At 35.0% G+C, this 130,561-nt stretch overlaps 7 protein-coding genes, 1 long non-coding RNA gene and 1 pseudogene across 12 annotated transcripts; 4 read left to right on the top strand and 5 right to left on the bottom strand.

The window, feature by feature from the left end:
- The first annotated feature begins 4,694 nt into the window (after window positions 1-4,694).
- On the top strand, window positions 4,695-8,414 carry LOC116128399 (ABC transporter C family member 13-like). 2 transcript variants are annotated; one of them, XM_031414108.1, is made up of 8 exons: window positions 4,697-5,189; window positions 5,424-5,516; window positions 5,658-5,768; window positions 5,837-5,998; window positions 6,121-6,308; window positions 6,446-6,635; window positions 7,399-7,566; window positions 8,132-8,414. In XM_031414108.1, the coding sequence occupies exons 1-8, from the start codon at window positions 5,031-5,033 to the stop codon at window positions 8,210-8,212; spliced, it is 1,152 nt and encodes a 383-aa protein (XP_031269968.1). In that variant the 5' UTR covers window positions 4,697-5,030; the 3' UTR covers window positions 8,213-8,414. The 2 variants fall into 2 exon arrangements, with proteins under 2 accessions (XP_031269969.1, XP_031269968.1); XM_031414109.1 differs by lacking the exon at window positions 5,424-5,516 and having other exon boundaries at window positions 4,695-5,189.
- A 17,080-nt stretch (window positions 8,415-25,494) lies between these two features.
- LOC116128357 (TMV resistance protein N-like) lies at window positions 25,495-26,623 on the top strand. Its single transcript, XM_031414068.1, has 3 exons — window positions 25,495-25,773; window positions 25,879-26,000; window positions 26,512-26,623. Exons 1-3 carry the CDS (start codon window positions 25,495-25,497, stop codon window positions 26,621-26,623), a joined length of 513 nt encoding a protein of 170 aa, XP_031269928.1.
- Window positions 26,624-26,916: 293 nt separating this feature from the next.
- Window positions 26,917-30,466, top strand: LOC116128396 (disease resistance-like protein DSC1). Of its 2 annotated transcripts, XR_004127750.1 has the most exons (4): window positions 26,917-27,571; window positions 27,675-27,950; window positions 28,044-30,037; window positions 30,377-30,466. XR_004127750.1 is itself a non-coding variant. In XM_031414106.1 (3 exons), exons 1-3 carry the CDS (start codon window positions 27,542-27,544, stop codon window positions 29,802-29,804), a joined length of 2,067 nt encoding a protein of 688 aa, XP_031269966.1. In that variant the 5' UTR covers window positions 26,917-27,541; the 3' UTR covers window positions 29,805-30,162. The 2 variants fall into 2 exon arrangements, 1 of the variants encoding a protein (XP_031269966.1); XM_031414106.1 differs by lacking the exon at window positions 30,377-30,466 and having other exon boundaries at window positions 28,044-30,162.
- Window positions 30,280-31,467, bottom strand: LOC116128397. Its single transcript, XR_004127751.1, has 2 exons — window positions 30,916-31,467; window positions 30,280-30,667 (listed from the first exon to the last, which is right to left on the bottom strand). It is a non-coding gene; the product is annotated as an uncharacterized LOC116128397 (long non-coding RNA).
- Window positions 31,468-38,231: 6,764 nt separating this feature from the next.
- On the top strand, window positions 38,232-40,655 carry LOC116128400 (factor of DNA methylation 1-like). 3 transcript variants are annotated; one of them, XM_031414111.1, is made up of 5 exons: window positions 38,232-38,378; window positions 39,122-39,270; window positions 39,356-39,488; window positions 39,922-40,140; window positions 40,394-40,655. In XM_031414111.1, the coding sequence occupies exons 3-5, from the start codon at window positions 39,453-39,455 to the stop codon at window positions 40,463-40,465; spliced, it is 327 nt and encodes a 108-aa protein (XP_031269971.1). In that variant the 5' UTR covers window positions 38,232-38,378; window positions 39,122-39,270; window positions 39,356-39,452; the 3' UTR covers window positions 40,466-40,655. The 3 variants fall into 3 exon arrangements, with proteins under 3 accessions (XP_031269971.1, XP_031269970.1, XP_031269973.1); XM_031414110.1 differs by lacking the exon at window positions 38,232-38,378 and adding an exon at window positions 38,916-38,977; XM_031414113.1 differs by lacking the exons at window positions 38,232-38,378; window positions 39,122-39,270 and having other exon boundaries at window positions 39,281-39,488.
- A 4,531-nt stretch (window positions 40,656-45,186) lies between these two features.
- Window positions 45,187-46,717, bottom strand: LOC116128373 (probable CCR4-associated factor 1 homolog 6). Its single transcript, XM_031414081.1, has 2 exons — window positions 46,491-46,717; window positions 45,187-46,263 (listed from the first exon to the last, which is right to left on the bottom strand). Exon 2 carries the CDS (start codon window positions 46,157-46,159, stop codon window positions 45,335-45,337), a length of 825 nt encoding a protein of 274 aa, XP_031269941.1. The 5' UTR covers window positions 46,160-46,263; window positions 46,491-46,717; the 3' UTR covers window positions 45,187-45,334.
- A 1,797-nt stretch (window positions 46,718-48,514) lies between these two features.
- On the bottom strand, window positions 48,515-51,226 carry LOC116128358 (probable disease resistance protein At1g61300). Its single transcript, XM_031414070.1, has one exon. The coding sequence runs from the start codon at window positions 51,224-51,226 to the stop codon at window positions 48,515-48,517; it is 2,712 nt and encodes a 903-aa protein (XP_031269930.1).
- An 8,413-nt stretch (window positions 51,227-59,639) lies between these two features.
- LOC116128359 lies at window positions 59,640-100,747 on the bottom strand (annotated as a pseudogene).
- Window positions 100,748-114,533: 13,786 nt separating this feature from the next.
- LOC116128360 (gibberellin 20 oxidase 2-like) lies at window positions 114,534-117,563 on the bottom strand. The gene is made up of 3 exons (XM_031414071.1): window positions 117,031-117,563; window positions 116,627-116,948; window positions 114,534-114,806 (listed from the first exon to the last, which is right to left on the bottom strand). Exons 1-3 carry the CDS (start codon window positions 117,561-117,563, stop codon window positions 114,534-114,536), a joined length of 1,128 nt encoding a protein of 375 aa, XP_031269931.1.
- Window positions 117,564-130,561: the final 12,998 nt, after the last annotated feature.

Raw genomic sequence — 130,561 nt, forward strand, 5'->3', positions numbered from 1 at the left:
CAGATTGGCCATTTCATGGATTGATTGAGTTTCAGAATGTTACTATGAATATAAGCGTTCGTTACCAGCTGCACTGCATGATGTCACATTCACTATAGTGGGAGGAACACAGGTCAGGACACATAAAACTTGATATGCACAACTGTACGTTTGCATTCAGCAATATAATTCTGTGTTTGGAAGTAAAGTTCTCAATAGTTGCTCTTCTCATTGTCATTTATTTTCATTAGGTTGGAATTATTGGAAGAACGGGTGCTGGAAAATCTAGTGTCTTAATGCCCTTTTTCGCCTCACCCCTATATGTGGTGGGCGGATTCTGGTGGATGGACTTGACATAAACAGTGCCCCTTTGAGAGACTCCGTGCACATTTGCCATTGTTCCTCAGAGTCCCTTCTTATTTCAGGGATCATTAAGGTACAAATTCATTATTTCATTTTCTCCATTTAATGTGGATGTGCTTTCTTTTGGTGTAAGGTAGACATTGATGCTACAGCTTAGAATCATTTGAACAACATATCCCCTACATGTGTGTATACCATGTAATTTTCTAGGGACAACCTAGATCCACTGCGGATGTGCAATGACTTGAAATTTGGATATTTTGGAGAAATGCCATGTCAGGAGAAGTTGAAGCGGCAGGTGGATTGAATATTCATGTGAAGGAATCTGGGATGTCATTTTCTGTTGGGCAAAGGCAGCTTCTTTGTCTTGCACTGCTCTTCTGAAATCATCGAAGGTAAAGAGGGATATTTTTATTGCATCAACTTGAATGATCCTAGACTCTTTCAAAGATGTAAATAAGTTTTCATTAAATGTAGTTTGGCAATGTGCAAAAGAAACTTATCATTGCGACTTTTTACTTAGCAAGCACTTACAACATTTTTGCTGATATGAAAATGATCTTTTGTTTGTTGAAGTAGTTGATTTTTCACCTAAAGTTACATCATCACTTTTTATTCCAACTAAAGGGTTGCAACCATATCAAGACCTGCATTTTGAGCATGTTTGACATCTCTTTCCTCTTCTTGGACCTTCTACTTGCACCAAGCTATCTATTTCGAGTGGCTTGTTGGTTTTCTTGAATTCACCTGAACCATTTTAATGGTGCTTACTGCTCGTCATCCATCACCATTTGGATAGTATTTCATCTCCTTGATAAGCTTAATCTTGTTTTATATTCCTCTAGTCCCTTCTGTTTCGTTATACTATAATTAGCTTATGTTTTCGCAAAAAAATACCAAAACAGGAATTGATAATAGATAAACAAGAAAGGAACAGAAAAAGGGAGATTTTGTTGTATATGTGATTTTTTTGAAAGTTTAGTTGTGGGTATCATGATTCATCACGAGTATCCAAGACTTCAACAATATGTTGGTTTAGTTGGCTTTGTAAACCAGTTTCTGAGGGGAAAATGCTTATTCGTTTGTGTGTCCATGAAAGAGAGTGAGAATAGTACTCACAATATTGAAAATTTCAGGTACTCTGTTTGGATGAATGCACAGCTAATGTGATACTCAAACAGCTTCAATCCTACAAATACAATATCTAGTGAATGTAGAGGCATGACAGTTATCACAATTGCTCATCGATTTCGACAATTTTGAATATGGACAGATCCTAATTCTTGATCATGGTAACCTGTGTATGCTTCTTCATTGCCATTGTTTTTTTCCGCCTTTAGGGAGGAAAATATTTAAAGGTTTTGGACATGTTAATGACTGTAATATATCTAGGTGAAAAGTAAGTTTTTTTAAACAATTTCCTCAAAACATATTATCTTTCTGTTGATCATGTGTTCAATAGAGCAAATTAGGTTATTGTGAGGTTGTGATAGGAGAATCATGATTTGAGTTCCTTTACCATAGAGAAGATTGGTAGGATAATCCCAATTACGGTTGCTGAGTATGGCATGATAGGCCATAGCAGACCTCTTTTGAAATCTGCTGTGAAGTGAAAATAGTCTTTAATCCTCAAAATAAATAGTTTGTATCTCTGCTTTCAGTAATTGACATGGAAATGGGAAGGTTTTTATGGTAAATTGGTGGGAACACTATAATTTTGATGTTGCATAATTTGAAACAGCATTAAGCATCCAAGCAATTTCAGTTTTATGATCTGAAATAATTAGGTCCAGTGCTAATTGCCCCTTGAAATTGCCTAGAGTTGAATGAATATTCTTTCTGCTGTGTAGGTTGAAGAAGGAAACCCTCAAACTCTTATGCAGATGAATCCTCCATATTTTCAAAATTTGCTAGGGCTTCAACGATGTAATGCTGATATCTTATTATTCATCTCAAGTAGTTTTGCGCCGTAACTGACCTTTTGTTGTAACTTTATAGATCATTAATAACTTAAGTATGCCCTTTTAGCAATTGAATCTGATCTTGAATCTGCTCACTGTAAAATGCTAATTCTACTAGTGATAGATATAATCTGTATTCAGTATAACTAGTTCAAACTTTTGTTTTTTTATTTTTAACTTCGGCTGTTGAAATATTATTTCACTAGTGATGATAAAGTATATGATTGTTTCCACAAATTTTATTCAAATGAAATAAACCTATTACTGAGGAACTTAAGATGATGGAGATAAATAAATATTCATCATGATTGTTATCCAAGTTATGGAAGAAGTGAAAGTGAACTAACCTTGCCGATACATAGTAGTGGATTGAGGGGATGTTGGGTGGAAACTTCCATGGGTTTAGGCTAAGACAGGTGGCGATTGGGGGTTAGGATAGGAAAGGAATTCAATTAGGGAGAGAGAGAGAGAACTGGAGGATAAAAAGAGAGGCAGAGAGCTGATTAGGGCAGAGAAGAATATAGGGAAATTTGGGAGGAGCTAACCCTTGAAGTTAGCAATTAGGGAGGAGCTGGCCCTCGAAGTCCAGCATTGTTTTTCCTTTCATATTTTGATTTTGTCATTTTGGGTTGATGTGTTGGGTATATTTTGTTGTTAGCTACCATTGTTATCAATTTGTTGAATATCAATACACATCTATTTTCTTCCTATTTCTTGGCTATTGGTTGTTATTGTTTTTCTGTTTTGTTGAGTTTTGGGAGTGGGTTCTCATCAATTGGTATTAGCACAGTTCGGTTGTGGGATGGTTGGTACAAGAATGAAAGTTAGAATAGCAAATGTTGAGAGGAAAGTGTCAAAACTTGGGAGAGATATTGGTGTTGTTTTGGATGGTATGGAAATACGAGCTTGGATGAGAAGGAAAGATGAAGAAGAAGTAAGGAGAAGTGATCGAGAGAAATCACCGGAAGTTCACAGTCATCGGGAACTATTGACAACCAAAATCTGGGAAATCAAACGGAGGCAGGAGGAACTTATGAATCTATTCAGCATCTAGACGTGTTGGAGGAAGATCAGAGTAAGTTTGAGGTTGTTTCAGCCCTGTTAAGTGAAGAGAAAGAAGAAATTTTAAGGGCTGCTGTTGTAACTGGGCTAAAACCTGAAATTAGGGTTAAAGTAAGACTGGGTCAATCCAACTCAATAGTCCAATTAATTAAGTTGGCCTAAAGAATAAAGGAAAAAAATTGGGCTTGGGAAGATTTAAAATTTGGGTTGAGCAAACATGGGAAAACAAATATAACTGGCTGCAAAGTTATTCTAGTCTCTGCAGGCCTGAAGACCAGCCCAAAACCCAATTCAATTTTGACCCACCCAGATCTAATAGCCAGATTAATACCCATTCCCCAAATCAGACTCATATTCGACGAAGCTTCACCGAAAATCATTCCAGCTCAGGGTCAACGCCCATGATCAACAACGAATCGACCCCTTTCCGGCGAATGATAGAAGATGAGGAAGAGTTGGGTAAAGAAGAAGAGGGTGGTGAAGGAGTGGAGGAGCGGGATGGTTTCGGGTAAACAATCTCCATCTTCCCACCTTGAGGACAAAGTGGTAGTGCTTTGGGAGGGCAATGATGGGACTTGGATAATGAGGGTGTAGGAAAAGTGAAATAAGATGGCAAGTAGTGGATTGAAGGGATGTTGGGTGGAAATTTCCATGGGTTTAGGCTAGGACAGGTGGCGATTGGGGGTTAGGACAGCAAAGGAATTCAGTTAAGGAGAGAGAGAGAGAGTTGGAGGATAAAAAGAGAGGCAGAGAGCTGATTAAGGCAGAGAAGAATATAGGGAAATTTAGGAGGAGCTAACCCTTGAAGTTAGCAATTAGGGAGGAGCTGACCCTCGAAGTCTAGCATTGTTTTTCCTCTCATATTTTGATTTTGTCCTTTTTGGTTGATGTGCTGGGTATATTTTGTTGTTTACTACCATTGTTATCAATTTGTTGAATATCAATACACATATCTATTTTCTTCTTATTTCTTGGTTGTTGGCTGTTATTATTTTGCTGTTTTGTTGAGTTTTGGGAGTGGGTTTTCATCAAATACTATGTTTTATGTTTTAATTTTAATACTCTTAATAAAAATTTTAATTTGATTTTTAAAATTATTAAAGATGTTCATTGATTATTTTAAGTCAATTTTTATTCCTTTTATTTGATTTTTTGTATAATTTGGTCCAACTTAAAAAATTAAATTGTTCTATTTTTATTTTTCACATATTAAATAAAAATAAAAATAATCCTTTTTTATATAACTCATTTTGTATTATAATTAGTGAACGTGTTTTCTCCATTTTAAATTTTCAAATTCTGTTTTTGAAAATGATAATGACCACAAAAGTCCTTTGATTCCAATTTTTTGAAGTAGCGTGCTAGCTGGATTGTTAGTTTTGAATCTTTGAGATGTCAAGCATGATATAAACATGTTTTCGTAAGAGGAAAACATATAAAGCATTGAGAATATTCTAAAAGACATGAGAGACTGATATTGCTTAAAGAATGTGCAGCATAACGCTCAAGTGATTTAAGATATCAATGATATAATTTCTAGCAGTATCCTTTGGCCACACTAGAAGGAAGCGCCCAGGCATAAAACCTTGCATGATTTATCATAATTAAAGTTTTAGTTCAATAATTTTTTGATGAAATTCAATACTAATTTGATTATTACACTAAATGCTTCCAAAAGTAATCGAATTTGTATGTGTTGCTAACAAAAATATAAGTGGTGGACAGGAATACTTCTTGGCCAAATTCAATGAGCATGTGGCCTTGTATCAGCGAACTTCTTATTCAGAGTTGACAGCTAGTTTATGGCTTTCCTTGCGCCTTCAGGTATATTGCAGAACTGAAATATTTGTCTATAATAAGGTGATAAATATCCTAAAAGATACAGTAACTCTTTGTGCTGACATTTGATGTCAATACACTGAAGTTATCATTAGATTTGAAGGATTATTTGCAATTTCACTATGACATTTTGAAGCTTTAACTTCAAATGCATTTGATATTATATGATTATATTTGTAATCTGCTGTGATTTTTTAGTGATTAGTGATCTTCTTTCAGTTATTAGCAGCATTTATCATCTCGTTTGTTGCGACAATGGCTGTTATTGGATCTGGTGGCAATTTGCCCATTAGTTTTGGTACCCCAGGGCTGGTATCTTGTTTATCCCTCATTTCTTAGACTTTTTACATGTTTAGTCCTCATTTTGAGATATGCATACCACTTGAGTTATTGCATCAATAACATAACATGTTGAACTGATCAAATGATTTTATATGTTATTTTACTTTACAGGTAGGATTGGCACTCTCATATGCAGCACCGATTGTTTCTTTGTTGGGGAGTTTTTTGACAAGTTTTACTGAAACAGAGAAGGAAATGGTTTCAATTGAGAGAGTTCTTGAGGTACGGAGAGATCTTATTCTCGTATGTATGCTTCCGATCTGATTACTTACATTTAGTTCTATTGCCAGTATATGGATGTACCACAAGAAGAACTCAGTGGACACCAGCCTCTGAGCACAGATTGGCCATTTCATGGATTGATTGAGTTTCAGAATGTTACCATGAGATATAAGCGTTCGTTACCAGCTGCACTGCATGATGTCACATTCACTATAGTGGGAGGAACACAGGTCAGGACACATAAAACTTGATATGCACAACTGTACAGTTTGCATTCAGTAATATAATTCTGTGTTTGGAAGTAAAGTTCTCAATAGTTGGCTCTTCTCATTGTACATTTATTTTCAATTAGGTTGGAATTATTGGAAGAACGGGTGCTGGAAAATCTAGTGTCCTGAATGCCCTTTTTCGCCTCACCCCTATATGTGGTGGGCGGATTCTGGTGGATGGACTTGACATAAACAGTGCCCCTTTGAGAGATCTTCGTGCACATTTAGCCATTGTTCCTCAGAGTCCCTTCTTATTTCAGGGATCATTAAGGTACAAATTCATTATTTCATTTTCTCCATTTAATGTGGATGTGCTTTCTTTTGGTGTAAGGTAGACATTGATGCTACAGCTTAGAATCATTTGAACAACATATCCCATACATGTGTGTATGCCATGTAATTTTCTAGGGACAACCTAGATCCACTGCGGATGTGCAATGACTTGAAAATTTGGAATATTTTGGAGAAATGCCATGTGAAGGAGGAAGTTGAAGCAGCAGGTGGATTGGATATTCATGTGAAGGAATCTGGGATGTCATTTTCTGTTGGGCAAAGGCAGCTTCTTTGTCTTGCACGTGCTCTTCTGAAATCATCGAAGGTAAAAGAGGGATATTTTTATTGCATCAACTTGAAATGATCCTAGACTCTTTCAAAGATGTAAATAAGTTTTCATTAAATGTAGTTTGGCAAATGTGCAAAAGAAACTTATCATTGCTGACTTTTTACTTAGCAAGCACTTACAACATTTTTGCTGATATGAAAATGATCTTTATGTTTGTTGAAGTAGTATGATTGTTCACCTGAAAGTTACATCATCACTTTTATTCCAACTAAAAGGGTTGCAACCATATCAAGACCTGCATTTTGAGCATGTTTGACATCTCTTTCCCTCTTCTTGGACCTTCTACTTGCACCAAGCTATCTATTTTCAAGTGGTGTTGTTGGTTTTCTTGAATTCACCTGAACCATTTTAATGGTGCTTACTGCTCAGTCATCCATTTCACCATTTGGATAGTATTTCATCTCCTTGATTAAGCTTAATCTTGTTTTATATTCCTCTAGTCCCTTCTGTTTTCGTTATACTATAAATTAGCTTATGGTTTTCGCAAAAAAAATACCAAAACAAGGAATTGATAATAGATAAAAACAAGAAAGGAACAGAAAAAGGGAGATTTTGTTGTATATGTGATTTTTTGAAAGTTTAGTTTTGGGTATCATGATTCATCACGAGTTTCAAAGACATTCTACAAATATGTTGGTTTAGTTGGCTTTGTAAACCAGTTTCTGAGGGGAAAATGCTTATTCGTTTGTGTGTCCATGAAAAAGAGTGAAAATAGTACTCACAATATTGAAAATTTCAGGTACTCTGTTTGGATGAATGCACAGCTAATGTTGATACTCAAACAGCTTCAATCCTACAAAATACAATATCTAGTGAATGTAGAGGCATGACAGTTATCACAATTGCTCATCGAATTTCGACAATTTTGAATATGGACAAGATCCTAATTCTTGATCATGGAAACCTGGTATGCTTCTTCATTGCCATTGTTTTTTTCCGCCTTTAGGGAGGAGAAAATATTTAAAGGTTTTGGACATGTTGATGACTGTAATATACTCTAGGTGAAAAGTAATTTTTTTAAAACAAATTTGCTCAAAGCATAGTATCTTTCTGTTGATCATTGTTCAATAGAGCAAATTAGGTTATTGTGAGGTTGTGAATAGGAGAATCATGGATTGTGAGTTCCTTTACCATAGAGAAGATTGGTAGGATAATACCAATTACGTTGCTGAGTATGGCATGATAGGCCAATAGCAGACCTCTTTTGAAATCTGCTGTGAAGGATGAAAATAGTCTTTAATCCTCAAAAGTAAATAGTTTGTATCTCTGCTTTCAGTAATTGACATGGAAATGGGAAAGTTTTTTATGGTAAATTGGTGGGAACACTATATTTTTGGTGGTTGCATAATTTGAAACAAGCATTAAGCATCCAAGCAATTTTCAGTTTTGTGATCTAAAATAATTAGGTCCAAGTGCTAAATTGCCCCTTGAAATTGCCTAAGAGTTGAATGAATATTCTTTCTGCTGTGTAGGTTGAAGAAGGAAACCCTCAAACTCTTATGCAAGATGAATCCTCCATATTTTCAAAATTTGCTAGGGCTTCAACGATGTAATGCTGATATCTTATTATTCATCTCAAGTAGGTTTGTGCCGTAACTGACCTTTTGTTGTAACTTTATAGATCATTAATAACTTAAGTATGCCCTTTTAGCAATTGAATCTGATCTTGAATCTGCTCACTGTAAAATGCTAATTCTACTAGTGATAGATATAATCTGTATTCAGTATAACTAGTTCAAACTTTTGTTTTTTATTTTTAACTTCGGCTGTTGAAATGTTATTTCACTAGTGATGATAAAGTATATGATTGTTTCCACAAAATTTTATTCAAATGAAATGAAACCTATTACTTGAGGAAACTTAAGATGATGGAGATAAATAAATATTCATCATGATTGTTATCCAAGTTATGGAAGAAGTGAAAGTGAACTAACCTTGCCGATATATTGAATCATGTTTTTCTTCCTTTTTTTTATTTTATTTTATTTTTTGTTGATAAAAAAGAACCGTGTTTGTATTATTTGAGAGTAAAATAAATTATAGTGGCTTCACTCACTTCCAAAAATTACATTTTGAATTATTTTTTTATCTTCTAGCAGGGGTTTGGCTACAATACAAATGAGTAACACTACGCTGACAAACGTCTCTCACTATTTTCTCTCACAAACACCCGACGTGGCATTGAGTTGGTTTTACACGTCAAATCACGAACTTTGACTAAACATGAACGACTATTACTTAAGGAGGAATGCCCGTTCATTCACAAGAAACAATTGTTCATTCATAAGGAACAACCATTTTATTTATAAAGAATGGTCGTTCCCGTAAGGAATGGATGTTTCATGAGATAGAACGGGTGTTCCATCTTATGGAACAAGTGTTTCATGTGGAACCCCCATTCCATAAAAAGGAATGGGGGTTCCATAAGCCCATTTGGAATGGCCGTTCCTCAACCAAGAACGACCATTCCTCCCTTAAGGAACAGTCGTTCCATCCAAAGAACGGTCATTCCTTATCCAAGGAACGATCGTTCCTCATCTAAGGAATGATCGTTCTTATTTCATAACAATCGTTCCTTATGGAGGAACGACAGGTTTTTAGGTGTAGCCGAAATCATTTTGCAACAGTTCTAGTGGGAGCTGCCAACTCAGTGCCAAGTGTGCGGTTTGTGAGAGAAATCAGTGAGAGATGTTTGTCAGGCTAGTATTATTGCAATACAAATATATATGCAACCTTGCTTAGCACTTTACATATAATGCACCTTTACTTATTGGTTATGAAGCAAGTTTCACAGCATAGTAGGAAATCCCTTTCAGTAGTTAGTAGATTGGTTGGCTGTCTGACAAACTTTTGTGTGTTACTAACCAATTAAGCAATAAAAATACGAGTTGTTAAGCTTGATTGAATGTTGTAGTAAAATTTCAAATTTAATTTTGATGATGATAATTGTCGTTGCCTAATACTTCAAAATTTTGAATTCACGGTAGAACACCTTTCTTATTATTTGGTCTCAAGAATCAAGATAGCAACTTAGGAGACAGCTTATTGCCTTGGACAATGGTACTAGGTAGTCTTTGTCAATGTTTTAATAACTTGAGGCTAAACCCGACAAAGTGGTTGAGTCTTAGGTTGATCGGTCTAATCGGTCAAACTGGTGGGTCAAACCTGTGACATGTCACATAAAACAATTTCAAAATTTTTGTATCAGTGCACGTTAGCATGGTGGCTGTTTCTGGCACACGTTGACGTTGGCCTTTTTTCCCTTTTTATTGGGTTGTTTTCTCACCCAAAATCACCCCTGTCACCACCATTGGAACCTCTACCCTCTCCTCTTCAAAACCATACCCTTTATCCCTTCTCATCACTCATCGATCGCAGGCCACGACAATAACATTAATCGACTTTCATTTATCGATNACCGTGTTTGTATTATTTGTGAGTAAAATAAATTATAGTGGCTTCACTCACTTCCAAAAATTACATTTTGAATTATTTTTTTATCTTTAGCAGGGGTTTGGCTACAATAAAAATGAGTAACACTGCGCTGACAAACGTCTCTTACAAACACCCGACGTGGCACTGAGTTGGCTTTACACGTCAAATCACGAACTTTGACTAAACATGAACGATTGTTCATTCATAAGGAACGATCGTTCCATTTATAAAGAACAGTTGTTCTCGTAAGGAATGGATGTTCCATGAGATGGAACGGGTGTTCCATCTTATAGAACAGGTGTTCCATGTGGAACCCTCATTCCATAAGAATGAATGGGGGTTCCATAAGCCCATTTGGAATGGTCGTTCCTCAACCAAGAACGACCATTCCTCATCCAAGGAACAGTCGTTCCATCCAAAGAACGGTTGTTTCTCATCTAAGGAATGGTCGTTCCTATTTCATAACAATCGTTCCCTATGGAAGAACGACCATTTTTTAGGCGTAGTCGAAATCATTTTGCGACCGTTCTAGTGGGAGCTGTCAACTCAGTGTCAGGTGTGTAGTTTGTGAGAGAAATTAGTGAGAGACGTTTGTCACGCTAGTATTATTGCAATACAAATATATATGCAACCTTGCTTAGCACTTTACATATAATGCACCTTTACTTATTGGTTATGAAGCAAGTTTCACAGCATAGTAGGAAATCCCTTTCAGTAGTTAGTAGATTGGTTGGCTGTCTGACAAACTTTTGTGTGTTACTAACCAATTAAGCAATAAAAATACGAGTTGTTAAGCTTGATTGAATGTTGTAGTAAAATTTCAAATTTAATTTTGATGATGATAATTGTCGTTGCCTAATACTTCAAAATTTTGAATTCACGGTAGAACACCTTTCTTATTATTTGGTCTCAAGAATCAAGATAGCAACTTAGGAGACAGCTTATTGCCTTGGACAATGGTACTAGGTAGTCTTTGTCAATGTTTTAATAACTTGAGGCTAAACCCGGCAAAGTGGTTGGGTCCTAGGTTGACCGGTTTAACCGGTCAAACCAGTTACATGTCACATAAAAAAATTTCAAAATATTTGTATCGGTGCATGTTAGCATGGTAGCTGTTTTTGGCACACGTTGACATCGGCTTTTCTTCCCCTTTTTTGGGGTTGTTTTCTCACCCAAAATCACTTATGTCACCACCATTGGAAGCCCCACCCTCTCCTCTTCAAAACCATACCCTTTATCCCCTCTTATCACTCGTTGATCGATGGCCACAACAATAGCATTAATCAATTTTCATTTATCAGTTTTTGATCATTTCGAGAGACGACAACTCGAACCAGCACCACTCTTAGACTCATCGACTACTCCCCCACAAAACCCACAAAATTCCCAAGCCATTCCACCTAGCAATCGTCGACAATCAGAAGCTAGGGTTTCACCGTTTCTTGGCCAAATTTCAGCGATTTCGGCTACTAAAACTTAATCGGACACCACCTTGCGACTCACCATGATCCACCCTCCAAAACCCCTTAACCCCGATTCATGTTTGCCCGTTGAACGCCAGTTGAAATTCGTAGTGATTTGAATTTTGATTCACTTGATTTGCCCCCAAAATCGGTTGGACTGGCGATTTGCTACAGTGAACCCGGCCCAACCGCAGGTCATACCTAGTGAACTCACACCCCTGGTTTTTCCAATCGAACCAGTTGAACCAGTCGGGTTTCAAAACATTGGTCTTTGTTGTAGTTAAGAACCTAGGACTAACACACACTCAACACAGATAAACAAATCAATGAACAACTGTTACTGAATAATTAAGATATATTTTATATTGATCTGATAGTGAAAAAGGAAAAGCAAGCTAATCATGAACAAGTATAAAAGATGACGAAAAGAAAATTAAGGATAGCCTAGCAATTTGAGAAGCTAGAGACCTCCAAACCAAAATTCCTACTAAAAGCATTTCCTACCCTTCATAGGTCACATGCCTAGATTTATACCCAAGCAATAACACTATTTTCATTGTTATTTTTAGGTGGCTAACTAACTTCCTAAAGGTCTAATGACTACTTAACCCCTTCTTCTTCATCTTATAAATGTTTGAGTAATAGATCTTGCTATTCTATCAATACCCGCCCCCAACCCAACCCAAGGAGAACCACTAAAACACTCATGAGTGCATCTACCACCTTTTTTTAGCTTTCAGGGGTAATATTGTATCTCTAACTTGTATCCCAATAGTTTAGAAATTCATTTTGTTGCTCCAATGTAATTGGCTTTTGCTCCATCAAGAACTTTAGGCTCATTTGATAAGCTTTTATGATGAATTTTTTGCCTATCAAGTACTGAGTCCATTTATGCACAGCAAAGACTAATGCCATCAGCTCGCTCTCATATATTGATTTCTATTTAGGGGAAGAAGAAAATGCCTTATTGAGGAAGGCAATTGGGCGCCCATTATGCACTAAAACAACTCCCATACCTTGCTCCGAAGCATCAGTTTGGATTTCAAAAGGCTTAGAAAAATTTGGAATTGTGAGCACTGGAGCTGAAACCATGGCACACTGTAAACACTCAAAAGCTTGATGTGTTTCTTCAGACCATTTGAAGGCATCCTTCTTGAGTAATTAGGTCAAGGGTCGAGCAATTTGACCATAATTTTTAAAAAACTTATGATAATAACCTGTGAGGCCTAGAATCCCTCTTAAACTCTTCAAAGTAGTGGGAACAGGCCAGGACAACATGCACTCAATCTTTGAAGGATCAACTTCCACCCTTTTGGTTGATATGATGTGGCCTAAATACTCAAGTCTCTCTTGAGCAAATAAACATTTTTTTCTAGTTAACCACCAAGTTATGCTCCTAGAGGGTCTGAAAAACATGCCTTAGATTCACCAAATGAGACAAAAAATCAAGACTATATATCAAAATGTCATTATTTAAAAAAAAAAAAAAAAAAAAACTAATGGAAACTTGCAAAGAATAGGCCTAAAAATGTCATTCATGAGTGTTTGGAACGTCGAGGGAGCATTCGTCAACCCAAACAGCATAACTAAGAATTCATAGTGCCCTTCATAAGTTCAAAAAGTCGTATTCAGAACATCTTCTTCACGAATTCTAATTTGGTGATAACTAGATTTTAGGTCCAGTTTAGAAAAAAATTTGGCTTCACCCAATTCATCTACAATTCATCGATGACCGGGATGGGAACTTGTTTGGAATGGTTATATCATTTAGTGCTCTGTAGTCCACACAAAACCACCAATTGTGGTCTTTCTTTCTAACTAACAACACTGGGTTGGAAAAGAGGCTTATACTAGGTTGTATTATCCCGACTGTTATCATCTCACCAACCAGCCTTTCAATTTCATTCTTTTGAGAATACAAATATTTGTAGGGCTTGATATTTGGGGGTTGGGCACCATCTTTTAAGGCAATGGAATGTTCTTGTCTACGAGAGAGGGGGAAGCCCTATGGGTCAATCGAAGAGCAGTGCAAACTTAGCTAGCAAGGAATCTTCTCTCGAATTAAGAAACTAGTTTAGCATCTTTGGGATGAACAATGAAACAAAACTCAACCATATAGCCAAGGCCTTGCTGGGACATTGATTTTAGCGTTACCTTTAAGGAGACCACAATTTTAACTAAAGATGGGTCTCCCTGTAACTGTACTTGTTGTTCATTTACCTCAAACTTCATTGTGAGACAACGCTAATTAGCACAAACATCACCTAAAGAGCTTAGCCACGCCTCTCCTAGAACTACATCGATCCCTCCCAATTCAAATGGAAAGAAATCCTGTAACATATTAAGCCCTTGTATCTCTAGTTTCATACTTCGACAGACTCTTGTACTTCTTATTGTGAAACCATTGCCCACCATAACCCCAAATGATTTGGTTGCATCCATCGGTGGTCTTAATTTGCTAACAAGACTATGAGAAATAAAATTGTGGGAAACCTCTCTATCGACCAGTACTATCACCTCTTCTCCATCATTCCAGCCTCGAAGTTTTAAAGTGTTACCCAAGGTTAATCCAACAATGGAATTTATAGAAAGAGCGATAGGGTTACCTTCGATGTTGGCTTCTTCCTCTGTTCCTGTATTGGTTTCCTCTGCTATTGCTTCTTTATCGCCAGTAACTAGGAGGACCTATAATGCTCTGTTTTTACATCTATGAGCAAGCCCAAATTTTTCATTGCACTTGAACCACAATCCTTTCTCCTATTTGTATTGAATTTCAGTCTCGAAAAGTCATCAGAAGTTGTTTTCACGGCCAATTGAGAGTGTTGACATGATCGATCTCTCACCTTTATTGATCTCATGACCACTAGCATCAACAACCCTCCTCATCATCATGAAAATACTCCTCTCAGCCTCCTAACCAAACCCATCTCACCTCACCCTCGTTTGCCTCACCAATCGTCGGCAAAAACTGGCTGTTGTCGTTGTCAGTGGTTTTCGATTTTCATTCGATTCACTCACCATAAATCAACTCTATCGCCACCATTGGCACTCACTTGACACTTTCTCTTCTAAAGCCCTAACATCCAGACCTTTAATTGTTTGCCAATCATCATTCCTATTTTTAGGGTTTTTAGTGAATAGTAAAATAGGTAATCTGGTTCAGTGAAAGCCTTGAGTCCTGGTCCAACCGGTCGGGTCGGGTCGGGTTTCAAAACACTATATTTAGAGCATCTCTAATAGTGCTCTTTATTTTAAAGAGCATATTTCATATAAATAAAGAGCATCTTCATTGGTTTTTAAATATAAAGAACAAAATTTTTATTCAAATCCAATAGACTCTTTAAATTTTAAGAGAGAGAATATGTTTTTTCAAAAAAAAAACTTAATAGCAGAGATAAATCATAAATAAAATATATAGAAACTTGTAATTTATTATTTAAAATTAGGATAGAGAGTGAAATTTGACTCTCTAAATATGGAAAGTCAAACTCACTATTTAATTTATATTTAAAGAATAAAGAGTCTGTTAGACTCTTGTTTCTATGAATAAACTCTTTATAATAAAGAGTTTAGGTCATATAAAGAGTTATTTAGAAATGGTCTTAAGCATCATATACATGCCTTTATAATATGACTTGAGTATTAAAGGGTTAACGTTTGTGGCACCCCGCTAGCCTCTAATGCATGGCTCATTTTGTAGAATCTGACAAGTCCTAAGCCATCCAAGGAGTCATTGGCCGAGGTCATGAGTCTAAGGTACTAAGACGTTTCTTAAGTTGTTGTTTGACTCTTGAAACTAAACAATAAGAAACGAGCTCTATAGTTTTTGATCATTTCGAGAGACGACAACTCGAAAAGCACCACTCTTAGACTCATCGACTACTCCCCCACAAAACCCAAAATTCCCAAGCCATTCCACCTAGAATCGTCGACAATCAGAAGCTAGGGTTTCAACGTTTCTTGGCCAAATTTCAGCGATTTCGGCTACTAAAACTTAATCGGACACCACCTTGCGACTCACATGATCCACCCTCCAAACCCCTAACCCCGATTCATGTTTGCGTTGAACGCCAGTTGAAATTCGTAGTGATTTGAATTTTGATTCACTTGATTTGCCCCCAAAATCGGTTGGACTGGCGATTGCTACAGTGAACCGGCCCAACCGCAGGTCATACTAGTGAACTCACACCCCTGGTTTTTTCCAATCGAACCAGTTGAACCAGTCGGGTTTCAAAACATTGGTCTTTGTTGTAGTTAGAACCTAGGACTAACACACAATCAACAGATAAACAAATCAATGAACAAACTGTTACTGAATAATTAAGATATATTTTATATGATCTGATATGATGAAAAAGGAAAAGCAAGCTAATCATGAACAAGTATAAAAGATGACGAAAAGAAAATTAAGGATAGCCTAGCAATTTGAGAAGCTAGAGACCTCCAAACCAAATTCCACTAAAAGCATTTCCTACCCTTCATAGGTCACATGCCTAGATTTATACCCAAGCAATAACACTATTTCATTGTTATTAAGAGGTGGCTAACGAACTTCCAAAGGTCTAATGACTACTTAACCCCTTCTTCTTCATCATAAATGTTTGAGTAATAGATCTTGCTATTCTATCAAACCCCCCCAACCCAACCCAAGGAGAACACTAAAACACTCATGAGTGCATCTACCACTTTGTTGAGCTTTCAAGGGTATATTGTATCTCTAACTTGTATCCCAATAGTTTAGAAATTCATTTTGTTGCTCCATGTAATTGGCTTTTGCTCCATCAAGACTTTAGCGCATTTGATAAGCTTTTATGATGAATTTTTTGCCTATCAAGTACTGAGTCCATTTATGCACAGGAAGACTAATGCCGTCAGCTTACTCTCATATACTGATTTCTATTTAGAGGAAGAAGAAATTCTCACTGAGGAAGCAATTGGTGCCCATTCTGCACTAAAAGCTCACTACCTTGCTCCGAAGTATCAGTTGGATTTCAACGGTTGAGAAAAATTTGGAATTGTTAGCACGGGAACTGAAGCCATGGCGACTGTTAACACTCAAAAGCTTGATGTGCTCTTCAGACCATTTGAAGGCATCCTTCTTGATTAATGGTTAAGGTCGAGCAATTTGACCATAATTTTTAACAAACTTATGATAACAAACTGTGAGGCCTAGAATCCCTCTTAAACTCTTCAATAGTGGGAACAGGCCAGGACAACATGCAATCGATCTTCGAGGATCAACTTCCACCCTTTTGGCTGTATGATATGGCCTAGCCATTGTTTTTTTCCGCCTTTAGGGAGGAGAAAATATTTAAAGGTTTTGGACATGTTGATGACTGTAATATACTCTAGGTGAAAAGTAATTTTTTTAAAACAAATTTGCTCAAAGCATAGTATCTTTCTGTTGATCATTGTTCAATAGAGCAAATTAGGTTATTGTGAGGTTGTGAATAGGAGAATCATGGATTGTGAGTTCCTTTACCATAGAGAAGATTGGTAGGATAATACCAATTACGTTGCTGAGTATGGCATGATAGGCCAATAGCAGACCTCTTTTGAAATCTGCTGTGAAGGATGAAAATAGTCTTTAATCCTCAAAAGTAAATAGTTTGTATCTCTGCTTTCAGTAATTGACATGGAAATGGGAAAGTTTTTTATGGTAAATTGGTGGGAACACTATATTTTTGGTGGTTGCATAATTTGAAACAAGCATTAAGCATCCAAGCAATTTTCAGTTTTATGATCTGAAATAATTAGGTCCAAGTGCTATATTGCCCCTTGAAATTGCCTAAGAGTTGAATGAATATTCTTTCTGCTGTGTAGGTTGAAGAAGGAAACCCTCAAACTCTTATGCAAGATGAATCCTCCATATTTTCAAAATTTGCTAGGGCTTCAACGATGTAATGCTGATATCTTATTATTCATCTCAAGTAGGTTTGCGCCGTAACTGACCTTTTGTTGTAACTTTATAGATCATTAATAACTTAAGTATGCCCTTTTAGCAATTGAATCTGATCTTGAATCTGCTCACTGTAAAATGCTAATTCTACTAGTGATAGATATAATCTGTATTCAGTATAACTAGTTCAAACTTTTGTTTTTTATTTTTAACTTCGGCTGTTGAAATATTATTTCACTAGTGATGATAAAGTATATGATTGTTTCCACAAAATTTTATTCAAATGAAATGAAACCTATTACTTGAGGAAACTTAAGATGATGGAGATAAATAAATATTCATCATGATTGTTATCCAAGTTATGGAAGAAGTGAAAGTGAACTAACCTTGCCGATACATTGAATCATGTTTTTCTTCCATTCTTTTATTTTATTTTATTTTTTGTTGATAAAAAAGAACCGTGTTTGTATTATTTGTGAGTAAAATAAATTATAGTGGCTTCACTCACTTCCAAAAATTACATTTTGAATTATTTTTTTATCTTTAGCAGGGGTTTGGCTACAATACAAATGAGTAACACTACGCTGACAAACGTCTCTCACTATTTTCTCTCACAAACACCCGACGTGGCATTGAGTTGGTTTTACACGTCAAATCACGAACTTTGACTAAACATGAACGACTATTACTTAAGGAGGAATGCCCGTTCATTCACAAGAAACAATTGTTCATTCATAAGGAACAACCATTTTATTTATAAAGAATGGTCGTTCCCGTAAGGAATGGATGTTTCATGAGATAGAACGGGTGTTCCATCTTATGGAACAAGTGTTTCATGTGGAACCCCCATTCCATAAAAAGGAATGGGGGTTCCATAAGCCCATTTGGAATGGCCGTTCCTCAACCAAGAACGACCATTCCTCCCTTAAGGAACAGTCGTTCCATCCAAAGAACGGTCATTCCTTATCCAAGGAACGATCGTTCCTCATCTAAGGAATGATCGTTCTTATTTCATAACAATCGTTCCTTATGGAGGAACGACAGGTTTTTAGGTGTAGCCGAAATCATTTTGCAACAGTTCTAGTGGGAGCTGCCAACTCAGTGCCAAGTGTGCGGTTTGTGAGAGAAATCAGTGAGAGATGTTTGTCAGGCTAGTATTATTGCAATACAAATATATATGCAACCTTGCTTAGCACTTTACATATAATGCACCTTTACTTATTGGTTATGAAGCAAGTTTCACAGCATAGTAGGAAATCCCTTTCAGTAGTTAGTAGATTGGTTGGCTGTCTGACAAACTTTTGTGTGTTACTAACCAATTAAGCAATAAAAATACGAGTTGTTAAGCTTGATTGAATGTTGTAGTAAAATTTCAAATTTAATTTTGATGATGATAATTGTCGTTGCCTAATACTTCAAAATTTTGAATTCACGGTAGAACACCTTTCTTATTATTTGGTCTCAAGAATCAAGATAGCAACTTAGGAGACAGCTTATTGCCTTGGACAATGGTACTAGGTAGTCTTTGTCAATGTTTTAATAACTTGAGGCTAAACCCGACAAAGTGGTTGAGTCTTAGGTTGATCGGTCTAATCGGTCAAACTGGTGGGTCAAACCTGTGACATGTCACATAAAACAATTTCAAAATTTTTGTATCAGTGCACGTTAGCATGGTGGCTGTTTCTGGCACACGTTGACGTTGGCCTTTTTTCCCTTTTTATTGGGTTGTTTTCTCACCCAAAATCACCCCTGTCACCACCATTGGAACCTCTACCCTCTCCTCTTCAAAACCATACCCTTTATCCCTTCTCATCACTCATCGATCGCAGGCCACGACAATAACATTAATCGACTTTCATTTATCGATTTTTGATCGTTTCGAGCGATGACAACTCCAACCACCACCACTCTTAGACTCACCGACTACTCCTCTACAAAACCCACAAAATTCCCAAGCCATTCCACCCACCAATTGTCGACAATCAAAAGCTAGGGTTTCACCGTTTCTTGGCCAAATTTCAACGTTTCGGCTACTAAAACTTAATCGGACACCACCTCCTGACTCATCGTGATCCACCCTTCAAAACCCCTTAACCCCGATTCATGTTTGCTCATTGAACGTCGGTCGAAATTCGCAGTGATTTGAATTTTGATTCACCTGGTTTGCCCCCAAAATTGGTTGGACTGGCGGTTTGCTAGTGAACCTGGTCCAACAGCGAGTCATACCTGGTGAACTCACACCACTGGTTTTTTCATTCGAACTGGTTGAACCAACCGGGTTTTAAAACATTGGTCTTTGTTGCAGTTAGGAACCTAGGACTGATACACTTAACACAGATAAACAAATCAATGAACAAGTGTTACTGAATAATTCAGCTATATTTTATATTGATGTAATATTGAAAAAGGAAACGCAAGCTAATCATGAACAAGTATAAAAGATGACGAAAAGAAAACTACGGATAGCCTAGCAATTCGAGGAGCTAGAGACCTCCAAACCAAAATTCCTACTAAAGGTATTTCCTACCCTTTGTAGATCATGCGCCTAGATTTATACCCAAGCAATAACACTATTTTCATTGTTATTTTTAGGTGGCTAACTAACTTCCTAAAGGTCTAATGACTACTTAACCCATTCTTCCTCATCTTATAAATGTTTGAGTAATGGATCTTGCTATTCTATCAATACCCTCCCCCAACCCAACCCAAGGAGAACCACTAAAACACTCATGAGTGCATCTACCACCTTTTTTTAGCTTTCAGGGGTAATATTGTATCTCTAACTTGTATCCCAATAGTTTAGAAATTCATTTTGTTGCTCCAATGTAATTGGCTTTTGCTCCATCAAGAACTTTAGGCTCATTTGATAAGCTTTTATGATGAATTTTCTGCCTATCAAGTACTGAGTCCATTTATGCACAGCAAAGACTAATGCCATCAGCTCGCTCTCATATATTGATTTCTATTTAGGGGAAGAAGAAAATGCCTTATTGAGGAAGGCAATTGGGCGCCCATTATGCACTAAAACAACTCCCATACCTTGCTCCGAAGCATCAGTTTGGATTTCAAAAGGCTTAGAAAAATTTGGAATTGTGAGCACTGGAGCTGAAACCATGGCACACTGTAAACACTCAAAAGCTTGATGTGTTTCTTCAGACCATTTGAAGGCATCCTTCTTGAGTAATTAGGTCAAGGGTCGAGCAATTTGACCATAATTTTTAAAAAACTTATGATAATAACCTGTGAGGCCTAGAATCCCTCTTAAACTCTTCAAAGTAGTGGGAACAGGCCAGGACAACATGCACTCAATCTTTGAAGGATCAACTTCCACCCTTTTGGTTGATATGATGTGGCCTAAATACTCAAGTCTCTCTTGAGCAAATAAACATTTTTTTCTAGTTAACCACCAAGTTATGCTCCTAGAGGGTCTGAAAAACATGCCTTAGATTCACCAAATGAGACAAAAAATCAAGACTATATATCAAAATGTCATTATTTAAAAAAAAAAAAAAAAAAAAACTAATGGAAACTTGCAAAGAATAGGCCTAAAAATGTCATTCATGAGTGTTTGGAACGTCGAGGGAGCATTCGTCAACCCAAACAGCATAACTAAGAATTCATAGTGCCCTTCATGAGTTCAAAAAGTCGTCTTCAGAACATCTTCTTCATGAATTCTAATTTGGTGATAACCAGATTTTTGGTCCAGTTTAGAAAAAAAATTGGCTTCACCCAATTCATCTAGCAATTCATTGATGACTAGGATGGGGAACTTGTTTGGAATGGTTATATCATTTAGTGCTTTGTGGTCCACGCAAAATCGCCAATTGTGGTTTTTCTTTCTAACTAACAACACTGGGTTGGAAAATGGGCTGATACTAGGTTGTATTATCCCGGCTGTCATCATCTCACTAACCAACCTTTCAATTTCATTCTTTTGAGAATACAAATATTTGTAGGGCCTGATATTTAGGGGTTGGGTGCCATCTTTTAAGGTAATGGAATCGTCTTGTCTATAAGGAGGGGGAAGCCCTATGGGTTGACCGAAGAGCGGTGCAAACTCAGCTAGCAAGGAATCTACTCTCGGATTAAGAAACTAGTTTAGCATCTTCCGGATGAACAATGAAACAAAACTCGACCATATAGCCAAGGTCTTGCTGGTACACTGATTTTAGCGTTACCTTTAAGGGTGTGTTTGGTTCAGAGAATGTTGGATTACTGGAAAGTTAGATTACCTTGAAGATTACTGGGAATCTTTAAGAAAATGTGTTTGGTTAGTTGGTGGGTATGTTGTATTAATATGTTTGGTTTGGAGGAATAAATTAGTGGATATGTTATTTAAATTAATGAATTGTCCTCTAATCAATTATTATTATTATATTATTTTTTAATATTGATTATTATTTGGATTATTATAACCCCTTGCATTTAAAAACTTAGCAAAAACAACCCTATAATAAAAGTTTGGAAAATCAACAAAGCACCCCCACCAACCCAACCACTGCTGGCCGCCAGCAACCACTGCAAGTTGTTGGCAGTCGGCAACCTAGCAGCACACAGAAGGTAAGAAATGGCCTCCGTGTGCCGTATGACCATTTCCGGCCAGAGATCTGGCTGAAAATGGCTAGATCATGACAGATCCGGCTATCAACGACCAGATCTAATTTGGCAATCAATGGCCAGATATTTGGTCGAAAATGGCCATATTGGCGCACAGCAGCCATTTTCGGCCTTCCGTGTGCTGCTCCTATGGCAACTGCGGCAGTGGTTGTCGACGGCAAGTGGGTGAGGGTGGTGGCTTGGGTGGGCTGCAATTTGTTTTGAATTCAAGGGTAATTTTGTTCAAAAAGTTAATTAATTGGGGTGAAATAGTAAAAGCCATATTCATGTAAATAAATTTTAAAATAAGGGCATTATTGTCCTAAAATTTTATTAATAAGGGATAGAATTGTAACAAAAAAAAAAAAAGATTACCCTGATAATCTTAGAATACCTAAAAAAATGGAGGTAATCAGATTACCTCCAATATTACCAACAGTTATTACTATTGGTATTTAAAGATTACTAGAATCTTATATTACTTGACAATCAAACGTGGTAATCAAGTAATATAAAATGACATAACTCCAGTAATCCCACATTACCACCAACCAAACACCCCCAAAAGAGACCACAATCTTAACAAAAGATGGGTCTCCTTATAACTGCACTTGCTATTCATTTACCTCAAACTTCATTGTGAGACAGCGCCAATTAGCACAAACATCACCTAAAGAGCTTAGCCACGCCTCTCCTAGAACTACATCGATCCCTTCCAATTCAAATGGAAAGAAATCCTGTAACACATTAAGCCCTTGTATCTCTAGTTTCATAATTCGATAGACTCTTGTACTTCTTATTGTGAAACCATTGCCCACCATAACCCCAAATGACTTAGTTGCATCCATCGTTTGTCTTAATTTGCTAACAAGACTATGAGAAATAAAATTGTGGGAAATCTCTCTATCTACTAGTACTATCACCTCTTCTCCATCATTCCAGCCTCAGAGTTTTAAAGTGTTACCCAAGGTTAATCCAACAATGGAATTTATAGAAAGAGCGATAGGGTTACCTTCGATGCTGGCTTCTTCCTCTATTCTTGTATTGGTTTCCTCTGCTATTGTTTCTTCATCGTCAGTAACTAGGAGGATCTACAATGCTCTATTTTTACATCTATGAGTAGGCCCAAATTTTTCATTGCACTTGAAACACAATCCTTTCTCCTATTTGTATTGAATTTCAGCCTCGAAAAGTCATCAGAAGTTGTTTTCACGGCCAATTGAGGGTGTTGACGTGATCGATCTCTCATCTTTATCGATCTCACCACTGTCAGCATCAACAACCTTCCCTATCATCATGAAAATACTCCTCTCAGCCGCATAACCAAACCCATCTCACCTCACCCTCGTTTGCCTCACCAATCACCGACAAAAATCGGTTGTTGTCGTAGTCAATGGTTTTCAATTTTCGATCGATTCACTCACCAGAAATCAACTCTATCGCCACCATTGTACTCACTTGACACTTTCTCTTCAAAAGCCATAACATCCCGACCTTCAATTGTTTGTCAATCATCATCCCCATTTTTAGGGTTTCAAAACACTGTATTTAAGCATCATATACATGCCTTTATAATCTAACTTGAGTATTAGAGGGTTAACGTTAGTGGCACCCCGCTGGCCTCTAACGCATGGCTCATTTTGTAGAATCTAACAAGTCCTAAGCCATCCGAGGAGGCAGTGGCCGAGGTCATGAGTCCTAGGCCAAGGTCGTGAGTCTAAGGCAATAGAAGTATTGTCTAAGGTACTAAGACGTTTCTTAAGTTGTTGTTTGACTCTTGAAACTAAACAATAAGAAACGAGCTCTATTAGGACCCAAGATACGGAGCTGTAAATGGAAAAAGTTAAAAATTTGGGGTCAATGAATAGTGGTGAGTGGAAAGAATTTGATTGCGCAGAAATTGTAGAAGCCATATTGATCAAAGACTGCCTTTATGTTCATATATAAGATGTTAAGCAGTTTGGGTGTTTCTCTTTGGAAGCATGAAACTTCGGTCGCTGGAATAGTGGCAGCTGGCGTTCTTTCAGGCTGGGGGAGTCATTCTTTGGGTCTTGCAACTTGGTTGAATTCCCTTCCACTTATCTTCTTAGATTTCCCTTTGTTCTCAGTGGCCAACTTGGTTTTTGTTTCATCCTTTAAAGCTTTGGACTGGTTAATAAGTTATTACATAAGTGAATTTCCCTCCTCACCTTATTACCTCAAATCACCTTTTCACATGGCTTGTTCCTAGTAGCTCACTGGATTTCCTTATCCTATCTTTTTGAACTCAGTGCTATAGTAACCGAGCTTGAGTCGAGCTAGCTCGAGCTTGAGTCGAGCTAGCTCGAGCTCGTTTTAGGCCAACAAATTTGAGTCCAGCCACAAAATTGAAGGCTCGATAGACTCGGCTCAAACTCGATCTTGAACCATTTGTAATTGAGCCAAGCTCGATTAACCAAAAACTCGGCTCAGCTCGATTACATCCCTAATTACTATTCATCATAGAAAAGGTACGACATCTCGTCTCAAATGGATGACATGTTGTTGTCCTAAAACCAACACATCTTCCTTACTAAACACGATGTTCATACATTTGTCAAATATCAACAAACCTTTTGTGATTTTCAAAACATCAAAAATCACCATGTATAAGTGTATATGCTAATTTAGTGGCCTTAAGTGATATTTATCCTAAATATTTTTTTTAATCAGTTTCCGGAATGACATGCCATATGACATTTGTTATGAAAGCGACATGTCATCCATGACACAAACAAGAAACGAATATTAATTACCCCCGTGATGTGTAAACAATTAAACGTCTGATATATGTCCTTAATTATAACAAGAGGAATAATACTATTTTATATATAATAAGTTTACTAAATGATGTGTTACATTATTTTTTATACTTAATTTTGTATAAAAACTTTGTAAAAATAAAACTTGATTAATTTGAACTAAAATAATAATGATAGATGGGATTAACTTCCCTTGGCATGTGAAGGCACGATCAAATTGCATAACAGATCAAAACTAGCCCACAAGAGTAGGCCAGACCACACCATATTTCAAAGGTTTAGAGTTGACTTTGACTCAAAAGGAAGAAGATGATACAGCAGACCGTCCCATAACGTAAGACTAAGAGAATATGGACAGAAACTGATGGCTCAGTTGAAATCCAAGGAGCTTCGCTGCAATAACGACACTACTCGCAACTCGGAATGAGTTGATTTTGACTTTCTATTGCATTCACATTCGTCATATTATTCTATATCCATAACTCAAAAAAGTCCAACTCTAACCACCCAATATTGTCTCTCTCACCGTTTACTACAATCCTCCATCCACGAAAGTTCCTTTCATATACATCATTCAAATGCAGTATATGCCAAACCCTGAAACTAAGCACAATACTCGGAACAAGCTAACCCAAGATTAGTAGAGTTTTCAACTTTCAACAATGGCTTTGAACAACAATGAAGGAGCCTCTTCGTCTTCTTCTTCTTCTTCTTCTCGTCCCTGGTGGAAATACGATGTTTTTGTTAGTTTCAGAGGAGAAGACACTCGAAAGAACTTCACTGATCATTTATGCAGAGCTTTGGACGAAAAGGGTATGATCGTTTTTAGAGATGATGACAAGCTTGAGAGAGGCAAACCCATTTCGCCAGAGCTCGTTAAAGCCATTGAAGAATCAAGATTTCCGTGTTGTTTTTTCGAGAAACTATGCGACGTCGTCCTGGTGCTTGGACGAACTTGTGAAGATTGTTGAGTGCATGAAAGAGATGGGGCAAACTGTTGTCCCGGTTTTCTATGATGTGGATCCGGGTGATGTTCGTAAACAGAGGGGCAGCTTTGGGGAGGCCTTCATAAGCATGAAGAAGCTAATTTTGGAGCTGAGAAGTTGCAGAAATGGAGAGATGCTTTGACTGATGTGGCTAATTTATCTGGTTGGCATTTGCAGGACAGGTATTTTTTTTCTTCTTGCTCTACAGATTGTTAATTTCTTTAAGGAATTATATGGGTGATTTGATTAATTTAGCAACAGCAGATTTTGTATGATAGATTTCAATGTTCTTGTTCGTATAGCTTAGCATGTGGTTACAAAACAATGTAATTGTCCCATAACAAGTTCTCACTCATTTCCCCTAAATTAACCTCTAGTTGTAAATCCAGGGCAGTTCATCATGTTTAGCACAAATCTTGATTTAAATTTGTTGATTATGATGAAAAATCTGTATTTATCGGTTACCAATGTCTTTAAGACATTCCTCTAAAATTGCAAGACAGTAAAATCATAGATTCAAGATCTTGGAAATCAGCACACTCTTGTGAATAATAAGTAGACATTTGTATGTGCATGAGGTATGCATTTGTATTATTGGAGAATATGCATATTTATTAAATTTATGAATTCAGAATTACTGAAGAATATGAATACAAATTATAAAAGGGTGGTCATCTTCTATATTCTTTGCAGGCATGAGCAACATTATCCAGAGATTGTTGAAGATATAAGGACTAAGTTGAGGCACTCATTCTCATATGTTGCTAAGGGCTTGGTTGGAATAGATTCACGTTTGCAAGAATGAATTGTTGTTTAGGTATGGGGTTGGATGATGTTCATATGTAGGGATTTGTGGGATGGGTGGCATTGGTAAAACAACTATTGCTAGGGTCATCTATGACTGCTTTCCTATAAATTTGAAGGTAGCAGCTTTGTCGCAAATACAGAGAGATTTCTGAAAAATTTGGTTCATCGCTTTACAAGAGCAACTCTTTCACAAACTCTAGGGAAAGAATATACCTATTGGACATTCATCGAGGAATCTATCACAGGCTGCAGAAAAAGAGTTCTTATGTTCTTGATGATGTAAATGAATAGAACAATTAGAAACATTAGCAGGTGACCGTGAATGGTTTGGTCCTGGAAGTAGAATCATTATAACCACTAGAGATGAACATCTGCTGATTGCACATTGTGTGGATTAATATACAGGGCCAAGAGTCTAGTTTCCAAGGAAGCTCTTCAACTTTTTAGTTTGAAAGCCTTTAAGCAAAACCTCCGCTGAAGAGTATATAGAGCTATCTAGGAGCATTGTAAGCTATGCTAACGGTCTTCCATTAGCTCTTGTAGTTTTGGGTTCTTATCTCTTGGTAGAAGTGTAAATGAGTGGAGAAGCGCACTCAAAAAACTTAAAAAATTCCTGACAGGAAATTTTTGATGTACTCAAAATAAGTTTAATGGCCTGGAGGAAACAGAGAGAACATTTTCCTAGATATTGCATGTTTCTTTCTTTGAGGAAAGTAACCCGAGTGACTGAAATACTAGATGCTTGTGATTTTTACCCAGAAATTGGACTTCGAGTTCTGGCTGATAAATATCTCATATCAATTGACAATGACAATGATAAGTTATATGTCCACAGTTTGCTAAAAGAAATGCTCAGGCCATTGTTTACCAAGAATCTCCCAAAGATCCTGGCAGACGCAGTAGGTTATGCTTTACAATGATATCCGTCGTACTTGAAAGGAAAAAGGTAAGTGACCATAAAATTTTATTGGTTATATGTAATGCTTGTATCATTCAAGAATTCAACTTGTGCTTTACTTCTCTTTTCCTTGTTCCTGGTGAATTTATAGGGAACTGAAGAAGTTGAGGTCATATACCGAGATTCATCGGAATCAAAGGAGATATCTGTGGATGCTGATGCATTTGTAGGGATGAATAATCTGAGACTGCTTAAAATCAGCGATGTTCTTCTTCCTAAAGGGCTTGAATTTCTTCCCAATGATTTACGGATACTTAAATGGCATGGATACCCTCTAAAATCATTGACATCAAGTTTCAAAGCAGAGAAACTTGTTGAACTTGATATGTCACACAGTAGCATTGAACTAATTTGGAAGGATATAGTGGTATGATCATTTCCTTCAGACCTTTATTCCATTGAATATGTTTTAAGTTTCAAAGATGATGTTCTAATCCTCTGTGTTTTATGTCTCTGACAGAATTTAGATAAATTGAAAATCGTCAAACTCAGTCATTCAAAAAAGCTGACCAGAACTCCAGATTTCAGAGGAGTTCCAAATCTTGAGAGGCTTATTCTTGAAGATTGCACAAGTTTATATGAGCTTCATCCTTCTATCGGTGACCTCAAAAGGCTTCGTGTATTAAATCTCAAAGACTGCAGAAACCTGCAGAGTCTTCCAAGAGTAATCGCTGGATGGAGATCTCTTAAAGTTCTTTTGCTCCTTGGTTGCTCAAAAATTGACAAATTGCCTGAGAACTTAGGGGATTTTGAATGTTTGGAGGAGCTTGATGCTGGTAAAACTTCCATAACAGAGGCTCCTTCATCCCTTGTAAATTTAAAGAACCTTAGAAGGCTCTCATTTAAGGGATGCAAGGGACAAATGCGCACACATTGGAACTGGTTCGGGTGCCTATTGCCAGCAGTAGGCCCAAGTTCCATGAGTTTTTCATTACCTTCCCTGGTAGGTTTATTGTCTTTGACCGAACTTGATTTAAGTTACTGTAATCTCTCTGAAGAAACCATCCCAAGTGATCTTGGCCACTTATGTGGATTGAGAAAATTAAATCTAAGCGGGAACGATTTTGTTAGCTTACGTATAGGCATCAATCAACTTTATAAGCTGCAAACTCTGAAATTGACAGATTGCCAGAACCTTCAAGCTCTGACGGAACTTCCGTCAAGCATAGAAAATCTAAGCACATATAACTGCCCATCATTGGAAAACTTGGGTGGGCCCTTGAGATTAAGTATGTCAAATTTTCGGGAATTCTCTCTTCAAAATTGTTTCAGATTGCTTGAGAACCAAGGTGGCGACAATGTGGCAGTTTCATTGCTAAAACATCATCTTTTCTTGATAGCAAATATCAGGATTTTAAGGGTCGCATCAATGTTGCTCAACTTCTTTGAGAACCAAGAAAGCAACAATCCACACACTGCAATTATAGTCAGTTCGATCCGCTCAATGTTGAGTATCCTACATCAGGTATTTTTCATCCCTCTTTCTTTCTATCAATCCCTTTTTCTCATTTTTAACACCATGATTTTAATGATACAGGAACTTTCTGATATCCCTTCTGTCATGCCGAGACTAGTTGTTTTTCTACCTGCAAATGGAATTCCAGATTGGTTCAGATTTCAGACTACAAGCACTTCATTAGCCATTCACTTACCTCCAAATTGGTACAATGATTATACATTCTTAGGATTGGCTATCTGTGCTACTTTAGAAGTCCAAGAGAATCATGGACAGGAACAAAGAAAAGATGTCCAATGGCTTCCACCAGTTTTGCAGTATATTTCAAGTCCTTCAGGATGCGATTACAAGTGTAAGTTTTATTTGTTTTCTGCCGAGAACAAGTGCTTAATTTTGGGCAAAGAGTCTCTCTTGAATGGAGAACGATTGGCTTTGTCAAATCATCTCTGGCTTTTCTTTATACCATTCGACGAATACTTCCAAAAGAGGAAATGGAGTCACGTTGAGGCTTACTTTAGACTTGAGGGTTCAGGTCTTGAGTTTAAAAAGTGTGGGGTTCGCCTCGTATACTTAAAAGATGTAGGGTTCGTTCAATCAGTGTTCCAAGGCCTCAATGGCCCTCAGTTGGAAGACTTTACCATCCTACTTAACCATTTTGTACAAACAGCAGCTGGTGGAAGTGGAAGTAACTCTTATGATGAGGAAGTAGATGGTACTGAAATTAAAGAATATTCAGTTGATTCCATGATTGAACTCAAGAAGTAAGCCAAGAATAAAATGCCAGCGCCAAATCTTTTTCCAGTTTGATTGTTTCGACTTTAGACATGGTTGATTGATCACCCAATGAGGCACCTTTGTAGTCCTGGCACATTAAGTCTCTATCAAAGTTTCCCGTGAGCAAGTCGAGGATCTTTTCTAAATCTATTCACTATCACAACTGCTAAATACTCAATAAGACGACTGTAATATTTCCAGGAGACTTTCATTTCTTACATCAGGTAATTCATTTTTGTTCTAAAAATACTCGCACTTGTTTTAGTCTTCAGGGCTTGATTGCTCATTTTCTAGTGGATTTTATTTGAGTAACAGTTTAAACAATAACATTTTCAGAGTTTCCTTAATGGTTGTAAAAAATTCATGCAATGCCAGGGCTGAACAATGTTCAATGTTCTTTATCTTTAGCCACGCCCATTAGTGATCTCATGGTTCTATTGAGACTGAACTTACTACGTTAAACTGATACTAAGAGAATGAAATTTAACTTTTATTATGAATTCTTCACATTTATATGACTTCAAAGTACAATATGAATATCTGAAATCTCTGATACTGTGTAGGTAAACTGATACTATACCATGTCTTTGTGGCCACGCTGAGCTGCAATGTGAATTGGTAGCATCCCTTTATCATTTCCTCGAATACTATGTAACTCATCATTCTTCTTCAACCTTGCCATGACTGCTTCCACCCTTGGGGATGCAGCAGCAAGAACAAAAGAAGTATCCCCATCAAAATTTTTACTAGCCAATTGTTCTCTCGCCATATATTTTACCAGTTCCTGACAAACATAGAGGAACTTGCCGCAGCTGCGATGTGGTGAGCGGCGTCGTTGTTGTCTGATATCCTAACTGTTAAATACATTCATAAAATTTAAGTGAATCTACCTCCAAAATATCCCAATAAACGATGAACTAACCATTGTTCAGTGCAGCTTCATACAACCTTTTCAAGTCTTCATTCAATCAAAATATTTAACTAGCCATTTATTTTACAGAGTAATCTTAATAAATAGATATCGATCTTAGCCGCTATATTCAATAAAAACTCCACGCCAAAAGGAGAACAAAGAAAGAAAGAAACGGATTGAAGGGGTTACCTCTTTTGGTACAGAGCATTCTCCACCTCCTGGCTTCTTCTCCTCTGCCTTCTCACTGGTTTTTGGAAACTGTGGGAAAGCTTCCTTAACGGAATATTTCAGAGGTACAGATTTAGAGAAAATTTGAAGTTATTAAATGGCTAAGATATCAGACAAGGACGACACCGCTCTCCATATTGCAGCTACGGCAGGTTACTTTCTCTATGTTTATCAGAAAATTTTGATGGGGATATTGCTTTTGTTGTTGGTGCTGCATCTGGAAAGGTGGAAGCTGCCAAGGTGGTGTTGAAGAAGAATGAAGAATTACCAAGTATTCGCGGAAACAATAAGATGTTACCAATTCAGAAAGCAGCTAAGCATGGCCACAAAAGACCTGGTTTTTAACCCTAATTAGGGCTTAAAGAAAGAAAGGGTTATGTTCCATAAACCAATGAATAAAGGGGATAACGCTCTGATAGACTGAATCAACGTAGTCTCTTTTAAAGGATGAGTAAAGAGGTGAAGAAGAAGACGATTTTGTAGTTCCCAATGAGAGTTCGTATTGGTGTTCATATAAAGATTCGTTTTATTATTTCATAAATTTCATCGAGATTTTTGTTATTTAATCTTTTTTTTTTTTTTTTTAACTCCTTATCATATTTGATATTATATGTCTGATGTTTGGTATGTATATATATATATATATATATGTATATATATATATTTTTTTTTTCTCCAATTGGATTGGTAAATGATGATTAAATTATAATTCGTGAAACTTTTATTTTTAAATTATTTTTATTAATATATTGTGAGATGATGGAATCAAGTTTCTATGGTTAAGAGTAGGGGTGCATACAAGCCGAGCCGAGCCGAATAGTGGCTAGCTCGAGCTCGGCTTGGATGTGTTGGAAGGAGGCTCGAGCTTGACTTGTTTAAGAAAATGGATGGCTCGGCTTAGTTCGGATGTTTATTAGATGAGCCGAGCCGAGCCAAATTCGAGTCAATATTAAAAAAAAAAAATTACAACGTGCAATATGCCTTCTGCCTTCTGTCCAGTTTATATTGAATTCACCAAAATTGCATGATTCAAAGCAAAAAAAATTTAACTTCACCTTAATCTCAGAATTCAAACATGGGAAAATGAAACCTTCATCCAAAAATCATTATTCAAAGTAAAAAAAAAGCTCTAAATTCAACAAACATTCATCCAAAGTAAAACACAAACTATAAATTTAACAATCCTTAATCCAAAAACAAAATTCAAAGCAAAACACAAAAAAAAAAAGCAAACATTAAGCATATGGAATTCAGTCCATGGAAAACAAAAAGCATCATATTTTCTTCTGCCGAATCATATCAACAACAAGACTAGCAACTTCTCTTCTCTTGCATCAACAACAAAACCAGCAACCAAAGATATTGCAGTTCCATTTGGCTACCAAATAGCAAAAAAAAAAAAAAAAAAAATTACATCAAAGAATGTGATTTATCAAGATGTTTTTATGTCATAATAAAAGTTCATCCAAAGTGAATACAACTTTTGACTTTCCCCAGTTTGGCAGCAACAAACCAAGTGATGGGAAGATGGAATGGACCTATATTGAAACTTTAATGCTGGTTGAGATTCCTTTAAATTAACATCACTTTAAGCAACAAACTTATTTTCACAAAAAACATTCTCAAACAAATTTGGTGTAAAAAATAAAGTACAACCACTTTTCATCCAATCATCTAAGAAGGTTCCTAAGAGTTGATATTCACAATAAAAAGAATAATAACTAATTGCAGCAAAACTAATCAAAATGATCTCTCCTGCATCAGTTTTCTTTCATTTTTCTTTTCAACCCATCTCTTCACTCACCAAACTCTAACAATTGCATGCAGCCAACATTAACTAGAACTTAAAATATGATAATGAGACAGTAGCCAAATGAAAACAATTTAAACAAGACAGGGGCAGCCAAATATGTAAATAAATGAGACAAAAACCAAATAATTTGAGAAGTATAACATTTACTATCACTAACATGTCAAGATTCCACCAAAACTTCATAGGATTGGAAGCTAAAACTGCTCATTTGTCTTCTCTTTCTAAACAACAAAGAGGAAAACCAATTGTTTTAGTTTGAATAATGTTAATAAATGACCAAATAATACCATAATTTTAATAAATTGGACTATGGAAGTATGAAATTTACTTTGTAACTTTTCTTGACTCCATAGCAATTGCATCACCAATCACCACCATAGAGTAGCACTTGCGCGGTATCGGGAGACAACGATGATCAATAAGTGTCAATAACTTGACTCCCAACACTGAAAGTTGCCTCCGAAGCGACTGTGGTGATTGGAATGACAAGTATTTCACGAGCCATCATAGATAAAATATGATAGTTCATTTGATTAAGCGTCCTCCAATCTAACGCATCAAATGAGGTATCATCCTCGTCCCATAACAAACACCTCTCTTCCAGATAATGATCTAACTCATATTTCTCATGTTGTACCATTTGAGTTGTCCTAACAAACTTACAGAATCGTGAACTAGTACGTTTAGGGCGTTGTACAGGTGGTTCACTAGTGGAAGATTGACTTTTCGCCACATATTCCTCATAAATCTCATACAAGGCAGCTCGCACTTCATCAATTTTGTCTTGTGCTTCTTCATTAGGAAACAATTGTGGGTAGGCAAATTGTAGCAACCTCATTTTCATCCCGGATCCAATATAGCTGTAATTGCCATTAAGAAATTGCATTCCCCCTAATACTTGTCAAACTTTCCTTTCATCTTTCCCACCGTTGATCGAATGAAATTGTCATCATCAAAACACATCTAGCAACTCTTTTATTCACAAATTTCTTGCAAAAATAAGTTAGAAGTGGGGTACTCACTCCCCGAGATGACATTAGTTGCAGAGTTGAAGGCTTCCAAAATCTCACACACTTGCTCAAGTATTTCCCAATCTTCATCTATTAGGGCACAAGTAAAGATATTGTCTAATTGAACTAACATTGGAAACACGTTTCTGTACTGAATTGTAAGTGCCAACATCTCATAAGTAGAATTTCACCTCATTTTGCTATCAAGTATGAGTTTTCGTTATGGCAATTGCAACATCTGAACAATCTCTTTAAACATAATCACTCTTGTCTCTGATTGCTTGACATATAAAATACAGTCATGTATATCTTGAATGATGGCTTAATTTGGGAAAGCCCATCCTGAACCATAAGATTCAATGTGTGTTGTGCACCGCACGTGAAACAACTTCCCACCACACATTAGCTTCTTGTTTCTTCCTAAATTTTCTCTCAAAATCTTGATTGTCGCATCATTACTTGAAGCCCTGTCAACCGAGATACTAAACACCTTGTTCTCAATCCTCCATTCTATTAGACACTTATGAATAGTAGTAGCAATCTCAACACCAGGTCGAGGAAGAAGTATACAAACAAAATTGAGCATACACTTCTACAACTTCTAATCATTATCTATAAAATGTTCGGTGAGAACCATGTACTCAAGCTTCTGATTAGAAGAATTTCATAGATCAGTTGTCAAACTAATCTTGTTGATACTCTTAAGCAAATTAAACAACTTCTTCTTTTGTATCTCATACATAGTCACACAATGTTGTTTCAAAGCAGTCCGCGTGATCTTCTCCCATAGTGGCATACCACATTTTTGCATCATGTTAAAACTCTCCTCCTCCACAATTGTAAATGGATGCTCATGCATGAACACCCATTAGCAGCTAGTTCCCGCATCTTGGCCATATCAAGCTTGGCATCTGAAAATGCAAGTGCATATTGCATTGAGACTTCATCCATTGAACTAGGGGTGTAAACGAGCTGAGCCGAGCCGAGCTTTTGGCTTATCGAGCTCAGCTCGTTTACAACAGTGTCGAGCTCGAGCTCGAGCCTGGTGAGCCTCGAAATTGAGACCCGAGCTCGAGGTCGGTCGAGCTTGATAAGGCTCAAGCCGGCTCTCAAGCTCAAGCTCGATAAGGCTCGATCAAACAACCATTTATCCGGGTTTGATCAAGCCAAGTTCCCCTTTTTTACAACAATTTGCCTGCGTACAACATTTCATATTTACATCCAATGTTGAATTAACCATGATAGTTTCGAACATTACAAAATGTCTATTACCTTACAATCAAAAAACAGTTCTGAATATATACAAATAACATTCCTAGGAGATTACCGATTTCAGAGTGTTTGGTTCGCGATTTGGGATTTGGGGGTCTTTGATTGCGATTTGGGATTTAGGACAACTAGGATGAGGAACTAAAATTAACACTTTGTTTTGGTGTATCGTGTTATTTCAAATTTGCACTTTGGGGGGGAAGGGAAACTGTCATTTTTTAAAACTTTTTTCACTGGAAAATATCAGTTTAATACATAATAGTTTAAAAAATCACCAAAACACCCTGTGAAGTGTATAGTGCTTAATCGAGCCGGACCAGGCTTGCGAGCCAACGAGTCGAGCTTCATTGTGTTCGAACTTGACTCGGTTAACGAATCGAGTTTGAGTCGAGTCAAACCAAGCCTTATCGAGTCGAGCTCTAAACGAGCTTTTATCGAGAACTGGTTGGCCGGAAAAACAACTATGTTTGCCTTTGAGTAGCTATTCGCTTCAAACATGATTTCAGATGTCTTGCAAACTGAGTTATGCTCTTGGTCTCCATTATTGCCAGCTTTGCCTTATAATGAACACACTCTCCCTTTGTAGAATCATCTGGTAGAACTACCTCTTTAAATTCATTCCACACCACTGATGTCTTTGGTCTCTTTTTCCTCTGAAAATGATTAACTTGCTCCTCGCCGGTACAAGGGGTAGAAGCATCAACATCAGTAACATTATGAGAAGTAGGTGTCGTTGTGGGTGTGGCTGTGGGTGTGGCCTCATCATTAGTCCAGGTTTCAAATATACCATATATTGGTTGCATTCGTGAAGTGGAAGGCTATGCTCAATTGGGGGTGGATGACGACCCCATTAGAATTATCAAATCCCTCTACAAAAACAATTTGAGATAAGCATCATGAACAGAGGTTTAAAATATTAGCAAACAAAGTAATTAAGAAATTTATATTAGCAAAAACAATCTGACATGGTCGAGAGCGTCAAGACATCATCAGATTAATAATCACATATCAATCACATAGCAAACAGAGTAATTAGCAAACATCTTGTCACTAAGAAGACAAATTCAGAATAAATATATACTGACTAGGTCTAAGAAGCGCATTCAGATGATAATCACATATCTTGTACCTATCATTTTGGAATTCCTTTGATCATTAAAAAAAAAAACTATTATTTAGCACATTAGGCTTCCTCACACAAATCAATTTACAATGTCTCACACAGATCTAGCTTTTTCAGCAATAAGAGTCAACACAAGGACATGGTCAAGAGTCGAGACACCATCAAATTCTTTGTTGGGTAGAAATATGATTACCACCCTAGACAACATGTGAGTTTACTAATCTCATATTGTAATTGAAAAAACTAGCCTATGGCATATCAATTTACAATACCGCAAATAGAGTAATAAAAAATGGAAGCTCACCTGAGAATCTGAGTTTTCAGCAGCTTCATCGTCAGATTCTACCTTGCAACAACTTCAATTGAAGGGCAAATGAAGGCTGGACAATAGTGGCGTCTCAAACTTTGCGGTGTGAAGAACCCAAGCTCAATGAAGGTCTCAAATTGAAGGGTGGACAGCGGTAGCTGAACAACGGTGGCATGACTGGCGTCTAAGATTTGCGGTCTGAAGAAGTGAAGACGATAATGGCGGAGGTGAAATAAGTTTAAAGGGTAGGGATTTTGGTATTGTTTGTCTTTGTTTTAGGGTAATTGCGATTTACATGAGCTAAAATTCGCAATCGAGCTCACGAGCTACTGCCACTCGAATGACGACGCAAGCACCATCAAGCCCACGAGCAGGTCAAATCGAGCCCAAAAAAGCTTGACAACTTTCACAAGCTTGAAGAAGAGCTCAAACTTGCAAACTGCTCGTCTTTTCGCAAGTCAAGTCCGAGTTCATCACCAGTCACGCCCAAGTAGCTCACAAGCTACTCGATTCGACTACACCCTTAGTTAAGAGTATCTCATAATATTATTAATAAACCTTGTAGTAGTTAGTATGTAATGTGACGTTGAGGAGAAGATTTGAATCCCTTTAAAATTTGCTCTCTTTACAACATGTTAATAGAATACTATAAATTTAGGGTGCGTTTGGTGTAGTATTTTGGATAGGATTTTGAGGATAATATTGAATTGTTGGATAGGAGAGTATTACGAGGTAAATTTGAAAAATTTATGAAAAAGTCATAGGTTTACTAATTTAATTAAAGACCCTACTATATAAAATGACAAAAACATCCCTATCACCTGCAGTGTCAGATTCCGGCCGCCACCGCCGGAATCTGGCCGGAATGATGCGTTACGGCACAGACCGATCGGATATGTGCCGTAACGCATCATTATGGCCTTTTTCGGCCAGATCCACCACGGATCTGGCCGGAAAATGCCAGATCTAAGGGCCTGTTATGGCCGTCGACGGCTGGAAAGGCCAAAACGACGGCCATCATGTGGCCGTCGTTTTCGGTCAACGACGGCCAAGATTTGGACGTCGTTGACCGTCAACGACGGCCAGATCTGGCCTTTTTCGGCCAGATCCGTGGTGGATCTTGCCGAAAAAGGCCAGATCGGTGTAATTTCTACCATTTATGGTCGGAATTTAGGCCGTTGTACAGATTTCGGCTATCATCGGCGGTGGTTGCCGGAATCTGACAAATTGGGTTGATGGGGGGGTTTTTGTTAATTTTTAAAAAAAATTTAGGGGGCATTTAGTGAAATTAATAACCTTATAGGGTCTAAAAGTAATTAAAAAAATAGGGTAATATTTCTGGAATAGTGTGCCAAACATTATTTGGAGAATAAGATTGGAAATATGGATAAAAACAGGGAGCCAAACGCACCCTTAAATGTTCTTCATTCTATTTTTTTTTTTTTTTAGATATATTTTAAAATTGTTAAGATTTCATTTCCTTGGCCATCAGTATTCCTAAATTAAAATTTAGATAATTAAATTAAAAATTCAAAAAAAAAATTAAAGTTAAAAAAAATCCTTACAAATAATCTTAAAAATATAATACAAGTAAACAACATAAAAATATATGTTTATAGATTAAAAAATATATGTAATTAAAAATTTAATACCCTAAATTCAATTAACTAGACACCCAAACCCAATTCCATTTGCGCCATCTTCTCAAAGTCACAGACCGAAGCCATTTCTCTCCATCTCTTCTCTCAATCTCTCAGACTCTCACGCAGCCATCTCTCTCAGGCTCATTTGGCCATTTCTCCTTCACGCAGCCATCTCTCCAGTCGCCATTTCTTCTTCACGCAGCCATCTCTCTCACGCTCCCAGGATCCTCTTCAAAGTGCCGTTCGTCTGGGCTCTCAGGTAGACCTCCATATTCTGTTTCTCTCAAACAACCCAGTGACTGTGTTAGCTGCCTTTATTGTTATTGTTAGGTTTCATCTCTTTTAAGTAATGCGTGATTTGTGTACTTCTGGTTATTGTTAGGTTAGTGCAATTAGTGGTTGAAGAGACTGAAATTGTTATGACCATTGCTGATAATTATATTGCACGATCGTGAAGGACTCTCCCTCTCACTCTTTTCGCACATATTTCATTTCATGTAATTCTCAACTGATTATATTAGAATTTTTGAAAATTCTAGTTTAATTTTATTGTTAATTTGATTAGGGTAGTTTCAGTGTAGCTGAATTTTGTAATGCATTTACAGTTAGTAGCGCAATGGTCTTCATTCGCAAGGAAGGGAAGTTAAGAACATTCACGGACATTGTGCCGGAAAAAAAATCAAGACGTTTTTGCTGACCTTGCCAGTAAGATAGCTATGACGAATGAAAATCTCAATGAACTGGAATACAAGTACAATGAGAAGACCATGTCTTTGGGCAGCATGCTTGATGAGAAGACCATGTCTTTGGGCAGCATGCTTGATGAGAAAGACAAACTACACGATGCTTTTGTTGAAGGTTTGCTCTCGTCTCTTTATGTAGGCCTCTAATGATAATTGAATTACCAAATGGTGTTCCTTCTTAATATGTGGTTCAACATTATTATACTTAATATTTGATTTAAGAAGTTAATAGTGTTAAAATGTTCTTTTTGTCCAATAGAGACAAGAAAGATGCAGCGGCTTTCTCGTGATAGTGTTCTCAGGATCTTGGAAGACCAAGAGAAACTCAGTTGTGATTTGGAGGCTTGGAAGAAGAAAAAGGATGAATGGAGCATAAATTTGAACAACCTTGAAGAAGAGAGAAATAAGGTAACATTTTTGGGCCAGAGAAGTATTCTTAGTAAAAAACTGTAGCATTTTATTTTTGCATAATAATACATCATGTGGAATACAGAAGAAGATGAAAGATGAGTTGGCAGAGAAAGAGGAGAAATTGGGTTCTTTGGAGGAATTAAGTCAAACTCTTATCACCAAAGAGCGTCAGAGCAACGATGAACTACAAGAAGCATGTAACAGAGTTAATTCAGGTATCCCTAATTACATTACTTAGATGATATCTTGTTGATCAAATGGCTTAAGCCTAATCAAGGGGAATCTTCCTATCTAATTCATTAAATATGTGGGTTCATGGCAAGCATGGTGGCCAAAGAAAAGCCGTCAAGATGTCCCAGAGGCAAATCTGAGGTCCAAAATATCAATGATTAGGGCAATCATATTCTTGATGATAGTGGATAAGGGATAAAGTATATTGAAAATAAAAGAAAAAGTAGAGGGTTTTTTGGGTCATCTTTTCAGAAAAGTAACTAATGAGAGGTCACTAGTATCTATTTTTGCTAAATCTGTTGGCGTGGAAAGTTGCATGAAAGGCATTAATTGCATAGATGCACAGTGTTGATTAGATTTGTTAAATTAATTGTTTCCTAGAGAATCATAAGGATGAAGATATTTCTGTTTTGATAGGTTTTTGTAGATATTTTGGGTGGTCGTACGACTATTGGAATAAAGAAAATGGGGGAGATTGATCCAAAGCCATTTCAAAATGCATGCAAGCAGAAGTTTTCACCGGAGGAAGCACAGGTGCAGGCCTCCACTCTTTGCTCCTTGTGGCAGAAGAATTTGAAGAACCCAGAGTGGCACCCTTTCAAGATAATAGAAGTTGGTGGGAATGCCAAGCCCGAGGTAGCATGTTTGATCTCGTTCTTGCCTTATATTGTTGTTATGCTGTAAACTTTGTTTTTATTGGTGGCATTCATATACATGAAACATAGTTAGCCTGCAAATGTATAAAAAATTTCCTGAAATAATTTATATCACAGGCTGAAATTTCTTGTCTCTGATGATGGATGGTGGAAATTAAAAGTTCATTTTCTTAAACTTTTGTGCTGTGGTTGGAAATAGTTCACCTAGTTTTGGTCATCTTATCCTTTTCTAGGTGTTGATTTCCAAATGCAAACAATACTTATATCTGCTGCACATGGACTATAATTTTTTTCAGTGTGAGTAGATGTAACGGTCATGCATGGTGCATGAAATTATAAATGAAGACGACAAGAAGCTACAAAAACTTAAAGACTTGGGGGATGAGATATACGAAGCAGTTGTAACAGCTCTGAAAGAATTGAATGAGTATAATCCAAGTGGGAGATATGCCATTCCGGAGATATGGAACTTTAAAGAAGGAAGAAAAGCCACACTAAANGATAATCAAGTAAAGAAAAGAATCTGTGTTGAAGTACACAAGAAGAAAGCACTTTCATTTTTGTTTGAGATGGAAATAAATCTATTAATCTTCTCCAATTTCTCTTGATGTTATTCATTAATTCCCACTTTAGCTATAGGTTATGGTAGAGCTATGTAGATACCTTAGTACTAAGGAATAATCTAGGAATAATACTAGATGTACAAGCTTTTTCATGGAAATTAATGGGGACAAAATGAATGAATAATGCATATAAAAAACCAATTCAATAGATGACTAATGCGACAATAAAAGAGTTATATCACTTCAATTTATATAATAACATCATCCGATACAAAAATAATACACTTATAAGTATTTACGATTACACTTTTAATTGTTATCGTTTTACTATGGGTTGTGAATTGAACATATATAAGAAAAGTTACTATTCCAATTTATGACAAAATTATAAAAGATAATTATTACTCCCTCTGTTTTTATATAAAAGTTATTTTAAGGATGTTTTATTTTTTCAAATTAAAAGTCGCTCCTTGTCTTGTCCTTTCTCCACTTTTCGTCATGGCCCACATCTCCTCGGTCTCTCTTTATCTTATCTTATCTCTTCCCCTCTTCTCCTCGCTTCCATATTTTCCATCGCCCACTTCTTCTTTCTCTACTCTGCGTCTCTACTTCTATCTTCTCTCTCTTTTTCAGAACAAAGTTTAAAGACAGGATCCCCGACTCATACTTTACCGGAGGTCAATTCTTCGACTTTAAGGAGCCACGTTTCGCCGAGTTGCTGTGTGGAGTCGAGGGGTTCGAAGGCGTAAATAAGACAAATGCAAATTATTTAAATATGCAGCGGGAAAGTTTCCCACCTGCAAAATCAAGGGAAAAAGTTGGGTGGGAGGGACAAATTTTTTTTATTAAAAATCGTGCCCAAACTTAAAACGACTCTTATATAAAAAATGAGGGAGTAATTTTCACTTATCTTTTCCATTGGTTAATTTTGGCACCACCAACCTACAAAAGAGGAAATAAAAAGAGTTTACTTTTAAATTAATACCTCACATGTCTCAAACTTTCAATCAATAACATATTTATTAATTTAATATGATNTGTGGTGAACTTTTACTGAATCTTATGAATATCTAACACTTGAATTCTAGCAATTTCGGGTATGTAATGTGGTTTAAAGGACACAATGTGTTGGGAAGTGTCTTTATTAGAAGTGCTTTAGACTTAAAAAAGTACTTTTTACGGGTAAAAGCATTTCAGGAAGTGTTTCATAAAAAGAGTGCTCATCAAATGTTGTCTTCGGATGTATTACAAGTATATATAAAATTAGCGGCGGTTCTCTTTAGACCATGTAATTTTCATATAAAACCTTTTCGTACACAAATGTTTGTAGTTTTAATTCGAAATCTTACTTCTTTTTGAGAAATATAACATTTTGAAGCCATAAATATTTATATTGATTATGGTAGTGCCTTCAGTTAGAAGTTTTTTATAAATTAAAAGCAAATAATGAAGATCTTACCCGGGTGAATTAAATTGAAAAAGTTTGAATTAAAGGAAAATAAGTCCTCTTAATGACTTGTAACAATGTTTTAAAACCTGGCTTGACTTGGTTGGTCAATTAGGACCTAAGGCCTTTATCGGGTTAGGTTACTAATTTTTTTATTTATCGAAAACCGTAGAAATTGAGATGATGATCGACAAATAATTGAAGGCTGTGATGTTAGGGGTTTTAAAGAGGAAGGGTCGTGATTGCAATGGTGGCGATAGAGGTGATTTTGGGTGAGTGAATTGATCGGAAATAAAAAAAAATTGTGGCAACAACAATCAACTTTTGTCAACGATTAGCGAGGCGAACAAGGTGAGGTGAGATAGGTTTTGGTTAGGAGGATGAGGGGAGTACTTTCGTGGTGTTTGGGAGGATTGTTGACATCGACGGTGGTGAGATATGGCTTGGGTTAAGATTTAGCCGAAATCGGTGATCTTTGTTAGATTTTATGGGGAATGGCTCAAGGGATGATTAATTGCATTTGGTGTGTCGTCATTACCAACGAGTCAACTGTCGATTTACACTTTAAGTGTGTTTGCTAAATTTCAAACCTGTAGAGACTTAACAATTTATAGGAGTGTATTTGCTGAATTTTAAACTTTTAGACACCCGGTTTGACCGACGGGTCAAACCTGTTAAATCGGTTAACCCAAGACCCGACAACTTTGTTGAGGTTCATCTCAGGTTGGTTATTAAAACATTAACTTGTAATGTGAATTAAGCTGTTTTTTTATTTTTTCTTTTTCAGGAACTAAGATGCATAACATGATTACTGGAGGAGACCTTAGATCAAACAAAAGACTTTAAAGAAAAACCCAAAAAGTAACTATCTAAACTATACAATTCAGATGTGAGCTCGCTTCTCCAGCTCAATGAAGAACAAGTGCAGAAGCAAAAACGTGGCTTTAATTACGGAGAGGGAGAGCCAATTCCCAGGTTTCCAATGAGCCCAACAGCAATTATCAAATATAAAAGAGCACACTACACAGATCTTAGTGAAACAATGACAAAATATAAAAGATACTTTTCTCTTCGTCAAACAAAATGAGTAGAAAAGACAATCACAGAACAGTGGGTTGAAAGTGAGGAATAAGAAATTGAAATACCACCAGAAATGAACAGAAGCCAAGAGATCTTAATTATATTGGAAATGAAACATAACAGTAAAATGAATTTATGGGACTCCAAGAACTAATGAGCAACAGAAATATATCATAATGTACTATACAAAAGATAATAAGGTCTCTTGATGCAATGGTCTATCTCAATCACGTTCAAAAACCCAGGAGCATACCAACAATCAACTTCAGATGGAATATAATGAGGAAGAAAACCTAAAACTAAGATGGCAACCAAAACTACCGGTTAGTCGGATAGCAATCAACACAATGAATTCAATACCTTGAGCAATCTCCAAACCCAGTGCATATAGAACTTGGCCTGGTAGCATAGTCTGTCAGAGAGAGAGAACTCAAACAAAATTTAAAATGTGCACAATAGATGCGGCAAAGAGATTTGATATGACTAAGGAAGTGGAGTTGTTCAAATATGATTTGCTGTAAGGACATGCTGGGACAGCAAAGCCAACTATTCATGCATCAATCATGTTTGAAGGTAAGGTTACTAAACCACCATACTTTATCGCACTTTGTATTCGCTAAACAAGTACAAAGAAATGGGAAGTCAGATATTGAAAAAATTATGAGATCATACCAAAACACATATAATGTTGTAAACTAAAATTATGGTCCATTAAACTTGTAGTGTGTTTCGTGGTCCTGAGGATTAAACGGGCTCAGCTAGCAATTGTGCCTGGATATCTCAGTTACTTAAAAAAAAAAAAAAAAAAAAGGGAAAAAAATCTGTCAAGAAACTCTGCATTATCATAAATAGAAACAAAGCAATTTGGTTTAGGCAAATTATACTAAAGACTAAAATAATGAAGTAGATGTTACCTCGGATAACAAATCATCAAATGACACAATTAACAGGCACTGAAGTTTTCCTCCCTTCAAAACCGGTAGGTGACTATTGAATAGACAAAATATCATGCAACCTTACCTAGCAAGACTGATAATAGTCATGCAGAACCAGAGGCATTCAATGTTTAAAGAAAGGCTCTGCTTATTGTCAATCTGAGTTATTCTGCTTCATTACAGTGTGTAGGCACTTTGATCATGGTGAGGATAGAGACAGCAAAAACCACACTTTGCATTTATGAAACAAGTTCATAGACCAGATAATGCGTGAGGAAACGAAAAATACTAAAAACTTACCAGAAAGTTTGAACTCAAAAGTGGGTCAGTAGTTTATAGGATGTACCATGAATCCTTGCAACTTCCATGTACCAACTCAAGTGCACACTGAAAGAAGAGCACGTGATACTAATAGCAGGTGGAATAAGGAAGATTTGTAATTTGAAACAAAAGAAGGTTAACCAATTGAGACACCATAAACAAGAGTTAAAATAGAAGAGACTAACATCACTTTTTCATGACAAAAGAAGAAAAACAGGCACACAGGCACACTAAAAATGAAATACAATAGAAAAACAGAACTTTGATGATTATTCCAACTGAAAGGGGATAGATAGAAAAGAGAATCTAAAATACGATGAATAAGAAATTATTTAACAGAGAGATACAAATAAATACAAAAATCATACAATCAAGTTCAGCACAAAAAAGACAAGAACTTCCTGCTCTCTATGAAGTTCAACTTCAACCATCACACTCCTAGTCCTAAAGCAAAAGTGTTATTTTGGTAAGAAAATGTTTAATTTACTTTGTCAAACTAGCAAATATGTTGTATCATACCATTGTTTGTTCAATCTGCTTTGGCTCTTACACATGTAATTTGCTGCTCCTTCCATATTACTGATATTAGGTATTAAGTAAAACAAAATGCACCAATTAACAAACTAGACTGAACACAAAGCCAGGAGGAGATTCTAAAGTTGTGCACTACAAGAAGGCAATTGACAGAAAAATAATAAACATAAGAAATATTCATTAATTAAGCAAATTGTTACCAAAAGTGTACAAGGAGGTGTATATGTAAGGCATACTCATACAATTGAATAAACAACTTCTAAAACCTTTTTTTTTTTAAATTAATATTCACTTTCAATGAGCATTTTGTCCATTCTCAACACCTAAACCAAACAACACACCAGCATATTTCCCCAATGGGCTGCTAAAGAAATTCTCTTTCAGTTTCCTGAACGTACATGATGTAAGCAAACTATCTGAACCCGCTTGATGACAAATCCCAACTCTTTCAACTTCCAACAACTCTGCAAGCTTGTTCAATCCACCATGAAGACTATTGCAATACTTCATCAGGTGCTTGATATCATATACAGTTGGAAAATAAATTCTGATCAAATTAAAGAACTTTGCTTGTGTATCAGGCAAATTCTGGCATGTTAAGACCTTTAGCAAGTATCCAAAATCATACCCACTATGAAATGTCACCCAATGCACACTATCATTCAAAACAATCCCAGATGACATCAATAACTCTCCAAACCTCATTACATCAACACCCTTCTCATTATTTTTCTCAAAATCGATCCCACTTTGTTTCAAGAGCTCAATAGAGTCAGTGGCAAACACATCCTCATTAACATTGAACTCACGAAAATTAAATTGCCAAATGCAATATTTATCCGTTCCACACGTGGGTAAGTTACCTTGCTCATCCGAAAAAGTGAGGCCCAACTGGATTAACTTCAACATATCAACATTGTCTTTCAAAGTTTGATAATGATAGTCATTACTGTTCTTGAAATTTCCCACAGGTCTCAAAACAATGCCAGGAAATTCAGTGTCCATTGCAACGTAAGGAAAATCATCAACGATTTGGCGAATCAAATCAAATTCTTGTTCAAGAGTATCATTCCAAACCTCTCGAATTTGGATTGAATCGCCCTTTGGCAACAGAGACATTCCTTATAAACTACAAAAAACCAACAACAAAATTCCTCTCTAGAACCAAGAATTAACAATTGCATTCAATACAAGAAAAACCCTAATCTCAACTCCACCAAGATCTGCACAAAATCAAACAAAAACAAACTTAAGCCATAAATTATAATCGACCCACAAACAAAAGACTATAAAATCACAAAAAAAGTAATAATCTTTCCCCAAAAAACAAAACCCTCATCTCAATTTGGCCTAGAACCACCAAAAATGAATCAGACCCACAATATTTCACAGCAAAGGCATCAATTCTAACAACGCTACATCAAATAATTCACTAAAGATGTACTCGGACCTCAAAAAAGGGAAATTTGAAGAATCGAACGGCGGATCCTGAGAGAAAAATTGCAGATTCTAGAGAGAAAAATGAACATTATTAAAGAGAGAAAGAAGAAAATTTGTGACTAGGGTTTCATATCTGAGGGCGTGTGCAGAGATATAAAATTTATTTATTTAGATTAAAAGAACTTGGGGCTACGTTTTGTTTTTGTGTTTTTGTTTTTTGTGTGCTCACCTCCTCAAGAAGATGAAAGGAGAGAAATGAAAATATTGTAAGTTTTGAAATAAAAAGGATGAGTGAGGGCTGAATTTTTTTATTTTTATTTTTTCAAAAGATTTTTCTTTTAAAAATATTCTATATCTCAAAATTTAAATACCCTATAATTTTCTTTATTACAATTACTGTTATAGTACATTATATGAGCCAATAGACTTATTAACGATTAACTTTTTACCACCCAAGGTTTGCCTTAATGACTCTTTCTACCCAAAAAGTTTCAAAATACTACTTTCCCACCCAAATTTTTTATTCCGTTAATAGCCAAAGCCGATTCCGACCGATTCCAACATCATTTGAACCTTTGGTCTCTTATTTACAAAGCATCTCTCATTCTGGCATCTGATTTCTCATCGATTATCTATTATCGCAAAGTTTGGGTTTCCTATTCTTAACTGATTTCGGTAAGGAATATTCAATTAGTCACCACCATTCGATCCATCGACCTCCACTCTACAAAACCCCTCTTACCGTAGCTCTTGATAACTCGCCAAACACCGACTGAAAATGTGAAGTATATTTTGGGTATTAATGGAATATAAACTTTGGATGGGAAAGTGTCACTAAGGCAAACCTTGGGTGGGAAAAGTTGTTTACTCTTAATTAAAATTTTTCTTAACTTAATCATTAATTTTGTAAGTTTGTTAACATGATTTTGTAGTGTATGGTTAGTATCATTTTGTGTTAAAATGGTGTACAATTTTATAATTATTTCTATCTTAATGCCATGATTCTTAACTTACATTTCTTTTTCGTTTTAGCTTAAAATGAAGCACAAATTTCTAACAATTCTTTATATTTTAAGCCGGAATTTCAAGAATAATAGATATGTGGTTGATCTATATTAGAGTTATCTAATAATATGAATAAATTTTGAAGATAATCTTTTTTTTTTTGTAAGCGGTAATTTTATAAAAGAATAAGGAATTACAAACTGAGGAGGGTAAACCCTAGAACTAAGCCATCCTAAGGACATCAAAGGAAAGTTGAGTTAACGACTTTTTCCCACCCCAATAATGGTTTAAAGACATTTTTCTACCTACAGACTTTTAAAATACTACTTTACTACTCAAATTTATATTTCGACGGCAAACAGAGAGCAAAATCGGTACCAACTGTTGGGGCTTTTGAACAGGGGATGCCGATGAGTCTTTTCATGGTGGAAAGTTGGATTTTGGTGGTGGGGAATTAGGATTGATCAAAATTTGACTTGGGAGGGGCGGTTACACAAACCCTAATCACTAAATTGTCGATGATTAACGGGGTCAGCGGGAGTAGGGTTTGAGGGGTTTTGGTGAGTAATGATTAAGAAAGAGAATAGTGGTGTGGGGTCATAAAGATCTCAGAATCAGAAACAGAATATAAATTTGGATAACAAAGTGATATTTTAAAAGTTTGTAAGTTGGAAAGTATTATTAAGCTCTTATTTGGGTGGAAAAAAGTCGTTTATTTGAGGAAAGCCGGCAACAACGGCTCAAAAGAGACTAAGGATGTAAAAATCCTTTACAAAAGAAACCCATCCTAACCAGGAAAAATAAAAAATATATAGCACTAAGAAAAATGAGTTACTTTTAATAATACAAGATTCGGTTTACCTCATCATGATCGAATCAGCTTTGACATGGTTAATTAATTACACATCCTGCAAAATTATGCAAATAACTAATAATTAGTGAAACAAATTTAGAAAATAAAAAAGAATTAATTATAAGGCAAAAATTAATAATTCTTTAAAGAACTACTCACAAGTTTCAATTATGGCTTCAATAATAGGGCATGAACTGACAATGACGATGCAAGTCATATTTAGCATTGACATTTTCCCACTCCAATGATTCCCACAACCCTTTTCCTATCTTGATTTCTGTAGTTGCAGGCGGAGGATCAACAAAAAGAGGCAGCTTTCTGAGTTTTGGGCACTTTCGGATGTCGATTTCTCGGAGAACGCCACAATTTATTTCTTCTTTGCTAATGCTCTCCAATTCTGGCAGAAACCACAACTGCAGCTTTCTCAATTTCGGGAGAAAAATTTGTTTTTCGCTGCTACTTGTTCCTTCTTCGTCTTGTTTCTTGACATCGGGTGCTATTATCTCCTTCATCTCAAAACATGACTTGATATCAATGACTTCCAGGTTTGTCAGGCCGCTTAGCACCTTAAATGATGACAACTGTTGTAAATTTCTGCAACCATGGATGCAGAGAACTGTAAGTCCTCTTCCTCTAGACATAACATCATTTAAGCTTCTTATGACGTCGCAGTGATTCATCTTTAGACGCTTCACGTCACTCGGGATCACAACAGAACCCTCTCCTTCACTGATGTTGAAATCCCACAAGGTTACATCTTTCATATAAACATCTTTTACAGGAAATGACATATCAAATTCCGATGCCGGCGCCAGCAGAAGATTGTAACTTTTCGGTGCTTGACGTTCAGGCTCCAAGGATTTGACATACAGGTTGAAGTCATCTAGTTTATGAAAATGCCCCCCAAAAGTTTCCAAATTATTCAATCTAGCCGCCTCTTCCACCGTTTCTGCTGAAGTTTTCTTCCCCCAATATATTCTCAATTCCTGAAGACCCTTTAATTGAGATAGCTCTTTCCCTGTTGGTAACTCATCTATCTTCAGTGAATAAAGATTAAGATATGTAAGATTTACCAACTTTTCGATGCCGTCAGGGACTTTTTTTATGCTTGTGCATCGGAGGTCCAAAGTGAGAAGAGAGGAAAGCTTTTCAAGAGAAGGGACATGTTGTAATTTTTCACAGAATTGGAGCAACAATGTGCGGAGATTCGTCAAGTCGGATATAGAGCTCGGCAGAGCCTCAACTTTGGTGTAGGAAAGATTAAGAAGCTTCAACTCCTTCATGTTGACAAAGAAAGATTCAGGAATTTTTTCCACGGGATTTCTCTGTAGCAACAAGGTTGAAAGAGTTGGACAATTTGGAGACATATTTGAAGGAATTTCAGATATTTCATTCCACATTAAGGATGCTCTCTCAGGATTAGTTTCTTCCCATTCTTCTTCCTCCGGTGATTTTCTCAATTGTAATCCAGATTTTATCATGAATCGAGGACTGTCACTTGTAATATGCACTGCCATGACTCTTAATAAACTATGCATTTTCACCCATCTTCCATCACCATCACTCTCCAACAAGAAATTATTCACAAATATTTTCAGTATAGAAAGGCCCTCAGCATAACTTTCTTGAACACTCTTCCTTTTATCCACAAGTCCTACCGCAATCCAAGAACCGGTTATCTCATTCTTTGAGATTTTGAAATCTTCAGGATACAAAGCGCAATACAAGAAACAATGTCGAAGTTTTTCTTCCTTTAAACGATCATAACTGATTCGTAATTGCTTACATATATCCACTTTCTTTTGACTCAATTCTTCAAGTGCATTTCTCCGAACTTCAATGTCATGTCTTTCTTTCATACTACCAGCTGCTGTGACAATGGCAAGAGGCAAGCCGGCACATTGCCTAAGGACAGAATTTGCAATTTCTTCTAATTCTGGATCATCCGAGTTAATGTTTCCCACTTTCTCTGAAAATAACCCCCAAGCTTCAGCCGCTGTTAAAAGCTTCAGTTCGAGAACTTTACATTTCATCAAGTCGCAGACATCTATCGAACGAGTTGTTATCACTAATTTGCATCCATTTTCTTTAGTAGGCTCAGGGATCCCCACTTCCTCCAGTTTGATTTCTTCCCACATATCATCCAATATCAACACAAACTTTTTTTTAGCAGACTCTTTCTTTAACGTCTCCGCCCGGATTTTCGTATCATTTTTTTCTTTGAGAGTTACTTCGAGGCCAGCTGCAATTTGCTCTTGTAATTTAACAAGTTCAAACGCTTGAGACACAGTGATCCAAACGACATACTCAAACTTATCATGTGCATCCTTCCGGAGTTTGTTGTTGATATGTTCCATGATATTTGTTTTTCCGATCCCTCCCATACCGCAAACTCCGATCTTCACGACCTCATTTCCCGTCAAATATTCCCAAATTTCACCCATATTTTTCTTCATTGTTTCACCTATTAATGTTGTTGTTGTACGTTCCACTCCGCGAGCAAGAGGTGCCTCATTCACCAACTTCTGACCCTCAAGCTCTAAACCACTCCGACGAAGTTTCTCCATTTCTTCAATCATCTTGGCAACATCTTGAATTTCACGTTGGAAATGTTTGAGTGAGAACATTTTGGCTTCTTTCACTTTCTGCTCAATGTCTTGTGCTTGTTCAATGATCTTCTCGGTATTCTTCAACCATTCAACGACGTCAGGTTTTAGGTGTGGTGATATCACCTGCCTGGATTCTGCAGTCACTTTCTCTTCGATTCGTTGTTTACAGGATTTTAAGTCGGCCAGCTTTCCTTTGAGATTTTCTGTCTGTTCATGAATCTTCATATAATTTTTCACATATTTGCACAATGGAGTTCGGGGATCCTTGTCGGCCGCCATTGGTTCCTGGACAAAGATAACTAGTGTTACATTATTGAAATCTTTCCATCTTAATATATTCAAACTAGATTAATAATGGTGAAAATTAATTAAAAAATATATATATATCGTTATAATTCAAAGTAGAGTTTACAAGAAAAGCTGATTTTTTTATTAACCAAACAAACATTAAATTATTTTTTTCATTTCATCCAATACACTTCACCAAATTTTTTCGTTCAGCACGCAAACAAACTATCCCAATTTTCTCGTTCACCAATCTAAAAAACAAAAAACAATAAATAATAAAATAAAAACAACTGAATCAAACTGAAATTCAAATCTAACACAAACGACATAAATTCAGTGTCACGGTGTCACTGAAGGCAGTAAATGCATGGCCTTGGGGCAACTGCTTGAAACCAGAAATGGCCTTGCGAGTTCTTAAGTATCGCTATTAAACATGATTTTCTCAGCTCTTAATTTTCATCATCTGGTCTCTAACTTTGTCAGTAAATAAGCTTATAGTTCATATATAAATATTTATCAGATTTTTGAAAGAAACTGTTGAGAAATAAGATAAAATATAATAATCTGTGACTGTGCACGATCACAAAATGGTATGAGAGGAAGAAATATCAAATACATATCACGATAAGAAGATTAATTCTATGCAACTATTTGTTACAATATAACACCTTATAGGACAAAATTAATGAATAAATAATACAAATTTACAATTGCCTAAAAGAAAATATGTTGTACCTGAATTAGCAAGCTTCTGTTTCTTCGAATATTTTGTTAAGATAGGCGTAGAAAGTTAAAGAACTTGAAGTCAAGAAGGAATAGAAACAAGATCAGTTTGAATTTGTATTTCTTTGTAAAAAGTGAACAAAGAGCAACCAAAAGCAATTGGTTAGTGTATAACGAAAGAAGTAAAGTATAGGGAAGATTATTAGATGAAGCAAGGTATAAAATGGGCATGTTTGATAATCAAGTAAAGAAAAGAATCTGTGTTGAAGTACACAAGAAGAAAGCACTTTCATTTTTGTTTGAGATGGAAATAAATCTATTAATCTTCTCCAACTTCTCTTGATGTTATTCATTAATTTCCACTTCTAGCTATAGGTTATGGTCGAGCTATATAGATACCTTAGTACTAGTGAATAATCTAGGAATAATACTAGATGTACAAGCTTTTTCATGGAAATTAATGGGGACAAAATGAATGAATAATGCATATAAAAAACCAATTCAATAGATGACTAATGCGACAATAAAAGAGTTATATCACTTCAATTTATATAATAACATCATCCGATACAAAAATAATACACTTATAAGTATTTACGATTACACTTTTAATTGTTATCGTTTTACTATGGGTTGTGAATTGAACATATATAAGAAAAGTTACTATTCCAATTTATGACAAAATTATAAAAGATAATTATTACTCCCTCTGTTTTTATATAAAAGTTATTTTAAGGATGTTTTATTTTTTCAAATTAAAAGTCGCTCCTTGTCTTGTCCTTTCTCCACTTTTCGTCATGGCCCACATCTCCTCGGTCTCTCTTTATCTTATCTTATCTCTTCCCCTCTTCTCCTCGCTTCCATATTTTCCATCGCCCACTTCTTCTTTCTCTACTCTGCGTCTCTACTTCTATCTTCTCTCTCTTTTTCAGAACAAAGTTTAAAGACAGGATCCCCGACTCATACTTTACCGGAGGTCAATTCTTCGACTTTAAGGAGCCACGTTTCGCCGAGTTGCTGTGTGGAGTCGAGGGGTTCGAAGGCGTAAATAAGACAAATGCAAATTATTTAAATATGCAGCGGGAAAGTTTCCCACCTGCAAAATCAAGGGAAAAAGTTGGGTGGGAGGGACAAATTTTTTTTATTAAAAATCGTGCCCAAACTTAAAACGACTCTTATATAAAAAATGAGGGAGTAATTTTCACTTATCTTTTCCATTGGTTAATTTTGGCACCACCAACCTACAAAAGAGGAAATAAAAAGAGTTTACTTTTAAATTAATACCTCACATGTCTCAAACTTTCAATCAATAACATATTTATTAATTTAATATGATTATATTCTTACCATTTTTAGATTTGTAAACGCCATACTTAATTTATTTGTTGTTGTGATTTTTTTTATCATTAATAAGTATTTTTTTTTTTTTTTGGTGTTTTTTTTTATTTTTTTTTTTATATTTTTTTTTATTATGTTTTTTTTTTTAATTAATAATAATAATAATTTTTTTATTTAATTAATAAGAATATTTTATAATATTTTTTTTTATTGTTTTTTTGTTTTTTGTTTTTTTTTCTTTTTTTTTTTTTTTTTTTTTTTTTTTTTTTTATAATATTTTTTTTTTTTTTTTAGTATTGTTTTTTTTTTTTTTTTTATATTATTATTTTTTTTTTTTTTTTTTTGTGTTTTTTTTCTTTTTTTTTTTTTGTTTTTTTTTTTTTTTTTTTTATGTATTTTTCTTTTTACTTTATTTTTTGTTTTTTAAATCGTCCTTATTTAAAACTTAATAGTGAAGTAGTTCTCTCACAAGATGTCACGTGACCTATTTAACAGCTCAATCCTATACCTTACTGTTGAAGCGGCTTTTAACAGCCTTACAAGTGAAGTAACTCTTATATGTGACACACAACCTAGATAGATGCATGGTCACAAAACATGCGGCGAAAGTGCATGCTTCAGTTTACTTGGCCACAGGACACGTGTCAAGAATTTTTGTCTTATAATTTGACCATATAACATCTATAATTATCAATACTTCTTTCACAAATAAAATGTCTCCTCACAACACAAACTAAATGTTACAAGAACAAAATTATTGGATAAATCGACTTACGAATTATTTTCCTTAAGCAAATAATTATACGTATTGATTTTCACGTAATATATAAAGACTTTCCTATAAAAATAAATAAATAAAACAAAGCAAAAAAAAAAGAACATTCTCAGTATGATCTTTCTACAAGTTGTCAATGGCTGTTAAGGTGCAAGTCTACAACCAAATATAAAACTATATCTGAATAGTGAATACATTAAACAAGTATGGGAAATCTGTATTGAAACCAGCAATCAAAGACTGGGAAAAGATATCCGGAATTGAGTCAATTGAGTCGTATGTAGAAGTGAACAACTTAAACATCAATGGCAAAAATCACCAATTGGTCCCAACAGAAGTATGTAAATAATTATTTGGCATTTTATATAATAATGCTTATAATTTGTAAATTTAGTTTTTACTCTTACATTTGGTATCAGAACAATTTTTGAGTATTTACATACCTAATTATCATATGTTTCACGTTTATTAATGTGATAATTAATTATTAAGATGTTTTGTGTGGGAACTAATGAAAATAACTTTTTGTATAAAGCAAATCAATTTTCGATTTTGATATCATTGGAAGCCTTGTTGAAATAGGTTTCTACCTATATATTATTTGCCAAACTTGGAGTTCGGATTGTAAAGTTTTGATGATTTAAAATTTTGGGGTCGAATAAAATATTCTAGAAATGCTTGTGTTCAAAGGTTAGGGATGAACTTTTTTACTGTTCATTCCCAGTCTCACTCCAAGTGAGTGAATTTCACCCCCTGCCATAGAAATGACGGATTTTGACGCCGTTTCTAATATAATACTTAAAATTGCATGTTATGTGTTTCCATATTTTTCTGGAATTTTCTGAACAAGTTAAGTATTTATTATATTGATTTGATGATGTTATTTACATTTATGGAATGTTGGTTGATGGATCTACATGTGAATATTTTATTTGTAATTTTCCAGAATGTGTGGGTTTTTACAATTATTTTTGGGTATTTGAAAATGTCTAAATAATTATAAAAAAATTTAAATTCGGGAATATTATGTAAATTATTGAACATGTTATTTTGGTATTCTGGAATTTATTTTAATGCAATGCATGTCGTTTGGCTGACATTGATAATATGTTATGTTATTTTCTAAATTGAGAAATGCATAATATATATTTGAAATATTTACAGCTATGCCACTGCTACAATAGGAGTTGATGGATTATGTTTTGGGCCCATTTTTTGGCTTCTGCCCAGCCCACGAAAATGGGCTCAAGGAAGCAGAAATGGGGCCTAGTTTTCATTTCTGCATAGCCCACTAAAAATGGGCATCAGGAAGTAGAAATGCGTTTTCAGTTCAAGCCCTATTTTTAATGCTGCTCAGTCCACTGAAAACGGGTTTTAAGAAGCAGATTTCAGATTCCAAGCCCAATTTTCTTCTCCCATGGAAAAATTAAAATGGGTTTCAGTTTTAAGGCCCAACATTATTTTACTAAATTTCAGCCACATTAATTAATTAAAATTTCTTATTTGTAATTATAAATTGATGCAATGGTATATGTATGACATTATTATAATTTGCAACTAGTGCATTTAAATAAATAATGTCCCTAAAGGGATTATTGATTTTTATGTACAATGTTGGAATGAGATAAAATGTGAAACAATAAAATAGCAGGTAAGAAAATTTTTCATTATTTTATTGTGTAATACTTTAGTCTTATTGTTAAATATAATGATATTATGCATTATAGATTTTACATACAGATAATCTATAAAGTATAATTAACCAAGATTGAATAAACTTTGACTATAAAGTATGTCTAGTAAATTTTTTAGTGCTATGTTTAGCAAACTAGAATGATTATGATTTTTGCCCATAGATAAATTGTAATTTATTTTAGTCTATGATTGATTATTAGCATGAGTTGATATCAGTATAAAGTTCATTTTGAGAATTGGGAATGCTTGAACTGTCTAAGTCTAATGCTCATTAAAGCAAATATTTCTAAAAGCATTAGAATGCCCTTAGGCCACTAATTATTTAACAGCAGTGGATGCCCAATTCACAAAATATGGAAAGCAAATGGCAAGCACCCTTATTGAAAAACTTAGTTCAGATTCAGATTATGCTAGATGTCAAGACACAAGAAAGTCTACCTTAGGCTCCATTTTTCTCCTTACTGGAGGAGAAGTTTCTTGGCGTAGTGTAAAACAGTCAAAGACAGCTTCTACAATGGAAGCTGAAGTAGTAGCGTGTTATGAAGTAGTTTCTAAGGCATCGTGGTTGAGACAATTTAACACAAATTTAAAGGTGGTCTCATCAATAGAAAGCGACCAATAAAAATATTTTGTGATGATACAACAATTGTGCGCTTCTCTAACAATACATGCTCAGTAAATCGATCTTGTCACATCGAAATAAAGTATTTTATTATTAAAGAAGATGTTTGAGATCATCATGTATCAATTGAACATATTGACACAAATGATATGATCACTTATCTCTTCACCAAAGGTCTTTTACGTAAGGTGTATGTGGCTCATGTAAGCCATATGGGTTTATGTAAATCATTGGGTTAATAACTCTTTCTAAGACTTTGCAAATGTAAATTTGACGATTTCAATTAAAGTTTTTTTTGTTATTAATTTTGTGCATACATATAGTTTTGATAATGACAAGTGTCTATTGTATTTAAGGCAATAAAGTTGACTCAAGAATAAATTATTGAATTTTATTCTATAAAGTCTGGTTCTCACTCATTATAAAACGAACAATTCATGTAATTCATGAAAGGGAGTGTTCTTGTAATAAGGCATATACTGCCATGATTCATGACTTGTACTTTTATCGTGGATGGGATGAGCCTATTAAGAGTGAACTAAAGTTCTATGTATGGCCATACATCAAAGTCAATTCACTCTTTTATATCACATGGAAAATAATGGGCCAAGTAAGAGAATGTAAGTGGCCCATTAACTACCACTTAGTTATTGGTAGTTACAATCCACTTCCTGAGGAAAGTGGATATAATTTAAGGTAACCACCTCAGTAACTACTTGGTAAGCACTTAGGGTCCTAGGTGGTGATTATAAATTTAGGCGTTGGTTTTCCCAATTTATTGTTTGAGAAAAACACCTAGAAATCCTAAAGTGAATTAAGTCCTCTACGGAAGTGAACAACTTGAACATTAATGGTAGGAATTACACTAGGTCCCAACGGAGGTATGTAAATAACTATTCCACATTTTACAAAATAATGATTATGATCTGTAAATTTAGTTTTTACTCTTACACAAATTTCATCCATAGTTTTCTTCGTCGTCGTTTGACCAACTAATTTTGTTGTTGGTAGCACCAATCCACCAACAAAAGGTTCACCAATTACCAAACTTTCAAAGGCACCAATCTGATAATGTTCTTTCACTTATTGAATCTTTTCAATGACAAGTTGTATGGACAAAAAATCGTATTGGGTCTTGTCAAGCTCAATAACATAGTACATGCTAAATACAACCTAGTGCCTTAGTCCAATTCATATTGGACCTACATTTAAGGGTGCGTTTGGTTCATTATTTTGGATAGGATTTTGGGGATAGGATTGAATAGTTGGATAGGGTTATGATTACGAGAATATGATTTATAGAATGTGTGTTTGATTGAGTATTTTGACCTTGATATTTGTGTTAAATATTTGATTAATATATTTTTTTATAAATGATTTATTAATATAATATTTTGTTGAATTTTGTTGAAATAATGTATTATTATATATATAACTTATCAAGTTATATTTTAATAATACTAAATATTTTATTGGTAATTTTGTCACCCGTAGATATTAAAAAACAAAAACCCATATTAATTTCAAGTACTAATCCAACTGTTTAAAAACATCACATTAATACATATATGACAAAAGTACTAACTATCAACCCTTACAATCATTATTACACGTATACTCCATTAACAACTATGACATGGTCCACTGTGCTGCCCACAGTGCATTCGTTATGTTATCCCGTACAGTCGTCATGTTGTCTATAATACCTTGTTGCGGTTGACTCGGTCCTTCTCCATTTCGCCCATATTCTGCGCCGTTTTGACGACCACAATATACTTGCTCATTACTCGTACTATTATTGGTTTCTTCGAAGATACGGTCGTCCATATTGTACATTCTGATAAAATTATGAAGTACACAACATGCCATAACGATCTTCCCTTGTTTGTCCAACGGGTAATTGTTCATTCCATTTAGAATACGGAACCGTTTTTTCAAAACACATTGCGGAGTGAAGCATGTCTGTAGTTAAACAACTCTTGTGGCCCCCTTCGGTTACGGCGATAATTAGAAATATGGTAAGCCACTCGCCTATGAGGGGTGAGGAACCCATCTCTATTTGGATAACCCGCATCAACCAAATAGTATTTCCCTGTAATAATATCAGACATTTTATTTGAATTACAAGGTCTCAACAGTGGAGGTAATACGCTAGAATACGTCAAGAAAATACTTATACCTGGTGGAGGATGTGGGAATCCAGAATTAGGATCATCAATAATTGAATTTAAAACTCTTGAATCATGCGCAGATCCTTCCCATCCAGTAATGACATAAGTGAATATCATCTTAAAGTCGCATACAGCCATTACATTCTGTGACATCGATCCTTTGCGATTCCGGTACCTATCGGCAAATTCACGTGGAACTGAAGCATATAAATGTGTGCCATCCATGGCTCCAATACAGTCTTGTAATGAAAATTGAATTGTACTCATATTAACCTACTATAAAAATTAATAACACAATGAACTTAACTATCTACTTATAGCAAACATAATGAACCAGTATCTTAAAGAAAGGGTAATATTTTCTGTTGGCCGATATTTCCCATGGAACATCATTGAAGTCAGGTGGTCTGATAAACTCTGTCTTCAAATCACATATAGCGTTGCAAACTGCGGTAACATGTCTAGAGATCGTCTCACCCGAATGTTGGAAATCCTCCATCATTGTTCTGATTGTCTCGTTTTTTCCAACAATTGTTAAAAATATCATAACTTGTTCTTCCACACTTGTTGTCCTGGTTGGTTGCAATTTGCCTTGATCAGACAAAATTTCACATAACAACGTAAAACAGTCTTTCTCCATGCGGCACTTGTCATAGATCTTGTCAGGATGACCGTTGAGTACTTCCAACATGTACTGATGACCAGTTAATACGACTGTATGTCGTCGCTGATGCCCACTTGCTTCTAATGCGGCAGCAGCACAAAGTGCAATGGCTACATCTGTCATTATTCTTCTTCGTCCCTCTCATCTGTAGCACGTCGTCTTCTTCCTGTACGGCTAGACAATGCCATTTATACCTACACATTTGCAAAACATTTATCAACAATTAACAGTTGTTGTACTACTTAGCAAAATATAATAGTCAATTTTTAATTGTAATAACAATCGAAAACGGTGTTTACACATATAATATCACATAAATATGTTCATACAGTAGCGTTATAAATTGTAATTGTAATGACAACTTCCCACTAACGCATACAAAATTGTTGCCAAACACTTATGAAATATAGTGTAATCTACTTCTTGGGAAAGTTGTTATAAATCCAGTTAGCCTTTTCCTCCAGTGGGAGTTTTACGAATATCTCCCGCCACCCTGGATTTTCATATAAGTACGTGACAACCGGCAGGTAAAACTGTGTCAGTACTTGCATGGTTGTCATGATGTCAATACAATTGCTCATGGAAAAAGGATCAGATGAAGCACTAGTGTTCTCTTCTTCCCTCTCATCTGCACTGCGATTGGTAGCCCTTGATCCCATAGTCCGCTTCTCCGCAAGCTCGTCCCTCAAGCTGAAAATGGCATCCGCAATTGATTGTCTCGGGCTGCGTCTGTGCCTACTATTTCTAGCTCTTCCATGGCCAGATGTGTTTGACCGTTTTTCCCCTATCGTTCGATCAGGATCAGGTTCAAACTCACTATCATGCATGGGAACCGCGTCGGGATTGGAATTACTGGAGGTCTCCACCGGTTGGGATGTAGATGTGTATGCATATCTTCCAGTGGCAGTTTGCTTCTGAAATATTATTTCATAAAGCTCTTTATGAGGAAGTCCCTTGTGGTAAAACTGTTGCGCCAGTGGGTTTTGCTGGTAAGTTAAAAGAATAATATATTAATATTTAGCAGTCCAAAAAAAATGTGCACATTTACGGTGTCATTGAATAATATTAGTTAAAAAATATAAAAATATACCTTGACATATTCTTGCCACACCTCAACGGGACACGNTGGGTTAATGCCGAATTGAATCCTGAAGAGACAGAGCGCTTGATCTATGATAACTCAGATGTTTATAAATATGGTGATGGTAGCAACACAACTGCGGGGTACGACAGCCTCAAAGACCACGTATTGGAAGTGCTCGACGACGGGAGATGATTATTGCTGCATGATCTTACGATTATATCTATTCCTATGGACTTCGTTATCCAATGAGACACTGTCACTGTCAGCGCTTGAAAATTTTTAAAAATGATTTAGCTGTAGCTTCATGTATAAGTAATTTTAATTTTGTTATTGTTTTTTGTTTGCCTTTCATTTTCAGATCGTAATGTAATACAAATGAACTTGGTTTTGTGAAAGTTATTTACTGCCATATATGATATATCTGAGTTCTATGAAAACCCTGCACCACCTTTGTCCAGAAAAGCAGGAATCAATGATTATCTTCGGTCAGTGAAACTATATATACAGTATATTATACAATATTATGCCCAGATGCAGATAATTTTTAATTAGTTTATGCTAGATCAGAGGTTGGCCCTGTGCCGCTCTGCAGTTGCTTAAAAGAAATGTAAAACAATTCTACTTGCCATGAGAAATCATTCATGCATGCCTTCTCTTGATTATAATATTATCACAAGGAAAAGTACATATTATCGACAATGTGTGAACTACTATACAGACAAACACTTGCCTCGCAACTAACATAACCTTTTGCAAGCATAAAACACACAAGACAGACTCCACAATGACTAGACAACCTTTTATCTGGTAAGATACATGAACTAAATGTAGATTAAACAGCTTGTTGCCTAGCAAAATATACTTTAAATTGAAATTTTGTTATATCAAAGTACAAAACATATGTTATTTTAGCTAATTTTTCCGGTTATATATTGCAATAACTGACTAAGAATGGTATTAAATGTACCGACTACCTATACAAACTTTTTCTATAAAAATTGATGTGATACTATTTTTTATTGTTATATTATTCGTCTATATTAATCAGTATTTATTGAATTGATTTTGAATACAAATTCATTAATTCATTTTGATTACATCATATAAGGAGTTTGTATATTTAGTATTATTTATTTAATAATATATAAAAAAAAAGTTTTATGCACATTGTTACAAAATTCTTATAAAACAAAATTTAATCATTTATTACAAAATATGTAATATTTTTCTTGTGATAGGAAAGTTCTGAAAAAAAAATGGAGACAAAATTAAAAAGAAATTAATTATGGAGTCCAAAGTATGACATAAAATTGAAGATGTCATGACGTAGAAAATAACCAGATAATTTCAGAAGCACTTAGGTTACGTTTGTTTCGCTTTTGGGAATACTATTATTAATATTCTTAAAAAAGTTAAACAGTAAAATGTCATTATTTTCAAAATATTATTCTATATTTTTCAATTTCTTTTAAACTTCCTAAATTTGTTAATTTCCTAGTTAGTAAATACGCGTTTTATACGCGAATTATATGGCTAACCGTATAATTCGCGTATAAAACACGTATATACGTATTTTGACAATGGCTGCCGAATTATTCGCGAATTATTGGAATATCCGTATAATTCGCGAATAATTCACGAATTATTCACGAATTATTCGCGAATTATTGAAAAAAAACAAAAAAAAAACTGATCCAAACCAGTAACAGATCTATGACTGTTAAAACAAAAATCAATGACCCAAATCGAACTTCCTGTGTCAAAACACAGACCCCCACATTCAATAATAGATCCAAACCAGTAAAAAAAAAAAGAAAAATGAAAAGAGCAAAAAAGAAACTCTCTTTACTGAGAAAGACAAAAAAACAAAACCAACCCATGAGTGTTTGAGTCACAACGGGGCTATAAAAAAACGCAAGAAAGAAAAAAGAAAAGAGTGAATGGATGGGAGAAGGAAGAAGGAAGGTGGAGGATGGATGGGTTGGAATTGGAGAGATTAAAATAAAGAAATGATGATAACGCGTTGGTGATCCGAGAAATGAGAGTATAAAGCCGCGGAAGATTCGAGAAACTGAGTCTTTGTCAAAGAAACAGTATCGTTTGGTGTCTTTTAGAATTTAGAAGAAGAAAGACTATAAAAACAAATCTAAATTGCTGTTGATTCTCTTTCACTTTTTACTGTTCTACTTTTAATCAAATTATTGATTATTAAATTAAAAATAAAACTATTACCGCATGTCCACATGACTTCACTGTTCCATTTAAAAATAAAAATTTACCGTTTTCAATATTATTGACTGATGTCAATTATCAATATTTATTTATTAACAAAATAAATATACGTTTTTTTAAATTAAAATCTTGGTTATTGTTCTTAATAATATAAAATGGAATTTGAGTATATTACTCAAAAGTTCTGAGTTAGAATCTCTACGACTACTAATAAAGGATAATCACTGAAGATTTATCTAACCGTTAACTTTATGGTCTCGAAAAATTAGTTGAGATACGTGTAAACTAATTTAGAGTCCAAATTAGTTTACGCATATCTCAACGAATTTTGGTTTTGTTATGACTTATGTGTTTGATTTGACACTATAATGAATCTTGGCTAAATATTGTGTTTGAGTCTGGAGACTATAATTTGAATATCAGTTATATATTGAGTATTTGTGTTATTAGTTAATTAAATACTTTGCATTTGAAATGCTATATTGATTTTAACCAGATAGTCCATAAAAATGTTAAAACTAAGATTGATATTGCCGTATTTTTTAAAACGTATTATTAATAATGTACCGTATTAAACCCGTATATACCCATACCGTATTTTTTCCGTATCCGAATTTTATGACCGAACTTTTATAAACGTATTTTTCACCATTTACCGTATTATACCCGTAAAATTCTCGTACCGTTTTTTTACCGTACCCGTATTTACTAACTAGGGTTAATTTAACTAAACACTTTCAAATATTTTTTTTTAGAAATTGCAAAAACACTCCGACCACCTTTCGGCGGTGGTGGCCGGCTGTTTAATGGGTGGGTTAGGGGTGTTTTTGTTAAATTTTAATATTTTATTATAGGGGTGTTTAGTGAATAAACAAATATAGGGGATATTTTTGTTAATTTTTAAATCTTACATCGTAATACCTACCAAATTTAACTTTTTTTAAAAAATTATTTTAAAAACTATCAGAATAATGAACCAAAACGAAGTCTAGAATTAAGACCAGAAAAGAAGTGAGAAGAGGATCGGCCCCTACCCATTTCATGGTTTTGTCACAAAAATGAAGGACCTCGAGGTCCTCAACTACAAAACAAAAGACGGCAATATCATGTGCTTTACCTGTAGTAATTGTCTTTGGGGCCATCAATGAAATATCATCGAGAGCCACTTAATTATAACTTAGGCAAGAGTCGATTGCACTGACAATATACGAAGCATTTATGTGTTTGTCATGGGGCATGACTAGTTTCGTTTTATGCACCAAATTCTCTATTCAATTATGGCTGTTAGAGACAAGTCTATTTCACGATGTGAAAGGTAGACTAGGAAGTTTTCATACTATAGATACATTTGACTGACTTAAGATAATTAAAGTCAAGCGGACAACATTTATTTGTTTAAATATGATGTACATGAGTCATTTAATTATTTATAATACAGAATCAATCATAGGTACATAAAGGTAACAGAACAAGATGAACTTAATTAACTTTCATTAATCACTTGCATCAACTGATTATAACACGTTCGCGATCTTCTCTTCTGTTTGAATTTTTAATTATATTTTATCTTCTACATCATACATCAAAAATCAGTATTTACTTAATTAAAACTTTTTTTTATTTTTTTATTTTCTACCCTTATAATTCTTCTATTACTGCAGTCTTTATTTTAACTTGTTCGTAGAAAATCCAGACAATGAATTATTATTTTGAACTTAATTTTGTCGATTTATATATGTTACAAGAGTTGAACAATTTAGAGGAATTATCTATTTAATTAGACCGTGTCTAGTCTGCCAAAATGTCTTGTTTTAGAAGTTGACTCATAAGCAACCACTCGTTTCTTTATTTCTGCAAATCTTCTTACATATCTGTGGCTCTAGTCTATAGAGACTTAATTCACACGGTTGCAAAATTTTTTATTTTTTACCGGTGAAAGAAACCCAAAAAGAATGAGAATAGGTCCCCCTACTTGAGATTTTCTCGTATCTAGTGAATTAAGAAGGGCAGACCTTGACCTAAAACGCAAATATTATAAATTTTTAATATCTGTTTTATAAGTAAGGCATGACCTAACACTGCATATTTAAAAAAAAAAAAAAGGTGAAAATGAAAATAGGGTCGACTTGTTTGATTGGCAGACTATTCAAAAGAGAAAATTATGGAAATTTATCCTTGTGATAAACCTCGTTTCGGTTATTACGATATTATATTAAGATTTATTATTTTATGTTTTTTAAGTTCTTTAGCATAAGATTTTGTTTTATTACATTACACAAACTACAATTTTTGTACATCTGTATTTGGAGAAATTATATTAAATGTTACCATTTTAGGGGTGGAGTTGAAAAGTACTACTTTTTTGAAAAAATTTCTCACAACGTAGCAAAATGACATTATACACTATTTTTACGGATGAAAATGCCCTTATTCACACATTCTTAAATCTTTAACCAAAACTCATCTTCAACCCTTAGAAGCCATCAACCCGTTCTCCATAATTACAATCCCTATCAAATCAAAGGATATTTATATATATGTGGGGTTAATGTTAGTTGTTTGGGTTAATTTTTTAGATGGGGATGTTGAAAATCGAAAATTTTGATTTTTTTTTGATTTTTTTTTACGAAACTTATAGGACTGCTTATTGGAAGACATCCGAGGGTATTGGTGGCACGTCTGATAGCCTCTGTTAATTACAAATACCACCTATCTACATAAAATTAACATGTTTCTTACACACACAATCAAATTAAAAATCGGTTTATAGCTTTGGTTTTCAAATTCTTCAATGGAGGGAAGGATTAGTCTAACTTTGAAGAAGATGGATGAATGGGCTAGGGTTTATTTATATATGAGGGCATTTTTGTCCTTCAAATTTGTGTAAATTGTCATTTTGCTATTTTGTGAGAGAGTTTTAAAAAAATGCTACTTTTCAACTCTACCCCTAAAACAGTGTCATTTAATATAATTTCTCATATATTCTTTTATTACATCAAAATCTTTCTCTAAATACTTCTCAAGTCTCATTGTAGTATCTGGATTATGAAAAAACAAAATAAAGCCAGTAGATCACATCATGATGTCTTTAGAATTCCAAATAGAATTCCATTTTATATATCCCTTCTTTCTCTTCACACTTGTTTTGAATTTTTAATTATCATTTTTTGTGTGTTCTTATTTATAGTTAATTTTTAATGTCAGACTAGAGAAATACAAATTTCAATATGTAATAAATTTAAGAAAATGCAATACTATAATTAGGGATGATCGGGTCCGGATACCCCGGGATTTTTGGAGGAACCAGAACTTGTCGGTTCCTAAAATTAGGAACCAGAACCTGAACCCACCGATTCCGATTCCTTAATCGCTGGAACCGAAACCTGTGTTCCGATTCCGGTTCCAGGTACCCTGGATAATTACACTGGTCCCATAACTTTACAAAATAACCAAAAAAATAAAAAAAAATTGTAAAATTTACAAATACACCCTCATTTGTTTAAATATTCTATAACAATATAACTTTTTACTTATTAATTAATTTCAATATTTCAAATAATTTTAATATATAATCTTACTTTTGATATATAGTGTAAGACTATATATTAAAATTATTCATAGCTTCTTCATATCCAAAATCCAAAATCCAAAATGTTCACTAGTTATGTATATAGTCTAGGGTTAAAATTTATAAAACAACCCCCTTGTATACTAGTTATGTATAAACCCCGGTTCTTTTTCTGGTTCCTTGCAAGGTACCCTGTTACCGGTTCCTTGTAGGATACCTTGTTATCGGTTCCTTATAAGATACCTTATTACAGGTTCCTAGCAGGGTGCCCTATTACATTTCTGGTTCCAGTTCCAGTTCTTGGTTCCTAGAATGAAAGAACCGAAACTGGGGGGTACTGGTTACTATTTTTTATAACCGAAACCTACCCTGTGAGGGCCGATTCCAGTTCCTACCTGGAATTGGGACCCCGATGTTAGTGTATGCCCTAGGAACCAATCGTGCTGTTGATTTCTGACATTATATCTTGTAAATACTCTTTTGAGAATGGAATACTATTTATAATGCATGTGAAATGTCCGGATGATAAGAATCTTTATAAGATCAAGTCATCAAAGCACTCCCTACGTAAGTAATGTTAATTGGGCAATAATATTGCAAAGTAGGTATGCTGAATGCCTCCATTGAATATCATGTGACGGTATTAGTGTGGGTGATTATAAGAGGTATATCATTGCGACATTAGCATGGATAAAAGGTTGATGAATTGTTTATCGAATATGACTGATTACAATGAATCACATGAACATTTAGAATGTGGTCAATGATACATCGTAGGATCGTACTAGTGTACCACTAATCCTTACACCTGAGACATTACAGTTGGACTTGACATATGATGCATATGATTCGTATGATGTATATACACGAGACTAGTCATGTCTTGTGTAAGAAGCTGGTTTGGTCATATATTATTCATGCGAGGACAAGTGATGGTCAAGATGGGATCCATTGACTCGAAATGGTTTGGTCTCGAGTTCCCAAAATGAATGTCAATAAACATTGGAAAAAGGAAATCTTTGGCCAGAGTACAAAATAGTCATAAGAAAAGGAGTTTCATGATGACACGTTCCATTGTTTTGATTGACAATTCGGATAAAGATTAAGTTAAGAATTTTGACATACCATGAACCTATACTTAAGCGGGATTAAATTAAAGAGAGATTTTACTACATATAATGTACGATTGGAAAAAAGGTTTATTGGAGTTTAGCTTCATTGTGGCTTAATGTTTATGGAGCATTGCTAGATATCTACCATGATCGGTGGGAGTTTCGATCATAAAGAGTTATGACGAAACATATTGGATTGTGATATTGGGCCTACGGCTAGGATACTGTAATATCTCAGTAGGCAAGTATTCACTGAGTATCCTATATAAAGAATCTAGAGAATTGCTAGCTTAAAAAAGGTGTTCGTTTAAAATTTTTATCCTTAATTCAGTTACAACATTACTAGTACACAATGACTATTTCTCACATATATAAATCCACATTAAATTTCTTCACTGAAACAGTGTGTGCAATCCTCTCGCCAGCTTGACGTCTCCCGACCTCTACAATCTAATACCTGCAAAAATAAGGAAAGCAATGGGGTGAGCTATAAATGCTCAATAAGTAAACCAAATCTAACTATGCTCTTACTTCGCTATCCTCGTTTTCGCTATACTGCTTCTAAATTTCTGCTTGCTTTTTTTTGTTTTTTCTCAGGCATACTACTTAGCTGCCTTCCATTTTTCTCAAAATCTTTCTAAATCCTTCTAGTATTCTGTTATTCTTTATCATTTTATTTTTCTTCTCTGCTAGATTATAACTTTTTGTTTCTTTCTCTACTCAACAAAATGGTAAGTTTCTTTGCTATTTGTCATGTTTCTAATTTCTGTTCTTTTCTAGTATGTATCTAATTTTTGTTCTTTTCTTGTATGTCTCTAATTTCTTTTCTATTCTCGTAGGCTTTTATTTTCTTTTCTTCTCTATTCTCATGGGTTTCTATTTTTTTTTATTCTCTGTTCTTATGGGCTTTTATCTTTTTTTCTTCTCTATTCTTATGGGCTTCTATTTTCTTATCTTGGCTAGTCAGACATGCAATAATAAAATAAACTGTTTAATCTATGCATAAATGCATGAGATGCAATGCACATAAAATGTCTGATGCATATGCAAATGATCATTTTTGTATTCTATCTGAAAATTCTTTTCTAATTCTTTATGAAATTCTTTCTGTTTTCTATTTCTTATTCTATTTTTCTTTCTTTCTGTATTCTGTTCTGGTTTGCCGATAGAACTAGGTTGAGGCATGGATTTGGAACCCTGGCCGTGTGAGCGTATTCTAAAATTCTTTCTAGGTACAGTCCTTATCCACATGCACCTCTAACGGACTGTACAAATTCTATTTTTCTATTCTGAGGCCACTTACTGATGGCGACGTACATGTGGGAAACTTCTGCATCTCTGTTGCCACTAACTAACGTAGCGAATGCTTACAGGTTTCCCATTGCAACAGTCCTTTAAAAACATGCTTAGTAAATTTGCAAAATAACTTGCTAGACATTTTCCAATACTTTTAAAATTTCTGAAATATATGCTATGCTATGTCACGTATTTATATGTTGTCTATGCATGATTCCAAAATACATGTCTGACTCTAGCATGTATTCTATTAATTTTAAGGCTTTTATTTCTATACTTTTCTGGAAAGCCCAAAGTTCTATTCTAATAACACACTTAACTTAAACATTTTATATTTTATTTTATATTTTTGAATTCTATGCATCATGTGTACGTAAGTGATTCTATAATTTCTACATAATTATGTAATTTTTCAATTCTATCATGCTATGTAAAATGTACACGTACACAAGTATATTAACTCTCACAAATTCTACTCTTTTATAATTCTATTAGTGAGATATTAAAACAGCACAATTCAACTAGGGAATGAATTCTACATTTTGGGCAACCTAATTTCTTCTATAAAAAGCAATGCCACAACTTAGGTATTAAGTCTACTAACTTGCCTAATTATGCTACTAGATTTTCTCAAACTTATATGTCATATAACCATGTCATTAAACAACTCTCTAATACTTTTCTAATGTAACAAACATGCCTTGTACAACTTTCTAAATATAAATCCTAATGCCATAAATTTGTATTCTCTTACATGACCATCAACTTCAATTGTTATACATCCCCTTCTTTCTTCTTTTCTTTTGGCTACATTCTATACATTAATCTATATTGCCATATTAATCATTGTGAATTCAATCTAATATAGGCACAACATATATACTTTGGCTAAATTTTAATTTCTTTTTAACATTCTTAACTAAATTTTTGGCTAATACAAAATATTCTCAAGATCTTCTAGCACAATTCTATAGCTTGTAATATATAATAGGGCATGAAAACTATACTCATATCAATCAATTTCTAAACTGGTCATGTATTTAATACATAAACCAAACTTCTATTTCTTTGATGTTTCTTTTATATTTATACTTGGGAAAGTTTTTCTATTCTTTAAACAATAAAATCACTTATTATATATTGTTTGTAATTAATCTCAAAATAAGAAACAACAATATACTCATTTGGCCAAGCCATTATTTTGATGATCTTTCTAAATTCAAGTACACAAACTTGAGAATTTATTATGGAATATTGATATGTCATGACATAATCTACCATTCTCTACTATCAACAGTGTCATATTAAAGTAACAATATTTTAACATGTGAATCCCTTCTAACACTTTCCCAAAGTCATAAGTTTCACAATTTTTAATTCAATAACTTAATATAATGTGCTATTGAAGAAATATTAAAGGTTCAAGTAACTTGAACTATGCACTANAGGGTAAAACCGGTTTTTAAACCGGTTTGCAATTTTTCAAACCGAACCGATTTTTCGGTTTTTTGAATTTTACTAACCGAAAACCGAACCGGTTTGTAAAAAAACCTAATTTTCGGTTCGGTTTCGGTTCGGTTACCGGTTCGGTTCGGTTTTCGGATTTTTTATCCCACCCCTACTAGGGATAGGCCTGCAATCGAACCGAACATGAACGAACAGGCCCGTTCGAAAATCGTTAGATAAGCATGTTCGACTATTCGTGTTCGTGTTCGAACTTGAACGAAGACAGGATGTGTGTTTGTGTTCGTTCGATTAACAAAAAGCTCATTCGTGTTCGTTCGATTAACAAAAAGCTCGTTCGTGTTTGTTCGTAACTCGTTTGTGTTCGTTCGACTAACTCGTAAATACCTATTCGAATAACTCATTCGATAATTTGTAAATACATGTTCGAATACCTGTTCGAATAAAAAATATACACTAACTTTCCAATTCATGCTCTAAAAAACAAATATACAACAATTTATAATTTATACCCATTTAATTCAACATTTGAAAATAAACAAACTTTCTATCTATATTTATATTTTAAATAAATTAATAAAAACTCAGTAAATTAAAATAACTAACCATCATAAATAATAAAACTTCAAACTAAATTAAACAGAACAATAAATAATTCAAAACAAATTATGGGTTTGGACTTTGGATTTTTAAAATTTGGGCTGGGAAAATGTGGGTTTCGACTTTGGACTTTCAAAACACACACACATATATATAAAATTGTGTATGTACAAAATTATTATCATACATATATTAATCATAAATTAAATATGTTTAATATGTTATGAAATTACCAAAATTATAGATTATCATATATTTATTATCATTACATAAATTATCATAAATATTTTAAATGTTTGGATTAGGGGTGGGATAAACCGGTTAACCGAACCGGTTTATCCAAACCGAAAACCGAACGGTTTCGGTTAAAAACCGAATATAAACCGAACCGAATTTTCGGTTCGGTTTCCGGTTAACCGGTTTTCAAACGGTTTTCAAATTAACTTTAATCCATAAAGTTAATTTGAATTAACTTTCAAATTACTTTTAATCCATAACTTTAATCCATAAGTTTAAACCGGTTTTCAAATTAACTTTAATATATGAAGGGGTCAACGGCAACACTTGCTGGCTCACGGTGGCGTCTTTCAGGGTGGGTCTGCAGCGTCTGCTCAAGCCTGACGATGGAGTCTGCTCAAGCCTCACGGTGGCTTGATGGAGAGTGATCTGTTCACGTGGGCGTCTCTTCAGGGGGGTCTGCAGGTCTGCTCAAGCCTGACGATGGAGTCTGCTCACGCCTCACGGTGGCTGACTGGAGAGTGATCTGTACGGTGGCGTCTCTTCAGGGTGGGTCTGCAGCGTCTGTCAAGCCTCACGAGGGGTCTGTCACGCCTCACGGTGGCTTGACTGGAGAGTGATCTGTTCACGGTGGCTTGAGGCTTGACTTGACTGAAGCTGACAGATCGAAGCTTGGAGACGGTGGGACAATGGCGTGACTCTGTTGGAGTGCTGGGTCTGTGGCGAACGACGAAAGAGCTCACAGTGTGGATGGGTGATGGCGAACGACGACGACGCAGACGAAGTGCAGAGATAAGAGATTGAATCTGGAAAATTTCAGTTGGTGACTAGAGGCTGAGAGAGTGAAAGTTGTAGCGGGACTGACTGATGCGTGAGCGTGAGTGTCTGAGTGAAAAAAAAAAATTTGCTTTATATGTAGGGTTGGATGAGGGGTGGCATGTACTAGGGGTGGGAATGGCCAAGGTTTAGTTTATTGAAACCTTATAACTAATATATATATATATATAATCACACACCTTTGTGCTAGAATCTTACCTTTGGATGCTTTAGGATTGAAAATCTACAAAAATTTAAGCCAAATGCTATGAATTCTCTTTGAAATTTGGTGAAGAAATTTGAGAGAAATTGGAGGAGGGGTGGCATGTACTAGGGGTGGGAATGGCCAGGATTTAGTTTATTGAAACCTTATAACTAATATATATATATATATATATATATCCATTTTGCCCTTGCACTTTCTAAGAAATTTCATCCATGTCCTTTAATCATTTACCTAATTATCCTTATTTGTATCATGTTCTTCACATTATTTTGCTTCCTTACACTCACCACTTTTTCATCTAGTTGTGAGTGAAAAGATCATTTTGTCTGCATTCTTTAATTTCTTCCTATTACTTTACAAACACGTATTTATCTTGATATCACACCACATGTATTTTGCATAATCTTTCTACCACTCTATTCACATGGTCAGCACACTTAATACATTATATTTATCATACTCACTTTTCACTTGAACATGTGATTCTATGTGAAATGACCATTTTGCCCCTATCGAAACTTTTATGGAATTCCACTATAAAACTAGTTAAATATATTCACTATGTGACTACAAAATAATTCATACCATATTTCTGAATGTGGGTATTACAGATGCAGTGAACCTAGATGCAGTGAACCTAAGTGGTCACACCTAAAAACTAAGTATGAGAAGAGAGAGTAATACATATCGTTAAAGGTTAACAATGTTCAAATGTAAACGTGTGCATCCGAATTTATGTATTGGTGAGAAATGATTACTTATGAGAAGCTAACACTTACCAAGGGTAATAAGGTAATTTGGTCATTATGGATTAGATTCAATGATGGACTAAAATATATTATTGAATTGGATTCAATAATGGGTTAAATATTAAACAAGATTATTTTATATGCCTTGATTATAAATTTGTTTAAATCAAGGATTTAATATAAGAGAGTTAATATTAAATTGAAATTGTTTCAAGGAATTATGATCAATAATGATTTAATATTAAGAGTTAATATTAAATCAAAATTATTTCAAGGACTTGAAAATAATATTGAAATTGTATTGGGTGTTTATAAAGGATTCATATTAATTCAAGGACTTGAGAACAATTTCAAATAATTTTAAAATTGTCCTTGTGTATAAATAAGTGATATTCCCCAAATTCAATCTAATTTTTCATTTGGATTGAGAATCTCTCTCTTGAGTTCTCATGGCCAGCTCTTTTCTTCATCTTGGGGTGGACTTTACTTTAAGGATTTTCATCAAATTTGTTGAAGATCTTGAACTCCTTTTCAAGTTACAAGAGTTGTTAAGCATAAAATGTAATAATTTCACCATTTTAGTTTCAATAACATGTCATATGACCTTATATCATGTTTTATACCAATTTTACCCTTTCTAAGCATGAATTCTTTCACCCGGGTACCTGCCGATTCTTGGTAGAACCTATTTTCATACTCACCCCTAGCTAGAATGATTATAACTACAAGCCTTGAGAGTCTCCTTTGTTGTATTGTATTGTATTTGTGTAATTAATTACGGGCATCTCTTGCCAGACACTTTATTATCCCAAAATCATGGTAGCTAGGGATAGGCCTGCAATTAAACCGAACATAAACGAACATGCCCGTTCGAAAATCGTTCGATAAGCATGTTTGACTGTTCGTGTTTGTGTTCGAACTCGAACGAAGATAGGATGTGTGTTCGTGTTCGTTCGATTAACAAAAAGCTCGTTCGTGTTCGTTATATTAACAAAAAGCTCGTTCATGTTCGTTCGATTAACAAAAAGCTCATTCGTATTTGTTCGTAACTCGTTCGTATTCGTTCGACTAACTCGTAAATACCTGTTCGAATAACTCATTTGATAATTTGTAAATACATGTTCGAATAACTCGTTCGAATAAAAAATATACACTAACTTTCCAATTCATGCTCTAAAAAACAAATATACAACAATTTATAATTTATACCCATTTAGTTCAACATTTGAAAATAAACAAACTCTCTATCTATATTTATATTTTAAATAACTCAATAAAAACTCAGTTAATTAAAATAACTAACCATCATAAATAATAAAACTTCAAAATAAATTAAACAGAACAATAAATAATTCAAAACAAATTGTGGGTTTGGACTTTGGATTTTTAAAATTTGGGCTGGGAAGATGTGGGTTTCGACTTTGGACTTTCAAAACACACACACACACACACACACACATAATTGTGTATGTACAAAATTATTATCATACATATATTAATCATAAATTAAATATGTTTAATATGTTATGAAATTACCAAAATTATAGGTTATCATATATTTATTATCATTACATAAATTATCATAAATATTTTAAATGTTTACAGATATATTTTGTATCAACACCTATAAATTCATAGTGAAATGAGGGTCTATTATAATATATGATCAATACATATGTGTGATTAATTTGTTATATATAATGTGTAATTGTGTATATAAAAAATTATTATCATACATATATTAATCATAGGTTAAATATAGATGAAATACCCAAATTATAGGTTATATATATTTATTATCATTACATAAATATCATAAATTTAAATGTTTACATATATAGTTTTGTTCAACATCCATAAATTATAGTGGAATGAAAGTATATTGTATATATGATCATACTATGTGTGATTATTTGTTTTATATAATATATTGTGTAATTGTGTATATACAAAATTATATCATACATATATTACATAGGTTAAATATGTCATTAAATTATCAAATTATAGGTTTATTATATAGATATATATATATATATAATATCTATATATATATATATATATATAATATATATTATATATATATATATATATCTGTTTACTGAATCACATGAAATTTTACCCAACTCCATATATATGGAATGTTGAAATATGAAATAATATGAACGAGGAAAAAAGATAATTTTAGACTTAATTAAAGGAATTTCAAGAGAGAATACAAATGGAAAGGAATTGAGAAATTCCACTTAGACTTACGGAGTTTTGTATAGAAAAGTAATTCAATTTTACCATTATTATGATATTCCATATTCCAATCCGATGGAGACCAGAAAAAAAACGGATTCGGATTTGATCTATTCGCTGAGCTAAAAACATAATAATCAGAAACATATAACATAGAAAGTTTGTTTTTTTAGCACTTAACCTTGTCGGGGATTCCATTGTTCAAAAATGATTTGCAGAAAACTCTTTTTCTTTTTTTTAGTGAATTTTGAGAATATATATATATATATATATATATATATATATATATATATAATATATATATAATATTATATATATTAATATATATATTATTATTATCATTACTGTTTGCATATATATTTGTATCAACACCTATAAATTCATGTGGATGATGATTTATTTAATATATAATCAATACAATGGTGATTAATTTAGTTAATTAAACTATTTATATTAAATTTGTTATGCTATACACCACTTGATTATACAATATGTTATGTTTATCAATTTACCATACTTATTATTATTATTAATTGAAATGTTATTTTATAATATTTAATATTGATTACTTTGGAAAAATATGAAGCTATTATGTTATTGGATTTCATATATATATCACTTATATACAATCTATTATTATTAAATTTGTCATGCTATGTTCTAATAATTATTACTTTTTAATTAAAAGCTATATACTATATATTTAATTATTGATGACATTTAGAAAAAAAAAAATCCAAACAAATTATATTATAAGAAAACAAAAGTATCATAATATTTTATTATTGATTACCATTAAAAAAATTCATCCAAACTAAATCAAACATAATATAAAAATGAAAAAAAATTAAATTATAATAATGCATAACATGTTTTTTGAACATAAAGAAAACAATCGAACGATTGTTCGCGAACGGATGGATCAATCAACGTATAATGTTCGCGAACATAATCGAACGAACAACCCCTTTTCGAACTCGATCGAACAATTATTGAACAATATCAAACTGTTCGCGAAACAATGTTCGCGAACTTATCGAAATAATCGAGAACAATGAGTTGTTCCGAACTGTTCAGTTCATTTGCAGCCCTAGCTAGGGATAAGGTTGAATTTATTGTTTCCAAAATAATTTATAATAGAGGTCAAGCGTAAAATTTTGTAATTAAAAAAAATTAAACATTTATAAGTAACTTAATTTTACAGAAATAAAAAAAATGCAAATATGTATTTATATATAGTGTATATATATATATATATATATATATATATATATATTATGCCTAAAAATAAGGCTGACGCGAGTTTACATCAGTAATGACAATCAAAGTTCAGAAAGGGTTTTGGCTGTCATCAACTGGACAAGTAAAAAGTTTGGCTTGTGAGTGGTTGGGAGTCACCACACGCCCAACCTGGTGATTTAAGGATATCTCTTGTACAATCAACCAATGGAAAGCATATAGAATTGTACGACACCTGCCCGCTTAAGATTTGTAATCATTACCTAAAAACCTCTTACTATAAATAGAGGGCTCCCTTCTCATTTTGGGGATTCTGATAATATTCTGACCACCACAAAAAACATACTCTCCCTCTCTGTATTTCTATTCTGATCGCTATAGTGACCTGATTGTAATTCCCATTTATAAAAAGAATGGACGTAGGATTTGCTGAGAGCATCCGAACCACTTTAAAAATTCTCCCATTTTATTTTATTTCATTCTACGTGTAATTCCTAATTACCTTAGCGTGACATGCAAATAGTTAGTTCAAAATCCAGCATCAATATAATATATTTGTGCAATGCCATGCTGGCTTGGGGTGGCCATCCACCCCACTTTCAGAGTAACTCCTTAATTAATATGGTATTAGACATGACAGAAATTTTAAAATCCTGGAATGTGCACCTATTATGGAAATATTTTATTCATTAAAAATATCACTAAAACATAGATTTTACTTTCATAATTAACAACTCAGTTTTAAAAGCAAGAAGTCGATCGGCCAAGATCATATATCCAAGTGTTGTATCGGTAGTAATGGTCTTTGGGCCATTAAAGAAATTTCAACAAGAGCCAATTAGTTTCTCCGGCAGACACCGCAAAAATACTTATAAAGAAACCAAACTTGGCTTAATTTAATCATTTGCGCCCATACTAACAAGACGGCTGTGATAAGAATCGACTCTTGGACATAGTCTCATGAGCATCACTTCTAATAGAAAGTTTAAACTCTTCCTCAATCTACAGTATGAGACGCCAAGACACAGTATATACTTGGAGAAGGGAAAAGGCGAAACGGTGTGGTCAGAAATTTTAAATACCATGCTTCACCACGATGATATGTTCACAATTCCTTCTTATTTTATCCTTAAATTTACACTAAACAGCCACACAAGATGAGGTTTTGTACAAGTCTTTAGCTGCAAATCTCATATCAATCTGGGTAAAATAAAAGGAATTGCTCGTCAGACAACTGGGGAATCTCTCCAACACGTACAGTTACGTTCCTGGTTCTTCATGCTATCATATCCAGCGGTCCTTCACACCTGACTAGCATTATCTGGTGATTCTCCAAGCAACTCCTGTTTCTTCCAAATTTGGCTCATCTTTCAGCCATGGATGCTTTAAAATTATCAGCCCCTCCAGTTCCATGGCTACTTCTTCATGGTTGGCCTTTCCTCCCCTTTCACTGTCACACACTGCCTTGCAAGGTTAGCAACTTATTAAGTTGCTCCGGGTTGCCCCATTCATTACACAATCATCAAGAATCTCTGCCAATGGTTTTCTTTCATTTCAGTGACAAATACATGGCCAGTTTCTTCATTCTCAGGCCTGTCAAAGGAAAGTGCCTTCTTCCAGTGAGTAGCTCCACAACCACAATTCCAAAGCTATAAACATCGCTTTTCTCGGTTAGTTGGCTTGTGTCAAGTATTCAGATCTGTAGCCGAGTGTACCTTGCACTATTTTAGAAAATCCTTCTTGACCGAGGCACCAACCTTGAAACACCAAAATCAGACACTTTGGCAGATAATGATCGTCTAATAGAATATTGGTGGACTTGATATCTCTATGGATGATTGGTACTGAAGCTGAAGAATGCAAATAATAGCACTCCTGAGTTTCTGCAGCTATCCTTAAACTTTTTTCCATGGAATGGCAGAAGCTTTGGTTTTATCATGGATGTGATCAAAGAGGGTGCCAAGTGACAAATCTGTAACTAGCAATGGAACTTCTGTCTCAAGCAACAACCTAAAAGCTTACCACATTCCTGTGATTGATTTGCGAAAGCACGATCACCTCTTAATGAATTGCTCAACTTGACTTTGATCCACTACTTTGACTAAATTGCAACAACTTTTCCATTTGACCAAAATCCCTCTGTAAATGTACCATATCTCCCACGGCCAACAATTCGCTGTCATCATAGTTGTCGGTAGCCTTGTCGAGCTCCTCAGAAGTAAAGATTTTTGCGTTTCTATTGTGGTTCCCTCCTCTCTCTCTTGATAGTTGTTGTGTAACAAAAATCCCCATTTTTGCGGAAAAACTTCTTCTTGAGTTGAGGAGGCTTCCTTCTCTGAATCCCCAATACAACCAGTGCTACCTATTAACATACTACAAGGCCTACGCTAACCCCTGCGAGCATGGCATATATATAGAAGGTAAAATATAAGCGCTTTATAAACCTCTCAAGATGATACATAGTTAGTTATGTGCAAAATTTAGAAAAGGCACAAACTATATAAATGAAGTAAGTTTCCATACTAAAGAATATATATTCTGAAATTTTCATTCTAAAAACTATCAGTTACATTTTTTCCCTGGGTGCCATCACCAGAAGAAGCAAAAACATACGAGTATATTATATATATAATTCCCTTGTAATGAAGTAAATCATACAGTATGATCACATTTGTCAGAGATCAAACAAGAGTATAAAGCAACTAATATCACTTACCAAAAGTGACCGGAATTACTTTTGATTGATCAAGAATGCAACCTTGTCCATCTTTTCTTCCATCCCATGTGCCCCTGGCATAAACATGTTTAGTCCCTTTTTTGTTACACAGGTTTTGCATTTTTTATTGAGACTGGGAACCTTGCATTCATCTATGTTGCATAGAACCAAATAACTGATAATGATTAATAATTAGATATAATCGTGAAGATTCTTAACGAAACTTACCTAGAATCTATCAAGTGAACTTATTCAGGTTACATGTAACACCATGCAGCAAACAAACAAAAACTGAGTCATATTCCTTTTATATACTGTATGTATATGACAAAGAAGAGCATACCTCTGCAAACACCAGGAGATATGGGTTTCCTTCATAACCATCTAAGCACTCGCAAAGGTACCCGTTCTGTTTTTAGAATCAAACATCTTGCTTTTTCCTTGACATAACCATTTTTGCTGCTCGCGGACTCATTTCCGACTGCCCAATCAAATACCATGAAGGAAGTTTCTCCACATTTTCCGATCTGCAAGTGAAGTTGAAGAAAAATTGAACTTACCCTCTCAACGATAAATGCATAGCTGCAGGGATTAAATTCCCATACTTTTTTTATGCTGATTGATACTTTCCACCGTTATATCATTATCTGTACTCCTTCAGGAATAGATGTCTGGCAACATCCTATGCCGGAACATGTGCATTAGTTACATATCTATGCTTTCGCACACGGAGATGCAACCAACAATGTACTCTTTTCCTTTTTCTCACTTTGTAATTTCGCTTTTGTATCACAACCAAATGCTGTAAACTTGTTGTCAGCATCAGAGATAGAGTATGTGGAGCTCAGTGACTTCAGTTTTATATGGGGTGTTTTTATGGACAACTTGTCCGCCCTACTCATTATAACAATCTTTAGCAATATATTTCAGGATATGCAATTACCTTTGAGTGAAATTTCCGTGAATTTATGTTACTTTCCACTAAAAATGCTTTTGGGATTCAATGAGTATGGTTGCAAGTTAGCGGAAGTTGTGACCGTAGGAACAACCTTCGGTTTGTGCCGAAGGGATATGGGATGCTAACACCCCACATTTATCTGGGCAACCAATTTTGCAATCGGAAAAGTTGGTTGTTCTGCACTCGCTGCTAATATTACCGGATCCATTATGGTGATGAGCTGCAAAAGCATTCGTTGAATTCCCCTGTGCTGTTCCTTTTCTTCTTGGTGTAGAAATAATCCATGATTCTAAGCCCTATTATTCTTGTCCACGGAGAACACCAGTTCAATGCACTGACAAGTGATGAACATTGAGCAACTTTCACGCGGCCCCAAAAATTTAACTTTTGAAAGGGAACCGATATCGTGCAATTTTTTTTCAATAGATAATTTTATGAATAATTTCAATTGTACAATTTTCCTTATACAAATTTGTTCATACAATTAATGTTATTAATATGATGGAATGATTTTAATTTGAGATAAATAGATAAATTAATTTGATAATATACCGTGTGGGAGCCAGCCGCCAGGAATTCAAGTGAGGATGGGCGAATTAAAAAATGATAATTTATAATTTTCATATATGATAAATATTAGAAATTATTAATTATTAATACTTTTTATCCAATAATTATAATTGTTTTCAAGGCGTTTAATGTTTTGAAAACTATCATTGTCAATATTGTTGAACAAGTCAATAAAAAAATGATCTAACTTAAAAATATCCATAAAATCACAATTTCTTAAAGGTAAACTAAATTAAAAATTATTTTGAAAGATTTCTAAGATAATAAGTGATTTGTCCTACATCAAACCATGGTTATTAAGTTTGGAAAAAAATATTTACTATGCAATTTTTTTTCACATGCAATGAGTTGAATTAAATTTCTATAACCTGGGTCTTATTTATTTATAATCTACTATCTTATTTTTTTATTTTCATTTTGGACATAGCATTGGATGGATAATTATTGGTTAAAAAAAAAATATGACACTATTTAGGGGTGTATTGTAATTTTATAACAACTTATGATTTTTTTTTTTTTAAATTTCAGTGATGGCACTAGTTTATCCTAGGTCAATGTTGGCTTGGTCTCTGATGATATATCAAACATGAGTGGTTGTTACATCAGTTAGGATAATATTTTGTATATGAAGCTTATATATTAGCATTACTCTAAGTTAATAAATAATGTTGTTTTTTAAGTTTAAAAGTGTAAGACGTGTATATGCAAACTCATCATATAAAATAAATCCTTATAAACCATTTTAATTTGTTGCATTTATATTTAATCTTATATTATCCAATCATATTATAACACATCATTTTTTTTATTTTTTTTTATTTTTTGTGAATTAATTTGTATTCTTTGTATCAAATATTTAAAAATAGGGACCTCCGTGATATAAATTTCAAATACTTCATCTTCGTTGTGACATCTTCTCTTAAAAATATCGGTTTCAAAATTTGTTCCACCAAAAAATAAAAAATCCTTCTTTTTTTTTAACATTTACAACTGAAAAGTTGCAAAACAGATAATCCAACTTTTTATTATTTTATTTATTTTTAGGAATCATTCTAAAATAATTAAGAATATTACTAAAGTATTGCAATAATTATATTTATTTTAAAAAAAAAAAATTGTTTAAAAAGGGTTATTATTATCATAAACCCTACTGAAGTATTGTTTACTTTAATCAACTCCAAGTGTTGACAGAAATATCAAAAGTAAATGGATCGAGATTAACTAGCTAGTGCCATCACTGATTTACAAGATTTGTTTGTCATAAGAGAGTTAAGATCTTTTGCTGTTGAATCCCTACAAATATATTATCTTATCTTATATATATATATATTCATTGACATCAATGTTTAATTATTATATTCTTTTTGTTCATACAAATAAATAAAGAAAAGCTTATTCCATTAAATTGTCATACATAAAAAGAGTGGACCTCTCAGACAATGAATTAGCATGTTTCTCATGCACCCTTTGTTGATATATGTTGCAATAATTGAACTCGTGGAACTCTCCATACACTATAAAAAATTCGAAAATGATAGAGCCATCGAAGATTGCGTACTGAATCTGTGTACCGAATGACGTAACAAAATCCTGACTGTTTATTAATATTAACTGATAATGAATCAACGGTCAAGATTTTACTATGTCATTCGGTGCACAAATTCGATGCACAAATTCGATGCATAACCTTGAGTGAGTGACTGTAGCATTACTGTAAAAAATTATGATACCATGAAAGCATCACATCATCAATAACATCAACTAATAAATTTATCATATTTTATAAATTTTTCTGTTATCTGTCTTTATATTGATTGTGTGGTAATTATCACATGGTATTCATATATTGATTTATAGTAAGGTACTACAACCATAAATTACCTTGATTTATAAGATTGATTTAAATTTAATTTAGCCTTTTAGAAAGCCTAACACTTGGGTCCACCAACACATGCATGGAGGTTTAAATTGATTAAAATTTAATACCACTTTTTAAAAGTAGTTGTCCAGTCAAAGGTCAATTTAGTTTGTCGTATTAATAAGAATAAAATGACCATCCGAAGAATATGAACAAGAAAGAAGTGGTCATTTTAAAAAGTAGTTGTCTGATCTAGAATGACTTGCTAAATGTGAGATAATGGGTTTTTCGTGATTGATTGGTAGATCGCATGGATTCGGACGGGAAATTGTTGGGTTCAATTCGGCAATTTGATTTAATCCCAAAACTCTAGAATTTGGATTATCAACCCTAAATTGCAACTTTGCCCAAATTCAATTAAGAACCCTAATTTCAAAATTAAGCCAAACCCAAATTTCAATCCCACAAATCCAAATCCTATAATCTAATATGCACTGCTTAGATACCACATGTAGGCATTCTGGCATGAATTCCACCCAAGATCGGCATATTGATTATAGAATACTAAATTTAAAAATTAAGGATTAGAAAAACTTGATTCTGACATGGCTTTTGAATTTCTTGAATTCCCTGCAAGTACTGACCGGTCTTCCTTTCCAAAAATACTTCAGAATGACAACTACCAAATAGGGTTCAGTGTACAATCGCATTTTGGAAAAGGAACCTAACCAATTTATATAAATTTATTGGACCCTCCCATTAAAGGTCCAATAAAATCTAAAGCTCATTACAGGCTCAAGCTAACAGTTATCATACCTAGATTATATTAAATAAAGTGTATTGGGCAAATTCTTGAATGATCATATAAGTCTATTAAGATATCTCATTAGACTATGTATTTACCCGATTTTATCAAACCAAAGCATAATTAATATTAGTCCACAATTAGGAATTTTATAACATAATTCTCTTAGGTTCACTGGGTCATCCTATGTAAAAAGCATTTTGAACTAGTAATAGTACTTTTAACTATTTTAACGTACTATTACAATTGCAAGACACAAGTATCCAAAGGTCCAGCCACTACGAAGATGACCAGTGAAAATGCCGAAGTACGCATTATAACAATGAATGTAGACAGTAACAGCCGTGAACTTGTTGTCAGTATTAGAGATAATGAATGTGGGCAGGGTGAGATAGGGTTTGTTATTGGAAACTCATTCACCGGACTCATTATAACTAACTTGGGCCATATATTGCAAGATATGAAACTTTCCTTAAATATTCGTGACATTTATGCTACTATCCTCCAGAATGCCTTTGGAGGATCAGAATAAGTATCGTTCCAACAAGGTTTAAGTACCGACTGTAGAAACAATTGTTAGGATTTCACATTGAGAGGAAAAAGGGGTGGGCATGTGGTTTATAAGAGCTTGGACATCCTTCCTTGGTAATCCGGTTTTCCAAAGAGAGTTTTACCCAAGCCTATAAAAGACTCATGGCTTAGCCCAATTGTTTAAGTTGTAGGGGTGGGTTCTTATCAATTGGTATTAGAGCATGATTTTGCGTTCATGTGGATGTCGCCTATATGGCAAACTGACGTTGGGCTTGGGCTGCTACCTCGAGAAAGGGCATAGAGGCCCGAGGGAAAGGGGATCTGCGTAAGTACCCAAGGGATAAAGATTGGTTACTCTCCCTTGGTAAGTTTGTTTTCCAAGAAGAGTTTTATTCAAACTCACAAAAGACCCATAACCCAGCCCAATTGTTTGAGTTGTTGAGGTGATTCCTATCAACAATCTTCGATTGTGCCCAATGGATATGGGATGCTTACATTTCCGCATTTATCTTGGCAACAATGTTTGGCTATAGGAGTTGGTTGTTCTGCAGCGGCTTCTGCTGGTGCTAATATAAACCCAATTATTGTGAATTGCAAAAGTATCTTACTTCTTTTCTATGCAGTTATTAATTCGAAATCTTTCTATGGTAAGTAGTAAGTTCTTAGTGATTTCTTATCCAAAGCGGTTAAGAGCAACAATAAAGTCCAGTGACATCCGAGGTAATAAGAAAAACAAGACGGAACAGTTTGTCTGCAGTACCTTTACAACATCGATTACATCATAAGAAAATTTCCCTGCCAGACGCCTGCCACTAATAACAGAGAAAAAACAAAGATAATAAGATATATATCCGCTTGATAATAACAACTTATTAGGCTAAGTCCACAGGATCTTAAATACTTCACATCCTATACTTAAGTTCAATTGTTAAAAACGAATGAGTAACGGCTCGAACTAGAGTCCATTTTTGGCCTCAAAATAAGAAAATTAAGAACTACCAAACAAATGGATCACTTAGTAATCGGTCCATGAGGTCATGCTTCTTCTTAATTTACACATGGCACATTTAAGATCTCATCCTAAAGCCAATTACAAAATGCTTAAATTGGCATATTTGGTATCCGTTTTTCCAACCCTGCACTCTGTTAATACGCATGAATCAGGCTAAGCACATTTTATTAATCGCTTGGCCGCATTAAGAATGCAAGACGGGATTTGTGAAACAATAATAACATTACAATAATGTTCATAAAAAAAAAATGTGAATGGAATTTAAAACACTGAAACATCTACTTCTGGAGCTGGTTGTAAATAAAAAGAATTCAATAACGAGCTGTATCCTAACTCACAAAAAAATCATCTACCGTCACGTACAGGCACAATTTCATGGTTCCTCATGCTATCATATCCAGCATTCAATTTGTACTTCCCTATAATCAATGGCGTCAAGTGATTCACCAAGCAAGTACTCGTCTCCTAGATTCAACTCATCATTTACCCATGGATGCTGGACCATTATTCTCAGTCTTAGTTCCATAGCTACTTCCTATTGTGGGTCTTCCTCCCCTTTAACGCTACACACCGTGTGCAAGGCTACCAGCTTCGTTAAGCTGCTGTGGTTTGCCTGTTATGACACATTCATCAAGAACTTCTGCCAAGCGTCTTCTTTCAGAGCAGAAACGAAATGCATAGCAAGACTTTCATTCTCAGGCTGTCAAAGGAAAGTGCCTTCTTGCCAGTAAGTAGTTCAGTAAGGACAACTCCAAAGCTATATACACGCTTTTTCGGTCAGTGGCTTGTGTGCAAGTATTCAGGATCTAAATACAAGAGTACTTGGACTATTGTAGATAATCCTTCTTGATCCAAAGGAACCAACCTCGAAGCACAAAAATCAGCCACTTGGCAGTATAATGATCGTCTAATAGAATTTGGTGACTTGATACTCTATGGATGATAGGTATAGAAGCTGAAGAGTGCAAATCGACAGCACTCCAGCAGTTTCTGCAGCTATCCTCAAACGGTTCCCATGGAAGTGGTGTGAAACTTACTTTGGTATGGATGGTTCAAAGAGGGTTCCATTGTTAACAAATTCATAAACAAGCAATGGAACCTCTGTCTCCAAGCAACAACCTAAAAGCTCTTACCCCATTCCTGTGGTGATTTGGGAGAGCACAATCACCTCATTATAAATTGCTCAATTGACTTGATCCACCACTTTAGACTTTTTGATGGCAACAATTTTCCCATTTGATAGAGTTCCTTTATAAACTGTACAATATCCCACGGCCATAATTATGCTTTCATCATAGTTGTCAGTGGCCTTCTCAAGTCCTCAGCTGTAAAGATTTTTGCCGTTTCTGTGGTGCGACCCTTCCCGCCTGATAATTGCTGTGTTGTAACATAAAACCTCCATTTTGCGGAAGAACTTTCTTTGAGTTTGATGAGCTTCCATTTATTGATCCCCAGTACAACCAAGTCCCACCCATTAGCAATCCTGTAAGGCCTCCGCTAATCCCTACATGGCATACAAGCCGTAACCGTTACTTAACAAACAACTCGACAAAACTGCAGGTGTAAACATAGATTGTCAACATGGCAATATCATATCTCAAGTCTCATTTCAACCAAATCACCACCACGGAGCATTAAAGGATTTCATGCAATTTATAGCAGTCAGATAACTCATAAGAGTACTCTTGTCAGAAAATTTATAAATATACTTACAACAGTGACCTGAATTACCAGTGACCGATTAGGAATGCAACCCTCTCCATCTTTTCTTCGTCCCATGGGGCCCCTTCGGGCACAAACATGTGAATTGCCTTCTTGTTTATACAGCTTCTTTCGCAGCATGGAGATAGAGTCCTGGCATTCATCTATATCTGCATATATGACCAAACCATCAGAAGAGATCACGGTAATACCAAAAAAAAAAAAAAAAAAAAAAAAAAAAAAAAAGTAACAAACTTAAATGATAGTCTGAGAAAGATCTTCTCGTTAGAGATATCAAACATTATAATAATGAATCGATGTTAGTACCTCGGCAACCATTAGGGAGGTAGGGTTTCCTTCGTAACCCTTCAAGCACTTGCAATGGTACCCAGATCCATTTTCAGATCAATACAAGTGCTTTCCCCTGACATGCATAAGGCGTCATGTTGTTTTAACTGTTCACAGGTTTATTTCCAATTGCCCAATCAGAACCACAGGAAGTGAGTCACCTTTCTTAGATCTTGAAGATAAGTTGATGAAAAATTGAACTGATTGGCTTCAACAATGAAGGCATAGCTGCAAGGATTAAAGCCACACTCTGGTATGATTATCGTAACTACTCACAGTAATTCAACTAATGAGTCCTTTAGGAATTGATGTTGGCAACATCCAACGCAGAGCAAGAACCATTAGATACATAGTCAATACTATCACAGACCGATAGGCAAACCGACCTTGAAATCTTTTCTCCTTGTAACCGTTAACGAATGCTTCTGTAGCAACCAACAGCGGTAACTGTTATCAGTATCAGAGATAACGAATTGGACAGACGGAGCCAGGGTTTATTATCGGCAATCGGTGAACCAGATTCCGCATAACAATCTCTAGCTATGTATTGCAAGATATGCACTTTCCTCCAAGAGTTATGTTGGTAACATTTATAGCACTTGCCGTCAGAAATGCTTTTGGGGATCAAAAGTGTCGTTGCAAGTTATGAGGAATTCTGGATCGTGTAACATTCTTTGTTGTGCCGAATGGATATGGTAATGTGACATCGCCGATTTATCTGGCAGCCAGGTTGGCTATAGGATAGGCTTCTGCTGATGCAACTGCTAACACAACCCGTAAACTATGAGTTGTAAAACAACCCTCGGATTCCATGGTTGCAACTTCTTGTATTTTGGGTTAATAAAAATCTCTGGATGAAGTTAATAAAGAAGACTTCCTATATGTTAATTAGTGTCTACATATCCATAGGGAGACCATTTTGTAGTTTTGTGGCTATTGTTTTTCCATAGTTTATGGGAATGGTAGGCCAAGGGCTCGGTATTTCTATATTCACGAGGTAGTTGAGTTGCACAAAAGTCAGGAGTTGGAGTTCTTCAGATTTTGTGCAAACCTTGTTCAGATTAACACTGCAATTTGCAAGTGCTCCTTTAGACTTTCTGCGATTGACGTCTCTTAGGACCAAGTCATTAACAGGGTGACTTCAGCGGCTTCCATCAGCATCTTCTGCTCATAATTCCGCATCAAACCTTTTAAAAGCACGGTTGATGTAAATTGAGAATCAAAGTCAGATATGACCTCACAATTCTAATAGCCAATTCCAATTGAGCAAGTCATGCCGTATGTATTATGAATGCTTCAGGGAAAACAAAATAGTAAACTGTATTGAAGAATTAAATAGCAATAAAATAATTCTTTTCATATTTTACAGTAAGTGCTTTTATCAGTTAACTGTCCTCAGAATTTTGTATCTCATTCATCAGTTTGTTAAAATTGCTGAAACATGATTCGCAATCGAATCTTCTCATGCAGTTGTTTTTTTTTTTTTTTTTTAAATGATCAAAACATATAAAATCTTTAACACTAAAAAAATGAATTCTGTTTATTTGATTGATATGTCAAAACTCAAAACCTTACTTAAAATCAATTCTTAATTATATTATAAGTGGCCGGCCGGTACTAAAATACATTTTGTTTGATGCAGAGCCCCTCTGTCATTGCAGATTAAATTAAGGTAATTAACACTACAAGAATAGGACTACAAAATGTCCGACAATCATAGTTTCTATGATAATTCATGAATAAATTATTTGATTTCCATTCAACACACTGCAACATATATCCATGTAAAGTTCCAAACTCATTTAGCATATCCAAATCAAGAGCAAAATCCAACAGGGTACTGTCACCGAAGCTGGTTTGCATCGTTGAAAAATAAACTTGGAATATAAGATGTTAAAAATATAGCGAGTAGCAACAATAGATGGGAGGCTTTGTACTGTAGTAATGCTGTTGTCATAATTTTCTGGGTCACAATCCTTGTTGAGCTTTGGGGTTAACCAGTCTAAGCTATGGCTTCAATCCATCCGCTCTAAAAATCCGCAATAAAAAACGACTGAATAAGAAAAAGACAATAATAATTTATAATTCTGTCTTATAAATTTTCTCCAAAACCCCAATGTGATAGCTGTAATTGGTTTCTGATGAATTTTTTCGTCTAACCAATTGCAAGTTGATCAATCGCAAACTACCACGTCGAAACTGGAGAGAAAGTTTGTGAGATTGGATTAGAGTCAATCTTACGATAAGAAAACATTTCAAATATTTTACAATTAATCAACAAGATCATGAATAGAATAATAATTTTGGTATCCGACATATCTTCAACGATTTTTGTGGTTCACTTAATTTAATTTAAAAGTTTAGATTAGAAACAAAAGTTGTACCAAACAAACAAGAGAACAGTTATTTGAGTCAAGCACCTAAATTTTTTTGTTTATCAATTAAATTTCAAAATACCTTCCTCCATCACCACGATTAATTAATTATAAACCTTATAAGAAGAAGAGATATCTAGTTATTTATTTTATACACATATCTAATAAAATTATGCTTTTCAGGGAGCAGTGTTGCATGGATTATGGTACATTTACCAAGTATAAGGATACGACTTGAGTGTAATTAAGTTTCGTCAATTTTGATTTTCTCTATAAACTTACAATTGTGCGAGCTACGTACTGGTCGTGATGGAAATGCATATGCACTACAATTATCACTTTGTCACATCAAAGTACAAGGGCACTGGAGAGGGCATGAGAGCTCAAAGCGATAAAATAGGGCAAGGACTACGATACAGATGTAGTCAAGAGTCTTATATTGAATAGTTAAGAGATGAATTTTTCAGTGCATAAAGAAGATGAATCAGTCCACACATGAGATTATTTTCTTGGGTTAGTTATCTGGTTCTAATTCGTACTTAACAGAACCAAAAGGTATGAATGGCTGTTCTTTTTCCACGTTCATCTGGGGAATGGTAGACCACGGGCTTGGTTAGTATTTTACAAACCTAAACGAAGAAGTCAAGTCCGCAGAAAAGTAAGATTCTGGAATTTTTCAGGTTTTGTGCAAATCTTGTTCAGATTAACATTGTAATTGGTTAGTGCTGCCTTTCAGACTTTTCAGTGATCTTGACACCTCGTAGGACCAAGTCATTGATTAACAGAGTGATTTCATCCACTTCCCTCAGCTTCTTCTGCTCCTACTTCCGCTCAAACCTTTTAAAAAGTTCACAGTTGATGATATATAATTGAGAATCAAAGTTCAGATAACCAAATTATTGCTCCACCAGTTGATGCGCAACTTCGTTTAAATTATTATGACAAAGAATATATGACCTCACGATTCTAACAGGCAATTCCAATTCCTGTTGTATGTAACTTGAAATACTTTAGGGAAAAGAAAACTAGTAAATTTTGTTGAAGAAAAGAGCAACAAAATATTTCTGCTCAATTTTCTCAATAAGTTTTCGTTACCAGTCAACTGACCTCAAAATTAGAATTTTGAATCTCATACATACATCAGTTTGTTAAAATTGCTGAGTTCATGTTCTTAACTCGGTATATTGTTTAATTAATGGCAACAGAATCTCCTCATCTAAGTTGTTTTTAAATTAATCAAAACATATAATTATAATCTTCAACACTAAAAAATTGAAATCCCTTTGTTCATTTTACTGCAGTTATATGCTAAAACCTTGATTAAAATCATTTCTTAATTATTTTATAAACTGCCGGCTGAAATTAAATATACTTTTTGTTCGAGAAAGAGCCGCTCTGTCATTGCAGATTAAAGTAAGGTAATTATTAGCACTATAAGAATACAAAGACCTCGATTTGTCCAACATAATATTCTTTCAATAATAATTCGTGAAACATTATTTGATTTCCAATTCAGAACACTGCAACATATTAAAGTTCCAAACTCAAACATTTAGCAGGTTCAAATCAAGAGCAGAATCCAAAGTCCAAACACAAAAAATCCAACAGGGTATTGTTACCGGAATTACATTTGCGTGATATGAAACATAAAACTTGTAATATTAGATGTTAAAAATATAATATAAATGTTAATGTAAACTTTGTAACATAGAGTGTAACACTCAAGATCTAGGCTATTATCATGATCACAGTCGCTTGTTAGGCTTTGAACCAATTAAGGAAAGGGCGAAAGGCCCACAAGCCCGTCAAAAAATTCAAGAAATGAGAAATTTTTATTGTGTTCGAAAATTGAAATTCATCCCATCTCCAATGGATTAATGTTGATGTAGCTAGACATTGTGAGCACAAAAACTTAGCAAGTAAAACATTCAACATTTAATAGAATCAAATTTCCCTTTTACTCTGCTTAGACAGCATAATGGCCTTACTTTTTGGGAGCCATCATCCATACATTAATTAACAAGATCATAAATAGAATAAATAATAATAATTTTAGTCTTTAACATATCTTCCAGGAACATCTATCGATTCATGATATAAGATAAATTCAATTTTTAACATTTTTCTTTATATTAATATATCAATATCTCAAACAAACGTGATTATAATACCATATAAATCTGATGAGAAACAAAAAGAAAATAACAGAGAATCAACGGAACTTTTCATTTCTTGGATACTAATTTAAGCTTAATAGCTTGTTTATATTACAAGTACACCGATTTTGGAAGCAGCAGTAACTAACCCTTACGGCTGGCACAGCTAACTGACTAACACTACTTTCAGATTTAATCAAAACGACATAGTACTAATAGTTGCTGATCTGGCATTGACTAACTTGAGAACTCTGACCTTCATAACAACAAATTTCTGGTGCAGGTTTACCAGATCAAACAAAATTAAAGATCAACTCGAGCGGCTAAAAGTTCTTGTTTATCAATTAAATTTCAAAATATCTTCCTCCATCACCATGATAAAAAGTTCTAACAAATTAATCAACCACAAACCTTATAAGAAGAAGAGTTATCTCCTTATTTATACACCTATCTAACAAAATTATACATCTCCCGGAGTAGTGTCCCTTAAATTCTGATACACTGACCAATTATAAGGATACAACTTGAGTGTAATTAAGTTTCGTCAATTTTAATTTTCTTGTTTACCTTAAAGACAACTTGTTACCTAAAATGTATGAAAATGACAAACATCACATTCTATTAAAGTTTCTGTCTGTTAAATGACAACACTGCTCAAAAAGACTGAAACACCCTTAGAAGTTTGAGATAGTTTTTTATCTTCACTCCTTCGTCTCTTTTTAGTCCTATTGTCTTCACAGTCTAGTCCAATCTCCACCTTCCTCCACCGTTGCAAACTTCTCAAAACCACTAACAAACGCATCTTCATAACCTTGAACAAATTTTTCAGAACCGAATATCGCCAACATTTAGCAGCCAATAATTCCCTCTTTCTCCGTCCCTAATCCATAGCCATCGTTCCATTCTCCCCTTCCCAAACACCACTTAGAACGCCTCAAATCCCACCAATCCTCTTCCGTCTCAAGTCCCACCAACGCCTCCCACCCTACCACTACCTCCACTCCACTTTATTCGTCGGCCACTCATATTAATTCACTCTCTCCTCCCTCAATCAGCCACCGTTGTTTTCTCCTCTGTTAATCTCGGGCACAAAGATCTTCCCACCCCTTCTTTTTTCTTTTTTCTGAAAAAAAAAAAAGCCCAAAAGAATTGATTGTGACTATTTTGATTGTTTGCTGAGGATTATGGAGCTATGGATTCTTTTGCGCGGTGAATTGGGTGCAGATGATGTCTTTTTGGGGTTGTTGGGCTGGTAGGCTGGTAGGTTGCTGGACATGATGGAAGGGTGAGGTGGGTTTGTTGGGCATGAGAGAAAGGTGAACGAGGTGGGTGGGTTTGTTGGGTGAAAGAGGGAATTATTGGCTGCTAAAGGATGGTGATATTGGGTTCTGAAAAATTTGTTCAAGGTTATGAAGATGTGTTTGTTAGTGGTTTTGAGAAGTTTGCAACAGTGGAGGAAAGTGGGGATTGGACTGGACTGTGATGTGGCTGTGCGGCTGATTTTACAAGAAGGAGATCCTGTGATAGAGGATTTTGGAAATTCAATTTTAATTAAATATAATCAATAAAATATTACCCTTTACTATTTGAAATCTGGCCAAATCCAAGAGAAAAGAAGAGGCAAAAATAAAGAGATGAAAGAAAACAGAGACGAAGAAAGTGAAGATAAAAATCTATAAACTCAAACTTATTTCAGTCTTTTTAACAGTATTGTCATTTAACAGACGAAAATTTTAACGAAACTTGATGGAAAATGACTATTTGTTATTTTCAAACCTTTTGAGTAACAAACTATAGGTAAGTGCATGGTATTCGCCCGGTATTCGCCCTTCCTTATATACTTTAGAACCATGCGAGCTACAATTATCACTTTGTCATATCAAAGTACAGGAGCACTGCAAAAGGCATGAGATGAAAGCTTGAAGTAATAAAAGTGGGCTAAACTGACTAAAGACAGGCCTTTTTAGGGGGGACTCAATCGTTACACAATCTTTTCCAACATGAGCATCATATGAAGTGGGCCCTCTCTTCAAATATAAGCATCTCGTTCATTCTGCCATCTTTTCTAAGGCATCAAATTATTAATGTGTTATCATTCTCATATTATTATTATTATTATTATTATTATTATTATTATTATTATTATTATTATTTTGGTATTTGAGAGTATCTAATGATTTATACACCTCGATTCTTTTTTTCTCTTATTAATTATCGTAAGAATTCAAACCCAAAACCTCTTAAATAATATATCTAAGAATTTCAAATAAACCATCTAGCTGATAATTACCATTCTCATATTATTGCCCACTCTTATTTCCAATCAAATTTTGTTTGTCCTTGGTTTAAATATGGCCCCGTCTCTAGTCTTTTCAATGTCACTTGACTCTGCCTAATCTCCTCTCTCTAACTTTTTTCTATGGCCTACATCTTCTCTCCCTCTTTCAATATTTCACACATGTGTGCATCCTACCTGCAATATTAAAGAAAAAAATCAATTTAAAGAGAGATAAAATTAATTCATTAAAAAATTGTGCAAAGACTTAAAAAACATTTATATAGAAACGGAGGAATAATTATCAAAATATGTGGCTAGAACTTAGAATTTATTTAACTTTGTTTTCATATATTCTGAATTAATGGTCAGTGCTTGCACATAATCAATCAGTGCCCAAATAAAATGCTAGAAGAGAAAATCCATACCCATCCAGGGATATACAAGAAAATGAATGAAGCAATGAGTAATTTTCACCTAATAAACAAGAGCACGACAAATTAAAAATATTGACGCAAGAAGAGCAACAGTTACTTCATTTTCATTAATTTCACAAAATTAAAGCATATATTAATGCATCTATATATGCCCTGAGTTATAACTCAATCAGGCAGTTTTCGAGGAGGACCCACAAGACATAGCGCAAAAGACACATTTAGCTTATAGATGATGAGCTAAATTTTTTTATCACACTCTTTGGTTACGGAAATACAATATATATGAAAAAGATAAAAAAGCGAAATTAATAATTAATTCAAGGTTTGAGTGATTTGGAAGATAGAAACCATTTGGTAAAGTTTTCAAGGGTATCATTATCAACTCTGTATTGTAATTGCGTGAATCGATGCAGATTTGACCATGTGAAGTCGGGGTACAGCCTAGTGCGTTGGGTGGCCAGAAGATCCGGTGGGGGACTCACCACCTTGTCATCTCTCTGGTTAACAAAGAACGCCAATGTTACTCTCTCCTGTGTTATTAACCATTGCCCTATGCAGAATGCAGAACACAGAGAACACTCTTGTATATCCCATTTGTTAATGCCTTCACATCCAACAGACCAATTAATAAGACTATATACCAATGCTTTATGATTTACATCCCCACACTTGACATGTACAATTAATATATTTATTTCCCTAGGGGCATTTCCCTCGTTAACATACAAGAAACATACATTTCTAGGCACCATTATATATATATAACTAAAATGTTTAGATTAGATTGTGCATACTTCAATTAATTTTTAAAATCTATTGAATATTATTGTTATATTTCTCTCCCTATGGCACTTCCCTCGTTAAAACCCTCCAAAATAAGTTTATATATATATAACCAAAGTATTTAGATTAGTTTGCGCATACTTAAATTAATCTTTAAAATATATTTAATATTATTGTTATATTTCTCTCCCTTAGACACTTCCCTCGTTAAAACCCTCCAAAATTAGTTTCCCAAGAGCTGAGTGCAAACTCCAATATTCGGAGATGTTCTCTCCATAGAATTCATTATTTGTCTAACCTTTAAAATCTATTAAATATTATTGTTATATTTCTCTCCCTATACACACTTCTCTCGTTAAAACCCTCCAAAATTAGTTTCCCAAGAGCTGAGTGCAAACTCCAATATTCGGAGATGTTCTCTCCATAGAATTCATTATTTGTCTACAGATACAGATCATTTGAAATAATACTAGGGTAAATACTAAATTATTAATCCTCAATGTGACAGGTGATCTATCAAAGAACAGTCTGTTAATTAAATAAGGGAGAACGACTTACACATACCCAAGGTTTACCGAAACGATAAGTTGATATCCAAAAGGTTTTGAAACGACAAATAGGTACCTTCCGTCATGTTCTGTTAGTGATTTTCGTTTGATAATAGTGAAAAGACTAAAATGCCTTTGAAAGTTTAATATTTTAGTTTTTTATAAATTTAAAAATTTCTAAAAAACCCCATAGGTTTGCTAATTTGACTAAATACCCTAATATATAAAAATTTTATAAAATAACAAAAACAACCCTGCCACCCGCAGTGCCAGATTCCAGCCAACACCGTCGGAATCTGGCCGAAAAACTGTGTTACGACACAGACCCGTTGGATCTATGTCGTAACGCATCGATCTGGCCTTTTTCGACCTCGACGGCCAGATCTGGCCTTTTCCAACCAGATCCTCCACGAATCTTACCGAAAAATGCCAGATCGACGTGTTACGACACAGATCTAAAGGGTCTGTGTCGTAAAACAATTTTCTGGCGAGATTCTGGCCTCGACGGCCAGATCTGGCCGTAGATCTGGCCTTTTCCGGTCAAATCAGCCACGGATCTTACCGAAAAATGCCAGATCTATGCGTTACGACATAGATCCAATGGGTCTGTGTTGTAACGCAATTTGTTGGCCAGAATCTAGCACTGCAGGTGGTAGGGGTGTTTTTGTTTTTTTATAAAAATTTTATATATTGGGGTTAGACCTGGCAAAACGGGTGGGTGGGCCGGGTACGGGCCTGGTCAAACGGGTACGGGTCCTTATACGGGTCGATCTATACGGGTCCAATGTTTTGCACCCGTGCCCTACCCTATACGGGTACGGGTGGACCCGCGGGTGGACCCGTTTTTTCTCTCTCCAGATTTTAGTTTTCGTTTTACCCCTAATAGTTTTTAATTATGACAATTACACCCCCAAAATTCCTACAGTTTTAATTGTTTACATTTACACCCCCTAAATCAACTACTCTAAATTCAATTCAATTAAGAATATAAACAAATATGAACCAAAATAAATAAATAACACATAAACAAACAATAACATATAATACAAAACTACAAATACCAACCAAAATAAACAAATACAAAATCACTAATACACAATTACACATAAACAAACAAAATAAGTCAATAAACTATAAATACTAATTAAAATAAACAAATACATAATCCAATATTCAACAAATAAACCTTCGTGCCATCTTTCAAACCTCTCAACTTATGTACATGTTATTCAGGCTAGAAAAGAGGAACCCCATCTTGCTCCACATTCTGCCATCTTACTCTCATGACGGAATGTGGTTCCAAGCATGTACCTCTTGCTAATGCGAAGAAAATAACAACTAACACCAAAAATCTAAGGAACAGCGTAGTGAAAGAGGAGAAAAAATCCCACTTTCTCGGCGCTCTCATGTTCACTCTTTTTTCTAGGAAAATGAAAAGAAAAACTGAAATGCTTATAGTTAATTGCATAAACATGATTCTGAAACCATTTGCCTTTTAAGGATCAAGAGTCGGCATATCATCACTGTCACTGTGGTGCCTTTGATTTTGAACAGCCTTTACAGATGCAACTCTCGCCGAATTGGCTGCTTTATTGGCAGCGGCAACTGCTTTATTCACTCTTTCGTCCACCTTTGCAATGTCATATGCTTTTGCAGCAGCTCGCTGTGCTTCCTGCTTAAAAGGCGAAATCTAATATTAATTAATAATTCCAACATAAACTAAAAATGTTTAAACAATTTCATCCAAGGGTCACAAGCACCAACTCAGAACATGTATAATAAGTTAAAAGCCAAAAAGCACCAAATATTTGTATGATCATGGCTGACAATATGTAAAGTCGTCGCAAATACTAAATCAACCATATGCTCAAGTGGTTCTGGCTAAGTGTAATCATGCAACAAACCATGTTTCACTTTTTAACCTAACTTTTAAAGCAATAGACATGAGCTACCCTACAGAACATAAAGTGTAAATAAAGCTATTTGATGCTAATCCAGATCTGAATCAGCCCAATCTAAGTTTAATCACATAATTTTGCAGAAAACACATATTACCATAATTTAACCTCCAATTCTCAGCATGCCCAAGTACAAGCAGGCATGCTTAGTATTTCTAAATATTTGAGCTAGCAAGCTAGATTTCTGCTATACATTGATTGATTTAGAATCTAAGATACAATTTTCTGATGTTATGACAAAAAACTAATGGAAGCAATGGAATTTTAGTCATCTCCTTCATGTAAAAAGCTCTTCACACTTGCATTTTATTTTCTAAAACTTCAAGTGTTGCGCTGAATAATCTTTTGATATTCCACAACATCATCATTTTCACAAGGAGGCAAAAAACAAAGTTACCTGGACAGCATTCAGAACCTTGAAATGGTTGACAGGATAGGGAGGTCCATGATGCGTGTTTCGTGTGCTTGGAACATCAAGAACCCCATTTTGCCAGTGACCACACTCTGTCTCACCACTTCTGAAAGTATACATACCAAGACCCTGCCTTCTCCCCTCATGCCAGGCCCCCTCATACCGATGTCCATTCCCAAATTGATAAACTCCAAACCCGTGCATCCTATCTGCAAAATATTCTCCTGAATATGTGTCCCCATTTCTGCATGGCAACAATGCCAGTCATTAAAACCAAAAATCACAAGTAACAAGTAACAATGCTAATCTCACAAACAAAAATTAAAATACAAAATATTAACCATTCAAACAAAAAAGAAAACACAAAAGCTGTCAAAAAAACAAAAACAAACACACAAAATTAGGGGTTCGGGATTCATTACCGGTCGACGAGTGACAAACTGACTATTAATCGAAGATGGAGACACCGAGATAGGGAGTTGATTCAGTTGAACTTCAGACGAAGAAGAATGACGAGAGATTGAGATGCGGCCGTGATAAGGTTGCTGAGAATCTGAGAGTGAGAAATCAGAGATGAGATGAGAGTGAGAGATCAGAGATGTCTGAGATGAGATGAGACTGAGAGAGTGAGAGGTGAGAGTGCATCTGTGCGTGAATGGTGAAGGCGTGAAAAATTAGGGATTCAACAAAAATGAAAAAGTTGATTTCTGCAAATACGGGTGCCCGCGGGTGCCCGCAGGTTCACCCATATAAACCGTTTGTTTTTGGGCCGGGTACGGGTACGGGTCTAAAAAAAAGGGTTTAATAAATTGGACCCGTACCCTATATTATTGACTCGGGTACGGTCCAACCCGCGGGTCCAGACCCGTTTTGCCAGGTCTAATTGGGGTATTTAGTCAAATTAGCAAACTTAGGGGGTTTTTTAGAAATTTTTGAATTTATAAAAAACTAAAATATTAAACTTTCAAGGGCATTTTAGTCTTTTCACTATTATCAAATGAAAATTACTAACAGAACATGACGGAAGGTACCTATTTGTCGTTTCAAAATTTTTGGGTACCAACTTGTCATTTCAGCAAACCTTGGGTATGCGTAAGTCGTTCAGCCATTAAATAAATCTAAAATATCTGTGTCAAACATATCCACAAGTTGATAAGGCTTTAAGCCTTTAACATGTCAATCAATATTGTCAACTCATGTCATGTATTAGTTATTCAATAATACTATAGTTACAAAGAAATCTTACTAAGATTTTCATACAAAGTGAGGTGACAAAAAATGAATGGAAGAGTGAAACAAAAAAGTCAAACTCATTCAATTCAATCTTCCATTCATTTTTTGCCACATCACTTTGTATGAAGATCTTTGTAAAATTTCTTTGTAAATGTAAATAGTTATTAGTGCATGGAGAACACAGCAGCATATACACCTAAACTACAATCACATCAGCTGCAAAATAATTCATAGAGAACTTCTAGACATGCCTAATCAATTATGTTCAGCTATGTATTGTTGATGCTTCCATATCCATTGGATTCCTTTTATACTTATGGTTTTAAAACCCGGCCTGGCTCGACCAATTCAACCGGTTGAACTGAGAATTGGTGATCAAGCTAGGTCAATTTAACTAAAAAACTAAAAATATTAAATAATCCAGTTTGAATCATGGTTGGATTGGATTTTTTGTTACAAACCGTCGGTCCAACTAGTTCGACCCAACGGTTGAATCGTATTTTTATTATTTTTTTATATGTCATGCTGACGTCAGAATGATATCATCACACTGACATCAACATGATGACATCACGGTTCGACTCGATAGTTGAACCAGTTCGACCAACCAACCCAATAACCTGATGGGTCACTCCTCGGGTCGGGTTTTAAAACCTTGCTTATTATTAATTATAAGTCCACAAAATTCTATATATTTTCCTAGCAGTGATCAACTAAGCATATATACAACCTAAATCATGTAACTTTATTAATAGAGCCACAAACTAATTAGCAAAAAATTGTTGACCATATGGAAACTTACCATGAAGGTCTCACCAATATTAATGACTAGGGCACCAGGATAAGGTTGAACATCCATCCATTTGTTGTCTATAAAAACATCTAAACCTGGATTTTCCTAGTAAAGTATGGTTAGGGATGTTGGGTTAGCATGAGGACCTGTTCCAAGAGTAAGCCCTCTTTCTTTGCAAGCAGGATAGTAGTTCCATCTCATTTTAGAGCAACAATCTTGAAAAAAAATTATGTAATAAGATCGATCAACTCCCAAGCTGATTGCCAGAAGTTCCATTAGGGCAAGAGTTAAGTGCTTCGTAGCTTCACAAAATTCTTGATGGATTAATCCACAAAATTGAAAAAGGTCATGTTAATTACTATATGAAATATATGTGGCAATACGTAAAAACAAGTTTGGGCTATAGCAGGATTGTTGTAAATTTATCTTACCCCGTCTGTTTAAAATCTTCTCTAAAGGTGGATGTAAAGAATTTAAGTGCAAGGGCTTCCTGAGAGTGCTCATGGAAGGCGAAAGTTAATGTCTCTTTCCATGGCAATTTAGAGGCGAAACGATCACCATGGGCACTGACATATCCACTCGCAACACCGAGGATCTTCTGAGCCCTTGATTTTAGGGTAGCTAGTGGCTTGAAAAATTTCGATGTTTGATTATTTGTGCCACTTATGAGACTTAAATCAACACCATGATTGATCACCTGAAAGAAGCCATGTTTCAAGCAAGCCTCTCTGATGATGTCTGCAGCATGCTGAGTTCTCACTTTGTCTCCTTCCAAGAACCCCTCAAGATCCACTAGTGGCTCCATCAGCCCTTCATGAGCTTCAACCAAGTCTTCTTTCGACCACTGAAATTGTGTGGGTACTTCTTGTTATGCCTAAAAAATCAGGGTTGACGCAAGCTTACATCAGTAAGGACCAATTAGAGTTCAGGAAAACATTGTGTCATCCAAGTGTTGCCACGTCATCTAATGACATAAGTATTAAGGCTGTCATCAGCTTAGTAGGTAAAGGCCTTGTGAGTGAGTGGTTGGGAGTCACCCATTTGCCCAAGCCCTACATGATTTGAGGATATCTTTTTTGCAACTGGCCAATGGGAATCAGGGTATGAACTGTACAACACATGCTCGTTGGTAGACCCATAATCATTACCTAGAAACCTCTTACTATGAATAGAAAGCTCCCCTCTCATTTTTCAGATTCTAGTTCTGATAACATAAACACACTCTCTCTCTCCCTCTCTGTATTTCTGTTCTCTCTAATCGCTACATGCGACCTGATTGTAATCTGTCATAAATAAAAAGACAATAGACGTGGGATTCGCTTTGAGCATCCGAACTATTTTAAAAATAGTCTCCCTTTTATTTGTTTCATTCTCTAGTTCGCGTGTAAATTCTAAGTTCGCTTATCGCTTTGCACGTGCGAATAGTTGGTGTCAAAATCAAGTATCAACACTTCTTTTTGTTTGTCCCATGGAGATAGCTTAGCAAAAGATTCCATATGGTTTTTTTGGTCTTGGAGCTTTTCTAGAGATGGTGACAATGGACGTGAAGAGTTACTTGAATCCATTTGGAGAGGAGTGACTTAGTAAAGGGCATGATGTACCCCTTCTATATAATTCAAGGAGACGAGAATTGGATGGAGAACATCTTTTGTTTGTTGGTTTGTTATTTTTCGTTTGAGTTTTTTTTCTATTTTTTAATTGGAAAAAAATATTTTAGTTATGTTCGAGTGGACTTCTTTAAGTTGCTCTTATACTTTGGATGATTGATAATAAAACTTTCCTCTAGATTTAAACCAAAAAAAAAAAACCTAATCCTGTTTAAGTTACGTGTGTTACGATAAATCCAATAAAAGAAAAATAAGAAATTTGATCACTAAAATAAAATCATTAATCAATTTTTCTATTAGCTTAATTTATGTATATGATAGGTGATAAATAGTAATTTTTTTTTTTTTTTTTTTTTTTTTTTTTTTTGTGGAAAGGATGTATATTAAACTTTTACTAGAGTGAAACTTAATTAAAACGTTGAGGGAGGCCGTGAAGGTGAATCTAAGTAAAGAGATTTGCCGATAGGCTATTGAAGTACTTCAATGAAATAGGTATAAAAGTCATCTTGAGTTAAATGTTATGAAGACAACAGTCCTTGCATTCATTTATATTTGCATATGAACCAAACCATATAGCACTAAAGAGATTACCGATAATATTAAAAAAAAAAAAAAAAAATAGAATGTTCCAAATTCTATTTACATTAATGTTGAGTTCTTTTTAACATGCTTTTAAAACCTGGACCAACCCGGCTGGTTTAACCGGTTAGATCGGGACCCGGGACCTTCTCCGGGTCAGGTTACCCTTTCAACTGTTTTAAATTTAAAATCTAGCAAACACACCCCTGATTAATACGCATCAGTCCCTGAAGGTTTGAAATCCAGCAAACACACCCTCTTGTCAAATGTAAATCGGTGATGACCTCCCTTTTTTAGGTGGCCTTCCACCTTCCCTTGCTGTCAGAAACCACCTTCTGACTTTCTTTGGGGTCGCGACACTTCATCTCCAGTAGTTGCGCGATGTTTCTTTGTCTAGCACTTTTTCTTCCATTTTCCAGCGTCGATCGGCCTTTTCCGGCATCGATAGGCCTCCTCAACCACCAATCTACCTTCTCCCAAGCTCTCTTGCCGTCGTTCACGAAGATCCATAGTCATCTCGCCAAAAAAAGCCACCGAGACCGTTTCACTTCCACCACCAATTTGCCATTTTTTGGTGATGCCTCAACTTGCCAACTATCGATTCATCCTCCCATCACCCGATCTATCCTCCCTGGTGTGTCGCTGTCGATCTCCCAGTCGATTGCCGATTTGCATTTGGCCATGGGTTGTGTTTGCTAGATTTCAAACCTATAGGGTCTGATGGGATTTATTAGGGGTGTGTTTACCAGATTTTAAACCTGTCAAACCATTGGTTAAACCGGTTAACCCATGAACCCGTCGCCTGAACAGGTTACCTCCTGGGTCGGATTTTAAAACCTTGCTTTTTAAGAGTTGTTCGTTTGAGATATCAAAATATATTGGAAACCATTGGGGAGATCCGGATTTCCTTATTTCGTAACCCTCCAAGCACTTGCAAAGGTACCCAGATCCATTGTCAGCATTAATAGAAGTGCTTTTTGTCTCTGACATGCATATACAATGCCTCATGTTCTTTTTAACCAAATTATGGCTCAAGTCATGTTGATGTGAAACTTCATTTAAATTATTATCACAAAGAATATGATCTCACAACCCTAACAGGCAACTGCTATTAGCCAAGTCACATGTGCCATTCAAAAACTAAAAGAATTATATAGCTTACCCTGGATTGGTCCATGACCCTAACAAACTCATGCTTATTTATTATTCTATATATTATTTAATTAATGGCAATAAAGTCTTTCTCATCTTCAGTTGCTTTCAAGGATTTCAAAACACATATAATTACAATCTTTTTAACATTTTGCAATTGCTATCAACATTGAGATCAGGCAATGATTAGAATTTGATCAAATGGTATGTTGAAATGGTGATTATTGTTATAATTGTGAGAGGAGTTTTGATACCATGTCAGAATTGAGAGGGTAAGAGAAACAATTGAAGAAGAATGATAGCTATGTAAGGATAGAAAATATTATAATAATGATGCAATCCTTATAATAAATAAAATAGAATAATATATAAAACATAATAGGAATGAGAATAATGTCACATATTCTCATTCTATATATTCGTATTCATTACGCAAGCTTTGAGTTTATGACTTATACAAACCACAAGTTTGAGGAGGAGTGTTGACATGCAAATATAGGAAGAAAATATGTGACAATATTTATTCACATATCATCTGGACATGGAATGGGAATATGTGAACAATAATATCTCTTCTCCATATATATATTTAAAAAAGGTAATCCTAATTCTAGTCCAAATCTCAGGAAAAAAAAATAAAGGGAGCCTGACAATTTCCTACCCAAGGTAAGGCATAAGATGGTAAGTCAGTTTTCCCATCTGAAATATTTCAAAGAAAAAAAAAAAAAATTCCACCAATCGTTAAGATTCGTCCGTTAACTTTAACTGAAGAATGATAGAATGATAAATTCAATGTTTTTTATTAAAAAAATCAAAATTTAAAAGAATATAAAAAACTCCCAAACCCCTTTTATCTTTCTTCCCACCCCACCACCCCAAAATCCTCTATGTCTCATCCCTTCAGCTTCCCCACATCTCCTATATCCCACCACCATCAGTTCCTAACCTCACCCAATCTAATCTAGTCTCACTCCCCTATCTCTCATATCCCTAGAAATTTGACAAGGACAAGCATGAGATTTTGGAGGAGACGGTAGAGTGTGTGGAGGTTTGTTGTTGGTTGGCGAAGGCTCTAAAGAAGAGGCAGAGATCATTGAGGTTGTCGGAGAGGGTGGGGATCTCCATTGCCTCTCTCCTCCATCCGATCACACTTGACCGGATGCAATTTGGGTTGAATCACACCTAGCCAGGTGAGACTCATGCCAAAATGCACTAGGCCATGTGCAATTCCGGCTGGATCGCACTAGGCTGGTTGCGATTTCGGCATTGATCACTTGAATTATCAATAATTGTGTTGGTGATAGTAAGAATGATAGCCAAGCATGAGTGGCTCGGGCTCGGCTTGAGAAAAGCTTGAGTTCGTGTCGAGCCGAACTTGAGCTCGAACAACTATACTCAACTGACAAGCCGAGTTCGAACACTCGAATACACGGCTCGCCAAGCTCGTGAGTCTAGCCAAGTTCAACATATATATATATATATCCCGTTATCTATTCTCTCTCTTTTCCCTTCTCTTCTTCATCCCGTCTCTTCTTCTTCTTCTTCTAGATTTGGCTGCCCATATAAGCCATGTCGGTAGCAAGATATGGGTGAGTTTTGAGTGGATTTTAGAATGGGTTTATGGTGGCTTTTGTTGTGAGTTATGCTAGATTTTAAGGTGGTGGGAGATGTTTGATGGTGGCTGGGAGATGGTTGGCTTTTGTTGTTGTGTTGTTATTGTTTTGTATTATGTTCATTGTTGTTTTGGAGAGATTCTTGGCTTTGTTTTGAGTGAATTATTGGCTATGTCCTGTAAGATTGCGTTGAATCAAAAGTTGGTTAGAGCTCCGGAATTGTAATTTTCATCAGATACATGAGCAATTCACGAGTACAAGTTGGCTTGTGCTCGATTAAACAAGCTTGAACTCGAGCTCAAGCATCGTTTCTGGCTTGCAAGCTCGAGCTCGAGCACAAGTATCCAAGTTCGAGCCAAGCTAGTTCGAACGAGCTCAGCTTGTCACTGTTCATCACAAGTCAATCTCGAGCCATGAGATACTTGGCTCGGCTCAGCTCATATACACCCCTAGGTGGTGGTGCTAGAGGAGGTGTAGGTGGAGCTGCAGACTTTGGTGGTGATGGAAGAGGCGTTGAAGGTGGGGCTTTAAGGATTGGTGAAGAACATGGCGACTTGTATAGGTGGAGTGCATGGTGGTCAAACTCGGCCAAATTGAGTCAACCCGTTTGACCGAGAAGAACAATCAACAAAGCTTGATTTTTTTTTTAGAATGTAAAACTTAATTAAAACGTTGAGGCCGTGAACGTGAATCTAAGTAAAGAGATTTGCCAATAGGCTATTGAAGTACTTCAATGAAATAGATATAAAAGTCATCTTGAGTTAAATGTTATGAAGACAGTAGTCCTTGCATTCATTTATATTTGCATATGAACCAAACCATATATCACAAAAGAGATTACCGATAATATTAAAAAAAATAAAAAAAGTTAAATGTTCCAAATTATATTTACATTAATGTTGAGTTATTTTTAACATGCTTTTAAAATCTGGACCAGCTCGGCTGGTTTAACCGATTAGACCGGGACCCGAGGCCTTCTCCGAGTCGGGTTACCCTTTCAACTATTTTAAGTTTAAAATCTAGCAAACACACCCCTGATTAATACGCATCAGTCCCTAAAGGTTTGAAATCCAGCAAACACACCCTCTGGTCAAATGCAAATCGGTGATGACCTCCCTTTTTCCGGTGGCCTTCCACCTTCCCTTGCTGTCAGAAACCACCTTCTGACTTTCTTTGGGGCCGCGACACTTCATCTCCCACAGTTGCGCGATGTTTCATTGTCTAGCAATTTTTCTTCCATTTCCCAGCGTCGATCGACCTTCTCTGGCATCGATAGGCCTCTCAGCCACCAATCTACCTTCTCCCAAGCTCCCTTGCCATCATTCATGAAGATCCACAGTCATCTCGCCAAAAAAAGCCACCGAGACCGTTTGACTTCCACTACCAATTTGCCATTTTTCGGCAATGCCTCAACTTGCCAACTATCGATTCATCCTCCCATCACCCGATCTATCCTCCCTGGTGTGTCGCTGCCGCTCTCCCAGTCGATCGTCGATTTGCATTTGGCCATGAGTTGTGTTTGCTAGATTTCAAACCTATAAGGTCTGATTGCATGTATCAGGGGTGTGTTTACTAGATTTTAAACATGTCAAACCATTGGTTAAACCGGTTAACCCGTGACCTGGTCGCCTGAATAGGTCACCTCTTGGATCGAATTTTAAAACCTTGCTTTTTAAGTGTTGTTCATTTGAGATATCAAAATATATTGGAAACCATTGGGGAGGTCCGGGTTTCCTTATTTCGTAACCCTCCAAGCACTTGCAAAGGTACCCAGATCCATTGTTAGCATTAACAAAAGTGATTTTTCTCTCTGACATGCATATACAATGCATCATGTTCTTTTTAACCAAATTATTGCTCAAGTCATGTTGATGTGAAACTTCATTTAAATTATTATCACAAAGAATATGACCTGACAACCCTAACCAGCAACTGCTATTAGCCAAGTCACATGTGCCATTCAAAAACTAAAAGAATTATATAGCTAGAGAGGGTCTACCTTGGATTGGTCCATGACCCTGACAAACTCATGCTTATTTATTATTCTATATATTATTTAATTAATGGCAATAAAGTCTTTCTCATCTTCGGTTGCTTTCAAGGATTTCAAAACACATATAATCACCATTTCAACATACCATTTAATCAAATTCTAATCATCGCCTGATCTCAATGTTGAAATGGTGATTATTGTTATTATTGTGAGAGGAGTTCTGATACCATGTTAGAATTGAGAGGGCAAAAGAAACAATTGAAGAAGAATGATAGCTATGTAAGGATAGAAAATATTATAATAATGATGCAATCCTTATAATAAATAAAATAGAATAATATCTAAAACATAATAGGAATGAGAATAATGTCACATATTCTCATTCTATATATTCGCATTCATTACGCAAGCTTTGAGTTTATGACTTATATAAACCACAAGTTTGAGGAGGAGTATTGACATGCAAATATGGGAAGAAAATATGTGACAATATTTATTCACATATCATCTGGACATGGAATGGGAATATGTGAACAATAATATCTCTTCTCCATATATATATATATATTTAAAAAAGGTAATCCTAATTCTAGTCCAAATCTCATTAAAAAAAAAATAAAGGGAGACTGACAATTTCCTACCCAAGGTAAGGCGTAAGATGGTAAGTCAATTTTCCCATCTAAAATATTTCAAAAAAAAAAAAAATTCCACCAATCGTTAAGATTCGTCCGTTAACTTTAACTGAAGAATGATAGAATGATAAATTCAGTATTTTTTATTAAAAAATTCAAAATTTAAAAGAATATAAAAAACTCCCAAACCCCTTTTATCTTTCTTCCCACCCCACCACCCCAAAATCCTCCATGTCTCGTCCCTTCAGCTTCCCCACATCTCCTATATCCTACCACCATCATTTCCTAACCTCATCCAATCTAATCTAGTCTCACTCCCCTAACCCTCATAGCCCTAGAAATTTGACAAGGACAAGCATGAGATTTTGGAGGAGACGGTAGAGTGTGTGGAGGTTTGTTGTTGGTTGGTGAAGGCTCTACAGAAGAGGCAGAGATCATTGAGGTTGTCGGAGAGGGCGGGGATCTCCACTGCCTCTCTCCTCCATTCGATCACACTTGACCGGATGCAATATAGGTTGAATCACACCTAGCCAGGTGAGACTCATGCCAAATCGCACTAGGCCATGTGCAATTCCGGCTGGATCACACTAGGCTGGTTGCGATTTCGGCATTAATCACTTGAATTGTCAATAATTATGTTAGTGGTGGTAAGAATGATAGCCAAGCCAAGCCACTCACGAGTGGCTTGGGCTCGGCTGAGAAAAGCTTGAGTTCGTGTCGAGCCGAACTTGAGCTAGAGCAACTCAACTTAGCCGGCGAGCCGAGTTCGAACACCCGAATACTCGGCTCGCCAAGCTCCTAAGTCGAGCCCAGTTCAACATGTATATATATATATATATATATCTCCTGTTATCTCTTCTCTCTCTTTTCCCTTCTCTTCTTCATCCCGTCTCTTCTTCTTCTTCTTCTAGATTTGGCTGCCCACATAAGCCATGTTGGCGGCCAGATATGGGTGAGTTTTATGTGGATTTTAGAATGGCTTTTATGGTGGCTTTTGTTGTGAGTTATGCTAGATTTTAAGGTGGTGGGAGATGTTTGATGGTGGCTGAGAGATGGTTGGCTTTTGTTGTTGTGTTGTTATTGTTTTGTATTATGTTCATTGTTGTTTTGGAGAGATTCTATGTTTTGGGTGAGTTCTTGGCTATGTCCTGTAAGATTGCATTGAATCAAAAGTTGGTTAGAGCTCTGGAATTGTAATTTTCATCAGATACATGAGCAGTTCACGAGTACGAGTTGGCTTGTGCTCGATTAAACGAGCTTGAACTCGAGCTCAAGCATCGTTTCTGGCTTGCAAGCTCGAGCTCGAGCACAAGTATCCAAATTCGAGCCAAGCTAGTTCGAACGAGCTCAGCTTGTCACTGTTCATCACAAGTCAATTTCAAGCCATGAGATACTTGGCTCGACTCAACTCATATACACCCATAGGTGGTGGTGCTGGAGGAGGTGTAGATGGAGGTGGAGACTTTGGTGGTGATGGAAGAGGCGTTGAAGGTGGGGCTTTAAGGATTGGTGAAGAACGTGGCGACTAGTATAGGTGGAGTGCATGGTGGTCAAACTCGGCCAAATTGGGTCAACCCGTTTGACCAAGAAGAACAATCAACAAAGCTTGATTTTTTTTTAATTTTGATTTTGGATTGTTTGATGTTTGATGATTGTTTCTAATTGATTGGGTTGAGAAAAAATTGAAGTTTGACTTGTGTGGTGGGGCTCTAGGGACTAGTTGGTGGCCTTACTTAGAAACCATCGCGGCCGCAACAATGACCTTGTAAGGTCACCATCGTGGTCACAACACCGTCGACGCCTTCAACCAATGGGAGAGTGAAAATGGAGGAAGTGAGTATGGCCGTATGGGTATAGGGGCGAGGAAATGGAGGAAGTGGGTGTGGGAATTGGGGAGAGGAAGTGAGGTTGGAGGTGGAGCTGACAGTGGAAGAGACGGGACAAACTGGTAATTTATATCCCCATGTATAGCTGAGGGCATATCAATAATTTCACATTTAATGAATGGGTATATAAATAATTAACTTTGTTGACATAACATAACATAATAAAAAAATTCTTAAGTCAAATAATAAAGGATATTTTTGTCATTACAGTGACTATACCATGGCAGTTAACGAATTTCTCTAGCAGATTTTAATTGTGGGTGGAAAATTATTTACTTGAAACATTTCATGTGAAGAAACTTACTTATATCTTACCTTGGTTGGGAAATTGTCATTCTCCCAAAATAACAAATTCAAGATGAAAGTCAAAGTCACGTCACAAAAATTAACCTCATAAATTGATATCGCTTTGTTGATTTGATTGATATGTACAAAACCTTAATTAAAAATCATTTTTATAGTTTTATGATCAGAAACAACCAAACAAAATTATAAAGTATATAATTGTTTGAGCATGAACCAGTATAGGTTAAAGTGAGGCGTTAATTAACACAAGGGTTCAATTCATCCAACATCATATCTAGGGACTAGGGATAAGCAGTTTCGGGTGTCCACCCCAAATTAAAAGAACTGGACCAGACAATTCCTTAGATTTGGAATCAGAACTGGAATCTGAAACATAAGTTTCGATTCCCATTCCATTTACCTAGGATAATTTTAATTACACTTTTAAAAAAAATTACAAATAAACCCTCAAAATTGAATACACCCCAATAGTTATAGGAATTACAAATACACCCCAACTCTAACTGTTTATAAAAATTACAAGAGCCCATGCATCTTTCAATCCAACACTCTTATTCAAACATTTAAATAAACAAGCATATACATGGTAGCACAAGGAGAAACATTGTCATTTTAAATACATTTGTAGACGATTGTTTGAGTGAGATGAATAACACTGGAAAAAATTTGTCATAGTTGTTATTTTTTCGGAATTAATAATATATCATAATTTTGTAAATTGTTATTTCAAATAAATTCAAGGGAAGTTATTTTTTAGACCCCATCTAGTTTTTCAGTAACTCTCATTGTTAAATTACCTATTTAATATAAAAAATAACTCTCTATGTTAAATTAAGTTTTTTATTCACACCGCCTTTTTTCCTATTTCAATTTTGCTACTTAACTTTTTTTTTTTTTTTTAGATTCATGTTGCTATATAATTACCTTTTTATTGTTTTGATAATATATTTTCATAAAAAAATGAAATAAAATAAAATGTGTTAACGATTATGAAAATTTAAAGTTATGTTTATGTAAGAATTAATAAAATAAAATAAACGATGCTTAAACATTTCAATGGAAACAAAATGTTTAGGTAATAATTTTCTTTAAGGTTCAAAATAATAATAAAATAAAATAAAGTTGACAGGCTCAAACATTAGCATATTTTTAAAAGCTCAAACTTTTGGGTTTTGGGCCCAAGAAGAATCCTATTCGGCCAATTTAACACCTTCTTTCCAGCACATTCCAAAAAGAAATATTAAAGAACGAGAATTAAGTCAAATTCTTCTTTTTTTATTTCCGGAACAAGAAACTCCCATGGAAAAACCAGCATCAGAATCAAACTCCAAAGAGCTTCAGTGCGTTGGAACTTTAGAAATCGTAAAACCCAAACCGGTTGGTTTCCTCTGCGGTTCAATTCCAGTTCCCTACAAAACATTTATTTTCTTCTTCTTGTTTCCATATTTATTGGATTTGAGATGTTTCTGTAACTACTTGTATTCGATGCATCAATGCCATTCCTAAGTTGTAATTTCTTGACTGCTTGACTGCTTGGCGAGAGAAGAGAGAAGAGAACGCTCCAAAGTCCAAACCGGTTTTTCAATGTTAAGCGAATTGGGTATTTTGATTTTGAAATGTAAATTTTAAGACACCCCAGTTTTTTATGCTATTTGTTTCACCCCTGGATCCTAAACCACTTCCCAGCAGGATACCCAAATGTAGGTTCCGGTTCTGGTTTTCCGTTCCAGCACTGCAAGAACCGGAACCAGACCCAGGAATTGCCGGTTCCAATTTTCCAGAACCAAAACCAGAACTACCTTGTAAGGGCCGATTCTTGTTCCTACCCGGAAGCGGCAATCCAGGTACCTACCCATTCCGGTCTACCCTTTACCCATGCTTACCCATAAATTTCATATCCTTACAATAATAATTCATGAATAATTATTTTGGTTTTCAATTCAACAGACTGTTATGTATGTCAGTCAATGTAAAGTTCCAAACTCATATAGCATATCAAATTAAGAGTAGAATCCAACCACAAAATGTCCAACAAGCTTAAGTTATGTATATTGTATGGGCAAAAATTCGTGTTGGACCTCATGAGACCCAACAGATAAGATAGATAGATGACAGTCCAAGGCCTTAGGCAAATTCCGGTTGGATCTACGCTTAAATCTACTTTGCAAATTGGCCTTTCTACGATTTGAGTTATCCTCCAAGCTAAGCTAAACTGGGTCAAGCCCACTAGCCCACAACAATCCAAAAATAGAAAGCAAAATCCTATTCAATTTTCACTTCTGTCAGGATATCGAATCGCAATCATAAATGTTAAGCTTAACCCAATAAGGAAATGAGATCTTATCTCTTTTCTAATGACAACTCTTTTATAAGATCGGAACCTAGATCCCAAAAGGTTGAAGTCAAAAAAAGTCTGATGAGCCTTTTAGTTTAAGCCTCCCCTCTTCACTTTCGTATTTAAGTTAGTTGCTTAGAAAAGCCTTACATGCCATATCTAGTTGATTTTTCCATATCTAGTTGATTTTTCAAAGATACATTCTAAATCAAAATGCGAAAGCCTCTATATTCCGTATCTTTTTTTAATAAGACAACCCAATTATTCTCCTTTTATTACTAGGATTCAAATCTCTTGGGTTCATTATATAAGCAGGGACAGATTCCCTCATTATTCATTCAGAAATCACCTGCAACACTTAAGGTCTAAAAGTTCTTGCTCCCAAGAACTGCCGCATGACTCTGCTACTCTCTCCCCTTAGCCCTCACCAAATAGCCTCTTTCAGTCTCATTGACTTGAACATTGAAGTGTCTACGGTAGGCACCATACTGGTGTCTATCTAACCTTCATGTTCCCTTTTTGTGCTCTTTGTGCAGGTCTACCAGATTGTCAACGGCTCACTTCGTAAATGATTAGTCCCTCTCAATTTGACTATAGATTTTATTGTCTACATATATCAATCAATGTAAATTACCGGAACTAGATTGTGTGATAACTTGGAATATTAGAGGGTACGTAGTTTAGCAATAAAGATGGAGGACATTATGTCGTGTAGCAAGTAGCAAATCCTATTATCATTATTTTCTGGACTGCAATTCCTTGGGCTTTGGAGGTTAACCACTCAAAGCTACCCTCAGAAAATACGCAATGAAATGAAGCCCAATTAAGAAGTTGCCCACAAGCCCGTCCAAATATTCTAGAAATGAAAGAATTTTAATTAACTCGTCTCCTGTGGATTAATGTTGATGTAGCTAGCATTGTGACTTGTGAGCACACAAGATTTGCAAGTTGTACTTATATGTAATGGAATCAAAGTTCGCCTTTACCCTATTTAGAGGGCTTAATGGTATTTACATTTTCGGATCCAGCTAGCGGTTTCATTAACAAGCTCATGAACAGAATATATATCATCGTTAATTTTGGTCTCTTAACATATCCTCTTGGGGACGATTTTCTTGATTCATTTTAATTTACAAGTTAAACTAGAAACAGAAGTTTCACTAGCATATAAAAGAATCTGGTTAACTTGTTTTAAACATTTACCAAATCAGACAAAACTAGAGACCAAATCTTTAGCCTGAGTACCTAAAATTTTCTTTTTCATCAACTAATCACAAAATTATTTTTCCTCCATCACCAAAATCAAAATTTCTGGCAAGTCAATTAACAACAACTTTCACTTGTATTCTAATGTATAAATGCGTATATATAAGTACAAAACATACCTTGCATGAAAAAGAACTATCATGTTCTTCCTAAACGCTTCAGCGGGCAATGCTGCAACGATTCGGTTATTGAGTATATGGGTATAAATAATTTATTAGGTTAGTCAATTTTTCACTAAGAAATTTAGAATTGTACGAGCCATTAGTCATGATATATATTATATATGCATTACAATTGTCGCGATTTGTCATATCAAAGTACACGGGTACTGGAGAGGGCACGAGATGAAAGTTCAAAGTAATAAATATGGGCATAATCTGACCGGAGACACGCCTGAAATATCACCATCTTTCATCTTTTTGAAGGGCAATTACAATCGTGCACAACCTTGTCCAAAAGTTGATGTTGTATTTTCAAGCGGAAGCTTCATTGGAGGTGGACCCTGTCTTCAAATATAGCATCTAGTTCATTCTACATTTTTCTAAGGCATCAAATTAATGTGGTAATTGTTCTCTTGTACTTATTTCCTATATATATTCCAATCTACTTTTGTTTGTCCTTGGTTATAGTTTGGCACTTTGGCCCCGTCTCTAGTCTTTTCTTGCCACACTTGCATTTTACACGAGACAGCCCTCGTGTTTGAGGGTGTTTATAGTTGATACGTATCAGTAATTAACTGAATATTAATGTATATTTGTTGTCTAATGGAATTCATTTAGGATGACAAAAACATGTAATAAGTTGTTGATTCATGAATATTAATGGAACAAAGACTGAGTGCATGCAATAATAATTCTCAGTCGTGCATACATAACATATATTAAAATTTCGGTATGTCGCAGTTGATTAATTCATTTTAAGTAACATCGCTGATCTTACTTTTAACCACTTGTAATTGTTCTGTTACAATTATATAAACAATAAATTAGTGTACTCATAACTAATATAATATTAACGTCAAATCATGCTCTTGATATGTATAATTATATATGTGGTAGTTGATGTTTCCTTTAGTTTTTCAACCTTTATGTGTTTTGGAGATGTTATAATCATTTTCCTCAATAGACAGATTAATTATTCAATGAAAAAAAATGACATGATGAGTGCAGGTCTGTGGTAGATTGATTATGAGATGACTAGACGTTCTTGTAATATATATTTATCATAATATGTGGTTAACATTTTTGTGCTAAAATAAACAGAAGGGAAAATTTAGACAAAGAAAATGAATAAAGAAAAGAGTAATCTTTTACCTAGTAATAAGAGGGCACAAGAAAGAAGAGCACAAGAACAGTTCCTTCACTTTCATTGATCAATTATATAAACAAGAATTACGGAATTAATGCATCCAAATATGCCTGAGTTCTTAAAGCAACCAGGCAGATTCCCACGATCAAAATCATGAGAGGAACCTTAAACTAAGATCCAGAAAACCATAGCGAAAGGCGACAGCCATAGCTCATTGATGACAAACTAGCTTCAATTAACACACTCTTTATTCCCACAATTACACATATGAAAATTAAAAAACAAGGAGAAATTAACTCAAGGATTGAGTGATTTGGAAGATAGAAACCATTTGGTAAAGTTTTTAAGGGTGTCACTATCAGCTCTGTAGTGGAACTGTGTGAATCGAAGCAAATCTGACCATGTGAAATCGGGGTACATCCTGGTCCCTTGGTTGCCCAGAAGATCCGATGGGGGAATCACCACCTTGTCATCTCTTGGGTTAACAAAGAAAGCCAATGATATTCTCTCCTTGTCTGTGTTAACCACTGCCCTATGCAGGCAACTCTTGTATATCCCATTTGATAATGCCTTCACATCCAACAAAATAAATTAAGACTATATATCAATGCCACATGATTTACAGGCCCACTCTTTGACATGTCAAATTAATACATACATACCCTAAACATATATACTTGTGAATATCGCAAGAGAATTATTAAGTAATAGTACACACTCTTTCAAGTGAGAAAGTCTTCCATACAGCATGATGTAATACAATAAGTCAATAAGAGAGTAAATATATTTTATTTGTGCTGATGTAACATATTCTTGTTATCTAGTTATCTTACATCATGTTGTGTAAAAGATTTTTTTCCGAACAAACATGTTTCTCTCGTTTAAATTAACCCTTCCAAATTATGCTTCCCGAGAGGTATGTTAAGAACTCCAGGTTTCGGAGATATTCTCAAATATGGTGAATTTATGGTAAGTATTTAATTAGGTATAATATTATATATATAATATTTTTTATACAACATAATGTGGTAAAAAATGATTGATTGACTTTAAATTAAAAATAATTTTTTACCTAATTAATTTTTACCATATAATATTATATGAAAAATGTTATATAAAAATGTTATACATGTAATATTATTTTCTAATCCGGAGCACAAAACAGCAGATGGACCCATAGTGCAATCACGTCAACCGAAAATTCAGATAAAACTACTAGACACACCTCATAAATTACGTTCAGATATTTATTGTTGATATTAATTTCATTCCATTTTCTACTTATAATTAATTACCAATGAAAATCTATATATTTTCCTGCACGTGATCAACTAAGCATATATATAACCTAGATCACGTAACCCACTCAATGAAAACCCAAGCCTAAAACGAAAATTTAAATAATTGGAGAAAAAGGAAAATTTTAAACAAAATTTAACTAGTATTTATCTAGAAAATGACCTTTTTAGTAAAAATATATTGACCCTAAATAAAAGGAATTGTGTAAATGTAGAAAGGTACCAGAATTTAAACCATAGTTAAGTATGGCTCCATTTGGCTTATTATTTCTACCTATATTTCCAATCTTCTTCCCAAAATACTTGTTTGTTTTGTTATTTGAGAAATATTAGTATATATTTTTTAAATATTTTAGACCCCTTAAGTTTATTAATTTCATTAAGTAACCCCAAAAAAAAGTTTAAAAATTAACAAAAACATTCCCACCCACCCATACTTGCCAGGTTCCTACAACCACCTTCGGTGGTAGCCGAAATCTATCACAACGGCCTACAAATGACCGAACTTGGCCAGTAATTCACCGATCTGGCCTTTTCCAGCCAGATCTACAGTAGATTTGATCGGAAAAGGCCAGATCTGGTCGTCAACAACAGCCAAAGAAATGTTCGTCATTGATAGTCAATGACGGCCATATCTTTGGTCGTCGTTGACAGCCAGATTTAGACTTTTACGGTCGTTGACGGCTAGATCTGACATTTTCTGACCAGATCCGTGATGGATCTGGCCGGAAAAGGCCTTATCGACGCCCTACTTGCAAGATCCAACCGGTTTACATTGTAACGCCATTTTCCGGCTAGATTCCGATGGTGGTGGCCAAAATCTGGCACTGTGGGTGGGTGGGTGTGTTTTTGTCATTTCACAAAATTTTTATATATTCGGGTGTTTAGTTAAATTAGCAAACCTAGAGTGTTTTTTTGTAAATTTTTAAATTTTACCTCGTAATACTCTACTATTCAACTACCCAAAATTATTCCCAAAATCCTATCCAAAATAATAAAACAAACGGACCCTATATTTTTTTCAGTATCAGTCAATAAATAATCAAATTAAATTTGATGTGTTATTAAGGAAAGTTGGATATGGAAACTTACCGTGAAAGTCTCACCAATATTAATGACTAGGGCACCAGGACGAGGTCGAACAGACATCCATTTGTTGTTAGTGAATACATCTAAGCCTCCCACCTCATCCTGGTAAAGTATGGTTAGCGATGTTGGGTCACGATGAGGACCTGTGCCAAGAGTAAGCCCTGTCTCTTTGCAAACAGGATAGAAGTTACATCTCACCAGAGCACAACAATCTTCAAAAAAATTTCTGTAAAAAAATCGATCGACTCCCAGGCTGATTGCCAGAAGTTCCATTATTCCCAGAGATAAGCACTTCATTGCTTCAGAATATTTTTGAAAAATCAGTCTACAAAATTCAGAAAAACTCCTTGTTACTACATATAATATGACTATACGTAAACACAAGTTAGGTTTAAGGTTAATCTTACCCTGTCTGCTCAAAATCTTCTCCTAAATGGGATTTGAAGTAGTTAACAACAACGGGTTCCTGGGAGTTCTCATGGAAGTCGATAGATAATGTCTCTTTCCAAGGCAATTTAGAGGAGAAACGATCAGTATGGGAGCTGGCATATCCACTCGTGGCTTCGGGGATTTTCTTAACCCTCGATTTTAGGGTAGGTGGTAGCTTAAAGAATTTCGCTGTTTGATCATATGCGGCACTTAAAACACGTGAATCAACACCATGATTGATCACTTGGAAGAATCCATGTTTCAAGCAAGCTTCTCTGATTCTCCTTGCAGCTTGCTGAGTTCCCATCTCGTCTCCTTTAAAGAACCCTTCAAGATCCACTAGTGGCTCATTCAGCTCTTCTTGAACTTCAACCAAGTCTCCTTTCGGCCATATGAATTGTTTGGGCACCCTTATTTGTTTCTCCCAGAATGATGAGTCCAGTTGGTGTTTTTGGTGATGGAGCAAAACTGAAGATGATGACAAGAGAAGTGAAGAATTATTTGAATCCATTTGGAGATGAAGTGAGTCAGTAAAGGGCATGATGAACCACTTAAATAGAATTGGGTAATAAAAAACAATACACTTACAATCCAATCAAACAAACCTTTACTTTCACTTACCTATTCTATTGTCTGAAAATAGAAATCTTTTCTGGTTTCAATTGTCCAATAAGGTAGATTACAAAAATTTTTATTTAATTTATTTCTTAATATAAATTTCTTTTTTACCTTTCTAATTTTTTTTTACCTCTCTAAATAAATTTTATACCATATAAATCTAAATACATCCTAGATTTCCTTGCCAAAGGTTGTACAAAGCAACTTTCATATAAAACAATGTATATTTACTTTCTCCTACTCATTCTACTGTCTAAAAATAGACATCTTTTCTGATTTTAGTTGTACAATAAGATAGATCACGAAAAATTTTATTTAAGTTATTTCTTAATATAAATTTATTTTTTTACCTTTCTAATTTTTTTTAATTCTCTATATAAATTTTATACCATATAAATCTAAATATATTCTTTATTTTCTTACCAAAGGTTGTACAAAGCAACTTTCATATAAAACAATGTACCTTTAAATTCTCTTACTCATTCTACTGACTAAAAATACACATCTTTTCCGGTTCCAGTTGTACAATAAGATCAAAAAAAAATTTATTTAAGTTATTTCTTAATATAAATTTCTTTTTTACCTTTCTAATTTTTTTACCTCTGTATATAAATTTTATACCATATAAATCTAAATACATCCTACACCAAAGGTTGTACAAAGAAACTTTCATATAAAATAATGTATCTTTACTTTCTCTTACTCATTCTATTGCCTAAAAATAGACATTTTTTCCGGTTCCAATTGTCCAAATAAGATAGATAACAAAATTTTTTATTTATGTTATTTCTTAATATAGATTTCTTTATTACCTTTTTAATATTTTTTACCTCTCTATATAAATTTTATACCATATAAATCTAATTGCATTTTCTTACCAAAGGTTGTACAAAGCAACTTTCATATAAAACAGTGTACCTTTACTTTCTCTTACTCATTCTACTGCCTAAAAGTAGACATCTTTTCCGGTTCATATTGTCCAATAAGATAGATCACAAAAATTTTTATTTATATTATTTCTTAATATAAATTTCTGTTTTTACCTTTTTAATAATTTTTACCTTTCTATATAAATTTTATACCATATAAATCTAAATACATCCTAGATTTTCTTACCAAAGGTTGTACAAAGTAACTTTCATATAAAACAATGTATCTTTACTTTCTCTTACGCATTCTACTGCCTAAAAATAGACATTTTTTCCGGTTCCAGCTATACAATAAGATATATCACAAAAACTTTTATTTACGTTATTTCTTAATATAAATTTCTTTTTTACCTTTCTAATTTTTTTACCTCTTTATATAAATTTTACACAATATAAAACTAAATACATCCTACATTTTCTTACCAAACGTTGTACAAATCAACTTTCATATAAAACAATGTACCTTTACTTTCTCTTTCTCATTCCACTGCCTAAAAATAGACATCTTTTCCGATTCCAGTTGTATAATAAGATAGATCACAAAAATTTCTATCTAAGTTATTTCTTAATAAAAATTTCTTTTTTACCTTTCTAATTTTTTTTTACCTCTTTATATAAATTTTATACCATATAAATCTAAATACATCCTAGATTTTCTTACCAAAGGTTGTACAAAAAAACTTTCATATAGAACAATGTATCTTTACTTTCTCTTACTCATTCTATTGCCTAAAAGAAGACATCTTTTCCGGTTCCAATTGTCCAATAAGATAGATAACAAACTTTTTTATTTATGTTATTTCTTAATATAAATTTCTTTATTACCTTTTTAATATTTTTTACCTCTCTATATAAATTTTATACCATATAAATCTAAATACATCCTGAATTTTCTTACCAAATGTTGTACAAAGCAACTTTCTTATCAAACAATGTACATTTACTTTCTCTTACTCATTCTACTGCTTAAAAGTAGACATCTTTTCCGGTTCAAATTGCCCAATAAGATAAATCACAAAAAATTTTATTTATGTTTTTTCTTAATATAAATTTCTTTTTTTACCTTTTTAATATTTTTTACCTTTCTGTATAAATTTTATACCATATAAATCTAAATACATCCTAGATTTTCTTACCAAAGGTTGTACAAAGAAACTTTCATATAAAACAATGTACCTTTACTTTCTCGTACTCATTCTATTGCCTAAAAGTAGACATCTTTTCCGGTTCCAATTGTCCAATAACATAGATAACAAAATTTTTTATTTGTTATTTCTTAACATAAATTTCTTTATTACCTTTTTAATATTTTTTACCTCTCTATATAAATTTTATACCATATAAATCTAAATACATCCTACATTTTCTTACCAAAGGTTGTACAAAGCCACTTTCATATAAAACAATGTACCTTTACTTTCTCTTACTCATTCTACTGCCTAAAAGTAGACATCTTTTCATGTTCAAATTGTCCAATAAGATAGATCACAAACATTTTTATTTATGTTATTAATTTCTTAATATAAATTTCTTTTTTACCTTTTTACTATTTTTTACCTCTCGATATAAATTTTATACCATATAAATCTAAATACATCCTAGATTTTCTTACCAAAGGTTGTACAAAGCAACTTTCATATAAAACAATGTACCTTTACTTTCTCTTACTCATTCTACTGCCAAAAAATAGGCATTTTTTTCGGTTCCAATTGTACAATAAGAGAAATCACAAAAACTTTTATTTAAGTTATTTCTTAATGTAAATTTCTTTATTACCTTTCTAATTTTTTTTTTTTTACCTCTCTATATAAATTTTATATCATATAAACCTAAATACATCCTACATTTTCTTACCAAGGGTTTTACAAAGCAACTTTCATATAAAACAATATACATTTACTTTCTCTTACTCATTCTACTGCCTAATATTAGACATCTTTTCCGGTTCCAGTTGTATAATAAGATAGATCACAAAAAATTTTATTTATGTTATTTCCTAATATAAATTTCTTTTTTACCTTTCTAATTTTTTGTACCTCTCTATATAAATTTTATACCATATAAATCTAAATACATCCTACATTTTCTTACCAAAGGTTGTACAAAGCAACTTTCATATAAAATCGCGTACCTTTACTTTCTCTTACTCATTCTACCTAAAAGTAGACATCTTTTCTGGTTCCAATTGTCCAATAAGATAGATCACAAAAATTTTTATTTATGTTATTTTTTAATATAAATTTCTTTTTTACCTTTTTAATATTTTTTATATTTCTATGTAAATTTTATACCATATAAATCTAAACACATCCTACATTTTCTTACCAAAGGTTGTACAAAGCAACTTTCGTATAAAACAATGTACTTTTACTTTCTCTTACTCATTCTACTGCCTAATATTAGACATTTTTTCCGATTCCAGTTGTACAATAAGATGGATCACAAAAATTTTTATTTAAGTTATTTCTTAATGTAAATTTCTTTTTTTCCTTTCTAATTTTTTTTTACCTCTCTATATAAATTTGATACCATATAAATCTAAACACATCCTACATTTTCTTACCAAAGGCTATACAAAGCAACTTTCATATAAAACAATGTACGTTTACTTTCTCTTACTCATTCTACTGCTTAAAAATATACATCTTTTCCGGTTCCCGTTGTATAATATGATAGATCACACAAATTTTTATGTAAGTTATTTCTTTATATAAATTTCTTTTTTACGTTTCTAATTTTTTTTTACCTCTCTATATAAATTTATACCATATAAATCTAAATACATTCTACATTTTCTTACCAAAGGTTGTACAAAGCAACTTTCATATAAAACAATATACCTTTACTTTCTCTTACTCATTCTACTAACTGAAAATAGACATCTTTTCCCGTTCTAGTTGTACAATAAGATGGATCACAAAATTTTTTATTCGAGTTATTTTCATAATATAAATTTCTTTTTAACCTTTCTAATTTTTTTTTACTTCTCTATATAAATTTTATACCATATAAATCTAAATAAATCCTACATTTTCTTACCAAAGGTTGTACAAAGCAACTTTCATATAAAACAAGGTACCTTTACTTTCTCTTGGTCATTCTCCTACCTAAAATGGACATGTTTTCCGGTTCTAGTTGTTAATAAGATAGATCACAAAATTTTTTATTTAAGCTATTTCTTAATATAAATTTCTTTTTTACGTTTCCTATTTTTTTACCTCTCTATATAAATTTTTTACCATATAAATCTAAATACATCCTACATTTTCTTACCAAAGGTTGTACAAAGCAACTTTCGTATAAAACAGTGTACCTTTACTTTCTCTTACTCATTCTACTACCTAAAAATAGACATTTTTCCAGTTCCAGTTGTACAATAAGATAGATCACAAAATGTTTTATTTAAGTTATTTCTTAATATAAATTTCTTTTTTACCTTTCTAATTTTTTTTATCTCTCTATATAAATTTTAGATTTTATTCATATAAAACTAAACTATCTATTAAATATGAATGTTATTATACAAATAATAATACAGCATATAATTAAAGATCAATAGCTAATAATCTTAATCTTGAGAGATGCTATTTAATTATATTTAGTATTTGTATGGGCCAAAAATCGTATTGAACCTGACGAGGTCCAATAACAAAATGACAATGTCACAGCCTAAAGGCCTTAGCCCAATTTTGATTGGACCCATGCTTAAACTACCTTGTGAAATGCCTACTCAATGAGTTTGGCCACCCCACAAGTTGAGCTGAATTGGGGCCCATTCACTCACAGCAGTCCACAATAAGAATCGGACTCCTGGATAATTTTCTTTTCTAACAAGATCCCATATCTCACCCAAAAAGGAAAGCATGAATGAATAAAGGCAAGAAATATAATCTCCTTCCAAAAGGAGGACTCTCATACTAAGTAGGAATCAGAGTCCTACTAGGATTCGAACCGCTTGGGTTCACTATAAAAACAAAGCAAACCCTCTCATTAGGCATTCAAAAATCACCCCTAAGTTCCAGTATTATCGCTTCCAAGCTCCTAGCAAATTTCGACAGCATCCAAACATTCCAACTTGAAGAGCACTCTTCGTAGGTCTACCAAGATTATTAGTGCCTCATATCACAAGATGCTATTTTTACAAGTTTGATCGTAAATTTTACCGTTTACAATTTGGTGCCTACCTTGGGGCCTTGGCAATTTTCCGATTCAAAATGACAAACTGAAGCTGCTCTTCCTCCCAATTTGGCGATCATGACCAATGACACAAAGACTCTAGCGTCTAATGTTGTGGCATAGATTGCGGCTCTCACGACACCAGTGGAGGAAAGCAACAATAGATATCAGGCTTTAGAGGCTCAGAATGTTGTCATCCGCGTGGAGAACCAAGCACTCCAAGATAAGGTAACCTAGTTTTACTCTTTAGATTGGTCTCTTAACCAACATCATGCATCTTCCTCTTGGCATCCCATTCAACCTAGACAGCTCTTCCTGACCCTGGATAATGGTGCTACCACTAACCACCCTCATGCCGCGACCCCAGCAACAGCCATGTCAATGGTCAAGCCAACCGGATCAATCACCACTCCATCCATCACCCACTCGACCTTTGAAACACCTACACAAGCCACATTACCCCCGCTGTTGAATGCTACCTTTGCCCACCAAACACATCCAATGAACCCAAAAACTAACATAGCCCAGCAAGGTTTCCCACATGGCTCAACGATACATGTTAATCCCAGAGTGTTTCCCTAATTACTAAACAACCTATATGCCCCTATGACCACACCCCTTGAACAAACCCTAACCAAGTGGCTAGCTAAGATGCAAGCCATGATCCAGCGCATCCCAAGCGTACCAACACCCCTGAAAAGGGGTCAACCTTAAAGCTACACCAACTCACCATTTGTAGACACCATTGGCCTTGCAGATATGCCCCACAAATTTACCTTCCCCAACATGAAGCTATATGATGGAATCACCAACCCAGATGACCATATAGACTCCTGCAAGCAATGAATGTTCACCACCGCCATACCCAGAAACTTCCATGAGGCATGCATGTGTAAGAGCTTCAACTGCAATCTAGTAGGACCAGCACTCCAATGGTACACCAACCTCCCCAATCACTCCATAGTGTCTTTTGCTCAGCTCACAGACACCTTCGTAGAGCAATTTGATAGTAGCAAAAGGCTATAGAAACTATCTGGTGATCTCTACTAGATCCAGAAACATCGCAATGAGCCACTTCGAGACCATGTGGGATGCTTCAACCTCGGGTCTCAATCCCTTACTGCAACTAAAAGACCATAGTTGACGCCTTCAGGAAAGGCCACCTCTCAGACAGTGAGCTGTACAAAGAACTCACCAAGTTTAATTGCAACACCATAGAGGACGTGTTAGCCTATGCTTGGATTAAGAAAATGTGGGAGGAAGACGAAGTTCACAAAGCCAAGCAAAATGCCTATGATGATCGTTGCTCCTGTCACCCTAACAAATGCCATGATACAAACCGACCAAGCTGTATCCAGTAAGAAGAGTTTTGGTACGTGACAATAGGCAGCAACTAGAGCACCATTTGGCTTGGCACAATGACGGTATCTCCAACACACCCCCTTGATACAAGATGCCCGATTATAACCTAAACATTGAGTCGATGGAAGTAGTAGTCATGATGAAGGAAATGAGAAACTTAGTCAAATGGCCGGCCAAGTTGAAACACCTTGGAGCAAAGCAAGACATCATCAATTGGTGTGAATTTCATGGAGACCACGGCCATGATACCACCGACTGTATCGCACTTCACCTCGAGGTAGTCAAGCTACTGAAGAGGGGACACCTCCATGAATTTCTGACAAACAAAGGAAAAGCACCATGGCAAACAGAGGTCGCCAAATCACTCCACCACCAAAAGTTCCACCAGCAGGTGAAATGTGTGGTGTCATCTCTGGTGGATCAGAAGTAAGTGGGGTGAGCTAATCCCCAACAAAGCACCACGCCCAGGTCACAGCCAACTCACAGATCCAACACTCTAAACCGTCACTACAGAAAGCTACCAACTTGACTATCGAGTTCATAGATAATAAAATAACAACACTCTAGAATCCCTATCATGATGCACTCATGATTACATTCCAGATCCCCAACATCATTGTCAAAAGGATCCTGGTAGATCTCGGCTCCTTAGCCAGTATCTTGCTCTTAGAAGCATTCAAGGTGATGGGGTTAGATGAATCCAACATCAACCATCGCCCTACTCTCCTCATAGGATTTAGCTTGGAGTAGAAGTACACCATTGGAGAGATTGCTCTATTGGTCTACGCCGAAAAGATCAACCATCAGACCACTTTCATGATATTAGACACCCCTTCCCCATACAATGTAATCCTTGGCCGACCTTGGATTCACGGCATACGGTTTGTCCCTTCTACATTCTACCAGACCATCAGGTTTCCTAACAAGTGGGGCATCAAAGAGATAAAGGGAGACTATAAGGCATCTAAGGATTGTTATCATAACACCTTCAAAGCAAAGCGAGGCAGCATATAGCAATTACAGACCCATCTAGCTAGAATAGTCATGTCGAATCAACCAACTATGGAGGAGTTGGACAAGGTCTAAATATACCTAAACTTCCCAAACCACAAAACACAAGTTAAGGCCCAACTTGCAGTGATATACAAAGAAAGCTCATCAATTTTCTCAAAGAGAATCAGGATATTACTTCTTTTGGTCCCACTCCAACATGACGAGGATTAGCCCAGCAGCTATAATGCACTGACGGAATGTCGACCCGGACTACCCCCTTGTAAGACAAAAGAGAAGAAGGTTTGCTCTAAAGAGAAACAAGGTAATCAATGAGGAGGTGGAAAAACTGCTTAGCAACAACTTAGTTTGGGAAGTCTATTATCCGAATTGGTTGGTCAATGTAGTGGTGGTCAAGAAGAAGAATGGGAAGTGGAGAATTTGTATTGATTTTACTAACCTAAACAAGGCTTGCCCCAATAACTTCTTTCCACTCCCTCACATAGACATATTAATGGATGCTGTTGTACGGAATCATGTTAGGATTAGGATGTTAAGTTGTACACTATCATATTAGGATTAGGATCAAGATCACATTAGGGATAAGGATCAGATTTATTAGGAATAGGATTATTTCATTTCCTTATTTCATAGATTACGAGGTGTATATATTGTTTTACATTATTCATAATGAATATCAAGAATTATCTCTTCTGATTTCACATGGTATCAGAGCAAAGAAATCATAAACCTTAGAATTTTTTCTCTCTTCTTCTTTTCTGTTTGGGCGATTTTTTTCTAGCAAAGTTTAGGTAGCCTCCATCTATTGTCAACTTTGAAATCTAACAACACCAGCTTATTCGTCTCTCTCTCGCCATCAAACCCTCAAAAGATCATTATCATTTTCCATCCCACATGCCTCCACGCACTGATTGACTTTTCGACAGCTTCTTTTTCGATCTCCTTCTTTGGCGAGCGTGACATCTCACCACCGACACCAGTAGCCTCAGACAATGCTGACAAGTATAACATTGGGTCTCATCATTGTCCAACGCTTGCCACATCATCACCATCATCATAAAACATCTTTGTCATTGGAAATATTATTTTGCTACTACTCATAGCAGTTTCATCTCTATCATACATTGATCATGTCTGCTGAATGATCTAACTGTAAATCAGGTTCTGTTTCATTCTTCTCATTTCCTCCAATCACAATTGAAAAGTTAATAGGTAACTCCAATTATTCCTCCTAGGCTGCTTCTGTTGAATTATTGTGTGGGACAAGGCCTGGAGGATCACTTGACTACTAAGGGTGAAGATATCAAAGAAGATAAGGCAGTTTGGGTAAAGACTGATGCTTTATTATGTAGCTTATTATGGCAGACGATTGACCTTCCCCTTCACCCAATTTATAAAATATACAAAACTAGTGTTGAGGTATGGCACCAGGCTAAATTACTTTATATGAATGATGTCCAGCAATTATATTATGTTGTGTCTAGTATGGTTACTCTCAAACAACAAGATATGGGTATGTTAGACTTCCTTGGTAGGATGGCTTCTCTTAAGGTAGAATTTAATTTGTTATTGTCTGTTGGCAAGTCTACAGCAGAAGATTTGGCCCAACAAGACAAAATTTTCATGGTTCTTACTCTTGTTGCTATTAGCCCTAATCTCATTCCAGTACAAGATCAGATTTTGGTTAGTGCCACTGTGCTATCTCTTGATGAAGTGTTTGCTTGATTACTTTGTGTCTCCTCTCTTGATGTTGTGATATGATCTCCCTTGGTTGACTCTTCAACTTTGGCTTCTCAGACTCAAAACACTTATAAATGAGATCAGGGAGACCGTGGTGGTAGAAGAGGTCAACCTAAGTATAGCTACTGTAATCAATGGGGGCATACCAGGGAGAAATGCTACAAGTTGCATGGCTGCCCTTCTCTGGCTACTAATGTTGTTCAGACTGATCACCTTAATCTGCATTCAGAATGGTCTGAGTGACACATTCAATAATCCTTGTCTCTCAGTGGTGATGATTATGAAGAGTATCTCAAGTATCAAGCAAATAAGTAGTCTTCCTCATTTGTTGCATCCATAGCTCACTCGAGTAATTCAGTTGCATGTATAGGATCTTGGATACTTGATTCTGGTGTTTCTAATCATATTTCTGGTAACCCTCATTTACTTTCTCATCTTACTACTGCTACTTCTCTATCTTCTGTCACTATGGCTAATGGGTCTAAAACAGTTGTTAAAGTAGTGGGTCATACACATCCACTTCCATCCTTGGCCTTAGACTCTTTCTTTCTATTCCTAATTGTCCTTTTAATCTTATGTCTGTCAGTAAACTTACACGATCTTTAAATTGTTCTATCACTTTTGACATTGCTTTTGTTGTTATACAAGACCGAGACACGAGATGGATGATTAACGCAGGATATGAGTCATAGGGCCTCAACCATCTTAATTTACCTTCTGCCCCTATCACATGCATTAATTCGAAATCTCCAGTTCTCCTTCATAATCGTTTAGGCCAACCTAGTTTATTGAAGCTTCAGAAGAAGGTTCCAGGTCTATCTAATTTATCATCTTTCAGTTGTCAGTAATATCCGCTTGGGAAACATTCATTTAGTTTATTTCCAAAGCGTGGCAATAAACAGGTTTTGTTCCCTTTTGAGTTATTTCATTCAGATTTGTGGGGTCTTTGTTGTGTTTCGTCAATTTTGGGTTTTTAGTATTTTGTTACATTTATTGATGATTATTCTTGTTGCATCGGGTTAATTTTAATGAAAACTCATTTTGAATTCGTTTCAATATTTGAATCCTTTTGTGCTGAAATTAAGACCCAATTTAATGCTACTATTCGTGTGTTGTGGAGTGATAATGCCCCTTTTGCAAAATTCATGTCCTCCCAGGGAATCCTTCATCAGTCATCTTGTGCTTATACCCCACAAAAAAATGGGGTTGTTGAGCGTAAGAATAGACATCTCATTGAAATTGCCTGCACTTTGCTTTTACACAATTAGGTTCCTTTCCAGTTTTGGGCAAACGCTGTGCTAACTGCTTGTTTCTTGATCAATTGGGTGCCTTCTTCTTTCCTACAAAACAAGGTATCTCATTCTATTTTATACCCTAGATAGTCTTTATTCTCTCTTCCTCCCTGTGTCTTTAGTTGCACATGTTTCATCTATGTCTTCTCCCCTGATCAGGATAAATTGTCTGCCAAGTCTACCAAATGTATTTTTCTAGGTTACTAGCGTCTTCAAAAAGGTTATAGGTATTACTCTCCCACACTAAATCGATATTTCATATCTGCTAATGTTACCTTTTTTTAGTCTTCTCCCTTCTTCTCTTCATCTCCACCAAACTATGCCTCTATAACTCAGGTACTCCTCATACCTCACATTACTCCTTTTTTATGGTCAGTCATCTGAGTTTGTCCTTGTCTCATAGTGTTCTTCGCCTATGGGAGAGTCCCCTCCTGTAGATAATGCTCTTATTCCTCTTATAGGTACTAATATTATCCTTGACCCTGTTCTTGAGGCTCCTGTTACAAGTCCTGCTCTAAATTCCTCTCATGTCGCGGTCTTACCTCCTGATGATCAATTTCCCATCGCCATTCGTAAAGGTATATAGTCCACTCACAACCCTCACCCGATTTATACTTTCCTTCATTATCATCGATTATCTTCATCCTATTTTACTTTTGTGTCCACAATTTCTTCTATGTCTGTTCCTTCTAATATTCATGAGAAGTTGACCGATCCTAGGTGGCGTCAGACAATGGTTGAAGAGATGACTACTTTACATGATAATAACAACATTTCAAAATTGGTTCCTTTGCCTCTAAAGTAATCGACTGTTGGTTTTCGTTGGATGTATACTATCAAAGTTGGTCCAAATGGGCATGCTGATCGCTTAAAGGCTCGTTTGGTTGCCAAAGGGAGCACTTAGACTTATAGGTTGGATTATTATGACACTTTTCTCTTGTGGCGAAGATGTCTTCTATCCAGTTGTTCTTATCTATGGCTGCCATCCGACAATGGCACTTCAGGAAGAGATATATATAGAGCAATTGTCTAGTTTTGTTGCTTAGGGGTAGTCTATCTTAGTTTGTAAACTTCGTTGCTCACTGTATGGCTTAAAGCAGTCTCCTCGTGCCTAGTTTAGACATTTAAGTATTATCATCCAAGAGTTTGGTATGGTCTAGTGTGAATCTGATCATTTAGTCTTTTATAAACATACATCACTAGAGCAATGCATCTATTTGGTTGTCTATATCAATGATATTGTCATTACAAGAAGTGATCAAGATAGTATTGAGTAGTTGAAGAAACACTTGTTTAGCAACTTTCAGTCCAAAGATTTGAGGCTACTTAAATACTTTCTTGGTATAGAAATTGCTCAATCCGACTCTGGTATTGTTATCTCTTAAAGAAAGTATGCACTGGATATTTTGAAAGAAACAAGGATGTCAGATTGCAGACCGATAGACTCTCCTATGGATCTTAATTCAAAGCTCTCACCTAGACAAGGGGAGCCTTTAGCTGATCCTAGAAGATACCAAAGACTAGTTGGTAAGCTTAATTACCTTACCATCACACGATCCGATATATCCTTCTCTATCAATGTTGTTAGTCAGTTCTTATAGTCTCCATGTAATAGTCATTAGGATGCAATTGTTCGAATTCTAAGGTACATCAAAGGTGCACCCGACAAAGGTTTATTATATGAAAACAGGGGCCATACACAGGTTGTTGAGTATTCTAATGCTAATTGGGCAGGTGCTCCATCTAATAGACGTTCCACTTTAGGTTTTTGTGTTCTTTTTGGGGGAAACCTTGTATCTTGGAAGAATAAGAAGCAAGATTTTGTTGCCAAATCCAGTGTAGAGGCAAAATATCATGCAATGGCCTTAACAAATTGTGAGCTCATTTGATTGAAGCAATTAATTCAAGAGGTGAAATTTGCAAAAGTATCAAAGATGAAATTACTTTGCGATAATCAAGCCGCTTTCCATGTTGCCTCTAATCCAATGTTTCAGAAGAGGACTAAACATACAGAAATTGATTGTCATTTTATTCAGAGAAAATTTTGTTCAGTTGTATTACCACTAGTCATGTCAGCTCAAACGACCAACTAGCGGATATTCTCACTAAATCACTCAGGGATTCTCTTATTGGTTTTATTTGTAGCAAGCTTGGTGCATATGATTTATATGCTCCAACTTGAAGGGGAGTGTTAAGTTGTATAGAATCATGTTAGGATTAGAATGTTGAGTTGTACACTATCATATTAGGATTAGGATCAAAATCACATTAGGGATAAGGATTAGATTTATTAGGAATATGATTATTTCATTTCCTTATTTCATGGATTACAAGGTGTATATATTGTTGTATGTTATTCACAATGAATATCAAGAATGATC

Source organism: Pistacia vera, unplaced genomic scaffold, assembly GCF_008641045.1.
Source record: "Pistacia vera cultivar Batoury unplaced genomic scaffold, PisVer_v2 Contig2, whole genome shotgun sequence".
Lineage (NCBI taxonomy): Eukaryota > Viridiplantae > Streptophyta > Magnoliopsida > Sapindales > Anacardiaceae > Pistacia > Pistacia vera.

Coding starts and splice junctions, on each gene's coding strand:
- LOC116128399 (XM_031414108.1), top strand. CDS start 5,031: ATGCTTCCAAAAGTAATCGAATTTGTATGTGTTGCTAACAAAAATATA. Junction 5,999..6,120: donor CTATAGTGGGAGGAACACAG/GTCAGGACACAT, acceptor ATTTTCAATTAG/GTTGGAATTATTGGAAGAAC. Junction 6,636..7,398: donor CTCTTCTGAAATCATCGAAG/GTAAAAGAGGGA, acceptor TGAAAATTTCAG/GTACTCTGTTTGGATGAATG.
- LOC116128357 (XM_031414068.1), top strand. CDS start 25,495: ATGGCTTTGAACAACAATGAAGGAGCCTCTTCGTCTTCTTCTTCTTCT. Junction 25,774..25,878: donor AACTATGCGACGTCGTCCTG/GTGCTTGGACGA, acceptor TCGTAAACAGAG/GGGCAGCTTTGGGGAGGCCT. Junction 26,001..26,511: donor GGTTGGCATTTGCAGGACAG/GTATTTTTTTTC, acceptor TATTCTTTGCAG/GCATGAGCAACATTATCCAG.
- LOC116128396 (XM_031414106.1), top strand. CDS start 27,542: ATGATATCCGTCGTACTTGAAAGGAAAAAG. Junction 27,572..27,674: donor TCGTACTTGAAAGGAAAAAG/GTAAGTGACCAT, acceptor GTGAATTTATAG/GGAACTGAAGAAGTTGAGGT. Junction 27,951..28,043: donor TAATTTGGAAGGATATAGTG/GTATGATCATTT, acceptor TGTCTCTGACAG/AATTTAGATAAATTGAAAAT.
- LOC116128400 (XM_031414111.1), top strand. CDS start 39,453: ATGAACTACAAGAAGCATGTAACAGAGTTAATTCAG. Junction 39,489..39,921: donor ATGTAACAGAGTTAATTCAG/GTATCCCTAATT, acceptor CTGTTTTGATAG/GTTTTTGTAGATATTTTGGG. Junction 40,141..40,393: donor GTGGGAATGCCAAGCCCGAG/GTAGCATGTTTG, acceptor ATCCTTTTCTAG/GTGTTGATTTCCAAATGCAA.
- LOC116128373 (XM_031414081.1), bottom strand. CDS start 46,159: ATGTCTCTGTTGCCAAAGGGCGATTCAATCCAAATTCGAGAGGTTTGG.
- LOC116128358 (XM_031414070.1), bottom strand. CDS start 51,226: ATGGCGGCCGACAAGGATCCCCGAACTCCATTGTGCAAATATGTGAAA.
- LOC116128360 (XM_031414071.1), bottom strand. CDS start 117,563: ATGGATTCAAATAATTCTTCACTTCTCTTGTCATCATCTTCAGTTTTG. Junction 116,949..117,030: donor GAAGATTTTGAGCAGACAGG/GTAAGATTAACC, acceptor TGAATTTTGTAG/ACTGATTTTTCAAAAATATT. Junction 114,807..116,626: donor ATATTGGTGAGACTTTCACG/GTAAGTTTCCAT, acceptor TTGGATGTGAAG/GCATTATCAAATGGGATATA.